The 121,896-nt window shown below is 36.5% G+C and overlaps 1 protein-coding gene and 1 pseudogene across 2 annotated transcripts; one reads left to right on the top strand and one right to left on the bottom strand.

The window, feature by feature from the left end:
- Positions 1 to 1,343: 1,343 nt before the first annotated feature.
- BUB1B (BUB1 mitotic checkpoint serine/threonine kinase B) lies at positions 1,344 to 64,154 on the bottom strand. Of its 2 annotated transcripts, none has more exons than XM_074235091.1 (23): positions 64,055 to 64,154; positions 60,917 to 61,059; positions 59,285 to 59,344; positions 58,960 to 59,104; positions 54,127 to 54,323; positions 52,868 to 53,037; positions 51,420 to 51,619; positions 51,126 to 51,217; positions 43,441 to 43,670; positions 35,128 to 35,240; positions 32,553 to 32,641; positions 31,817 to 31,863; positions 30,455 to 30,515; positions 30,247 to 30,349; positions 26,426 to 26,703; positions 15,765 to 15,916; positions 15,461 to 15,601; positions 13,087 to 13,193; positions 11,369 to 11,530; positions 9,032 to 9,174; positions 7,168 to 7,339; positions 6,113 to 6,219; positions 1,344 to 1,888 (listed from the first exon to the last, which is right to left on the bottom strand). In XM_074235091.1, exons 2-23 carry the CDS (start codon positions 61,048 to 61,050, stop codon positions 1,654 to 1,656), a joined length of 3,138 nt encoding a protein of 1,045 aa, XP_074091192.1. In that variant the 5' UTR covers positions 61,051 to 61,059; positions 64,055 to 64,154; the 3' UTR covers positions 1,344 to 1,653. The 2 variants fall into 2 exon arrangements, with proteins under 2 accessions (XP_074091192.1, XP_074091193.1); XM_074235092.1 differs by having other exon boundaries at positions 64,082 to 64,134.
- A 13,366-nt stretch (positions 64,155 to 77,520) lies between these two features.
- LOC141523162 (U6 spliceosomal RNA) lies at positions 77,521 to 77,619 on the top strand (annotated as a pseudogene).
- Positions 77,620 to 121,896: the final 44,277 nt, after the last annotated feature.

Below are 121,896 nucleotides of genomic sequence, written 5' to 3'. Positions count from 1 at the left end.
GTATCAAGGTTGAGAAGTTCAGAGGGGCAGTGGTAGATAACAAGTCCCAGGAAATGTTAGTTGGCAGTGGAGGGGGAGGTTGGAGTCTGTGGGATACAGAGCTGAGCAGATGGTTGGCTCTGGTGGTCCTCCATTGGCTGGACTCTAGTTAGTGATTTCTATCTCATTCAAGTTGTGTGAGCTGTCAAGCAGCCTTGATAGGTTGGGGGCAGCATAGGCAGGGGAGGCAAAGGGGTGGTAGCTCTTCAATTCAACAAATTAAGTACTCATTTCGAGGAAGGTACTGGGAATAAAAAGGGGAAAAACCCATTGGGCCCTTCCTATACCTGTCCTAACTACAAACAAAATGGCCTATGAGCTAAAATTATCCTTATCCCTTTCTCAGTAAAAATTTCTATTCAAAGGCCACCCACCTTCTCACCTGCCCACAGAAAAATGAAACATTTCTGCATTTTTGCTTTAAATCAGCTATTTATAACATATCCTTAAACTATAGGCCCCAAGATGGATTTTATACCAATGAAAATTGAAATCAATATTGAGATAACCAGAGGGGGACATTTTGGGAATATTACCATACATTTTTGGTTAAATTTAAGTACCTGTGCTTTAAGCAAAATGTTATCTATACTTCACTATGGTAGGACAGGCATTTCCTAATATCTAAAGCAGTGACAGATTCTTATTAAGATATTGCCAGGGGGCAGCTGGGTGGCGTAGTGGATGTAGCACCAGCCTTGGAGTCAGGAGTACCTGGGTTCAAATCCGACCTCAGACACTTAGTAATTACCTAGCTGTGTGGCCTTGGGCAAGCCACTTAACCCCACTGCCTTGAAAAATCTAAAAAGATATTGCCAGAAAAGCTTTGAGCTTGGGATAGGATAATAGCAGTCCATTTTTATGACAATTTGAATTCTCCCTCTCTCTCTCTTTTTGGTGAGGCAATGGGGTTAAGTGTCTTGTCCATGATCACACAGCTTGGTAATTGTTAAGCCTCTGAGGTCACATTTGAACTCAGGTCCTCCTCACTCCAGGGCCGGTGCTCTATCCACTGTGCCATCTAGCTGCCCCTAGTCTTTTAACTTTTACAAAGCACTTCCTCACAATTCCGTGAAGTGGCAGCATTGGTGTTATTACTCCCATTTTATAGGTGAGAAGACAGATAGAATAAGTGCCTTGTATGTCACAGCCAGTATTCAATCAAGGACTGTTGATTTCAAGACCAATGTTTTCCATGTTTACTTTTAATTTATAGATGCATAAATTGTAATGTTCAAAGTACTAATTCACAGATGTGGCATAGATTTTCATACCTTATAAAGTAAATTAAAACTTCTGAGGCATAGAATTACCAAATAGAATTTTATTTTTCACAAAAAAAAATTATCATTAGTAAAAGGAATAGGAAAACCTTAGTTGAGTGTCAGGTAAAAAGCATTCCATTGTAGTTTTTGAAAAAGAAGCCTTTTTAAAAAAGTTCTAAACAAGGCCATTACTGGTGACATCATTGCATCCAAAAAATACTAGAGCAGAAGTACACTTCTACAACAAAAAAGGCTTGGACCTTTTTAACAATGCTAACATTGCAGCAGAACTTGCCCTAATGTAAACCATATTATAGTTTGTTTTATACAACAAAGTTAACCTTTATTTCTAAGGAGAAGAATGGGAGAGACTTTGTGAATGTCCACCAGGTTGGGGGAGTAAAGCCCCTGAGCTGATCAATTTTTCCACCTTCCATAAGGCTTTGTCCAGGTGATTTTGAAAAGAGTTATCAAATACCGCATTTGTTTCTTCTTTAAGTTCTCTCAGAACAGATATGGAGGACTCACCACTAGCATTTAGAATCCGCCCAAAGAAGCTGCTCCACAAATCTCCATCTCTTAGCCTAAAAACATACAAAGTCATTTTTAATAGGGTCAGATAAATAACAGAGTTCAATCAAGATTCTTTTTGTGCTTAGCCAACCCATTTTTTTTTTGCACTAAGATGTAAAATGATGTGTGTGTGTGTGTGTGTGTGTGTGTGTGTGTATCAAGGGTTGGATGCCAAAAAAAGAAAAAAAGGAAATAATACATAAGCTTGTCAAATTGCTAGAATTATCTTTTGCTACAAAGAAAGGCCTAAGCACTGACAATAAGTAAAATGGATCCTTGAAAGTCCAAATCTCCATAGGCATACATAAACTTGAAGAGATTACGAAGAAAAAAAATATACATAATATACATAAAAGGAAAAATTCCTTCTAAATGAAATCTATAACCCTATTTTTTGATCGAGATGGGATATATGTTAAAACTTGGATACATTATGACAAGACAAATGTAAGAAAATGAACTTTGTTTCCTCTCTTTTTTTTCAAGTCCAGTGGCAAGAGCACTAAAAACTGCTTTACTGTCTAGTTCTCCACCATTCTACCATCTCGATCCATAAACTTTGGCAGAAATAGAAAAAACCACAAATTCAGCTTAGTGTTATAAAATTGGGCTGTCGGGAGACATGTTTGTCCTTAGTGGTGTTAACAGTGTCAACAATCAACTTGAGAATCACAGTAATTTCAAAGATAGAAAAGGTCTTTAGAGATCACCTAATCATTTTACAGAAAAGGAAACTGAGGTCTTGAAATTTGTTCAAAATTATATAGCTAACCACCTAGCAAAGACAGGACTAGAATTCATAACTAAGAGATCAACCCCATATGTTTTATTTTATTTTATTTTTTTTTAGTTTTTGCTAGGCAATGAGGTTAAGTGGCTTGCCCAAGGCCACATAGCTAGGTAATTATTAAGTGTCTGAGACCAGATTTGAACTCAGGTACTCCTGACTCCAGGGCCGGTGCTCTATCCACTGCACCACCTAGCCGCCCCATACCCCATATGTTTTAAATATTCTTGCCTATATCCTAAAAGAAAAGGAATCATGATTGTCAAATCTTAAAGCAATAGGGCTCTAAAAGTTTGGAGAATGCAATACCAGCCAATTATAATATAGTAGTTATTATCACTGGTAAATTACAAATAATTATTTTCATTAAATGCTTTCATTTAAATCTTTAGACAATTAAATTCAACAAAGCATTTATTATCTAAGTACAAGACACTTTGCTAGGTGTTGGGAATACAAAGACAAAAACAGTTCCAACCCTCAAAGAGTTTACATTTTACTGGATCATGCAACAAGCAAACAGATAAAGATACAACTAGAGAGATAAGGGGAAAAACTTCCCTACAAAGTGGAAACCATCTTGAAAAAAAGACAGAAGCTCCCAGCAGGTGATAAGAGAGTGCAGTATAGGAGACAGCTTTTGCCAAGGTGTTGAAGGCAGGAGACAGAATGCAGAGGAGAAATAACAGTTAGGCATGTTAGACACGAAAGAGTACATGAAGGAGAAAAATTATGTATGTCTAGAAATAGAAGCTAGAGTCAGACAGTCAATAGGAGATCACAGGAGAATCTTGGGCACAGGAGTGGTGTGGTCAGTTGTATGCTTAAGGAAGACAAGTTTTGAAGGATGAATTGGGGAGGAGAGAAAAATGGAAGTTAAGAGACCAGACAGAAGGCCAGCGGAATAGTTCAGGTGAGAGATGAGATGATGAGGGACTATATAAGTAGAGAAAAGGAAATGGATATATGAGGTACTGTAAAGGGAGAACAAGAATCAGAAATTGACTATATATGTGTAGAGAGGAAAGAGTCAAAGAAGAGGATGCAAGTCCAGATGACTGGGAGGCTAGTAATAGGCCTCAACAAAAAAGAGGGAAAGGTTAGGTTAAAGAAGGAGGAAGACATCAGTTTTAATTTGGACATGTTGAGGTTGAGATGACTATGGGAAACCCACATGGAAATGTTCAGGAGGCAATCAATAATGCAAGATTGGAACTTCAGAAGAGTCATTTGAATAGAAATGATAGTTAGGGAGTTGGATAAGAACACCAAGAGAGTCTAGAGATAAAAAACAAGAGTTTGGGAGGGGTGGGGTAAAGGGAAAGGGGAATTTAGGGGAAAGGCAGCTATTCTTATGAAGCAGATGATGGATGACAATCCAGCAAAGATTTTTCTTCTTTAAAAGGGAGTCAGATATAGGAATGAGGAGAAGCCAGGATCAAAGAAGATGAGAGAAAACTATGTGCAGGTGGTTCAGTGTCAAAAGATAGATAGACAGATAGACAGATAGACAGATAGATAGATAGATAGATAGATAGAGAGAGAGAGAGAGAGAGAGAGAGAGAGAGAGAGAGAGAGAGAGAGAGTGAGCACAAAAGGCATGAGAACTAAGAAAGGACCAGAGAAATTTTAGTTGAGTGACAGGGTACAAAACTAGACTGGCAAAGACTTGAAAAGCAAGCCAGAAATTACTTTTTTTCTTTTTAAAAGGAATTGAGCTTTCCAAGTCCTTTCATGCCTCATGACAATAAAAACGTGACTGTGGGACCGTGAAGCTTTGCCAGTAGAGCAATCAAGTACAATACTGGCAACAAGCAACGTTGGCTTTCCCAGATCCAATTTAACTAAGTGTATGAAAGTTCATCACTCATAAAACTAAGGAAAGTACAAAGTGGTCCTCAATCTTGTGTGATCCACCCCCTTCCACTTCTGCAATGATGGTTGAAGAATGGTGGGAAAAGAGGGCAGATAATGTTATACCAATGCTCATAAATGGTTTTGCTCTGAGTCAACAACAAAAAAATCCTTTATCTCTTCTATCCTTTATAGGCTCTTTAAAAAAGCCATCTACAATCAGAACCTCACCCTCTCTCTTCTTAACTCCTTATAATCTGGTTTTTGACTTTATATTCCACCAAATCTACTCTCTCCAAAGTTACCAGTGATCTCTTACTTGCCAAATTCAAATGTCTTTTATCAGTTTGTCCTTCTTGACCTTTCAGAATCTGATCACTTTCTCTTCTCCTTGATAATTTTTTCTCTTTTTAGGAACACTCTCTACTAACTCTTCTCTTACCTGACTACTCCTTCTCTGTCTCCTTTACTGGATTCTCATTCAGCTCATACAACAGGGTTTGTGTCCTGGGTCCTCTTCTTCTTCCTTTATACTACTTTACTTGATGATTTCATCAGCTTCTATGGATTTAACTACCATTTCTATGTTGACCATTCTCAAATCTACCTATCTTGCTGCTTCTTCTGCTTCTTACTTCTCTGCTGTCCTCCAATCTCACATCTCCAGCTGCCTTTGGGACCTTTCAAACTGGATGTCTAGTAAATGGTTTAATGTGCAAAATTAAACTTACTCTCTTTCTCCTTAAATCCCTCCTGGCTCCTAACTTCTCTTTTATTATTGAGGACAACAGTACCCTAACCAAATCCCTCAAGCTTCAACCTAGGTATCATCTTTGATTCCACTCTATCTCTTACCCCATATAGCCAGTCAGTTTCCAACACCTGTCAACTTCACCTTCCCAATATTTCTCTCAAAGAAATATGCCCCCCCCCCCCCCATTCTGTTATCACTCTGGTACCTGTTCTTATCAGCATATGCCCAGATTACTACAATAGCCTCTGGGTGGGTCTGCCTGTCTCAGTTCTCTCTCTACTCCAATCCATCATCCAATCAGTCACTAAAGTAATTATCCTAAAATATAGGTCTGACCATGTCACTATTCAATATTAACTCTAGTAGCTTTCTATTACTTTCAGAATCAAAGATAAAATGCTCTGTTTGGCATTCAAAGTCCTTCATGACCTGCCCTCTCCTACCTTTCCAATCTTCTTACCCTTACTCCCCCAACCCCATACACTTTGATCCAGGAACAATAGCACCTTTGCTGTCCTATGAACAAAACACTCCATGTCTCAAGTCTGAGCATTTTCTCAGGCCTCTGTGACTAGCCCATAGAAGGCACTTAATAAATTCTTACTGACTGACTTCTCTATGTACTTTATAATAAACATGAATATTTCAATATAGAAATTTTTTTCACATTTCATATAATCCTTATAACAACCCTATGAGATAGGTAGTAAAGTATTATATTTGTTTTAAAAGAGAAGACTAGACTCAAAGAGATTAGGTAACTTGCCTGAGATCATATATCCAAGGGAGTGAAAGAGCTGGTTCAGAAAGAGAGAGACAAGTTTATTTGGTAATACTTACTTGGAAAGGTTCTGGAGGAGTTTCCACTGGGAACCATCCCAGACAACTTGTAAGTGCTCCTTAAACAACAGTAAATGTGCTAAATCAGCAATACCAATCAGGTCAACCTGAAATTACCAAAAAGATCTATCAGCTAAAGTGATTCCCCATTAATTTATTTAACTTATAAATTAAAGGAAAGGTTTGGATTAATATTAGAGTGCTTAAGTCAATTTCATAATTACTACTAGTCTAAAGTTAGTGTCCACCCCCTCCCCTCCAATGACATTATACTGAATTATTTTAACTTAATATTTAAGACATTTTTAAAAACAGATCCTTTTCTCTCTCATTAGAACATAAGTTGTTTGTTGTTTGCAAGTCTCATTCTTTGTCTTTGTATTGCCAGTGCTTTGCAAAGTGGCCTGGTACACGGTAGGTACTTAAATACTTGCTAGGCCTCTCCACAGAACTAATTAGCAGAAACAACTCCAGGAAGTGGTCTTAAAAATAAGGACAAATACTTAAACTGCTAAACACAGTTTCATATTCCAGATAACTTGATATGTATACCAATTGTCATCTAGAAGCAGTACACACAACTCCTAAAGTACAAATTAGTCCAATAATTATGAACATCAGGGCAAAGTAACAGATATTTTAGTATAATAGGAATAAGGCCTCAATTTCTATATTAATAATTCTTATTATCCTATGTGCAATATACTTTCACATATTCATTAGGGCTTCACAATAGTTCTTTGAAGTAAGAACAAACATTACTTTCATCTTATAGGAAAGAAAATGATGGTTCAGAAGCTGTGACTTGACCATGGTCACATGACTATTAACTGGCATCTGAGAGAGGAATTGAATTTTGTTTGTGTATGTTGGTGGGAAGGTGGTAGGTTGTAGGATTATATTCCTTGGTGAAATAATGTCAAAATCATGGAATATTTTAGTTTATAAGATTTTACAGATCCAAGGACAGAGATAAATACATCAAAGCACACTCAGAAGAGGAAGGACCTAAGATGATGTCTCTCTCTTTGCCCATGGCTGTTTTATACACTTACTTGGTAAGGAGAAACACAATCAGCAATGATTTTTTGTCCTTCAAGGATCTGTATAGTCCGAAAGCCTTGTAGGGTAGGAACATCTGGCTGGGCCTTCAGGTCTACACTGTAGGAGAAGTCTACTATCTTTAAAGCCTGGTCATTTTCATTACAGACATAGGCATCACTAATTCTGAGGACAGATTTCAAAAGGAAGAAAAACTGATTAAGTTTTGTAACTTTGTAAGTTCTAAGTTGTCTTAGGGAAAAACAAAGACTATAAAAACCAAATCAAACCTATACTGCAGTTACTTAGCCATGACCATGGCCCCCTCCAATGGTTAGTTTAGAAAACACAATGAAGAGCAAAATGTTCCTGGGATGAAGTGGACACTAGAGAAAACCATTTCAAAAGGTACATTTAGGTCATTTCATAGTTTTTTGGAAATATTTTTACTGAGCTGTTAGAGTACACCAGGCAATGGGGATAATGTGTGGACTTTAGTTTTCCACTGGACTTCAACAAGCATGACAACAAATATCAAATATCACATACTGGTTAAAAGTTGTAATAGATGAAATGAAAATTCATATATAGGGTAAGCCATAGTTGTGTTCACAGTAATCAGATTGCTTTTTCTAAGAATTGTTCATTCTTCCTTCTCAAAATTATCCAGAATAGAAAGATATTTTTCTTATCATTGAGTAGATATAAGAAGTGTCAGATGCTCATTTTGAAACTTCTTGGATTTTCTATTAATTTGGCATTAAATATCCTACTTTGTCCTCAAGTGAAGCACCCTAACACATTTTCCTAGAAATAAAGATCTATTATAGTGACTCCTCAGAATTCAACTAATTAATAATAATTATATCTTAGAATTTATCTATCTTAAGATATAAAGCTGCTCTCCTAATAGAAAAGCTTTCATGAAAACTCAAAAGTAGTTATTAATCAGATAGAAAACAATGAACCTATATTTCATCTCCAATTTGCTCTCTTCTCTTTACATGGTTAAGAAATATCATGCTCTCAAATAATCTGCATTGTAACTGATCAAATTGCATATTTCATTTCACTTAAACTAGGACAGTCTCATATTTTAAAGTTAATACTTAAAGATTTTTTCTTTGACACAGTATTTATGGAATTCCCAAACACTTTTGGAAATGAAATATGGATAGGGAAAGAGTTTATGATGTTAAGTTTCCTTATGGATCCACATATCTGTATATTTTACTGTTGCCCCCTGGTGGTTTGGAGAAGAATTTGCTTTACTAAGTTCCAATGCTACATACACAGAAGAGTTGTAGAAAGCTACAACTGTCATTGGCATGGAGAGCCTCAGTTTAGTTCCATAGTCCTGGCTGACTTGAAGGGTCAGATAGGATGAGCAGATACTGCCTACTTCATTCTAGGGTTTTACCATCTAGATCAAGATGCTGAAGTTTCTTTAGCTATGATTCAACTTGTAAACCCAAGGTACAGAACTGAAGGTTTTTCTAGCCTTGATCCTCTCTATGGTTATAATCATCTGGTCCAATCTTCATCAAAAAGTTCAAGACCATCAAAATCAACGTCCTTCTCAGGGTTCTACTTATTGAATATTTATTTGGGGATATGGCCATATTTTTTAATATTTTCTCTTCTTGAAGAGAGACTCAAAATATTAATCTCAGACAAAAATAAAACAGAAAAACTTATAGGTGGTCCCTACTATAGAGATTCCTTTATAACTTTCTTTTCTTAGCCATCACTGATTCTTAGGAAACAGAAGTTTTATTTTTAAATACATTCATGTAATCAAAAGACATGGGAAAGTAGCAAGCATTTCAAGTTTGAAGGCACAGCAGAAGTGAAACACAATGAAGAACAATGCCCAACCTGTTTCCAAGTATCAGACTCCTAGGACCCAAATCTCCATGGACAATTTCTGCTCTGTGCAGTTTCTCCACTAATGCCAATAGATTGTGAATAAACAAAATTATTATTCCAGGGTCAATGGATTCACTGTGCTGGAAGAGATCCTGGAAACAGAAGACAAACAGAAAACTAATGGAAACCACACCATAAAGCACCCCTGTTTCAGACAGCTTATATCATGAAAACTTAAAGAATATATCAATGGGTCTACTAAGTTCAGAATTTGCACAGAACTTTAGTTCCCAAGACATCCTTCCAGCATCCCTTTCCTTTCATCTTTCCTCATCTTCACTCAAATTCTTCCACTCAAAAAAAATGCCTCTAAGTCCTTTTCCTCACTCAGCATCAAGTTCCTCTTTTAATCCCTTGCAATCTGACTTTTAAGACTAACAATTCTATAAAACTAATTTTTTGAGGGGTCAGGATTTCCTAATGTCCAAATTCAATGGTGTTTTCATGATATTTCTTTCCCTTCATTCTCCACATAAAACTAGTTGCTAAGTCCTACTAAGTTTACCTTGGTTAGCAGTTCTATCTTGATCCACTTTTCCATTCCTACTTCCATAATTCTAGGTCAGAAATTCATTTTCTGCCTTAACTATTACAATAGCCTAAGCAGTTTCTCTAATCTAATCTCTACTCTTTCTGATCCATGCTAAACAACACCACCAGATTGAGATTTCTAAAGTACAACTTTAATCTTTTTCTCTTCTCAAAAATTCACCATTGTACAAAGAATAAAGTTCATACACCCAAAGGGCAACAAAAATGAGCATACCCTTTGATCCAGCTAGCACTACTGGGACTATACTTTGAAGAGATGATGAAAAAGGGTAAAAACATCACTTGTACAAAAATATCCATAGCAGTCCTGTTTGTGGTGGCAAAGAATTGGAAATCAAGTAAATGTCCTTCAATTAAGGAATGGCTTAACAAACTCTGGTATATGTATGTCATGGAATACTACTGTTTTATTAGAAACCAGAAGGGACAGGAATTCAGGGAAGCCTGGAGGATTTGCATGAACTGATGCTGAGTGAGATGAGCAGAACCAGAAAAACATTGTATACCCTAACAGCAACATGGGGGTGATGATCAACCTTGATGGACTTGCTCATTCCATCAGTGCAACAATCAGGGACAATTTGGGGCTGTCTGCAATGGAGAATACCATCTGTATCCAGAGAAAGAAATGTGGAGTTTGAACAAAGACCAAGGACTATTACCTTTAATTTAGGAAAAAAAAAAAAAACAAAACTGGTATCTTATTGTCTGATCTTGCTATCTCTTATACTTTATGTTTCTTCCTTAAGGATATGATTTCTCTCTCATCATATTCAATTTGGATCAATGTATATGATGAAAACAATGTAAAGACTGGCAAACTGCCTTCTGTGGGAGGAGCGAAGTATGATTAGGGGAAAAATTGTAAAACTCAAAATAAATAAAATCTTTATAATTCAAAAAAAAAAAAATTCAAACTCCCCATTCTGGTATTCAGAGCCCTCTAAAACATGACCCTAACCTGTCTTTCTAGTTTTATCTTACATTACTGTCCATAAATATTCTATAATTCGAGTAAACTGTGGAAGACAAAAATAACGTGGTATTAATGGGGGAAAAAAATGGAGTCCATAGACATGGATACAAATCCCACGTGGCACTGCTCACTACTTGCATAGTCTTGTACAAGTTATTTAACTTACCTAGCTATAAAATGAGGAAGTTGGAATGGATAATCTCTAACATCCTTTCCAATTGTGAATCTTATGGTTTTATGGCTCACCAAATCTTATAGTTTTATAGATTGTCAAATATACCCCATTGACTTGTGGTATTTTCTCAATTCTGAATATTGTTCCACAATCCCTTATGATTACTAAAATCCTGTTCTATTCTCCAGGCCTAGCATTAATGTCACATCATATCAATTCTCTTTGATCCACCATCCTCCGTAAGTCATTCTCTAACTCCATTTTTCTTAGAGTTCCCATTTATTCCTCTGCCCTAGATTGTAAACTCCAGAGAAACATTCATCTCTGAATCCTCTATAGGACCTAGTCCAATCATTATATACCACAATAGGTGCTAAACAAGTATTAGCTGAATTGAATGAAACCTTCATTCCAGTTAAACTCATATGCTTTTCTGTTGAATGTCTGTCTCTGCCAATTAGAGATGAAGTTGACCCAAAGCTAGACACATCCAGGAACCATTAAGGAAACCTCTGTTGGTCATATTTCACTACATAAGAAATATAGTCATATTACAGTTTGAAAAAAAAGTATTTCAACAAACCCAAAGTGTGAAACAATTTATGCTCTGGTGCAAAATAATACAGCCATCTTGGTATAGATAACAGCTGCAGTCATCACTGAAATTATGATCAAACTCTTCATTCAGCCGCTCTCTTAATTTGAGGATGATATAATAATCCCATGGTACAGGCTGAGAATATACCTGAAAACAATTATTTAAAAATAAAAATACTAACTGTATTAATCAAGTTAAATTCATTGTCCCCACCCAGCCCTTCCCTTCTTCCTTTTGCTCTACAGAGATGGTGATTAGGGTCCTGCAGACAAAGTCAAATTTTTCTCAGCATTGGTTAGATTTGATGAATTACTTTTCTCTCTTTTATTCTAAGAGATTGCACTTTGGAAGCACCTACTTGGGAAGGGTTAAGGGTATAAAAACAAAAGATACCAACCCAAATTCATCTGAAATATAAACAAATCAGTCTATCTTAATGGATTCAATTACAACAGGGCTGTGACCCAGAAATCTTAGCCTTTACAAATAATAACTGCAACAAATAAGTGGCCTTGGCTAAGTCACCACTATGATTTTTCCACTTCTAAAATGGACTACATTTTGCTAAAACATTTGGAAAAGCAGGCAAAAAGCTAGTCAAGTAAAATCTCTTAAAATTTTAATGCTAATTATAAAAGGTTGGCATTTTAATCATATTAAGTACTGTTAGTGTAACAAAAATGTTTTATTTCAACCCCTCTATGTTTATAAAGCTACATGGGGGCAACTTGGTGTTGAAGTGTAGACAGCATGCCAAGTCTGAAGTCAGGAAAACCTGAATTCAAATCTGACCTCAGATATTCACTAGCTGGGTGACCCTGAGCAAGTCACTTCACACTGTTTGCTTCAGTTTCCTCATCTGTAAAATGAAATGGAGGAGGAAATGGTGAACCATTCCTTTATCTTTGCCAATTAAACCCCAAAAGAAGAATTGGACAAGGCTAAAAACAATTGAACAACAACAGACACACATATTTGTATAGCTGAATCTTAATTATTTGCAAGGGTCATCAAAACTCAGTGACCAAAAGGTAGTGGGAAGAATATTAGCACCCTACAGCTATCTTCATCTATTAGTCAATAAACCTAGTAATTCTGGGTATGCTGAGGGTAGACAGAAAAGCAGAAGAAATACTCCTAAAGCTTTCTTTTTTTCTGTGGTATGAAAAGAAAAATTCTGTTTCCTTATAAATTAGTCCTTTATCCAATTTAGCCAGTGGTTGGATTACTAAATAACATTTTCTCCTTCAGCATATCTATAATTTTAGTAAATCTTTTCTGAAATACTGATTTGAACTCAATTCTTCTAAGATTTTTCCTTTGGATGAGATAAAGATAGAATTTCTATCTTGTTCTCCACTTTCTAGGCTAATTTTGAGAATTTTTTTTTAGTTCACAAGGGTCTTTGCCATTGCCAGTTCCAAAATCCAGTCATCTTGAAACAGAGGCCTATATTAGTCTGGTGAATTCCTGTTAACACACCTATACTCAGTTCCTGATTTCAACCCATGAATCTTTTCCTGTTATTTGATCCTGGCCTAAACTAATGATTAGTCCTCCTATCCATGGACTTTTAGGAAAGGGAATTCTGTAGATTTCTGGGGGAATCTGAAAGTATTAAGTACCCATATGATTACAAGTGCTAAACAAATCTACCCATATAAACTATTTAGGATGAAGTTGAAAATACATTTTGTTCCTACCTTAATTACACTCAATTTTGTAGAGCTGCACAAAATATCCTGTACCCAAAATATCTTGTAATCTTCACCAATTATATTTTCCTGTTTGATGTAGTAATCCTCATTACCTGTTAAGAATTTTTTTACTTTTATAAATTGTATTGTGTTATACTTGGCCTTAATTCTGACTTAAGAGCAAAAGAAATTCCTACATTTATATCAAGATGCATTTAGAATAACTTACAAAATCAATTTTTATAGTAATTTTCCTCTCGAACTACATGTCAAGACAATTTTTAGCATTCATTTTTACAAGATGCTGAGACACAAATTTTTCTCCCTTCTTCCACTCTAAAAAAAGTGGAAGGCACTTTGAAATAGGTTCTGCACATTTGACCATGTAAAACCTTTCCCTATTTGCTCCAGTTGTGAAAGAAACAGATCAAAAGGAAAAAAAAAATGAAAAAGAATAAATGAAAAAATTTTGCTTCAATGATATTTAGAGTCCATCAATTCTTTATCTGGATGTGGATAGCATTTTTCCTTTGTGTGTCCTTTGAACTTGTCTTGAATCACATTATTGCTGAGAAAAGTCATTCATAGTCGATTAACACTTTACTGTGTACAAGTTTCTCTGGCTCTGGTTATTTTACTTGCATCAGTTCATACAAGTCTTTGTAGGTTTTTCTGAAATCTGTCTGTTCATTTCTTATTGCACAATAGTATTCTATTACCTTCATTTAACACAGCTTATTCAGCCATTCCTCAATTGTTGAGCATCTTCTCAGTTTCCAATATTTTGCCACCATGAAAAGGGTCCCTGTAAATATTTTTTGCACATTTTTTCCTTTCCCCCCCATTCTTTTGGTTTTGTTTTATTGTTTTTTGAAGTAATTAGTTTCCATTTGCTCAATTTTATTTTTTAAGGATTTTTTTTTTTCTTCAGTGAGATTTTTGTGCCTCTTTTTTTCATTTGGTCAATTATGCTTTTCAAGGCATTCTTCTCTTCAATGGCTTGTTTTTTTATTTTATTTTCCAATTACATGCTAAAGTAGTTTTCAGTATTCAACCTTTTGAGTTCTATATTTTTCTACTATATTCCCTTTCCTCCCCATGGCAGCCAACTATCTGGTATAAGTTATACATGTTCAATCGTGTTTAGCATATTTTTTAGCATATCAATCATGTTGTTAAAAAAAAGAGAAATTAGAATTAAGGGGAAAAAAACTCAAAAATGAAAGAAAAAAATTTTTAAAAAGTGAACATAGTATGCTTTGTTCTGTTTTCGGATTCCATACTTTTTGTCATTTTCCTTTTTCGTAATATTACCCAATCTGGTAGGTAAGACATGGCACCTCAGAGCTGTTTTGATTAACATTTTTCTAAGTGGTAGTGATTTAGAACATTTTTTTATATGGCTATAGATGTCTACAGATAATGATCACTTATCAATTGGGGAATTGCTTGGATTCTTATAAAATTTGAATCAGTTATTCATACATTTTATAGAAATGAATCCTTTATCAGAAGCTGTAAACATTGTCTCCAGCTTTCTGCTTTCCTTCTTTTTTTTTTAAAAAAAAAAATTATTTTCCCCAGAAACACGTACACTGGCTACATATCCTGGCTATATACCTGTTGCTGCACTGTTGCCTTAAGGTCCACAGGGGATCCTTGTGTCTTGGTGCTTTGCTGAGGAGGAAAGTTTTGGGGCAAGAGGTGTGGCAGCTTCCTTGGGACTAAGCTGGGGTCCTAGGGCTGGTGTTTGGCATGTTCTGAGACAGATGGGATGTTTCTGCATTTTCCCAGGATGATACTGAAACACAAGGTAGTTCTAGGAGCTGGAGTCTGTCTGTTCCCCTGGCTATGCTGAGGCACATGATAAGGTTCCTGGTGTTGGTATTTGCCTGCTCCATCTCACTGGGGCTCAGGATCTCCCACTGGTTTGCTGAGGCTGAGATTGCTGCTGGCCTGCTGGGATGCTTCCTGTCCTGGATTTTGTTTCCTTTTACCCAAATGAGACACCTTGCTTATTGATCTTTCAAGTTTCTTAGGTTAAAAGATTATTTTACTCTTTTTCCTTATTCTGCTGTTCCAGAATTTGTTTTGGGGTGCTATTTTATGATTGTTTGGAGGTGAAAATAGGAAAGTTCTCAGACTCCTGGGAGTCTGAAAAACTTAAGTTTCTGATTAATTCATCAAAATAGTTTGTCTTAATTATGGAAGATTCATTGGATAAATGGGGTACTGTTTTTGAATAAGCCCTGGTTCACTAATACTTTTTATTTCTCTAACAGATTCCTTCCCAGAAACTTCTGAAATATTTGCAATGCATCCACCTCCAAGAGTTAAAAAAAGGATATATATATATATATATGTTTTAAATGACACTTACCTAATTCAATGTCTTTTTCCACTTCTAACTTAGGCATGGATTTCCCTTCTAAAAAGAATTCTGGAGAGGCCTTTAACTCTGGCAGTGAATCTAGCAGTTGTCTACGTTGCTGTATGCACCAGGGCGAGAGAGAAGAATTATCTGCAGGGGCAGAGAAATTTTGAATGAAGAAAGAACACAGAGGATGTGACCAATATTTACTTACTAAAGTCGTTTCCATAATTAAATCAGGGTCATTTCTGCAAAACATCTGCCAGAACTCACTGAGATAGCTATGTTTTTACTAGGCACAGGAATCACTTACCCAAAGGATGAATGATACTCTCATCATTAGTAAGTTCCAATTTTTCAGGGATCTGAAGGTATTTAGTTGAGGAAATACTTGTAATTGAGGAGGCAGAAGAGCCTGAGAACCCAGAGGAACAGGTGTTTTCTTGACTGTTTTCCACAATTGGGCTGAAAGAACCACAGGCGAGTCAACCTCTAGCAAAACCAATGAAAATTAATTCTTTTTCATCAATTGAAATTCCCTTAGCTAAAAGTAGAGGGAAAGATTAAACTCTAAATTCAATGGCCTTTAAAAATTTTTTTTTTCAATGCTATCTCAAAAATTACTGTTTTTTTAGACAACATAGTTTCCAGGTATATATCCTTTATACTCTTCCTCAGTGAAACTTCCCTAATAACAAAGAAAAAACAGCTAAGCAAACTTAGCCCTTCATCTCTACAGGGAAAGTGAAAGGATTTTCTTATGCTTTATCTCAATCTGACACATCATTTTTAAATTACACATCTCCCAGCTTTACTTTAGGAGGAATTTCTTTTTACATTATTTTAGTTGTATAAGCTGTTTTTCCACTGTTTACTTTGTTATCCATTTACATAGATCTTCCTACTTTTCTCTCAATGTCCCATTAAGAAATTTTAAATCTTAATTTTCTTTCTTTCTTTTTTTTTTATTTAGGTTTTTGCAAGGCAATGGGGTTTGGCATGCTCAAGGTCACAATAGCTAGGTAATTATTAAGTATCTGAGGCTGCATTTGAACTCAGGTACTTCTGATTCCAGGGCTGGTGCTTTATCCACTGTGCCACCTAGCTGCCCCTAAATCTTAATTTCTTAAGGCCCAATCCAATTGACTTGCAACTGGGTTCTGATTGAACAGTGATATCTAGCCATTTTAACAGACATGCAAACTTTGGTTTCTGAAGCACTCAATTATATTAAATTAAACTATTTAGCTTTACTTATATTATTTGTAATTGTCTGCATCTTTTTTCTTTTGCCCTTTCTTCTCATTTGATTTTTCATGCTCCCAGTAAACTAGGACAAGGTATGGAAAATGAAAACTCAAATATTTAATTTTATTAATACAATGATCCAAGACAATTCCAAAGGACTCAAGATGAAAAATGCTAACTACCTCTAGAGGAGAAAACTGATGAACTCAGATTGAAGCATATTTTTTTTGTTTTTGTTTTTTTTGCAAGGCAATGTGAGGCTTAAATGACTTGCCCAAAGTCACATAGATAATTATTAAGAGTTTGAGTCCATCGCTCTTTCCATCAGTGCAACAATCGGGAGCAATTTTGGGCTGTCTGCAAAGGAGAGTGCCATCTGTATCCAGATAAGGTGCTGTGGAGTTTGAACAAAGTTCAAGGACTATTCCTTTTAATTTATTGTATTTTATGGGTTTTTTTTTTGCAAGGCAAATAGGATTAAGTGGCTTGCCCAAGGCCACACAGCTAGGTAATTATTAAATGTCTGAGACCGGATTTGAACCTAGGTACTCCTGACTCCAAGACCGGTGCTTTATCCACTATGCCACCTAGCTGCCCCTATATTCCCTTTAATTTAGGAAAAAAAACAGATATCTTATTGTTTAATCTTGTTACCTCTTAAGACTTCTTGTCTCTTCTCTAAGGTTATGATTTCTCTCTCTCTCTCATCACACCCAATTTGGATCAAGGTACAACATGGAAACAAAGTAAAGACTGACAGATTGCTTTTCGTGGGGGATGGTGGGAGGGAAGTAAGATTGGGGGGAAAACTGTAAAACTCAAATAATATCTTTAATAAAAATTAATTAAAAAAAAGTTTGAGCCCAAATTTGAACTCAGGTCCTCCTGACTCTAATTAAACTTTTTGGATAATCCTCACAATGTTATTTCTGGAACTGAGAAATTAGCCAACAGCTTTGGGGTTCTCACAGAATATGGTGAATCCCTAGAAAAAGATGCACTTTTCCTCATCCCTCAAGAAACAAATACCTGGGGGTGGCTAGGTGGCATAGTGGATAAAGCACCGGCCTTGGAGCCAGGAGTACCTGGGTTCAAATCCAGTCTCAGACACTTAATAATTACCTAGCTGTGTGGCCTTGGGCAAGCCACTTAACCCCATTTGCCTTGCAAAAACCTAAAAAAAAACCCCAAAATACAACAACAACAAAAAACAAGAAACAAATTCCTTCCTTCCAATATTCTTCTCCCCCCATCTTGGCTTAGAAGACTCTTTAAGACTGATTGTCATGAATTTCCACTTTGTTGTATCATTTCTATTTCTCCACAGATTCCCCATCTACCACAGTCTGAACCCAAGCTTAACTATCTCTTCCTAAACTTTTATCTGTATTCTACTCAGACCTGTTCTTTACCAGGCCTACTCAAACTAAATCTCTGAGTTCCCTTTGGAATCCTACTCTATACTCAACAGCCTTGAATTTTCCAACTACCACTCATTCTACTCTTATTCTCTCAACAAATATCATTATCTCCTGCAAAACTCTTCACTGAAAAGTTAGAAAAGGAATAGTTTTCCTTAATTTATAAAACTAAGAGGGAGAGGGTGGGATTCATTGTTCCCTCTCTTTCATACTCCTCTTCTACTGGTTTCTCCTTGAGTCCACTCAATTCTTTTTTTATTATCTTCTCCCCACCCTTGTGGTTGACATCTATCAACTTTGAGGTTACTTTCCAAAACTGCTCTGACTTTTGCACCTTCACTTATCCCCTTATTCACATCCTGTCATCACATCCTCAGGGATCTCAATTTGAGAGGGTCCATTTGAATTTTGCTCCTTTCCTCATATGAGGGGGAGGGATACATAGTCAGAAATAACTAGTTAAAATTACAGATGAATCCACAGATATACCACTAAGCAGCAAAGGATTCCTAACACTCATGGCTTATTCTTGATGAGAATATTTAAAGCCTCCAGGGTTTTCTTACTCTTTCAATGCTTCTCAAGTTATGGTCTATAGACTTCTGGGGAACTCTAAGCCTCTGGGGGGGGGGGCAGTGGGCACAAGGACAAAACTATTTTCAGAATAATACTAAGATTTTGTTTATCTATTTAAATACTTCTTCCTATTCCAACTACATATCTATGAGGTCAGATTTTTTTTTCCTTCATTTCCAATTAAAACGACATATCATATTAAAAGCAGAAACAGATTTGAGAATTCAGCTGTTTTCTATTAAGTTAGACATTAAGAGACTTGTAAAAATATGTAGAACAATGCTACTCTTCTCATTTTTTTTAAGAAAAGTTACTTTTTTATGTAAATATGATATTCATCTTAACTTGTAGTGGGGTTTATTATTTTAAATGAATTAATGTTTTCCAAAAATTATCTCTTAATTCTAAAAGTAAACATTGTTATAGCCATAAAACTAAAACATTTTAGGGTCCTCTATAATTTTTAAGAGAGTAAAGGGCTGCTGAGACCAAAAAGTTTGAGAACCACTACCCAAAATGTATACTTTTCTAAATGGTGATAGTGCTCAGTCCTGACACATAGGGGGCATTTAATAAATATTTATTGTTTGAATGGTGTCAGTGCCTTTTGTCTACTCCTGAGTATAAAATCATGTAAATTCCCAAAGTTCAGCAGACAAACTCATACTGTGGTCTCTGCAAAACTATCTCTTGGTTGGATCTCATGGATACTAAGGTATGTCTCAGAAGGAAGACTAACAGAATCTGGGGCTATACCACAAACTTGCATATGAATCTTAACTATATCCTTTGTGGTGACAAAGTTCCAGGTAAAATTGAGCATCTTTCCTTCCTCAAATCCTGAACTGAAAAGCACACATATTCCAATGACTCATTTAACAGCCTGACCACAGAGCCTAAATGCCTCCTATATACCAATGATTTCATCATTTTTGTGCCCCATTTCAGTCACAAACCTCACTTATTTGGATTTCAGTTCCTTTTTACTACAGTCTTCCTACCTTAAAATGTAAACTCCTTAAGGGCCCAAGCTCTTTTCTTTTGCTAGAATTTGCATTCCCAGCACTTAGCACAGTGCCTGACATTTAGTAAGCACTTCATAAATGTTTGTTGACTTGACTAAGATTCTATGATCTTTCATGCAGAGGTTCTTCACTTTTTATCTGTCTTTGACCTCTTTGACAGTCTGGTAAAGCCTATAAACCCCCTTCTCAAATAAAAAAAAATCATAATTCAAGAAAATGCTAAATGTTACAGAGAAGTTAGGAAAAATAAAGATGATATTATTTTTCTACCCAAGTTCCCAGGTCTAAGACTAGGAATCTCTCTTGGAATAGTATCTTTTAGGCATGTTACTTTGAAATAGCATTTTCCAATCATTACTCAGCATCTTTCCACTTCTCTCTCATTAAATATTTTGTCCTTGACCTACCTGTTCTCCCAGACCATCTCCTCCACCTCAGCTTCATTTGCCTCCCTTATCAGTCTCATGATCTACCATGAGATTTACTTTCTCAACCAAACTGCTCTCATGGTACCCCTAGGTGGTGCCATAGTGCTCAGAGAGCCAGGCCTGGAGTTAGGAAGACTCTTCTTCCTGAGTTCAAATGTAGTGTGACCCTGGGCAAATGGCTTCACCTTGTTTGCCTCAGTTTCTTCATCTGTCAAATGAGCTGGAGAAGGAAAAGACAAAACCACTCCAGGATCTTTGCCAAGAAATTTCCAAGTGGGGTCATGAAGAGCTGGACACAAGTGAAATGACTAAACGACAACAAACTGTTCTCATAGGACTTCATGCTCTTTTGACCTTCGCTGTTTCAACATACTCGAGTAATTCTTACACCTAATTTCTCTACTCCTGTTCTCAGTCTGTCAAATATCAATGAAGTAAACCATGAGATCCATATGATCTCAACTACTGCCCTTGCTATGACTTAATAATCTTTCTACCCTTTCCACTATTGGCTCCTTATTTAATTTTCCACAAAAAATTGTTTCAAATCTTTTTACTCTTACCACTTCCCTTTTCTTAACATTTAAAGCTGATGACTTAGCTTCTTACTTCACCAAGGTGATTGAGAAATACAACATGGTCTCCTCCACCCTACCGCTCTTTCTCAAAACTTCTTGGAGTCATTTCTATTCTTGTTTTCCTTTCTCCCAATCACAAAAGAGGTATCTTAGTTTCTCAATGTGCATTCATCTTATTCCCTGACCATTATGTTCCAGTGTCCATATCTTCCTGCTTTATCCATCTTTGGTGCAAGATGGAGCATACATTGTTAAAGGGGTACACAAATACTAGTTTTGCTTAACTCTACTTCTTTGTTACAAAGGGAAGGTTCTATTTTGGGGAATGAGGGATGGTGATGGATGTCATTGGAAAGCAACAGAAATGTTTTTTAAAATACAAGATTTATCTTAAAAGACCTGTCTGACTCTCACTTGTGTAAGCAGCAAGTTATTTAACCTATTTAAGCCTCAGTGTCCTCATCTTCAAAACATAATATTTGAAGTAACCACTTCATAATGCTGCTGTAAAGATAAAGTGAGATAATGTAGGTGAAGTACTTTTAAAACCTTAAATCACACTTAATCATCAACTATTATTACAGTTGGCTAATAACACTTATCTATTATCAAGAATCTTCAGTGGTTCTCCATTAACTGTAGCAAAAATACAAATTCCTCAGTATGATAGTCAAACCCAGACAATCCATCCTTATTTCCTAGAAAGCCTATCTAATCTGCTTGTTGACTACAAAGTTCTTCTCCCTCCATGCCTGTGTATCAGCTAAAATGTACTTCTTCACTTCTGCTTGTAGGCTCAACTGAGCATCCCATTGGAAGTTATACCTGATATGCTAGTTGTTAATGGCCAATATTCTACCAAATTATTTTGTATTTATTTGGTACATGTTTTAACATCCAATAGACCATAAATTCTTTGAAGAGAGGTATTCTTAAATATTGTCTGCACCTTTACCACCTAGAATAGAGTCTTGCACAAAGTAAGCATTTAATAAATGCTTTCTAAATGTCATTTTATTTTGAAACCACAAAATCTTTCCCAGATGACCATGATTTTAGAACCATTCTCTATGTTTGGGTCTCCACTATCCCATTACTTGACCCATATACTTTATCCAGTCACTGTCCCATTTCTAATGGACTGTCCCAATACATTTAATGAAGTTGTGTCCATATCCAGGGCTGCTAATCAATCAATCAATCAATATTTATTAAGTATCTACTATGTGCCAGACACTATACTAAGCACTGGGAATATAAAAAGAGGCAGGAGACAATGTATACCCTCAAGGAATTCACAATCTAATGAAAGAGACAACAAGTAAACAACTATGTATAAATTATATACAGGATGATGGCACTAGAATTGAGAGGGGTTAGGAAAGTCTTCTTTTAGAAGATGGGATTTTAGATGGGACTTAAGCGAAACCTTTGATCTAGCCATACCACTATAATTAAGCATGTATCCTCAGAGAGAGATACATAAGAGACAAGACAATATATATAGCAGCAGCACTTTTTGTTGTAGCAAAAAACTGAGAAGTAAAGAGAACCCATTAACTGGAAAATGGTCAAATAAAAAAACAGTGTACAGGTATAATAGAATATTACTACACCATATTAAATGACAAAATGGACAGATTTGGATAACATTGGAAGAACTTATATAAAAATAATGCAATGTGAAGCAAATAGAATCAGAAAAACAATATGTGCAGTGACTAAACATTGTTAGAAGAAACAACTCAAAGACAAAATAAGCCCTCTGATAAATGTGAAGGCCATTCCAGGGGAGTATGGTGAAGCATGCTACTCATTTACTGAAAGGTAATGCATTAAAAGGAATAGAATTAAATACACATTTTCATAGAGGGCTAATGTGTAGATTTATATTGTTTGATTATATTTTTTGTAATAAGGGGAGGTTTTGCTGGGGATGAGGGTGGGGAAGGGAAGGGGAGGAAGCAGATAAGGTTTTATAAATAAAATCTGAGGGGCAAGTAAGAATAGTAATAATACAGTCATGCAAAAAAAAAGTTAAAAATACCTCACAGGTATGGAGGCAAGATAATTTTAAAACTTGGGTGATGAATTTCTATATACTTTAAATACATGATCTTAAGGAAAGTATAAACTATGGCCCAACATTCATAGTCCTCCACAATCTGTTTCCATTCCTACTTTTTTCAGTCATACTCCTCCTCTGTCTACTCTTATGTTCAAGCCAGTTTGGATTATCCTTTCTCCCAAAATAAGACCTGTCACCCTTTTTTCTATGTCTACAACTTACTATCTCCTCCTTGTGTGGCTGTCTTTGCCATACTGAGTCCACTTTATCTCCAAGCACCCATGCCTTAGCTTCAGATTCCAGTCTAGGCACTCTCACCATCTTATCTCCCCAAAATCCTTTAATTAGGAATTTAATAAATGGTGAATGAATAAAATCTGATTTCCCAAAGACTCGGACACAGCTCACTTTTGATTCCTGTTTCCCCTTTCTGACTCCTATTTTGGTAATATTACCTTTAGGGACTTTAGGGAACTCCTATTCCAAAAACAAAAGTAGTGCCACCCCCCCCCCCCCGCCTGTTACTGGTATAGAGGAAAATAAGATGAGGAAATGCTTCATACCAATGCTGAATCCTCAGCATTTATCAAACCCCTGCCTGGTATAGGCTTCTGTCTGACTGCCTCTGACTACAGCTTCTGGTTTCCCTAACTTGCCCCTAGTTTTTAGGCTAGAAGGATACCATGCTCCCTGTTCTTAGCTGGTCTTTTCTCTCTGAACACCTTTCCTAGTATTCAAGACACTGGTTGTCTCTCTGGGCAAATGTGGCCTGGTAAAATGCCCTTGCTTTTTTCTTAGATTTCTTTATAATTTTCTCAGTCTTTTCTTAACTCCTTGTTGGAATACTCATAGGAGAACTGGGCTATTCTAGTCCCACTCATTCCACCATATTAAGCTGAGTTCCTCTTCAGTCTATTTACATATGAAGTCTAAATGTTGAATTTTAAGTTTAACTTTGCTGTAAGCTCCCAAGACCACCAAGGAAATCTGTTGCCTACTTCTCTAGTTCTTCCTCTTGCCTCAGATTTTCTTAATTTCTCTGACTCTCTAAAGAATAAATATAAACAAGTCAATCTCTGGCTACCCCAGAAGTGTTTCATTAATTAAATGAAACTTAAGTCTTACTCTATACTAATGCAGCATTCAAACTCTCCAACCATCTGAAGATTACTCACTAGTATTTAACTCTCAACAATTACTCAAGTCATTAGAATGTATAGTCATTTAAAAGCATACCCAGGAGGAGTTAGACCAAAGAAAAAGTGGAATATGCAAATAAAGGTTTTTAAAATTGAATTTTCTTTATATCCCATAACACTACCCACTTCACTAAATCAGTGGATAAAGATAATAGTTGAACCTTGTTAGTCTTCAATATTGCTCAAACAGCATCCATTATTTAATAAAACAAGTATTTGTTCAGCTACATGCCTTCCTCCAATTAAGGCTATAAAATAATCTAAGAGAAAGATGGAGGGATCGAGACCTTGGTGAGTAGGAACAACAGGTTTAGGGAGAATGAGAAATCAGGACAGGAGAGAAAGGAATTCAAAATGTATAGTCATAGAGGTCATGATCACAGAGGTGACAATTATGGATAATGGTGAGCTCTAAGGTATGAAATCTGAGACAGAGTGAAAAATGTGTCAGAGCAGTTGAGATCAGTGAACTAGGGATCCAAGAATCCCAGTGGGTCAATAAAATATATGTTGAATTTTCCAATTATAAAGGCAAGAGTAGGGCTAGTGACCTTCAAACAGTCAGAGCTAGGTAAGACATAAAGTATGTGTGCATCTAGAGGTAGAAATTACTGGAAGAAAAGATAGATAATGCTAAATGAAGACAGTTGACAAGAGAAGCTGTTTTCCAGGGCCCCTTTCTTTTGTTTTTCCTGCTTTATGGTTAATCAATGTTTATTGAATAAATGAAAGGAAAAATATATTATACAAATTTTCCTTTAAGATGTGAAGCCCCAAAATATACAATTTCCTTTACTGAGAAAGGAGAGGGACCAAATGAAGTATGACTAAAAAAGCCTTAGATCCTACTAGCATAGAACAAAGAACATTCAAGAAAACAGTTGGGAAATGCTAAATATAGTAAACCCTGAACAACATCTCAAAATGAAACTAATTATATTCTGAGAAGAAACAACCATATATCATTGTAGGACTCAATCAGACTTCTTAGAGCACAGATCAAAATCAGTATCAAATCAGAAGAATAAAAATATGGCATATAACTGAGGTAATGCCAAACTGACTTACTCAAACAAACTTTCAACAAAATGAGAAATTAATTAAAAGAGCAATTACCAACATTTTCACCACCATTTCCTAAGTGTAGAGATATAAATAGGAGAAAAAGGAGAAAAAAGAATCTAGAATCCATTAGTTAATGCACATTTGACAGTCTCATCAAATTAAAAGATACTGCAACTAAAGAGCAGCATTAAGTTTAGAATATAAATTTGTTCATAAACTCTCACAGAGGAGACAGTCTCGTTTGGTAGATTAGGGAGCTAGACTCAGAGCAGAGTCAGGAAGATATATAACTCTATATCTGTATCTTCAACAGATATGTTGAAAGGCTAGGCCTGAAACTGAGTAAGATGAGAAAGGGACTGATTGCATTTAAGAAACTGCACATTGTTTTTAATGATCCCAAACTTTCCTTTGAACAAAGGTTCACTTTTTTAACATTAGCATTCTTACACTTGTGCTCTATACAAACAAGCCACAGAATCCTATTTTTCCATAGTATTAAAATTGCAGTTCACTCAAAGGTCAACGGAGAGGCACAAGATAGATGTGAGTATATAACCTATGAGGAATTCAGTTCAGAAGCAGTATAAAGGAGAGTCCAGAAGAGAGATGTTAGGTGAGTCATGTTAGGAGGTACTTGGGTTCTACATGGTATCCATGAAATGATGAGATCAAGAGAAAGACCCCTAGGATGGGGTCTAATATATAGCCTCTGTGAAGAATGCAGAGGGGAGCACGGATAAGAATATGGTAGATAAGACAGATCTGCACCCTGTTGAATAGAGAGATTATAGATCCAAAGTACAAGATCATAGGATCACAAAGAGCTGGAAGGGACTTCAGAGGCCATCTACTAAGGTCCAGGGAGATTACGTGATTTGTCTAAGGTCAAACAGTAAATATAAATTAGAACAAGTGTTCTGTTACAGCAGGAAAAACTTATACATACCATATATTCAATAATCATTTAACCACTTAAATTATATCCAGTGTCCTTTCCATTACTTTTCTACTTTAAATGGCTAGCATTTGAAATTTAACAAAATAAGTCTAACTTTAGGGAAATCATTTTAATAATAATATTTGAGCAATTCTGGTTCATTTAAAGGTTGAAAACATAGAAAGTGAAAATAGAAGTGAATCTCTATGTTTCAAAAGTTATTCCATACCATACTGTTTCATCTCACACTCAGTCGAATAAAAATACCAAATTAAAGCCAAATTCTGAATGTACTTTAGAATCACAAAAAAGTCAGAATAAGGTATATCTGGTACCTATAAGATAAGCCATATTCTTGGGAAATTGACAAGTATACACAGAGAGGAAGGAAAAAGCAGATTCATGTATATTATAATCCACAATTACCTCAATTTCTTAATGCCAAGAGCTTGGTTGTAAGTAACCTCACAAACAGTTTGCTGGTTTATGGAAGTTCTCTTCAAAAGTAAATCTTCCTGTAGAATTCTCTCAGTATCGGTAGATAGTGGGTGCTTCTGTGATATTTTTCCATGAAATGGAGTTGATACAAATCGGGCTGCCCTAACAAAGTCACAAGTGTCTTCTGGGTTGGGGCAAATAGGCATATTTCTAAAACCTGTGATGATGGCATCTTCACTCAGGGGCTCAATTCCAATGAACTCATCCTGAAAATTTTGACAAAGAAGATTTTTATGAGAGATATTTTAATCAATGTATGAATTTTTTTAAAGCTAGAAAAAACCTGGGAGAAGCATAATTTAAGAAGTCTATTATTAGCATCCCAGAGACTGGCCTACTGGTCCTCACTGTAAAGCTTGAAGTACTTACATAAATGTGAGTTATTTTATTTTGTACTGGAAAATTGAGGTCAGGCATATTATTTTGATTCAGAAGTATCCCTGGGTTTTTAAAGGTTAACCTAGTAGAACCCAAGCTTTAACCTAGGTCAAGAGGTTATAAATATAAATCTAGCATTAAAATGCAAATATAAGGGGCCTCTAGGTGGCGCAGTGGATAGAGCACAGGCCTTGGAGTCAGGAGTACCTGAGTTCAAATCGAATCAGGAGTACCTGAGTTCAAATCTGACCTCGGACACTTTAATAATTTCCTAGCTGTGTGGCCTTGGCCAAGCCATTTAACTTAAGGTAATGGCCTTGTAAAAAAAAAAAAAAAGAGCAAATATACTTTAGTTCAGTTAAATTCAGCTAGACATCATCAAATGACCAAATATTTTAGTCATAACAATTCACAAAAACCATTTACTAATGCATGGACAAGTGATATTTTGCATCAGTGGAGGGAAGTATCTTTTTACTTATACCAATGAAATCATTGAAAAGTATTATTACTCATTTAGAAAAGTTTTCTGGTAAGCCTAATCATTTCTTTTTTTTTGTAAGAAAGATTTTATTTATTTTGAGTTTTACAATTTTTCCCCTAATCTTGCTTCCCTCCCCTCACCCCCCACAGAAGGCAGTCTGTTAGTCTTTACATTGTTTCCATGGTATACAGTGACCTAAGTTGAATGTGATGAGAGAGAAACCATATCCTTCAGGAAAAAAATAAAGTATAAGAGATAGTAAAACTACATAATAAGATATAGTTTTTTTTATTTTAATTAAAGGTAATAGTCTTTGGTTTTTGTTCAAACTCCACAATTCTTTCTCTGGATACAGATGGTATTCCCCATTGCAGATAGCCCAAAATTGTCCCTGATTTTTGCACTGATGAGATGAGCAAGTCCATCAAGGTTGATCATCACCTCTATGTTGCTGTTAGGGTGTACAATTGTTTTTCTGGTTCTGCTCATCTCACTCAGTATCAGTTCATGCAAATCCCTCCAAAGCCTAATCATTTCTAATGGTTCTATAAATCTTCCTCTTCTATGTAATGTACTTTTGGTATAGTAAATTTGGTTCAAATGGAAAAGAAGTCTTGGGAGGGAAGGCAAAAAAAAAACTATTAGTGACACCATACATTACTAAAGCAAGAAAGTATCAAAGAAAAGATCTACAATCTTTGTAGATGTGTATACCTTTTAGGCAACTACTTTAATAAACTTAAATATGATCCGTGGGGAAAATGTCAATGGATATTAAAATCAAAGCCAAAACAGGTACAAGTTATGAGAAAGATATTAAAAATAGAAAAAAGAATCCCCTCAATGTTTTATCCACCTCAATTAACTTGGGATAAAATAGTCTTTTTTGAATATATCTCCAGCAAAGGTATCTAGAAGAAAATTACTAATATTTTTCTAGCCCCTCATTCATTTCTAATCTAATTACTTTCTTTTTTATCCATTTGAGAAGCTCTTACTGTGCAAATGCGTTAAATCTTCACTGAAGACACTTTTGGACAACTGTCAGAAAGACTTTTGATGTAGAACCAAATCCATTGGAATGAAAAGAAAAAAAGATACTGTTAAGTTAGAAGGAATTTGAGAGATCATCTAGTTTTAATCTCCTACTCAAATGCAGGAAACTTTTCTATGATACTCCTCCTCCCCAGGTAGGCACTTAGTCTGTTTGAATTTTAACATCTAAGAGCAGACTGATACATTGCAACCTCAATATTGGATGGTTCTTCATTATAAAGTTCTTTCTACTAGGGGGTTCTTTATATTATCTCTTCATAACTCTAATTCAATCTCCTTGAGCTGAAAAATGAGAAATAAATCAGGTAAGTAACTTAAAAAAGAATTGGTCTAGCCAGGCAAGTCAGAAAATGAATTTGAGAATTTGAGGAAAACAATCTTCAGGTCTAGATACTGGTCCAGATTCTATTTCTGAGTTGAAAGAAGGTTTATTAAAGATTAAGTGGGATTTAGGAGGATTAGAGAATAGAACCTGAAGAAGACTGAAGATGAAGAAAGGAAAGATATTTAGCAAAATGAGACAAATTAAGAAAGAAAAGGTAAGTAGAACAACTGGAGGATACAGTAAATTGATAGGATGCATTATTGAGGTGGGGCAAAAGAAAAGAGGAAGTTGGTAAAAGGAAGAAGGGGAAAAGAAGTGTAATTATGGAGTTGTAGAATCTAATGAAAGGAAATTGAGTGGAATTATTAAGAAGATATAATTGACTCTTATGTATTAACTAGGTATTTAAGGTTGAGATAATCTGGCACAAATAACTTAAAAATCAAAAAAACTAAGACTTAAAATTCCACCTTGACAGGCTAGAGGCATAGATTGAATGTAATAAGATGAAATTCAAAAGTGATAATGGTAAGGTTTTGTGATTTGGATAACAACAACAAAAAAAATGTACTTCACAAATGCAGAATGGAAATATGGTAAACATTGATTGGTCTGATAAAGATCTGAGGATTTTAGTGGACAAAATCAATATGAAAAGCAGTATAATGTGGCAGCCAAAAAAATTTAATGCGATTTTGAGCTTCATTAGTATTAATTTAAATTAGTTATTAATTTATAATTTAATAATTAATTTAACATTAATTTCTAGGAATAGGAAGGTGATAGGACTATTGTACTCTGTCCTTGACTGACCTCACCTGGAGTATTGTGTACTGTGTACAGTTTTGGGTGACACAGTTTAAAATGTCATTGATAAGTTAGAGAATCTGTCTAGAAGAGGGAAACAAAGCTGGTGAAAGGGCCTTCGGTCCATGCCATATAAGGAATTGGGGATAGTTAGCTCAAAGAAAAGATTCACAGGGAATGGGATTGCTATGCTCAAGAAGTTGAAGAGCTGTCAGGTGAAGAAGAGGTGAGACTTCTTCTGTTTGGCCCCAAAGAATCAAATTAGATGTAATAGATGGAAATGGCAAGAAGGGAATTAAAGTTTGATGTCATAAAAAGCTTCCTAACAAGAAGAACATTCATAATGGAATAGTCTTTACAAAGAGGGTTACTTGTACAGGACTAGGTAAATTCTGAGGCGCCTTCCAATTCTCAAATCCTGTTGATCCGTGATTCCTCTCCATTTTATCCCTACCCTAGCTGATCATTGCTCCACTTCTGCCCTCAAGAGGACCAAAGAATCTAATAATTTTTTCCAAATGACAAAAGTTCAAATCTTTTTAAGGTCTCTACCATGTTATCCATCCTCTATGATATATATTTACATTTCATGCCTTATTGACCTGGGGGTCATATTGTGATATGAATCTTGCCTCATGCATTTTCAAATTTAGTCACTATTAACGTAAGAGATTTTTGTTCAAGAATACTGCTACTTACACAAACTTCTAGAGGAAGATCTTCTTTTGGGATGTCTTCTGAAGATTTTAGAACAGCAAGGGCTCTTCGTTGGCCTAATGCTTGTTGAGGCTCTGCAGGAAGACTTAAGAGAAACATAATCTCTGTTCAGTATATTCTTTTCTGAGTTGGCACAGTTACCCCTAATTGAGCCACATAATAATATGAATATTTCTGAAGTAAACCAAACCTGATGTTCTGGTTTTCTGAAGGCACAGATTCATCAAAAATGGAGAAAGGTATGACAGGACCTATAGAATAAGACAGACAGAATCAGAAACTAACTGTTTTTTATTTTTTGCAAAGCAATGGGACTAAGTGACTTGCCCAAGGTCACATGGCTAGGTAACTATTAAGGGTCTGAGGTCACATTTGAACTCAGGTCCTCTTGACTTCAGGTCCGGTGCTCTATCCACTGCGCCACCAAGCTGTCCCTCACAAACTAATTTTTAACATAAATATAATTTTTTAAGTAATTCCCAAAAGAATATGGTTCATAAAGAATTTCTATAGTACTCTCTTAAAACAATTTGAAAGGAAATCTAGTTTTTAAATCAGTAAGAAGCCAAGTCAGATTATGTCCTTGGCTTTTTTCTGTTTTCTAGTAAAGCACTCCAAAATTTCACCCTATGACCCAGACTACTAAACATCATTGAAGGCTCTAGCAGCTGTCTTGCCATTAGACCAGGTTTACTTTATTTTATACCAAAAATATTCAAGTTACATGTTAATTAAAGTTTGTTTGGGTGCACCTATATACTATAACAAACCTGTGATTCCAAATCCTTCAAGAAGGCAGCATGTGCTTCTGCTCTGCTATATCTGGTACTCTATCCAAAAGCTGTTATGATGATACTTCTCTTCTTCCCCTGCCCCTCATCCCTCCCAATCAGTTAAAAATGTTGACAATGAGGTTAGAAGTATAGGAATTCCTGCAGCACAAGCTTTGGTCATCAAAGTTAATGAGCCTCAATGAGCGCAAGCACACAAGGCAAGCATGAGAGATCATTGATGAGAAGTATGGTCCTTGGAAAACAGTAGCTGTTTTTTTTCCTCCTAACTATTATTCTAACCATTTTCTCAACTACTTTTCCCCAAGATCAGAGGGCTTCTTTTCATTTTGCAATCTGAGGGCAATAAATCTAGGAAAAAAAACTAATTCACAATGATGATCTCATATAAACCCATTTAAGATTAAAGCATCAATACAATCCTTTAGAGGTTTCAGATGGAATAAAGCCAATATAAGAGGCCTCCTCTTCCCATGCCTTTTATCATAATCAGGAAACTATGTTAACTATTTATCACCATACATGTATTTCCCTCCTAACTAGCAAAATTTTCTTTTAGAAATCTCTGAATATTGAGGTGGCTAGGTGGTGCAGTGGATAGAGCACCAGCCCTGGAGTCAGGAGTACCTGAGTTCGAATCCAGCCTCAGAGACTTAATAGTTACCTAGCCGTGTGGCCTTGGGCAAGCCACTTAACCCCATTGCCTTGCAAAAACTAAAAAAACTAAAAAAATAAAAAAAAAATCTCTGAATATTACTTACCTTTAGAAGATAGTTCCTTCCAAGTGTTTTCTACTAGTGAAGTTTCCCTGTTAAGAAGTTTACTTTGTAAAAAAAATTATATTCACACTTTAAAACAGAACTATTTTTATTAAGTTTAAACCTAGATATATAACATGAATTCCTCCTTAGTCTATCTAATTTCCAAGGCAATGAAACCTAAATCCATGACTCTTAAGTCCTACAAGAAGTTAGGTCTGTACCTATCCTTAGATTTACACACATTCAAGAAATTTGAAATAATTAAAAAAAAACTAACCTGTACTAGGAAAAAAATGCAAGATTTTAAGTCATAAATATAGTCAACTTTTTTAAGGCAATGGGGTTATAAATGACTTATATCCAAGGTCACATAGCTAGGCAGTTATTATTATTATTTTTTTTAGTTTTTGCAAGGCAATGGGGTTAAAGTGGCTTGCCCAAGGCCACACGGCTAGGTAATTATTAAGTGTCTGAGGCTGGATTTGAACTCAGTTACTCCTGACTCCAAAGCCAGTGTTCTATACACTGCGCCACCTAGCCACCCCCCTGCTAGGCAATTATTAAGTGTCTGAGGCTGGATTTGAACTCAGGTCCTCCTGACTCCAAGGTCAGTGCTCTATCCACTGCACCACCTAGCTATCCCAAGCTAATTATATTTCAAAATGCTCTGCTGTGGCCCCCTTTCCATTAATAAAGCATTGGTCCTACCTGAAATAAGAGCTCAATGAACACAGACCTGAAAAGAACCTCCTCTCCTGGTATGTCCTGAAGTTGAGAAGCACATCCTTCATCAGTGATCTCTCTAGCTGGCATACTTTCTCCAGGCTGTCAACATGAAACAAACAAAATAAATGAGACACAACATTCTAGGAAAATACACACTGTATATTTAGAAATTCATGTTTTGCTAAAAAAAAGCAGTCTTTTTTTTCCCTTAAGGTTTTTGCAAGGCAAATGGGGTTAAGTGGCTTGCCCAAGGCCACACAGCTAGGTAATTACTAAGTGTCTGAGACCGGATTTGAACCCAGGTACTCCTGACTCCAAGGCCAGTGCTTTATCCACTACGCCACCTAGCCACCCCTAAAAAAGCAGTCTTGACAAGAATTAGAGGTTCTGAGTTATTTGCTGTTTACCTTGCTGAAATGTAATCACTCTCATGTAACTATAATTTTACTACCTCTTTTTCTTTGTAGATGCACATGCTATATGGCAGGGGTTCTTTACCTTTTTTGTGTGTCATGGACCCTTTTTGCTAAAATCAGGTGAAATCTCTGGACTCTTCAGAAAAATATTTTAAAATGCACAAAATAAAATACATAGGCTAAACAAACACAAGTTGAAAGGAAGATTTGGCACCAGGGATAAGCTGTATGTATAAGAAAAGCAATTTCAAAGTAATGATAAACAGAAATGATTCCAATAATGGCCACCCTTACAACTTGAGTCTCCTAACTTTCTAGTCTGTTTACACTTGATGTACTCTGAATACTCACTCTTCAATCCAAAAACTGTTTTCCTTGCAATTCCTCAAACACAAAACTCCATATTCCCATTTATTTCTTTTTCTTAACTACCTATTCCCCATTATCTCTATTCTTATGATTTTTTAAGTCTTTCTTGGTCCCTCTCAGATTACCACTAATGTGCCAGGTATATATCTTGTGTGTACATAGCCATTTGCATTTTGACTTCCATTAAAATGTGAGCTCCTTGAGAGCAGGAATTGTTTCTGACTTTTTTTTTTGTTATGTGCCTACATATTTACTATGGGCAACTTTACAGGAAATATGCTTAATAAATGTCATTTGATAAATGCGTGTTGAAATCTTTAACAACTGTAATGTGACATGAAAATACCTATGATTTCAAATGGTGACAAAGTTACAAGTCTACTAATAATACTGTGGCTTGCTGCCTATATTCCTAATTGAAGGAAATGACACATACCAGTTAAACATTATAAAAATTAAGATTTTTCATGCAATTAAGATTTTCCCCATTACCTGAAATTTCTCCATAGATTCCTGGATTAAGAACCCCTACTCTAGTATCATGAAAAAAAGACTACCTGAACAATTATTTCCAGCATTAACAACTTTCAAGGCTTACAAAATTAAATTTCACCTAATGATACCATAGAATATTGCTGACCTTTTCCAGAAAACTTCATTTTACCAGAATGTGAATAAAGTTCAGTCAGAAAGTAGGCCAAAATAAAACATCACAATAATGGATTTGGTATAAATTAAAGCTGCTCTGAGGTACCACCTCACACCTCTCAGACTGGACAATATGACCAGAAAGGATAATGATCATTGTTGGAAGGCTTGTGGGAAATTTGGAACACTATTACATTGCTGGTGAAGTTGTGAACTCATCCAACCTTTCTGGAGAGAAATTTGGAACTACAACCAAAGGGCAACAAAAATGTGCATACCCTTTGATCCAGCAATACCACTACTGGGTCTATACCCTGAAGAGATGATGAAAAAGGATAAAAACATCACTTGTACAAAAATATTCATAGCAGCCCTGTTTGTGGTGGCAAAGAATTGGAGATCAAGTAATGTTCTTCAATTGGGGAATGGCTTAGCAAACTGGTATATGTATGTCATGGAACACTACTGTTCTATTAAAAACCAGGAGGGATGGGAATTCAGGGAAGCCTGGAGGGATTTGCATGAACTGATGCTGAGTGAGATGAGCAGAACCAGAAAAACACTGTACACCCTAAAAGCAGCATGGGGGTGATATGATTAACCTTGATAGACAAGCTTATTTCATCAGTGCAACAATCAGGGACAATTCTGGGCTGTCTGCAATGGAGAATACCATCTGTATCCAGAGAAAGAACTGTGGAGTTTGAACAAGGTTCAAGGGCCCTTTAATTTTGAAAAAAAAAAAAAAAACCAAACTGATATTTTATTATCCAATCTTGTTATCTCTTATACTTTATGTTTCTTCTTTAAGGATATGATTTCTCTCTCATCACACTCAGTTTGGATCAATGTATACCATGGAAACAATATAAAGACTGACAAGTTGCTTTCTGTGGGGGGTGGGAGGGAAGTAAGATTGGGGGAAAAATTGTAAAACTCAAAATAAATAACATCTTTAATTAAAAAAAAAATGGATTTGGATTCAACTGGAATCTTAATTCACACTTCTTATTCAATGCCCCTTAGCTTTTCCCTTTCAATAATGTATTTGTAACTATGTGAAAAATAATAATCCCAAAAGGCAAAATGCTAACATACCTTTCAACTCAACTTCTGAATCACCTTGCTGTTACTAATAGTTAAAAAGCTAACCTGATCACATGGCCTTTCTTGCTGGGTTGTCTGGATTTCCTTGAGCATTTTCTCCATCTCCTCAATCTGCTTCCGCATCTCTGCTCTTTTCTGTGCCCCAGTCAGCAACTCAGCTGCAGACAAGGAAACTGAATGAGACATCATACCCCTAAAACAACCTACATTTTCTTTCTTTCTTTTTTTTTTTGGTTTTTGCAAGACAATGGGGTTAAGTGACTTGCCCAAAGTTATACAACTAGGCAATTATTAAGTGTCTGAGGCTGGATTTGAACTCAGGTTCTCCTGACTCCAAGGTCAGTGCTCTATCCATCATCAACTCTTTTTAACTCATCTTTCGTTTTTTTCTTTTCTTTTTTTATTCTCATTTTGTACAAATGTTTTTTTTTTACATTAATAAAATATTCTTGTTTAAGAGTAAACAAAATACCCCTCCCCCCATGAATATAGACTTGTTTGGGCGATAAAGTAAAGGGGAGAGAAAAAAATTAAAATAAAAAAATAGTAATAATTGTAGGTATGGCCAGGTGGCGCAATGGACGAAGCACCAGCCCTGGAAGCCATGAGCATCCGAGCCCACATCCAGCCCCATAGACCCAACAATCACCCAGCCATGTGACATGCAAGCCACCTGATCCCCACCGCCCTGCAAAAACCAAAAAGAAGAAGAAAAAAAAAAGACCCAAAATAAAATAAAATAGTAATAATAGTAGGGGTTGCTGGGTGGCAGACAGAGCATTGGCCCTTGAGCCAGGAGCACCCGTGGCCAAATCCGGCCTCAGACACCCTGCTATGCTGCTCCAGGCAGGCCACCCAGCCCCATTTGCCCTGCACCCTCCCCCAAATAATAATAAAAAATGTGCTTCAGTCTTTGTTCCAACACCAACAACTCTGTCGTGGGTGGATCACATTCTTTATGGTAAGTCCATCACAAAAGTTACTTCCATATTTTTCCAAGTTGCCATTGCTGATCGCAACTCCCTCCTTTCTTATTTCTCCACTACCATGTACTCTATTTTCTCTCTCCTTTCACTCTGACTCTGCTGTAGGGTCGCTGAGTGGCGCAGCAGATAGATGCCTGGTCCTGGAGCCAAGAAGCCCTGAGCCCCCATACCACCCCTTAGGCCCAGAATCCACCTGGCCCTATGGTCCTGGACAGGCCTTCCAATCCCAGCCCCTTGCAAGAAGTAAAAAAAGAAAATGTGTTATATCTGGCCACTCTTCCCCCATGGTCCATCCTCTCCTCCTTTATTCGCATCCCCACCCCTTCCCCCTGTTCTCCCCTCCTTCTTACTCCAGATGTCTATACCCCATTGAGTATATATGCTGTTTCCTCTCCTAGCCACCTCTGATGAGAGCAAAGGTTCCCTCATTCCCCCTTGCCTCCTCCCTTCCATATCATTGCAATAGTTCATTGTAATAAAAAAAAATCTTATTATATGAAATATCTTGGCCTATTCCCCCTCTCCTTTTTCTTTCTCCCATTACATTTCCCTTTTTTTCTATTGACTCCATTTTTACACCATATTTTATGTTCGAATTCAGCTTTCTCCTGTGCTTCAACTATAAAAGCTCTCTCCACCTGCTCTATTAACTGAGAAGGTCCATATGAGTATTATCAGTGTCATTTTTCTATGCAGGAATACATGCAGTTCATCCTCATTAAGTCCCTCATATTTCCCCCCTCTCCTCCAATCTCCATGCTTCACCTGAGTCCTGTATCTGAAGATCAAACCTTCTGTTCAGCTCTGGCCATTCCAACAGGAACATTTGAAATTCCCCTGGTTCATTGAAAGTCCATCTTTTTCCCTGGAAGAAGACATTCAGCCTTGCTGGGCAGTTCATTCTTGGCTGCATTCTAAGTTCTTTTGCCTTCTGGTATATTATATTCCAAGCCCTACGAGCTTCCAATGTAGGGGCTGCTAAGTCCTATGTTATCCTGACTGCAGCTCCACGATATTTGAACTGTGTCCTTCTGGCTGCTTGTAATATTTTCTCTTTGACTTGGGAGTTCTGGAACTTGGCTATAATATTCCTAGGGGTTGGATTTTTGGGATCTCTTTCTCGGGGGGATCGGTGGATTCTCTCCATTTCTATTTTGCCCTCTGCTTCTAGAATATCAGGGCAATTTTCCTGTAGTAATTCTTTGAAAAATGATGTCAAGGCTCTTTTCCTGATCATGACTTTCAGCTATTCCAATAATTTTTAAATTATCTTTCCTAAGTCTGTTTTCCATATCAGTTGTTTTTTCAATGAGATATTTCACATTTTCTTCTAATTTTTCATTTTTTTTGAAGTATTGATTCCTGATTTCTGGTAAATTCATCAATCTCCCTGAATTCTATTCTTTGTCTGAAGGATTTGTTCTCCTCAGAGAGTTTTCTTATCTCTTTTTCCATCTGGCCAATTTTGCTTTTTAAAGCATTCTTCTCCTCAATAACTTTTTGAACTGTTTTATCCATTTGACCTAAGCTGTTTTTTAGCATGCTATTTTCTTCAGCATTTTTTTGGATTTCCTTGACTAAGCTGCTGACTTCATTTTCATGTTTTTCCTGCATCTCTCTCCTTTCTTTTCCCAGTTTTTCTTCCAACTCCCTCATTTGATTTTCAAAGTCTTTTTTGAGTTCTGTCATAGCCTGAATCCAATTTCTGTTTTGCTTGGAGTCTTTAGATGCAGGAGCTTGTGCTTCCTCATCTTCAGACTGAGTATTTTGATCCTTCTTGGGCTCATATGCAGAATATTTCTCAATGGTGTTCCTCTTTTTTCTCTGCTTGCTCATTTTCCCAGCCTAAGCCTGTTTTTGGGGTGCTTCCTGAGCTTTTGGGACACTCCCACAAGGGTCTCAGTGTGTGAGGTTCTGTCCTCCCTCCTGGTCTGTGAATGACCATAAGCACCCCCCTTTGCCACAGGGCTGAGGTGGGGGGGGGGGGTCCCTGCTGTTCTATGGGGGGGCCTAGACTGCGATCAGGATCTGAATGTTGCCAGAGCCCCAGAGTCCTGTTCCAGGGGCCGAGGACAGAGCTCTGCAGTCTCTCTTCACTCCCCTCCCTCAGCTCAATGGGCTCATGCCCTGGGGGCTCCTGCTTACTAGCTCTGCCTGCTTCTGTTTCCAGCTCTGGGCTGCAGAAAGACCAAGCCGCTTGCTGTGTGCCCTGAAGGCTGGGCTCTATGTGCTCGCTCTGGCAGAGGTCCCCTGCTGTTCCCCCACTTTGTGCCCAGTGCTCCCCGGGGTGCAGCTCAGGAGACTCCCCTGCTGCTGTGAGCTGCGGCTCCCAGTGCCTCTGGGAGGCTGAAGTTCTTTTGCTCTGGCCAGCCACCCCTCTGGCGGGCCCCTCCGACCCAACCCGGGGAGCAGAGCCTTTCTGGTCTTTTCCAGGTTACCTCAAGTAGGAGAACTGCCTCACTGGGTCCCTTTGTGGGTTCTGTGTCTCAAAAGTTTAGTTAGAGTCCTTAGTTTCAAGTTTTAGCAGAGAGCTACTAAGACTTGATCCCTTCTTGTCGCCATCTTGGCTCCCTTAAATCATCATTCTAATTTGATCCTGATATTATTTCAATCAATCAAAATGCATTTATTAAGGAATTCCTATGTTCCAGACACTGTGGTAGGCACTTGAGTGAGGGTATACACAAAAATGAAACAATTCTTGCCCTCTTGTTGCTGATCAAAGCCAGCCTTATTTAACATATTCTTCATATATCTAGTCTAATATCACCAAGTGCCTCCTGGATGTTTTGAATTTCACATGTCCCATAGACAGCTTAAACTTAATATGTTCAAAACATATGTTCACCTTTTCCCAAACATTACCATTACTGTTAACAGTTTCATAATCCTTCCCCTCACTTAGATTTTCAACCTGTGTCATTGTCAAATCTTGTTATTTCTTGACTTATAGCTCTCTCACACATATATATTCTCTTCTCACTATTCACTTGGCTATCATTCACATTTAAGCCTTTACCAATTTTTGTAGTAGTCATCTTTTTTTAATTTAAATTTTTTGCTTTTAAACAGTTAAATTTCTTCCTGCCTCCCTTCCTCTCACCTTTCTCAAAAAAATCATCCTAGAACAAAAAGGGTTAAAAAAGAGGAAAAGGGGGGGAAAAAAAAGCAGCAAAATCATTACAGCAAAAAAAAAAAATCATATAGTAAATATAATGTTCCACACTCACAGAACTCCCAAGTATAAAAAGAGATAGTGGTGGCGGTAAGCTGGGGAGAAATATATTTTCATGTCTCTTCTTTGAGGCTATTTCATTAGCTTTCTAATAAGACTTCCTATTGATATACTCCCTGTTCCAAATTTTCTTCCACTTAACTGCCAAAGTGATTTTCTTAAAGGTCTGACAATGTCACTCTCCTCTATTCAGTGAACTCCAATATTAAAATTTTATTTGGAATTTAAAGCTCTTTACAACCTTTCTTTTCATCTTTCCAGTCTTTTAAAACAGAACTACTACACTCTCCTAACCTCTGCCTTTTAAAATCCTTGGTTTCCTTTATTAATATTATTATTATTGCTTTTTGCAAGGCAATGGGGCTAATTGACTTGCCCCAGATCACACAGCTAGGTAAGTATTAAGTGTCTGAGGTTGAATTTGAATTCAGGTCCTCTGACTCCAGGGCCAGTGCTCTATCCACTTGCTACCAAGACTCAACTCAAATACCACCTAGGAGGTTTTTTTAAACCTCCTCCACTTTCTAGCATCTTCTCCATAAAGTTACCTTGTATTCATCTTTTATGTATAGATTTATGCACATGTTGTGTCCTCAATTAGAATATAAAATCCTTGAAAGTAGGGATTTTTGCTTTTTTCTTTGAGTAACCATTGCTTAGCACAGGGTCAGATACAAAAGTAAATGCTTAATAAATGTCTCTTGATTGATGTTTTTATATTAAAAAATATACAACTACCAACAGTAGTTTTAGTCCAACAACAAACTAAAAAAATTACTTTACCAAAGAATTTAAAAGGATAGAAACTTCATAAAGTGGGCAATGAAATATAAAGATTATTTACAAAGTCTATAATTTAGGATGACTTATGTCTATATCTTTCACATGGATTCCAAATTCAAGCTGCTTCCCAATTCCCATTCTAGGTCTCTTCCCAGCTGAGACTATGAAAATTGTAATTCTAGACTGTTTCTATAACCATGGTCCAGTTTGAACTGGAGGATAAATTTCTTTTTCCTTAATGTCTAGGAAATGCTTATCATTTCAATTTCATCAGAAACATATAATATAAAGTTTAAGGCTATTTGGGGATGAAACATTACAGAGATAAATATTTAATAGATTAATATGTGTTAAGCACACTGAAGAACTGCAATCCAAAGTGCTTTGTGAAGTGGGGGTTAGAGATAATTACTGAATTGTGGAAGGTGCGAAGCAGAAGAAGAACCAGCAGATTCACAGAGATACAAAAAGGTAGAAATGAAAAGAATAGCAAGTGAAAAGGAGATTCTAGGCACAAGGCAGTTTGAACCAATGTACTGAGGCCAAAGGGTACAGAACTTGTTTGAGGAACAAGTTAGACAGAGCAACCATCTTTTTCATAGAGAATAGCCATGGCTTTAGAACATTGTTTTTATTTTTAAAAAGATAATCAAATCCAATATAGCCAAGTTGTCATCCTCAGGAACAGAGACCGGATGAAAAGGTTAACGAGTCTTTGAGGTTAACAGTAAAAGGACTGTGATGGATTTCCACAAAGGCTTAATTTGTCAGTCAATAAATAATTATCAAACATCTACTCTGTGTATTACACTGTACAAGGTGCTATCATGGAAAGTAATATCTGTGATCTAATTGTTTTACAATTAGCTTAGACATTTTTACATAAGACTAAATAGCAACAATTGAGAAATCACAAATATCCTAAAACCAGATAGCATTTAAGGAGCACTGACTAGTGATGTCAATGACTGAAAAATTAAGAGTTATTATTTTTATTTCTCTTTCTTTAAGATTTTCTCAACTCTCATAAATGCTGCCAAAAATTATCCACAGGGGCAGCTAGGTGGCACAGTGAATAATAGCACAAGCTCTGGAGTCAGAGGACCTGAGTTCAAATCCAGCTTCAGACACTTAATTGCCTAGCTGTGTGACCTTGGGCAAATCACTTAATCCAATTGCCTTGCAAAAACAAAAAACCAAAAAAAAAAAAAAAAAAAAAAAAAAAGAAAAGAAAGAAAAACTCCACACCAATTCTGCTTTGTATGGTATATGCCTTAACTGGCCTATTACCTAGAAACTTGTCCTGGTTAATCCATATCCTGATATCCTGGCAAAACCCTACAGTTCTATAGTGGACCTGCTTCCATCCCTAGCTTCTTACAAGATTCACACTAACTCATTTGGTTCCTGTTTTTGTTTACAGTTAGATGTCTGAACTTCGCTTTAATTCAAGCTAGAGCATTGATTAGAGTTTTTCATCATTTTGTCCCTTTAGAATTTTGTTATCATATACAACCTGTTCTCCCCTTTCTGATCACTTTACTCTGCATTAGTTCATAGAAGATAGTTTTCCCAGTTTCCTCTGAAACTGTCCATTTCACTATTTCTTTCTCTTTCTTTCTTTCTTTCTTTCTTTCTTACTTTCTTTCAAGGTTTTTGCAAGGCAAACGGGGTTAAGTGGCTTGCCCAAGGCCACATAGCCAGGTAATTATTAAGTGTCTGAGACCGTATTTTGAACCCAGGTACTCCTGACTCCAAGGCCAGTGCTTTATCCACTACGCCACCTAGCCGCACCCCCATTTCACCATTTCTTATGGCACAAAAAAAGTCATTACATTTATATTACACAATTGATTTGGCCAAACCCACTAGGAGGATACCCTACTGGTTCCAATTTTTTGAATAACAGGAAAAGAGATGGTATAAATTATTTTTGTACTAATATAACTTAAAATAAAGAAATTAATGATAAATTTATAACAATCCTCTTATTTCTTCTTTGTGTATTGATGACTATCAAGTTCATAATAAAGAAGAAAAGTTAAAAAGCAAAAGCCATTCAATTGGGGAATGGGTAAACAAATTATGGCATTTGGATATAATAGGCTATTATCACACCATAAAAAAATAATGAATTGGGGCAGCTAGGTGATGCAGTGGATAGAGCATTGGCCTGGAGTCTGGAGGACCTGAGTTCAAATCCAGCCTCAGACACTTAATAATTGCCTTGGGCAAGTCACTTAACCCCAATGCCTTAAATAAATAAAAATAATGAAGTCAGAGAAGGATGGGAAGACATGAATTAGTGTAGCTAAGCAGAGATAAACAGAACAAAGAAAGTTAATGTGTAAATGAACCAAGTGCTCTAAATGGATCAAAAAAGAAAAGAAACCAAATGCTGTATAAATAAATATAATGATAACTTGTAAAACTATAGCTTTATGATAGAATCTGGATAAAAGGAGAAAAATCTGTCTCCCACAATGCTGAGAATGGAGACAATGGGTATCAAATACTTGCATATGTCCTACAAAAACAGAGATGTAAACTGTTTTCCTCCTTTTTAATAAGAAATGACAAGGCATATTTGGAAATATATAAGAACAAAAAATAGCAATAAAAATAAATCTTTTGAGATAATCTGGTAGGAATGTAAAATGCATTTTCTCAAAGCAACAATATTATTAGTCGCAGTTAGGTTCCTAGACTATCCCACAACTTCTTTAATCCATAATGTGGCTTTACAAAAGAGTTACTATTCTAAGTCGTAGGAACAGAAGCATGCGGGAGAAGAGGAAGGAAACAGAAGGGTTTTGAAATAGGCTAACTTATTTGACTGCTACCCACCTCAATTTCTGTAGCTCTCCCCAACCTCACAGTACTTTTCTTACATCCTAAAGACTCTATTGTTAGAGTGGGGCAAGATTAGAGGAAAGAAATCTGTTCTATTTTCCTCAAATATTCTAAATGCCAAAAAATTTACCCAAGTCAGTATCCTCATTCCCTCAATGACTCAAGTCTCAGCTTTATGTTAAACTAAGTAAACTCATATTAATGTAATCTCCTAGACATATTTGCATTTTTAAAAGGGGATGCTAGTTAAATCAGGTTAATCTTTTAAAACAGGGGTGTTCAACCTTTTACCTCTTCTGGACTGCATCCCTCAACAAAAACTTGTCAAGGGCCACATACAGAACCACTATAGCTATAGTTAAATATAAAATTCTATATTTAGTCCTTGACAACTTCAGGCAATACAGAGTAAGAATGAATTATTAGAAATTGTAATTGGAGAGAGTTGTTCAGATTTCTAGCAATATTTAGCAAACATGAAATAATGAGATTGATACACACCTTCCCTTTTCTCCTTCAATTTCTTCCAGAAAACTTCAGCCCGGATTTCCTCAAAGGAGAACTCCCCAACTCCAGCATAAATCTTCTCCTTACAACACATCATCTTCTCTTTCTTCTCCTGAGACTCTTGTTGATGATTTTGTACACGTTGCAGAGGATCTTCTTCTTGCTTTCCAGGTTTTCTAGTACTGAGGACATGATTTATGCTGGGCTCAATTTTACAAGGAGTCCTATAATGAGGCAAAACAGTTACTATTGACCACAGTTTGAAAAAGATTGCGACCTGGTTTACAAGTTAATTATAGAACAGCATGTTATTATTACTGTGCATGCTACCCACAAATAATATATACTCAGGATACCAATAATTGTCACCAAGAAAGTAAAAATATCTGACCATATAAAACAAATAAATTCTAACCCCAAAATATAAGGAGACAAAGGACATTACATTAAGTTGAAAGGTTTTATACAAAATGAGAAAATATCAGCCCTAAAAGTATATGCATCTAATAATACTGCAGTCAGATCTATGAAGGAAATCCATTAGTCTTACAAAAAGAAACAGAATTTTAAAAAATAATATTCTATATGAGTAAATAACATCTATAACACTAAAAATATACTCAATAGTAAAGCAATAGTCAAAGGACATAAACACAAAGTTTACAAAATAAGAATAAAAATCATTAATAGCTCTAGATCTGTGGATACCTATGTGACCCAGGGGAAGTTAATTAACTTCTCTAGTTTTCAGTTCCCAATCTATAAAATGATAATTAAATGTCTAGGGCTCAACAAATTCTTTGACAAAAACTATTGGGAAGCAATTTGGCAGATCAACATACAACATATTCTATATTCTACAATAGTCTCCAAATGGATGTGACCTAAATATAGGTCAATCAGAATGACAAAGATGTTTAGCTATTTTTTCTATTGTAAATTTCTATATTTCTAAAATCAGCCTTTTTTAAATTCAATTTTTAAAAAAAAAGTGTTCAAGATTCTCTTTCCCCCATCCGCTGAGAAAGCAAGAAATACAAAACCCATTATAAATATGAAATCATGCAAAACATTTCTGCATTAGCAAAAAATCAAAGTAGATTAAGTGTCAAATAAGTTAGCCTATTTCAAAATTATCCTAACACTGGTCCTATACCAGGAAAGCAAGAGGAAACTCTTTTATTTCTTTCCTCTAATGCCACCTGGCATCCTATTCCTAGGATGCAGGAAAAGAATCCTTCTGTTAAATCACATTATGGATTAAAGAAGTTTTGCCTGATGGCCTAGGATCCTAACTACCACTGATACTGTTCCTTTGGGAAAAAATGCATTTAAAATTCCTACCAGTTTATCTTCTTTCTTTTTTTGATTTTTGCAAGAAAATGGGGTTTAAGTGATTTTCCTAAGGTCACACAGCTAGTAAGGATCAAGTGTTTGAGGCCAGATTTGAACTCAAGTTCTCTTGACTCCAGGGCCAATCTTCGATCCTGGTTGCCTCCAGTTTATCTCCTCAAAGTCCATTTGTACTTTGATGAAAAGTGGAGTGAGAAGAGAATTAGGAGAACAGTTTATACTTTAAGAGCAATATTATAAAGATAATCAACTGTGAAAGGATTTATAACTGATCAACAATGATTCACTACAGTTCCAAAAGATTCATACTATTCACCTCCAGATTGAAAGAACTGGTGGAGCACAGACTGAAGCTTCTCTTTCTCTGTCATGTCTATCTCCTCTGAAGGTCTCTGCTACAGTGGAAAAAAAATCACAATCTTCTTCATCACCCAGGTTCATAACCTATTTTGATGCTTTTTTCTTCACTCTTACATGTGTCAAATATCTAATCCATTGCCAAATTTTATTTCTACCTTCACAACGTCTCTTACACATGGTCCCTTTTCTCCACTTATAACGAACATTCTACAATAGGTCCTCATTACTTTTTTTTTCTGGCTAAGCAATGGGATTAAGTGACTTGTCTAAGGTCACACAGCTGGATAATTATTAAGTGTCTGAGGCCAAATTTGAACTCAGGTTCTCCTGACTCCAGGGCCAGGGCTCTATCCACTATGCCACCTAACTGCCCCTTTCTCATTACCACTTGACTGGACCTCCTGGTCTTTCATTGGTCTCCTTGCCTCAAGTCTCTCTGCATTCCAAAACATTGTATATTCAGTTGCCAAGCTGATTTTTCTGGGTCTGCTTATGTTCAATGAGTTCCAGTGGTTCCCTATTTCTTCCAAAATCAAATATAAAGACCTATGTTTTGTCATTTAAAGTTTTCCATACTTGTTTCTTCCTACTTTTCCAATTTTATACTGCCACAGATTCTGACACACTGGCCTACCTACAATTCCTTGAAAAAAAAAGATTCTCACATTTCAGTTCATTAGTCCTGGCTGTCCATCATGCTGGGAATGCTCTGCCCCTTCACTTCTGATTCCACCTCTGAGCACACTTCCTAGGGCTTTCTCAATCTTTCCAACTGCTTATTCTTCCCTTTTCAGCCAATCTTCCATCTTCTCCAACTATATTTTACATGTACCTAATTATTTACCTGTAGTATTTATTTGTATTATAGGTACCAGAATTTATCTCTCTCTCCTTCCATTGGTACATTAGAATGTATTCTCCTACTTCCCATGAAGAAAAATGCTATCCACTTCCAGAAAAAGAGAATTAATAAACATTGAATGCAGATTGAAGCACACTTTTTCAGTTTTATTTTGTGTTTTCTTTTGCACCATGGCTAATATGGAAATGTTTTGCATGACTCCACATGTATAATTAATACAACAATGATTACCTTCTTTAAGGGGTAGAGAGGGAGAAAATTTAAAAAATGAATATTGAAAATTTTTAAAAATATAATTGGGATAAAAACTGCTGGGAAAACTGTTAGATAATATGGCAGAAACTAGACATAGACAATATCTCACAACCTATCCCAAGATAAGGTTGAAATGGATACAGGACTTAAAACATAAAAGGTGCTATTTTATAAGCCAATTAGGAGAACAAGAAATAGTTTATCTGTCAGATCTATAGGAAATGGGAGCAGTTTATGACAAAAGAAGAGATAGAGAACATTATAAAAGACAAAATAGATAATTTTGATTATCTTAGATTGAAAAGCTTTTGCACAAATAAAACCAATGCAACCAAGATTAAAAGGAATGAATTAAGTTGGGAAATAATTTTGACAATTAGTGTTTCTGGGGGGTGGCTAGGTGGTACACTGGATAGAGCACTAGCCCTAGAGTCAGGAGTACCTGAGTTCAAGTCTGGCCTCAGACACTTAATAACTGTCTAGCTGTGTGGCCTTGGGCAAGCCACTTAACCCCATTGCCTTGCAAAAAAACCCAAACAATTAGTGTTTCTGACAAAGGAGTCATTTCTAAAACATACAGAGAACTGAGTCAAATTTATAAGAATATAAGTCATTCCCAAATTGATAAATGGTCAAGGATATGAAAAGGCAATTCTCAGATGAAAAAATTAAAGTTATCTAGAGTTATATGAAGAAATGCTCTAAATCATTACTGATTAGAGAAATGTAAATTAAAATAACTCTAAGGCACCACCTCACACCTATTAGATCTGTCAAATTAACTAAAATGGAAAAATGAACAACACTGGAGGGGATGTGGGAGAGCTAGGACATTAATGCATTGTTGGAAAAGTTGTAAACTGATTCAACCCAATGGGCAATAAAATTGCAAACCCTTTCCAATACCACCACACTGTGTATACCCTTTGCAACACCACTACTAGGTCTGTATCCCAAAAAGTTCACAAAAAAAGGATAAAAAAATCCACACATATAAAAATATTTATAGCAGTTCTTTTCAGAGTGACAAAGAATTGGAAATTGAGAGGGTACCCATCAATTGGGGAATGGCTGAACAAATTGTTTTATATGAATATGATGGAACACTGTTGTTCTATAAGAAATCATGAGGAATGGGATTACAGAATAGCCTGGAAGACTTGCATGAACTGATGCTGAATGAAGTGAGCAGAACAAGAAGAGCATCGTGTACATTGACAGCAACATTTAGTGATGAGCAATTATGATGGAATTTTTCATGTCATCAATAAAAAAAAAAAAAATCAAAGACAATTCTAAAAGACTTGTGATGGAAAATACCATCCATATCCAGAGAAGAAACTGTGGAGTTTAATGGAGGCCAAAGTTTATTATCTTCAATTTTTAAAAGTTGTCTTATGATTATGTCATTTTTTTCTCTCTAATGTTCTTCTGTTTGAATTTGATTCTTCTTTCATAACATGATTAATATGGATCTATGTTTAGCATGGTTATTAATACATAGCATAATATATAGCCTATATTAGATTGCTGTTAATTGGGGGAGGGGGAGAGAATGGAAGGAGAAAAATGTAAAACTCAAAACCTTGCAAAAAACTGATTGTTAAAAACTGCCATTGCATGTAAGTTGTAAAAATAATAAAATATTTAAATTAAAAAATGTAATTGGGAATTATCCAACAAAATAAATAAATGAATGAATGAATGAATGAATGAGAATGTATGTTCCTTGAGGGCAAGAATTTTTTAAATCTTTCTTTGAATTCTCAGCCCTTAGAACAGGATCTAACATATGAGTTGTCTCATAGATAGAAAATAAGTTATCATTTAAGTTGAATTTTGAAAGAAATGAGGAATTTTATGTTAGAGCTGAGGAAGGAACAAAGTGGATAATCTGTGCAAAAACACAAGAGATAAGAAGTGAAATGTCATTTCATCCTAGTAAGAGTTGTAAGAAAGGATGGATATGAAAAATTTGAAGAAAACTTGTTAGGACATATAAAATGATGCAGAGTGAAGTACATAGAAGCTGGACAATTTATATACCTATCATAACAAAACAACTCTAAAATAGATGCCAGAACATGGATTAAGGTAGAGTCTAGGATCTATTCTCCACATGGCTTTGGTTACCTATTGGTGAAGCATGCCTCCCTCCTCTTAAAGAAGGTATGGAATCAGATATAAACAATGTGTATTTCTTTTTACTAAGCCAAATTAAGGCAATATTTGTTTAGCTACAGGTCTTTTCTGGGAAAAGAAGGGTTTATTGATAGGAGGAACAAGAGGTAGAGATACCAGAAAGTGATCGATAATTAAAAAAATTAACCAATAAAACACAATTTAAAAGTAAAATGAAAGCATTAAGTTATGTGATCTCTAAGGTTTCTTCCAGATTCAAATCCCTGATGCATAAAATCCTTAATAATCAGACTCAGATACCACTACCTCAATTCACTTGAATTGCAAAAATGTTAAAAAAAAATTATAAAAATCCCATATTGGTAAATATCTGTATTATTTCTGATAAAACAAATATTCCCTGAAAAGAAAATTAACTTTTCCTCACTATCACACATTAGATAAAAGTCAGATTTTAGATTCTGCATGGTAGCCTGAAGAGTTTAAAAAATCCACCAAAAAAATCTTTTGCTGAAATAAAATATAAAAAGTTAAAATGAATCTAAGTAATCAGTGTCTCAAGGAATAATCTAATAACCCTAGAGTTTTTCACCATGCTAAAATGAAATTTCAAACACAGAGTTTCTTATATTTCATTCTAAGAATTATACATTTATCAGTTTCTCTGTAAAAAGGGTACAGATCTCAAGGTGATTTCAGAATTATCCAAGAGACTAATCAGAATCATTAGTAAGCAACAGTCTCAAGTGTAGATAACAGCCCATCTCTATGTTTCAAAGCTTTGAGCAAAGAAAGAAAAAACTACTTCTTTAAGAATTCTTATTTTAAGAAGGGAATTTATTGCTTCAAAATCGAATTGTTTTGGGGCAGCTAGGTGATGCAGTGAATATAGCACCAACCCTGGAGTCAGGAAGACCTAAGTTCAATCTGCCTTCAGACACTTAATAATTACCTAGCTGTGTGGCCTTGGGCAAGCCACTTAACCCCATTGCCTTGCAAAACAACAACAACAACAACAACAACAACAACAACAACAACAACAACAACAACAACAAAAACCCTAAAAAATAACACAAATTGTTTTGCATCAATTAGCTCTGATATTTCATATCCAAGATATATAGGAAATTACACATATATATGTACATATACACACGTATGTATGTATGTACGTATGACAGGAATCACTATCCAGAGTACTAGTCAAGAGATTATATAATTCTTGGGGCAGCTAGGTGGCGTAGTGAATAGAGCACTGGCCCTGGAGTCAGGACTGATCTCAGACACTTAATAATTACCCAGTTGTGTAACCTTGGGCAAGTCACTCTTAACCCCATTGCTTTGCAAAAAACCAAAAGAAGAAAAAAAAATTCTCAAAAGAATTGCAACGTTGAGCAAACATAAGATTACCTCAAATCACTATTAAGAGACAAACAAATTAAAACTCTCAGATTTCACATCAAATGTGGAGAATTAGCAAAGATGGCATAAGACAGAAATAGACAATATTGAGGAGACTGGGAAGACAAAAAACATCAATACATTGTTGGTAGAGCTGTGAATCAGTTTAACCATTCCCAAAAGCAATTTGAGAGCAAGCTAAAAAATAGTGACTAAAATGTAGACCTTCTTTGATCCAGAAATTCTACTTCTAGGATTATAGAAATATTCTTCAAGGGGGTTCAAGACAAAAGAAAGCTATTATATACAGTAAAATATTTACAACAGGTGAAATCTCAGTGTATTTTTTTGTAATAACAAGAAGTGGCAATGAATTAGGTATGCACTGAATGGGAAATGACTAAACAAAATATGTTACATAAATGTATATTACTATACTTTAAGAAAAGGACAAATGAAGAAATCAGAGAATCATGAACTTATATGAATTGATATAGAGTGAAGCAAACAGAATTAGTTAAAACATAATAACTACAATAATTCTTAAAACAAAAAGCAAACTAAATTCTATGACCAAGCTCAGTTCCGAAAATGAATTGAAAAAATATACCTGCCTTCCTTCACTGCTTAGGAAATGGGACTTTTTGCTATGGAATATTTCACATTATTCAGTATGTCAGATGAAGTCAATGTACTGGTTGATATTACTGAACTATTTTTTTCTCTTTGTAAACCAGTGGACTTTATTAATATAAAAGGAAGGGAGGATATATTTACAAACAAATATGACATAAAATCAATGGGCATTAATACAAAGTAGCTAAAGATTTTCATTGTTCCTTTGAGAAACCACTTATTTCTGAAGACTAAAAACCTTTAAATAAAAAATAATGAAATAGGCAATCAATAGGTATTCAAGATAATTACAAGAGAAACTGTAAAAACCTCATTAATAGGTTATGCTATCATATGCATTTCAGCATACCAGTATAAACTTGATCAATTTTTCCTCACTGAAAAGTTAAAACTTGTACAATTCAGACCCTATCTGAGAAACTAAAAGCAATTAAATTTTGGTCACCACTAATGACTTTAATGAAAGCAAAACATTTATCCCATGTAATAAAAGCTCAATTTCTTTAAAAATGATTCTTCCCCAGTATGGATATTGGATGTTTCTAGAGTATGTATATTACAGTATACAAAGAATACCTAGACTAGTTTAGGATGATGACTATCATCCCAGGATGCTTAGTACCCATTACTTACTAATTCCTATTTAAAAGCATCTCAGAATCAAACTCACATGATTTGTTGTTGTGCAGACTCCTCCACATATGGAACAAAATTTGGCAATGTAGTTGGCATAGTGGTCACAGAAGCAGCATTACTACGAAGCTGTTGGAGGACAAAGTGAGAAAAATATTTAAAATGAATAGATACACTGGCAGTAGCTCTTTCATCCCATGTATTTCTACCTACCCTATTGAGAAGATGCCAGACAATATAAATGACTGTTAAGGTATTTCTATTCTTTTCCCCAATTCTAACTATGTATTAGCCCACAGCAAAAGTAACCAGTATGTGTGTGTATCCTTACTCGGCTTTTGGTCCAAGGTCCTGCCTGCAGCTCATTCTCTTTGGCCCTACGAACAGGTGGTGCTTTCCATGGTTCAGCTGTAACCATAGGCAGCTCTGTTCTAGAGGCTCCATCAGCATTTTCATCAAAAACAGCAAATTTGGAGCCACTTAATGTCTGCTGATTAACTGGATTTGGAAGCCCTTGGCCCTGGTTCGCAGCTAGGAAAAAAAAAAGTTACATGTTTTCAAAAACTTTAATCTTAAAAACAACAAACAAAAATTATTGATTTTTACCTCAAATCTCATTTCATTCTGATTAACTATATCTGCATATAATTGTAATAAAACAATTTTACTTGCTTTTTTGTTAAGTTGATCTCTTCCACCAAAGTACTTACAAAGTTTGCAATGAATTTTTAAAATATAATCATAGGTTATAGGTATAGTTATTCTAATTCTGGTAAACTTATTTTGCAGAAAAATAATCACTTGAATAAAAACAATTATTTGCACTTATAAATCAGATAAATAACTATTCTTGAAATTAAAGTTATTCCATTTCTAGCTTTGATTAGTTTGCCTATTAGCAATCAAAGATGGAAAGGTTTTTTCCACCAATTTACTAATTAGTTCATGACTTTTTTTTTTAAGTCTTATCTAACTTATCAATTTCCATAAAGACATGCTCTCCTATAGGCACCCAGCCAGCTCTTCTTTTATGCTCACCTAAGGCCTGGGGTGGCAGTCTAAGCTATTTTTTTTTTGTCAATGAAGACAATGAAAACAAAGAGGTCCTATCTAGTTATTCTTCATCTGTTTAAGATCCTAAAACAGTCTACTTTTTTCTACTCTAGATTTACAAAAAAAAAGCTCATTTTTTTTAACCTGTCTTCATGTATTAATTTTCACTGGTTCTCATGATTTTCTTCTGAATTCCTTAAGAGTTCTTTATGCCCAGCAAATTAGAAATCTAGGAATCGAATATAATTGTTCTGAAAAGGGTCTGTTGCCTTTGCCAATGCCAAGAATGGAAACATTAATGAATCACTGCTATCAGCTTAAATCTCAGAGCTTGTCTGCAATGGCACAAAATTTCTGACCTATTGGAATTATTATTGGCCACTATGCCCTCCCTTTGCCCCCATATGTTATATAGCCGTAACATGACCATTAAGTCCTAATTTTGTATTTTTGAAGTTAGAATCTCTTCCTAAATCAGTTTTGCCCTTATTTCTCTTTATTCATGATAAATATTATTCACAAAACTCAATGATAGGGGTGGCTAGGTGGTGCACTGGATAGAGCACCGGCCCTGGAGTCAGGAGTACCTGAGTTCAAATCCAGCCTCAGACACTTAAGAATTACCTAGCTGTGTGGCCTTAGGCAAGCCACTTAACCCCATTGCCTTGCAAAAAACAAAACAAAACAAAAGCAAAAAACTCAATGATACCCTTGCACTGAACTTACCCTTAAGAGCACTTCCTACACGATTAATGGGAACTTTTGCTATTTTTTTCCCTTTGCTTTTCAGATCAGCCAAGGTGCTTCGCTGGGGTCCAGAAGCCTCAGGAACATCTTCTTCTTCCTCTTTGTCAAGGGCCAACAGAGTGTGCCGAGACACACGAAACTGGAACTGCCTAAAGAGATTGGACAATGAGTTGAAGTAGCGTGCAGTGTCATGGGAAAACTGGAGTCAGCCAACCTAGATCTGAGCATCAGCTCTACCAGAGCTGTGTGTGACACCTGTGTGACTCTAGCCAAGCCATCTGGACTCTTTGGATCTTAATTTCCTCATCTTCAAACTGAGGAATTAGATAGATTAAGGTCTAAGACCTTCTCCAGTTCTAAATCAGCTTTAGATTTCTGGTCCAGATGCTAAAATAAGACAAGAAGCTTAAAACTGAAAAGATCTGATCTAAACCTCCCATTTATAGATAATGAAACTTGAGGCCCACAGGGCCACAGAAACTGATGTGCTCTAGTTCGTAAGACAGGAAGACTCTGAACCGAGGTCCTGGGCTCCTCAACCTTGAGTCTTCCTTTGTGCCTTTCCATAAGATTCTCCCTCCTCATCTGTCTTAGAACGTCTAAGTTTCTTCAGGATTTATCCAGAGAAATTTTTATTTGGTTTTTCAGTCGTAGCTAACTCCTCATGATCCCATTTAGGGTCTTCTTGGCCATTTTCTTCTCCTGATCATTTTACAGATGATGAAACTGAGGCAAACAGGATTAAGACACTTGCCCAGAGTCACACAACTAGTAAATGTCTTGGGTCTGATTTGAACTCAGGAACATGAATCCTTCCTGACTCTAGGTTCAGCACTAAATTCACTATGCCACTTAACTGCTCTTTGCTACAGGAAGTCTTTCCTAACTCCCTTAAGTTATTAGTGTTCACTCCTTCAATTTATCATGTTTACATGTTTCTATTCTCATCTTGCATTTCACAGTAAAAAGTTCCTTGAGTGCAAGGGCTATTTTTCATTTTGTTTTTAGATTCCTGGCTTCCAATACAGTGCTTTGCTTTGTACATAGCAAGTTCTAAATATTTGTTTCAATGGAATGTCTTTTTGCAACCATGGTAGTAATCACAAAAGTGGTCATCTGAAGTATGAGCACTAAACACTTGTCAAAGATACTCTCAGGACCTGATAGAAGTTCCCTACCAGTACTTTAAACAGTTTTTAACACTGGTTAGTTCCAATTTATCCAAGAAGATAGCTTACCGATGATGTGACTGCAGTTTGTCCAGTGGTTCAGCCTTGCATTGAAATCCTTCTTGGAATATCAAATCTGCTTTCTTATAGTTTTCTCTGGCCTCATATTCTTCAGCCCATGAGATGTAAAACTGGGCAAGAGAAATGCCAATTCCTTGGCTATGCAAGTAACTATACATATCCAAAGGCTCATTGCATAAACGTCCCTGCAATAATTGCATCATTTTAAGTTGGTTTTTAAAAAGTAATCAAATTTAAAGAATGCATTAAGTCAAAGACACAAGTCAATTTATCCATAAAAAATAAGACATCAGACAGTAGTCAAGTAATTACGCTAACTTGAGAACCATACAAATCTTAGATTTAAGAAACAACAGTAAGGTAGAAAGTCTTCAATTTAGTATCCTGCCATTATTATTAGCTTTTCCCCTTATAACAAAGACCAGTTATATTGGACAGGGCAAAGGATAGTTGGTTTATCTGGCTTAAGTAAGCAAGCTTTTTAAAAGACACAGGGAAGGGGAGAAAAAAGTAACTCAAGACAATTTTTGTTTATTTTAAATGGTGTAAAACAGAGGGAAGAATTAAGCTGTTTCCTCAGTAGGGAGTTATTAAAAGTATTATTTCCTTAAGATAACTGCGCAAAGTGAGGCAATATTTGAAACTACTAAATGGAAGAGTGAGACTTAAACAGAAAGAAAACTTTTGATTTTTGAGTAGAGTTCTTTCCACTATAGCACACTGTCGCATTACCTGGCAAAATACTTTTCAGCCAACCATAGAAAATACCCAGTTTGGCCCACTTAGTCATAACCTAAGGCTCACTTCACACCTTACTGCTTTGTATAAAGCCTATGGTACTGTCATATTGATAGCACTCTTATCATTCCAATCTTCCACACTACTTATTATTTTCCTCTGTAAATTTTTTTTCTAAGTTGTCTCATTTCAGCTATGCATTTTTTTATTATCAAGACCTTTCTCTCCCCTTTTTTCCCTTAGGAGAAAAAAAAAACACCCCAAAACAAAATACTTCTAAGAAATAACCAGCAATGTAATTCTAAGTGGAGAGGCTTCTGAGTATTGCTCACTACTAAAAATTGTGCTCTCCCTACAGAATTTTTTTTTTTAGGTTTTTTGCAAGGCAATGGGGTTAAGTGGCTTGCCCAAGGCCACATAGCCAGGTAATTATTAAGTGTCTGAGACCGGATTTGAACCCAGGTACTCCTGACTCCAGGGCCGGTGCTTTATCCACTACGCCACCTAGCCGCCCCCAGAAATTTTTTAATTCACTAACCATAACTATCCTTTATTGCTAACTTTATATTTTACTCTTAAAGCTCATGGGAGAGATAAATCTATAGCTACTTTCATTAATATTTGAATGCCAACAATCCATGGATTCTTAGCTGGGAATTTTTTTTAGAACACAAGTAAATACATTTTTCCTTCTCTAACACTACATCCTAAAGAGATGACTGTCCAATTCTTCAAACACTGCTATCTCCAGGAAAGCATTCTTTTATAAACAATGATTTTTAGGAAACTTCATAAATTAGGAAAACAGCAGTTTCATAGACTGGTATAGGTTAACAGACTCTAAAAGGAGGTCATCTATAGTTCGTGATAATAATAAAAGGGCTTATTTGAAGTTTGTTTTTCCTATAAATGTGTGTATATAGATAAATTTACACACACACACACACACAGAGAATCTGCTAGGCAAATTAAAAATTCCCCTGACAATTTTGTTCATACTAGTATACTATTTGACCCAAAAAGATTTTCAATATAGCTGAAGTACTTTAAAAAGCAAGCATTCCATACAATCAACATCTTAAAGACATCAATCAAAGTAAGTTTCTTAACTACCACAAGAGAGAGAACATTTTTAAAAAGTTTTATCATTTAGGCTGAGTTTTCTGCTTCATTTATCCTAATTAGTAAAATTAGCTATATGTACTTATATTTTTGGAGAAGGTGCTGCCCTCTATGGGCTATTAGCATTAACTCTAATTATGAACACAGACCAGCAAGTGAATTTTAAAAACAAAAAATAAAACCTCCTCTTTGAATTCACTACACTCATAGACTTCTGAGATTCCTGTAGCATGGGTACCCAACAAGAATATGATTATTCCAGGGTTCTCAACTAGATCACTTGAGAAATACAGCTAGGTTGGGGAGGCTAGGTGGCGTAGTGGATAAAGCACCGGCCCTGGAGTCAGGAGTACCTGGGTTCAAATCCGGTCTCAGACACTTAATAATTACCTAGCTGTGTGGCCTTGGGCAAGCCACTTAATTCCACTTGTCTTGCAAAAACCTAAAAAAAAAAAAAAAAAGAAAAAAATTACAGCTAGGTCACAATTAACTTGAGTTTGAATAATACAAATTTGATTTAATATGAGTTATAAATGTACTAGAGGTAGTTAGTGGAGATGAGGATGCAGCTAAATATTCCAATGATTTGAAGAAAATTATCAATATATTTTTTAAGATATATATGAGATTCCTTCTAGAACTTAGAAAGAAAATAAACTCAACCTGAGATTTTAAACTAAAATCAATGTCTGGTCTCAAGATTCTTGGACTCTGAAAGGCTACAAGAATCAATTCCTTCCAGTTCTTTAGAAGTACATATCAAAGTATTGGTAACTAAAACTGATTTTGAATATTTATTTTTGAGTTTAAATATTGCAAGGACAACAATGTCACATTTAAAAGCATTACTGATTTTTAGATTATGCCTCAAGCCATCTAACTACACTGGGTTTATTGTGTGAGAATGTGTGCATGCAAATCTAATGAGATGTGGTTACACTGAAATCTACAAGTTTGTATGAAGATTTAGAGAAGACTTTTCAGTTTTCAGTGCTAATTTTAAAAGAAAATAACCAGGTTTTTCTAAGATTGTCAATGTAAGCTTATCTCTAGGTATAATATTCTGTAATTTTAAAAATTTTGCTTTTTTTATAACTACTCTATTACTTTATAATAAAACTGATCTAAAATGCATTTTTCTTATTCTTGGCTGTTATATTTCACTAGTAAATCTTATTTTTAAAAAATTCATTACATTGGCTGGAACCAATGACCACCTTTTATATAATTAAAACTTCTAATGCAACTACTCTGGGAAGAGCGCAATTGTACTAATCAGTAACCTAACTGTGCCCAGAGTGCCTAAAGGGAATGAAAATTGAAATACCAATGGTTAAGTAAAGTTAAGTTCCAAAGTTAAATAAACACAAAATTTATAAACTATTGGTCTTTTAGGACTCTAGGAATAGTAGAGGAATTAAAGGATGTAAAAGGAGACTTTACAGCTTTCCTTGACTAAAGGTACCATTTACTTTTGGCAACAAATTTCTCTTCCTCAAGATGAACAGAATCTTTAACATGAATAACAAACACAAAACTCTGGTTGCTATAACGGTAGTTAGGTCCTTATTAGGAAGATTTTTTTCTGGCAAAGTGATAGGGGCCACAGGTGTGAGGTAATGGGGATATCCTACTCACTATGCTCATACCAGTTCCTACATATCCCCTTCCAGATAAAACAAAAAACCAAATAGTTGATCTCAACAAAAACACAATTTATTCTTGGGTTGATAATTCAGTTTTGTACATCTGGACCAAAGTTTCTTATTTTTCTTTTAATTGTCTTTTCACATTTCATTATTCATAAACAACTCCAATAGGCCAGAAAGGGAAATAAAATTTAAAAATAAAAAATGTGGTTGAAAAGAAGGTAGCTACAATTAATTCTAGAGGGGCCAGATGCTTCAAGAGTCACAAAAATAATTAAGATTTTATTTTGAAGTAAAAATTTTCATCCTATTTTTTCTTAGCCTTAAGGGATTAAAAAAATACTGTTAATTGATATGACTTGGTCCTATAAGTATTCTTAAATTTACTCCTTGTATTAAAATTAAGTCTTAAAAATTATGTAGGTGTATACTTTAGGCATCTCCATGGTCTTAAGTTACTATAGCTTTGATATATCACATCTTACTACTACTCCTGTACTCTCATTCCAAATTCACTGGCCATTTTGTTTTTTCCTATAAACAAGAATCATTCTAACTCCTGTTCTCCTCTCTTTCCATAGGCTACTGGTTCCCTATGCCAGAATATTTTACCCTTCTCATCTCCAACTTATGGAATTACTGTCTTTCTTTCGTTTTTGTTTTTTGCAAGGTAATGGGATTAAATGACTTGCCCAAGGTCACACAGCTAGGTACTTATCAAGAATTCCTATCTTTCTTAAACAAAGCATAAGCTCCTTCCTAGAAGAGGTTTTACTGGTTGTTAAGGTTCTTTGGTACATTTCTGAAAATTACTCTGTATCTACTTTGTCTACAGTCACATGTGACTTGAATAATGTATCTCCTGACATTATCCCCCCCATCCCCTTAAGCTAAGGTCTGTTTCATTTTTGCCTTTGTACACCTCATCTAGTTTTTAGAACATGATAGGGGTTCAAATCCTTGTTGAATAGAACTGAAATCATGTGCAGTGATATATAAGGAGATAAGATTTCTATAATCATAGTCCAAGGTTTTTTTATTTTAAGTTTCTTGTAATATCATGACTCATTCCATCAATCTTCAAAGACAGCAAGGAATTACTCTTATAATATCATTCATCAAGTATTTACTAGGCATTTAACATGAGTATAGAGTATCATGTTATTGGTACTATAACTATTGCCATGGTAAACAGAACCCTGAATCACATTTTTTCCATATAAAATTAGGTAATACAATTTTCAAAATGCATTATATATCTTTAAAGAATAAAACAGTTATTTTAAAGTAGGCGGTCTTGACAATTACTCACCAATTTAAGCCAAAGACTGAGAAACCGGGGATCGTTATAATATCGTTTTTCCTCCTGAAGAGCTTCTACAGCTCTTTCTAATAATGTTGACATGTTACTTTCCTTTCCACCTTGAGGAAAGTTCTGCTCTGTCCAGTTAATATATCTAAATTGGCACAAAGGGAGATAAAAATTGAACAATTCTCAGTTAAGAACACATTTTTCTTGTTTCAAGACCTATTTTGAACAGTGATACTTTGTAATTTAGAACAGAATACTTTTGCAAGAGTAGTTCCCAAGCCTTCACCAAAATCATTGGATCACTCAAAGTAATCAGAATACCTACCTCACCCAAACATCTAAAGGATCATCTCCAGAATAAAAGCGAATTTCAGATTCAAATGCCCTGCAACAAAGACCGGCAATGACTTCTTAGCACTTTTAGTATTATTAAAAAAATTTAAAAACATAAATCAGTAAAATGAACAAAATATCTTAACTCCATTTTCATATTAAGGATATGTTGATTTTCTATTGTATGCCTAGCAAAATACTAGACATAATAAGATTTTAAATTTTAAAATGTACAGTCTAGTCTAGACAGAAAATCCAAAGAGAAGTCAAGTCATAGGTTAACAGATTAGCACAGAATTCAACAGACATATGTAGATACTAAGGAGGACTGAGAAAATCCACTGACCTAGCTAGCAAGAGATTACCAGGAAGAGCTTACTAAGGGAAATAAAAGCTCAAGAAGCAAAATGGAATAAAGATCAAAGCTCATTTGGTGGAATTTGAATGTCTCAAGATTATTTCCCAACTCTTCTGTAACTAGATAGTCTTGTTCACCATTAAACTTTTTAGTATCAATTTTGTTTCTGGAAGGGGGTTGGGAGATTAGAAAAAAAGAGATTTAGAAACAGAAAGGATCTTACAGGTTATGTATTACAACTCTCTTATCTTATATATGATCAACGGAGGCTCAGAGAGTTTAAGTGGCTTTTTCCCATAACATACAAATAGATATTAAGTGGCAATCAACCAGTCACTAAGCTTTATTGAGTGCCAACTATGTGATAGGAAATGGGCTAAGCATTGGGGAATACAATGGAGGACAAAAGTAGCCCTTGCCCTCAAGGAGATAGGAGAGAAACATGCAAACAGCTGTGAACAAACAAGCTATACATGGGACAAAATGGAAATAATAAATAGAGGAAAGTTACTTACAGTAAAAGAGAACTGGAAAGGCCTCTCTAAAGCCAGGAGAGGGAGATGAGGAAAAGCATTTCAAGCATAGGGCAAAATTCCTGGACTTTAGAAATGGAATTTCTTGTATGAGGAAAGAAGGGAGGCCAGTGTCCTGGATTAAAAAGTAGTGGGGGGTGTGGGGGAGAAGGAAGGAGCCATTCAAGGACTATGAATGCCAGAGGATTTTATATTTCATCTTGGAGGTTATAGGGAATCACTAGAATTACTTTTGAGTAGAAAGTTAGGGGATGGGGCAGAGTGAGAGGATCAATCCTATGCTTTAGGAACATTACTTTGACAGGTGAGGGGAAGTTTAAGGTATCTATGGATATACAGTTCAAGATGACTAATAGAGCCAAGATTCTAATTCAACAATTTTCTGTAATATACTAAGATTTCATTTACTGAGGAAGGGAGGACCCCTTTCAACATCATTATGAACAATTAACTAGTTAAGCTGAGGAAACATTAAAAATACCACATTTAATCTCAGAATAGAGTAACTCTATATCACTGCCTAAGATGGCTATTGTACAGTTAAGGAGATGGAGAACACACAAACATACTACCAGTTCTCAAAAAAAAAAAAAAAATCAAGATTTTATAATTATGATTACCCTTCCTTCTGCCACCTAGTATATTCCTACCCAAGTAATTGGTCAATTACTATTTAGGATAAATGGAAGCCACAAAGTAGTCGGATGGTTGATTTTTTGAAGTCCCCACTCACCTTTTTTGCTGATGAAGAGCAGAATGGCTGGAAGTATCCTGCTGTGTCAATGCTTCCTGCAATGTGGACATGATCCGGCCTTGCCTCAAAGGCAATACATTTTCTTTACTCAGCTCCCACTCATCTCCCTCCATGTCTTTATTCTACATTAAAAACAAACAAAAAAACTAAAATCAAATTCCTCTTTAACAACTGTAATTGCTTTTAGAAGAATTTTACTTATTACAGCAGCAGAATTTATTATAAATTTATATATTCTTTTAAAAATCCTATAACAGGCAGTTATTCTTGTTGCATGGGATAAGCAAAAGTATGGGCAGACTGTTATTAATTAAGGTCATTATCCTTTTGAAGCACTTTAACTTAATCTCTTTTGGTTAATCCTGCTACACTCCCTAATGGAGTTGATGATTGGGCAAAGGGAATTTTTAGCAGCTAGTACTATAGGACTATCCCAAAGAGATCAAGAAAAACAAAAAGAAACTATATGCACAAAAATATTTATAGAAACTCTTTCATGCTGAAGAAGACTTGGAAATTGAGAAGATGACTATCTTTTGGGGAATGATGAACAAGATATAATTGTGATGGAATATTAGTGAACTATAAGAAATGACAAAAGGGATGGTTTCAGGAAAAACCTGGGAAGATTCATATGAACTGAAGCACAGTGAAGTGGGCAGAACCAGGAAAAAAATTGTATATAGTAATAAGCAATACTGTAAAAGACTTAGTTATTCTGATCAAGATAATTATCCAAGACACTTCCAAAGGACTCATGATGACAAATACTATCCAACTCCCAAAATAGAAATGATGAATTCTTGAGAGCAGATTGAAGTATTCTCTCTTCATTTTCTTGCTTTCCCCCCCCTGGCAACACAGTTAATATATAAAAGTTTTACATGACTTCACATGTTTAACTGATATCAAAGTGCTTGTCTTGACTCAAAATTTTAATAAATTAATACTAAAAATTAAAAGGAAAAAATGAATACAGTAGTAATCAATCAATAGTTGATCTTTTACCTGATGAACCTGTTTTATGCCATATTGCTTGCTAAAAAAACAAATATAAAAATAACCACATAGCACATGAACAGAAAAATATAGACATCAGAGCTGGCCACCAAAGTTATTTCCAGCTCACTTAGGTAAACCCACGTAATTTTGTCTTATGGCAATTCAGTGGTTCTCAAAGCATGGCCTGGGAACCCTTGGGGGGAGGGGCAGTGTCCCAAGACCATTTCTGAGCATCCAATAGTTCAAAACTCTTTTCATGACAATACTATGATATTTAATTTCTAATAAAGCAAATATTGAGACATAACCCCAAAATTGGGGGAAGTCCTCAATTAATTTCTCAGAGCGTAAGGGAGTACTGAGGCCAAAATGTTTGTGCACTGCTGCCATAATTCATCACACTGACAGAATCTCAAAATTAATGGTTCATTTATGATTAAACCTATTTTAAAAAAACTGGAATAAAAAGAACATTCTTCAGGTATCCCAGATACTCTCTCAGATGTCTTTGAGGTTAAAACTATTTTAATAATATTACTAAGACATTTCAACTGCTAACACAGTGAATACCAATAGATATAACCCTCTTATACAAAACTTCTTTGGGAAGGGGCTCAATAATTTTTAAAAGTGTAAACTTTTTTTTTAGGTTTTTTTGCAAGGCAATGGGATTAAGTGGCTTGCCCAAGGCCACACAGCTAGGTAATTATTAAGTGTCTGAGGCCGGATTTGAACTCAGGAACTCCTGACTCCAGGGCCATGATCTATTCACTAGCCACCAAGCTTCCCCCAAAGTGTAAACTTTTAAAAGAGACCTTAGACAAAATGTTTGACAACTGCTGCATTACATCAACCATGCTATCTTTCACATGGCTCGTGTGAAGTTCAAATGAATGAAGTATATAAAGTACTTTGAAAGCACTATATAAATGTTAATCATTATATATATATATATATATATATATATATATATATATATATATAGATAGATAGATACACACCTATGCATAAAAACATACATAAGCTTTTTTTAAATTCTAAAATCACTGATCTGGAAGGACTGTTGTCAAAATGTGCAAGATTTATTTGAATCAACTAATGCCACATCTTTTGGATAATTGATTATTTGTCAATTCCTCAATATACCTCTATCTGTGACAAAATGCAAGTTTTATGATACTTAATTTCTTATCCCAAGCCTATCTATGGCCTGTCTGCCCAAGATCTGTGGGCTATGACTCCAAATTCTATTGTCTTCCTCTCACTACTCAAACAAGGGTACAGGAAGCATGGATTCCACACTCTCCCTTCTCCTTTTCAGTAAATCCTAAGAAAATACCAGGTGGGGGAGTTTTGGGAGGAGAAGCTGGAGGGGAAGGAAGGGGAAAGTGTATGAGTTTCTATATATATTTTAAATACGTGTGTGTACATATAGAGTGGGGAGAGGGGGAGACGTACATAAATATGGATGTAGAGAAGGGGGGAGGGAGAGAGTGAGAGAGAGAGAGAGAGATGGAGAGACAGAGACAGAGAGTGCGATGGAAAGACAGAGAGATGGAGAGGGAAAGAGAGAGAGAGAGATGGATGGAGAGAGACGGGGGGGGGGGGGGAGAGATGGAGAGACAGAGACAGAGAGTGAGATGGAAAGACAAAGAGATGGAGAGGGAAAGGGGGGGAGAGAGAGAGAGAGAGAGAGAGAGAGAGAGAGACAGAGAGAGAGAGAGAGACAGGGAGGGAGGAGGGAGGGAGAGGGGAGGAGGAGAGGGAGGGGGAGGGGAGAGGTGTGTGCACGCGCGCGCGTGCCTGCGTGGAGTAAGGAGCGGGTGGAACCTGGAGGGGGAGGAAGGAAGAGCTGGAGGGAGGGGGCGGGGACCCCCTTCTCTCTTTCTATCCCCGCACAGCCAGCGACAGACACCCCCGACCCCGGTGGTGGCCGCCCCGCTTCCTCGGCCTCTGCTACCACACGAGCCCCGCCCCCATCCCTCCTTAAGCGCTCCAGGGCCTCCTCCAAGGCCCCAACCAGCCGAGTTCCTAATCTATTCCGGGCCCCCAAGGCATCCCCCCCACCCCAATCTCTTCCTCCTAATCGAGGTCCAGCCCCTCCGCTCTCCCCACCGTGACGGAACCACCAGCGGCGCTCACAACCGGGCCTCCACCAACATGCCGTCCGGGGAACCTTCGAGTTTCAAATTCAACGGTCCCGCGGCGGGCGAGATCCCGCCCCTTCCTCTCGCGAGACCTCGTTGACTCCGGACTGGTGGAGGGGGATGGGAGGCTGGGAAGGAGGCATTGTGGGACTTGTAGTTTCCTTTGGAGGTTCAAAGCCGAGGAATACAGCCAGTGGGCTCGAGGCGGGATACGCGATGGGCTCTTCTGGGGTTCAGGGGCTACACTCCCTTAAGAATTAGGATTCGGGCGCGGCTAGGGGGCGCATTGGATAGAGCACCAGCCTTGGAGTCCAAATCCGGCCTCAGACACTTAATATTTACCTAGCTGTGTGGCCTTGGGCAAGCCACTTAACCCCATTTGCCTTACAAAAAAAATTAAAAAAAAAAGTTAGGATTAGAAGAGACTTTAAAGAATTTACTTTTGTAGCCGGAAGGATCCTTGGAGGCCATTAAATGTGGTGTCGTTTGCAGAATGCTGCCATCAGGAAGACGAGGAGTAAAATTCTGTCCCAGACATCTACTAGCCAGTTAACAAGCATTTATTAAGTGCTTACTGTGTACTAAAACACGTGAGCAGAAAGGCTAAACCGGAGGGCACAGTCTAATGGGGGAATATAATCTGAAAACAACTATGTACATTCAAGATCTATACAGGGTAAATTGGAGGCATTAACAATTTAATGATCCCATGCAAATAGTTTCACTTGCCTCAGTGTTTTCATTTGCAAAATAGAGATGCTGTATAAGATTGTTGTGAAGATCAAATAAGATAATAGTAGAATCCTGGATTGATCCCTGAAAGAGACCCAAAAACTCAGCTAATCTATCCTCTCTTCTTCCTCTTCCCCTCATTTTTTTACAGAAGAGGAAACTAGCCCAGTAAGGTTATTTGATTTGCCTAGGAGAAACAGAGCTGGATTTCACAATTAAGTCCTCAGATTCCATAGCTCCTGTTCTTTCCAGTGCACTAAACTGAGATATCTGTTAAGCCTTAGAATCTTTGGCCTGAAGTGAGGTTAATTTCTGTAAACCATGTCTAGGAGTCTCTGTCCTCACTCCCATTTACTGTGCTCATTAATTTCAGATCTTTAAACTTCTAGAAACTTCCAGTTCTTTTCTATTTAGATCTCAAAGCACCACTCTATCCATAAAGGGAGACTAGCTCGTATCTGTGCCACAATCAGCATTACAATCTATAAAACTATAAATTACCTGGCCTAATACTAGAACCTACCCCCCCACACACAAATGAATCAAGCCTCAAAGCAGGCTACAAAGATGTCAGCCCTTACTATTCGTTTCCACTTCTGTCCAGTTTAGATGAAATCTATCCTGTTATCTCCTCCCCTAACAAGAACCCTCTGACTGCATATTGGCTACTATCCTCTCCAGGATCTTTCTGAGGTTTAGAAAGGCATACACACCTGTCCATTTTTCTTACCTTCCTCTAGCAAATGGGCCAGGGGTCTACAGATTCCTCCCTTCATCATGCTATCATTTACAACTCAGGAAAGAGGAAATCTAACCTAATAGTGAAAGGCAACTTAAGAGTGAAGATTCATATCCTGTGGATTTTGATTAGCTGCTCTGGAGTCCTGCCTGACACTATGACATTTGCTCTTTTGATATTAGTTCTTACTTGCAAGTCAGTAAGGCACCCCATAAATTATGGTACTTTATTATGGCAGACCAGCCCTCTCCCCAACCCCAGCAGAAAAGTGGGGGAGGTGACAAGACAAAACAAAGAAAAAGAAGGCTCTATTTGTGTTTGAAATATCATCTCTAAGTTATGTCAGGGTCTCCCCTCCCCTTGCCTCTTCTCCCCTCCCCCTCCTCTCCTCTCCTCTCCTCTCCTCTCCTCCCCTCTCCTGTCTTCTTTCTTTTCATCTTCTCTCCTCTTCTCTCTTTATCTCTCTCTGTTGTTTCTCTCCTCTCTGTTGTTTCTCTCCTCTCTCTCCTTTCCCTTTCTTCTCTTCCTCTCTTGTCTCATTTTTCTTCCCTGTCTCCCCTCTCCTTCCTTTCTCTTTCCTCTCTATTTCTCTTTTACTTTTCTTCCCTCTTCTTTCAGTCTATTCTTTCTCTTTTCTCTCTCCTCTCTTTTCTTTCTCTCTTCTCTCCCTCTTCTTTCTTTCTTTGCTTCTTCTCCTCCTCCTCTTCTTCCTCCTCATCTTCCTTTTCCTTTCCCTCCTCCTCTTCTTTCTCCTCCTCCTCTTCTTCCTCCTTCTATCTCTCTGATTCAGTCTGTCTCTCTTCTCTCTTTTTTTCTCCCCTTTCCAACTAATAAGAGATTTTTACAGATTTCTATAACTTTAAAATGTACTAAAGGTATTGTTATAATTCACTAAATCAGCATCTTTCTAATAGCATTTGTGTAGCAGTTTAAAGTTTACAAAATGCTTTTCTTACTTAATCTCACAAGCCTCACAACAACTCTACCAGCAGGGGTGTGTTGGTAAATGTTAAACAACCAGCTCTCCAAGGGTGTGGGGGTGTGGGAGGGATGGAGTTGGGTGAGACAGATTGCACTTGACACATTTGTAAGTTTTATCTTCATTATTTTTTTTTTAGGTTTTTGCAAGGCAAATGGGGTTAAGTGGCTTGCCCAAGGCCACACAGCTAGGTAATTATTAAGTGTCTGAGACCGGATTTGAACCCAGGTACTCCTGGCTCCAGGGCTGGTGCTTTACCCACTAGTCACCTAGCCGCCCCAGTTTTATCTTCATTATTAGTATTTTTCTCCTTTACTTTCGTAAGTCAAAACAATTAACTAAACAATAAAACAAGTCCCTATTTGCAGCCCTTGTATTTCTAAGACATAAATGCTCACACTGCAAATATAACAATAAGTTCTGCAGGTAGAAAGTAACTGTAGCACTGCTACTTTTCTCTCTCTTTTTCTTTCCTCTCTCTCTTTATCTTTATCTTTCTTTTTTCCCTCTCCTTTCCTCCCTCTATTGTGTCTCTTCTTTTTCTTCTCTCCTCTTTGAGACAGAATGGCCCCCATTTTACAGAAGAAAAAATCGAAGCTCAGAGAGTTTGTGACTAACCCAGAGGCACACAGCTATCCAGTATCAGAGGCAGAAGTTGAACCCAGATCTTCCTGACATCAAATCTGTACTCTCTCCATTGCAACAAAGTATTTCATGAAAATTTAACGACCTTGCTTCTTATTCTCAGTTAGCTGTCACATTAGAAAACAATCTGCTAGATTTATTTCTGATAAAGATTTCACACATTCCCCTTCTCCAGAAGTATTCCTGTTTTACACAGGAGACTCCTTCAAGAAGGAAACATAATGTCTTAATCTCAGAAACTGGATCTCTAATAGTGGTGCTTCAGGCAGGCACCATGTCAAGTTGATAGGAATAGAAGTCTTTTATTTCAAAATATGTGGGCAGCTGCCTACTCCATCTAAGTGTAAAGTCAGTCCTCAAGAGAGGACTGGGAAACTCCCATTTCTCAACTTTTATCAACATGGATTATAGAAAATGCTAGTACTTTGGAAAGATAAATCTTCCAAAAATAAAAACCTCTGTTTAGGTCTCCAGGGAGCTTGCTGACCATTTGTTTACTATGCAACTTCAAGAGGTGGGAGGGAATAGTGGGGGACAGGGAGAGGGGTCTGGGGAGATCAGTCAAGAGAGGGGAGGGGAGAGGGTTTCACTTAGAGCCAGATGGTGTCCACATCTGGGAAAGTAGCATCACTACGCTGTACTTTTCCCCCAGCAACAGATCAGCCAATCAGAATAGAAGTTACATCCCAAATTCACCAAGGATGGGGTGTCTGGAAGTGGAAGAGCCAATGAAAAGGAGGTATAATAATCAAAAACTAACTTGTGTTGCCAGGAGGAAGGGAGGTGAAGGGTGAAAAGATGCATTAACTTTGGACTGGGGGGCTGCTGACTGATACACAGTTATGTCTGGCAACAGTGGCTAGCAGGAATTCTCCAGGAAGATGAATTCCTCTCTTTTTTATTCAATATAATCCTTAAGCTTAGGATTGTCTTTAGAGCACCTTACCTTTCATGAAAGCTTCTATGAGTGGTGAAAATTTCCAGAAGGCAAATTTTATGTCATCTATAAGGCGTGTGTGTGTGTGTGTGTGTGTCTATGTGTGGTGTGTGTATAAAAGAGGGATCTAGGGGTCATCATGGATCACAAGTTGAATATGAATCATTTGAAAAGCAGGATTACTAAGAGAAGGGGTATACTAGGTTATACAAGCTATGAAGATAGTAGTTACAGCATTGATTTAGCCCTTACTAAATTAAGTTTTTAATAGGTGCTAGTGTAATCAAACTTGGGACCTTACAACAGGAGAGAAAAAACTATAGTAACCAGAAGAGCTCATTAAATGCAATTTTAAAATTGTAGTCAATGTAAACATAATGAAATCCCCTTGAAGACAGGCATAATTATTTCAGTTTGATATTTCTGGAATGGACGACTTGGTGGTTCAGTGGATAGAGCACTGGACTGGCAATCAGGAATCTTATTCATAAATTCAAATCTCAGACACTAAATGTGTGATCCTGGGCAAGTCACTTAACCCTGTTTGCCTCAGTTTCCTCTTCTTTAAAAAGAATGGAGAAGGAAATGGCAAACCATTGCAGTATCTCTAGTAAGAAAACCCTGAAATGGGGACACAAAAGGTTGGACATGACTGAAATGACTCAACAACAACAAAAATAGAGGAGAATAATACAAAGTAGGGTGCAATAAGGATGAAGGAGAGGCCCAGGCAAAGTGTTCTAAGAAAATCTGAGGAGACTGAGAAAACTTTGAGATGAGGGAAGACTTCAAGGAAGAGGTGGCAAAGGACTTGTGATTTGCAGGAAGAAAGGATACTGGGGGGGGGGGGGCAGCTAGGTGGTATAGTGGATAAAGCACCAGCCCTGGAGTCAGGAGTGCCTGGGTTCAAATCCGGTCTCAGACACTTAATAATTACCTAGCTGTGTGGCCTTGGACAAGCTGCTTAACCCCATCTGCCTTGCAAAAACCTAAAAAAGAAAAAAAAAGGATACTGGGGCAGTTAGATGGCACAGTGGATAGAGCACTGGTCCTGGAGTCAGGAGAACCTGAGTTCAAATCCAGCCTCAGACTCTTAATAATTACCTAGCTGTGTGACCTTGGGCAAGTCACTTAACTCCACTGCCTTGCAAAAAACAAACAAAAAAAAGGATATTGAAAGACTGAGATAAAAAGGCATTATAAAGAAGGCCGGTGGAGGTATGTCTAGTTCATGGGGACAAGGAATAGTCCAGTGGAGTGGCTAAAGGGAAGAAGTGTGAAGTAAGACTGGAAAGCTATGTGGAAGCTAGATTGTGATTGAATGTCAAGTTATCAAGGAATTTGTGCTTTATTTCTTTTTTAAAAAATAGTATTGTATTTTTTCCAATTACATGCAAAGATAATTTGGGTGGGGGGAGGCAATTGGGATTTTGTGACTTGCCTAGGGTCATATAACTATAGGTATCAGGTTGGAATTGAATTCAGATCCTCCTGATTCTAGGGTGAAAAGACACTTTTTTTAAGCATTCATTAAAAAAAATGAGTTCCACAGTTTTCTCCTTTTCCCCTCCCTAAAACAGTAAGCAATTTAATATAGGTTTTACATATATATATATATATATATATATACATATATATATATATGCAATCATGTAAGACATATTTCCATATTAGTCATGTTATGAAAGAAGAAACAGACCAAAAAAGAGGGAAAAACTATGAAAAAAAGAAAATGAAAACAGTATGCGTTGTATTCAGATTCTATCAGTTCTTTCTCTGGATGTGGATAGCATTTTCCATAATGAGTCCTTTGAAATTGTCTTAGATTAATGCATTGTTGAGAAGAGTTAAGTCATTCTTAGTTGTTCATCACATAATATTGTTGTTGCTATGCTCCTGGATCTACTCGTTTCACTTTGCATCAATTTATGCAAGTTTTTCTGATTTTTTGAAATTACACTGCTCATCATTTCTTATATTCTATTACAATAAATACATTTTACAATAGAATATTATTCTATTAAAATCATATATCACAACTTGTTGAATCACATGCTTTATTCAATACTATGGGTAATTGGGAGCTGTTGAAGTTCTAAGGTTTTTGAGTTTACTCTGAATGATTAAATGTAAGCTACTCTTCCTAGGAATTTTTGAAACAGCAAGCTGTATGGAACAATAGCTTGATGGGATGACAGACAAGAATAGATTTTTTTTTTTAAAGAATCTTGAAGACCTGAGCATATTTGTAGGTTAAAAAAAGGTGATAGGAAGAGATTGAAAACATGTCAGAGAAAGATGAGGGAGAATAATCTCCCAAAAGGGACAGAAGAGGTTAGAATCAAGAACACATTGCTTTTTGGGACCTCGGTTTTTTCCTACTGAAATGAAGGTTATCATGGGAATGAGAGATTAGGGTTGCTCTGTTTGGCCACAGAAAGCAGAACCAAAAGCAGTAGAATTCAAAGACAAATTGAGACTTGAAATTAGGAAAAATGCTGAATTTTAAAAATCTGGTCAAAAGTACAATGTGGCTATCTAGATTTATTTGGGGGGAGTATTTTGGGGGGTTTTGAGGTTGGGGGGGTTTACAAGGCAACGGGATTAATTGACTTGCCCAAGTTCACACAGCTAAGTATTAAGTGTCTGAGGTCCAATTTGAACTCAAATCCTCCTGATTTCAGTGTTGGTACTCTATCTACTGTGCTACCTAGCTACCCCAAAAGTAGATTTATTCCTTCCTCCTTGGAAGTGTACAAGTAGAGGATGTAAAAGTACATTTCTCATAGGTTATTGTGGATTCCTTTAGTGTGCATGAATCCCTTTGTTATTCAGTTATGTCTGACTCTTCATGACCCTCATATGCAGTTTTCTTCACAAAGATACTGGACTAAGGAAACTGAGGTAATTGGGAATAAGCGACTTGCCCAGAGTTACAGTTAGGAAGTATCTGAGGCCAGATTTGAATTCAGGTAAATTAATCTTTCTAACTTCAGATCTGGCACCATTGTGACATTGAGCTGCCAAGACTTTATACTAGATGACCATGAAGGTCCTTTTCCACTCTCAAGGTCTGTGATCATTTCTAAAGTTTCTTCCAGGTCTAATGACATCTGGGGGCAGGACCAATTTAAGGAATTAGCTCTCAGAAACATTTGCGGGATAGATGAAATTGTAAGACCCTACAAAAATCTTACTGCTATATCTTAACCTGACATGGAACCAGAGTTGTGACTAGTAATTTTGGCACTCAGAAATGGGGCAAAAGAGGCCCCTTGGGATGTGAAAGATTTAGGCCATTAGTAGTTTTAAAAGTAACTAACTAACTAACCAACTATTCATTCAGTTGCTTTTACTTCGCCATCCTCTAAATTTCAATACCCTGGAACCAAGTCCTATTCCCCTGACCTAGTTATGACTCTCTGTGGAGGCCACCCTAGGTTCTCAAAGGCTATGTGAAAGGCAAGTATATTCTTTGGCAAGTTTTAGCAAGTAGGAAAAACTGCAAGTACTGGTCCAGGAAAGGCTGTATATCTGTTATTTGAGCACCTGACCATATAAACTCAAAGAAACATAGTCAAAAGTTGGCCCCCAGGTCATTCATTCATTCATTCATTCAACACTCAAATGGCTCTGTGCTTTCATTGAGCTGCATGTTCCCTCCAACAGTGTAGAGGACAACTAAATCTTGTTTGCCCATTCTGCATGGCTCCTCTCTATGTCCACCTATAAGTTTACTACAAGAGGACCATTCAACATGCTTTCTCCTATTACTGGGAAGATACCAATCTGACTGCACTGTATAATCATGTGACCAGCTCCTTTTTTCTTCCATCACAGCTTTCATTGATAACATATTTTGCTTGTAGTCTTCATCAGATTCCTCACTGGTTATATGCTGGAGTCGTTCTCTGAATAAGGATTATTTGTGTACTGGTCAATGGCATTCCAAAAACCATCTATTCTTTCTATTGGAGGTGTAGTTATCTCTTCAGATACATGATGTAAGAAGAGAAAGGCTACACCTTTGATCTTCTTGCCTTGCAAGCTCCTATTTCATATTGCTTTCCTAAGTAGCTGGGCTGGGGGGAGGAGAAGAACTGCTAACAAGGACTTGCCCCCCTCCCAGGTCGGGTAACACCCGTGTGGGATTGGCAGATCTAGACAGGAGGTAGAGTAGAGCTCTGGGGCACAAAGTTCTCCTTTCTTCCCTGAAGCTAGGCTCTGGCTCTGCTTTTCCTTCCCTAGCAGACCCTCTGTGCCTCTTGAGGCTTGGCCACAGACACTGGGAGGTTTTGAGTCTGTGTTTGTGTCTGGCTGAGGGGCCCAGCAGGAGACATCCCAGGAGAGGTGGAAGGGGCCCAGTTCTGCCCTTCATCCCCCTTTCTGGAGGAAAGGTCATTGAGGTTAGGGGCCTCAAGGTTGAGGTGGGGTAGAGCAGGCTGGGCAGAAATTACATTTGTCTGAATGTAGGAGCTCAACAAGTGAAATGTTAAAAGGAGAGGTATAAACTTGTATCATGAGACAACTGAAAGAAGAACATAATAGGTGAAGAGTCAGTCATTCATTCTCTACCAGTGGGCTTACCCTCTGTCCTTAGAAACTGGTCCAATTCTGACCTGACCCTTGGCGATGGGAAGGGGGAAGTTGGTCATAGCTGGTCTTATCTCCATTGAAAGACAGATTCAAGACTGTCCCTGAGGTTTTGGTCTCAGGACTGATTGGGTTGGCCTTACAAATCCCTAACAAGACTCAGAGTCAGGGAGTCTATTGCCCTCCTAATCCTATATCTGGGAATGCAACACTGCTACAGATCAGAGTTGTACTTCTCAAACTAGGAAGCAGTAGATCAGACTTTTTTTTTCCAAATCAGACTTTGGCTTTGGTTTGTGGGTGTCCAGAATGACTTTCATTGATTTTGAAGACTTATGTAAACTGATGTAGAGTGAAATAAGAAAAGAATATACAATGAAAAGCACTTAAATAAAGAGAACTTTGATTAAGTGCAAAGACCAATCTTGGCCTGGAGAAGAGATAAAGAAGCACCTCCTTGGTACTGTGGGGCTATGGGTAGCACAGAGGATAGAGTTCCCAGACCTGGAGTCAGGAAGACTCATTTTCATGAGTGCAAATCTGGTTACAGATACTTACTAGCTGTGTGACCTTGAGCAAGTCACTTCAACCTGTTTGCTTCAGTTTTGATATTTGTAAAGTGAGGTGGAGAAGGAAGTGGCATTCCAGGATCTTTCCCAGGAAAACCCCAAATGAGGTCATGAAGACTTGGACATGACTGAAATGTTTCAACAAAAATAACAAAATAGTCTATTTACAGTGATGTTCCAAGACACTGAGTTGTTTAAACTAAACTATACTGCCTCCCAGGGGCAAATGGATAGGATTGAAGACATGGCTTTCTTTGCATTGGAAGATCAGGTAAATTCCCATGAAGTCCATTAGGCCACTGGTCCCTCCATGCTGGGTAAATTCAGAAAGGACAAGTTTCTCTTGATGATTGTAGCCTTGGTGGTTTGGCTCTAGGTAAGATCTCTGACTTCTGTTTTAGAGCAATCCTAGCCTAACTGAAGAACAGGCATTCAAGGCTTAAAGGACATAAGGACCCTCAGGTAATGGTCCCACTTTTGCTTCAATCCAAATAAGCCTCATTAGGACTTTGCCTTTCTTAATAGCTCAATTGTGGTCTTTCTCTTTGCATGAATCACTTCCTTTCAGAGATGAACTTCAGCCCTAATCAGGTCAGCATCCCTCACATGATTTCCATTCTTCTTGAATTAATTGATTGATTGATTGATGAAAATTTTGATTTCTAAATAATTTGATTTCTAAATTGATTTCTTTTTTTTAGGTTTGTGCAAGGCAAATGGGGTTAAGTGGCTTGCCCAAGGCCATACAGCTAGGTAATCCCAGTGTCTGAGACTGGATTTGAACCCAGGTACTCCTGACTCCAGGGCCTGTGCTTTATCCACTGAAACAACTTAGCCGCCCCCCTAAATTGATTTCTAAATATTTTTCTACTTTCTCTCTAAAAATGTACAATGTTTAATTGTCTAAATACACATTTCTCTTTCTTTCCTCCCTATCTCTATCCCACCTGCTTTTATTCTCCAGTTCTGAAACCAAGATCAAATCATCTCTGTCATCGTTCCTAGAAGGCAGAGTCAATCTACTTCCCTCCATTGGTTTGCTGATAAATATTTAATAGTTATCTCTCTGGGAGGAATTTTTTTTTACAAGACACACTTTTTTTTTACATTTTTTTCTTAAAGATTTTATTTGAGTTTTACAATTTTTCCCCCAACCTTACTTCCCTCCCCTACCCCCCACCCCCACAGAAAGCAATTTGTCAGTCTTTACTTTGTTTCCATGTTGTACATTGATCCAAATTGAGTGTGATGAGAGGGAAATCATATCTTTAAGGAAGAAGCAAAAAGTGTAAGAGATAACAAGATCAGACAATAAGATATCTGTTTTCTTTTTCTAAATTAAAGGGAATAGTCCTTGAACTTTGTTCAAACTCCACGTTTCTTTATCTGGATACAGATGATATTCTCCATTGCAGACAGCCCCAAATTGTCCCTGATTGTGGCACTGATGGAATGAGTGTGTTCATCAAGGTTGATCATCACCTCCATGTTGCTGTTAGGGTATACAATGTTTTTCTGGTTCTGCTCATCTTGCTCAGCATCAGTTCATGAAAATCCCTCCAGGCTTCCCTGAATTCCAGTCCCTCCTGGTTTCTAATAGAACAATAGTGTTCCATGACATACATATACCACAGTTTGCTAAGCCATTCCCCAATTGAAGGACATTTACTTGATTTCCAATCCTTTGCCACCACAAATAGGGCTGCTATGAATATTTTTGTACAAGTGATGTGTTTACCCTTTTTCATCACGACAAGACACACTTTTAAGTTTAATCTATATTTGTTTGTTAAAATTTTAATTTTTTAAATAAGATTTTTGAGCTCAAAATTTTTCTCCTTCCCTCCTTTCCTTTCCTGTCCTCCCTCCTCCCTAAGGCAGTAAACACTGTGATATAAATTATGAATGTAAAATCATGTGAGACATATTTCCATATTAGTCATGATGTAGAACAAAAGGAAAAAAACTTATGAAAAAGAAAGTGAAAACTATGAAAAAGAAAAGAAAGTGAAAATAGTATGCTTCAATCTGCATTCAGACCTCATCAGTTCTTTCTCTGAATGAGGAGAGCATTTTTCATCATGAGTCTTTTGGAATTCTCTTGGATCATGAAATAGCTGAGGAGAGCTAAGTCAACTATAGTTGATCATTTCACAATGTTGATATTACTGTATACAATGTTCTCTGGTTCTGCTTACTTCACTCAGTATCAGTTTAAGCTAATCTTTCCATGTTTTTCTGAAATCATTCTGCTCATCATTCCTTATGGCCCAAGGTATCCCATTACATTCATATATTCCATACCCACATACAACTTGTTAAGCCATTCCCCAATTGATGAGCATATCCCCAATGTTCCAGTTCTTTACCACCTCAAAAATAGATGCTAAAAATATTTTTGTATATGTAGTTCCCTTTTTTTTAAAAATCATCTCTTTGGGATATAGACCTTGCAATTGTTTTGTCTATAAAAGTATGTACAATTTGATTGACCTTTGGGCATAGTTCCAGATTGCCTTCCAGAATAGTTGGGTCAGTTTACCACTCCACCAATAGTGCTGTAATCTGAATTCTTATCATTTTTTCCATTATTAAAAAATATCAACAATAAACAATACAATAAATAAACTAAACCCTGATTTGATAGATTTCTGTAGACAGATTTCTAAGTTATAAATGCTCTCTCTGAAAATTTAACAACCAGCTTCCTGGAGCAAGTTCAAGTTGGCTCCAATACATTCCTGGTTCTTCATCACCATCCCAGCAATATTCTGTATCAAAGAGATCTTCTTGTACCTTCACTGTGTATGTTGTCTTCCTGTCTTAGAATATAAACTCCATAAGGTCGGGGACTATCTTTACTTTAGATTGTGTTTGCTTGGCACTAATGTTTTTGCTTTTTTTTTCTTTCATTCATTCATTCATTCATGTCTACCATATTGTTACAAATAGAAACTGCATTTGACATTCCCCATGACCTATCTGTGGCCCTGGCCAGAACTCTCCCATCCTCTGCCCATTCCTGGCTCTGCTGCCTCTCTTACCTACCAGCAGTTTGTTTAATTAATTGTCATTTTGTTCCCAGTCACTGTGCACCCCATTGGCCTCAGATATGCATGGCTGCCCAAGAGGTGATGGGCTGCCAGCTGCTGTTTCTGTTGCTCTCATTTATTTATGTGCCTTGTGGACCTCTTCCCCCTACAGACTCTGCTGGCATCACCCAGCATCAGCCACCTGGGCATGCCACAGGGGTTGAGGCTCTGGCAGGGGCACAGATGTAAATAGGATTCAAACTGGGGCAGGAGCTTAGAGCCAGACTTTTTTCTTGCTATGAACACAAAGAGAAAAAACTTAAATATCTTTTTTCAAATAGTACAGGATAACCAGGGACTAGTATCCATCACAGTGCAAGATCTATAACAAAGGGATTCCTCCACATTCAATCCCAACTCTTCCACTAGCAAGAGCTATTCAACCCTTAGCTTGGGATGGGCCATTTGCCAACAACTTGAGGCAAACCAAGCAGTGGATGGAGCTGCAAAACAGAGAGAATAGCTAGAGGTTTTCCAGGCCTTCCTTGGGATACTAAACTCATATTTATATTACTTCTGGATTTTATCATCATCTTTTAAATATATAGACTTATATATAAAGATCATGGATCTAGAACTGGATAGAAAACTTAAAGATGATCTAATCAAAACCTCTCATTTTATAGATGAGAATACTGAGGCTTAGAGAGATTAAGCAATTTGCCCCAAATCCTACAAGTGACCACAATAGCAAATATTAATTTACCACTTAGTATGTGTCAGATGCTGTGTAAGGTTGAGAATTCAAAGACAAAAAGAAGCCCAGTCCTCAAGGAACTCACATTCCAGGTGGGGAGATGACATGTAAATAAATAGATACATGTTCCTAAGTGGTATTCATGTCTTCTGATCCAAAATAAAAAGAGAACTTCTTTGTACTGTGAATGCTATCAATTATCTAGAATTATGTGGTTTGTAAATAGTAAACTTGCAATATAAATGGGAGTTGAACCAGATCTTCCTGAGTTGAAATAAAGCACTTTATATGACATGATACTACTTCTAATTCTACTTTTCTGTCACAAGACTAGGAAGAAGGAAAACAGGTTGCCTCCCTATCCTGTGTCTCTTGCATCTATGTTATGATCCCTTTATGAGCCATGATGCCTCATGGGCAATGCTAATTGGATCCTAGACAGAATTTCAGTGCTCTTTTTGGCAGGACATATATTAAAATTGAAATTACACAAAGATTAGCATGGCCCTTGGGCAAGAATAAAACACAAATTTGTGTTTTTCTTGCCTTTGCATTGAACAGAGGAGGAAGAAAAGAATCTGGAACTAAAAAAGTCTGTGCTTTAAAAATTTTAATTTTAAAAAAGGATTTCTGAGACTGAATTTAGAGGTCATTAATAATAAATCCCCATATATAGAAAATAAATTAGCAGCACTTTTTGTGTAAAGAATCAGAAAAGTAGACACATATCAATTAGGGAATGACAAAACAAATTGTGGTACATGTATGTAATGAAATATTACTATGCTGTAAAAATGATTTGTATGGTGAATATAGAGAAGCATGGAAAGATTTATATGAATTGGTGCAAAATGAAGTAAGCAGAGCCACAAAAACAAAATATCCAATAACTATAATAATGAAATGGAGAAAATAACCATAAAATAATCAAAAGTAAATGTTGCTACTAACTCTGTATCCCAAAGAAATTATAATAAAAGAAAAAAACCCACATGTACAAAAATATTCATAGTGGCAAAGAATTGAAAACTAAAAGAATGTACATAAATTGTTAAATGGCTGAATAAGTTGTGGTACATGAATGTAATGAAATATTGTTGTTCTATAAGAAATGATGAATGGGGAGATTTCAGGAAAAATCTAGAAACACATGAACTGATGCTAAGTGAAGTGACCAGAATCAGAACACTGTACATTGTAATAGCAGCAAAGTATTATGATCAACTTTGATCACTTAGCTCTTCTCAGCAATACAGTGATCAAAAACAATTCTTTTTTTCCATTTTTTTCAATTTTATTTTTAAAATCCCCCCCCCCAGCTACATGCAAAAGTAAGTTTCAACATTTACTTTCAAAACCTTAAGTTCCAAATTCTCTCCCTCCTACCCCACTCCCCCCCATGGAGAAATCAGTTACTTGGTGTAGATTAAAAATGTACAGTCATGAAAAACATTACTACAATAGTCATGTTGAAAAAAACATAACTCCCCCCACACACACACAAAGAAAGAGAAACCTCAAAAAAAATCAAGTGAGAAAAAAGTATGTTTCAGTCTGTGTTCAGACACCATTAGTCTCTGGGATGGATAGCATTCTTTATCAATAAGCTCATCAGAGAAATTGCTTTAATAATTTTCCCCCCACAGTTGCTATTGCTAGTTTTATCTATATTTCCCTCCATCCTATTCTCCCTTACTCCTATTTATTCTATTCTTTCTCTCTCCTTTCACCCTGTTCCTCCTTAAAAGTGTGTTGTATCTGACTATCCTTTCCCATGATCTTTCATCTCTTCTGTCATCTACCCCCCTCCCCCACTTTCTCCCATTCCTTTCCTCTTCTATTTTCCTCTAGGGTAATGTAAGCTAGATCTCTATACCCATTTGATGAGTGTGTATGTTATTCCCTCTCTAAGCTGCTTCCTATGAGAATAAAGCTCACTCACTCTCCCTCACCTTCCCCCTCTTCCACTTCACTGCAAAAACTTTTTCTTGTTTCTTTTATGTGAAATAACTTATCCCATTCTACCTCTTCTTTTCCTATCTCCCAGTACATTCCCTTCTCCTTCATTAACTCCATCTTTTTTAATATATTTTATCTTCAAATTCAATTCCCTCCTGAGCCTTGTCTATATATGTTCCTTCCAACTGTCCTAATAAATGAAAAGGTTCATATTAGGTATCAGTTTCATCTTCCCATGCAGGAATACACGCAGTCTGACATCATTAAGCCCCTCATAACTGGCCCTTCCCATCTACCCTCTCTATGCTTCATCTGAGTCCCACACTTGAAAATCAACCTTTCTGTTCAGCTCTGGTCATTTCATCCAGAAAGTTTGAAAATCCTCTATTTCATTGAATGTCTGGCTTTTCCCCGAAAGAGTATATTCAGTTTTGCTGGGTAGTTGATTCTTAGATGTAATCCAAGGTCTTTGCCTTCTGTAATATCATTTTCAAGTTCTAAGAGCCCTTAATATAGAAGCTGTTAAGTCTTGTGTTTTCCTGATAGTAGCTCCATGATATTTGAATTTTCTTTCTGGCTGTTTGCAATATTTTCTCCTTAACTTAGAAGTTCTAAAACTTGGCTATAATATCCCTGGCAGTTTTCATTTTGGGATCTCTTTCAGGAGATGAATGTTGGATTCTTTCCATTTATATTTTACCCTCTGCTTCTAGGATATCAGGACAGTTTTCCTGAAGAATTTCTTGCCAAAAATATATCCATGACTTTCATTATCTCTCATGGATCTGTTCTAGTTTTTCATGTTTTGGTTGTGTTGTATCATTTCTTGATTTCTCACAAAGTCATCCGCTTCCCTTAGCTCCATTCTACATTTAAGAAAGCTTTTGTATATCCTTTTCTATCTGACCAGTTCTGTTTTTTAAGGCATTCTTCTCCTCATTGGCCTTTTGGTCTGTTTTTTCCATTTCACACAAACTAGTTTTTATGATTTTATTTTCTTCAGTATTTTTTGATATTTCCTTCATCAAGCTGTTGACTTTGGTTTTCATGATTTACCTACATTGTTTTCATTTCTCTTCCTAATTTTTCCTCTACTTCCTTATTTGATTTTCAGAGTCTTTTTTTGAGCTCTTCCATAACCTGAGACCAATTCCTGTTTTTCTAGGAGGCTTTGAATTTGGAAGTTTTGACTTTGTTATGTTCCGAGTATGTATTTTGATCCTCCTTAGGACTAAAGTAATTGGCTATAGTTGGATTTTTTTTCCTTCTGTTGTTTGCTCATTTCTCCAGCCCATTACTTGCTTTTAACTCTTTGCTAAGGTGGGGCTCTGTTTCCAGGGTGGAGGGTGCACTGTCCCAAGCTTTTGAGGGGTTTTGTTTTCAGGGACAACCCCACCCCCACCCCAAGGGACCTTTATTCCTACAAGGTTTTATGAGAGGCTCTGACTGCTCTCCTGGTCTGTGCTCTGGTCTATGGATGACCACAAACACTCACCTCTGCCCTGGAACCAGGGTCCACTTCAGCAGGAAGCTCTGTTGGGCTTTTGTTCCTTTCCCTGAGTCTGGGACCCCAGGCTGAGACTTAGATCTGGGTATGGGAAAAGTCACAGAGATCTGCTTCAGAGATAGCCAGGAGATCTCTGCAACCTTCTCCAACCTCCTTATTATCCTTGGGCTGAGAACTCTGGAAGCAACTGCTGGAGTACCTAATGAAGAGGATCTGTCTGTCTAAGTACTTGTGAGCTAATTTAGTATAGGATGTTATCGTCCACCATCCTGGCTCAATTGTTCAGTCAACCAATCAACAAGCATTTGTTAAGCCACATTCTACTGGCCAGGCATCAATGCTAAGGACACAGAAATAAAAATGAAGCCATGCCTGCCTTCAAAAAGCTTACATTCTATCTATATTTACACATTTTATTTAAGTTATTGTTTATCCTTTATTCTCAAAGACCATGACATTAGGGAGGTGATGCCTTGACATACAAGTAAATTGGATTTAAATGAGGGGGTGCTATATATTATACCTATGTACATAAATATATATGTATATATGTATGTATATCTATATCTATCTATATCTATCTAATCTGTTGTTTAGTCATTCACTTGAGACTGAATCAAGTCCTTCTATTATATACTAATTCCTGGAGTCTGTCCAAGCTCATGTTTCTTGCTTACATGAAACTACATCCTCTATGGTCCCCTTTTCCTTTTGTTTTCAATATTTCCCAATAATAGGATCTTTTCCAATGAGTCTTGTCTTTAAGTGGTTAAGCTTTAGCTTCAGTGTTTGACCTTCCAGTGAAAAGTCTTAGTTAAGTATTAACTAATTTCATTTCCTTGCTATCCAAGGGGCTCTCAAAAGTCTTCTCCAAGTACCATATTATGTTAGCATTTTATTCTGCAGTGCTCAACTTTACTTCTGGTTCAACTCTCACAGCAGATTATCACTCCTAGAAAAAATGTAACTTTGAGTATACAAACCTTTATCAACCAGGTGATGTCTCTACTTCTTTAAAAAATATGCTGTACAGATTTATCATAGCTTTTTTCCAAGGAGCTTCCAATTTCATGACTTCAGTGAAATCTATCACTATGTCCACTTCTTCTCTCCTTATTTGCCAAGAAGTGATGGTACCAGTTGCCAAGATCTTAGATCTTAGATTTTTAAAAAAAATTTAACTTCAAGCCAACTTTTATATTTCTTGTTTTTTAATCCTCAATATGAGACTTCTTAATTCTTCATTTTCTGCCATCAGAGTGGTATTTTTTTTTTTTAGATTTTTCAAGGCAATGGGGTTAAGTGGCTTGCCCAAGGCCATACGGCTAGGTAATCATTAAGTGTTTGAGGCTGGATTCAAACTCAGGTACTCCTGAGGCCAGTGCTCTATCCACTGTGACACCTAGCCACCCCCATCAGAGTGGTATTGCCTGTATATCTGATATTATTGGTATTTCTTCTGGCAATGTTAATTCCAGCTATTGATTCAACCAGTCTGGCATTTCACATAGTGTGCTCTACAAATAAGTTAAATAAATAACATGACCATGTACAGTCTTATAGTGCTTTTTTCCAATCATGAACTAATCAGTTGTTCCAAGTTTAGTTTTAACCATTGATTCTTGCCCCAAGAATTCCTTAGGAAGTTCCTTAGGAAACAAATATGTTCAACTGGTCCTCTCATCTCTCTGAGGACTTGCAACATTTTGTTCTTATCTATACAGTCAAAGACTTTAGTGGAAGCAATGAAATAGAAGTTGTTTTTCTTGCTTTCTCCCTAATCCAGTGAATGTTGGTCTCTAGTTCCTCTGCCTCTTCAAAAATCAGCCTTCTCTTTTAGTAATTTTTGACTCACATATTATTAAATCCTAGTTTACAGAATCTTAAGCATAACTTTGCTGGCATGTGAAATGAGTCCAATTGTTTGATAATTTAAGATAATTTAGAGGATAAAGTTGGAGAAGAACATAAGAACAGAAAGAACATTAAAGACCTGAAATGCCTCAGGTGAGAGCAAACTCAGCCATATGTGACTCATGTGTGAAGGGTTCACCATCACTGAATTTTAATTTTCTGTCCATTCTTCCATAGATACCATGTGCATTTGTGGAATAGCATTACCTTTCTTTAGGTTTTGAACATAAACTGATCTTTTCCAATCCAGTGGCCACTATTGAATCCACTATTAAGTTTTCTAAATTTGTTGGCATATTGAGTGTATCAGTGTAATAGTATCATCTTTTAGAATTTTAATCAGCCCAGATGGAATTCTATAACCTTCATAGCCTTATTGCTAACAGTGCTTCCTAAGAACCTCTTTATTTCATTTTCTAGTATGTCTGACTCTAGATTAGTAGTCAGACCATTGTGGTTATCAGTGATATTAAGATCTTATGTTTTCCAATTTGTCACTTACAATCATGGTTTGGGTTTCCCAGGGAGTGACTACTAAAACTAGAGCTCATTAGTGCTCATCAATTGACTTCCCTTTAATAGTCAACCAATAAACAATTAGTGCAAAACAAAAGCATTTACAAAGATATTTCAGCAGCTAGGTGGTATAGTGGATAGCATGCCAGGCCCGGAATCATGGAGACCTGTGTTCAAATCAAGTCTCAGACACTGATAAATATAAATAAACCTTAGACCATAATAAGCTACAAATGAGCTCAGTCTCCTCCTCTGTAAAATGAGCTGGAGAAGGAAATGGCAAACTACTCCACTATCTTTGCCAAGAAAAACTCAAATGGGGTCACAAAGTGTTGATCAAAACTGAAGCACAACAAAGAACATAGTAAGAAAACTGCTCTAAAACATCCTCTCCATAAACCTAGGTTATACTTTCCCACAAACCCACATGATGAAGATGTTTGTCCTTCATTCTCAAAGAAGACCATGACATCAGGGAAGTGATGTCCTGACAAGTACATGAATTGAATTTTGAGTGAGGGGGGCTGTGCTAAATCACCAGATCCACTTTCTCCTTCAGAGCCATCTGGGTCCGGTGGCCAGATATGAATCAGGAAGACTGGAGTTGATCCTGGATTCAAGGCAATCAGGGTTAAGTGATTTGCCCAAGGTCACACAGTTACTAAGTGTGTCTGAGACTGGATTTGAATTCCCATTCTCCTAACTCCAAGGCCTGTGCTCTATCCACCATACCACTTAGTTATTCCACAAATGTACATTGTGTCCATGGAAAGAATGGACAGAAAATTATAGTTCATTGATGGTGAACTGTTTACATGTGAGTCACATATGACTGAGTCAACTCTCACTGTGGCATTGTAGGGCTTTAATGTTCTTTCCCGACTTTATCCTCTACCTCCTAGCTAAGTATGTATGCTGGGTGGGTCTCTTAATTGGATCATTTGGATCATTAGCTCAACTCTTAACTGTCAGAGCTGGCAGATGCATCCCCTGAAATCTCTGGATTCTTTCTTGCTGAGTACCATGTTTTCTGGACCAGTAGTTTTTATGTAAGATTCCATGACTGATAGAGGCAGGGAAAGATTAGACAGAGATGCTGAAGGCTACATTGATTCCTGATTCTCAATTGACTTCATAGTTGGCAAGGGTTGTGATTCAAAAGTCACCAGGGCACCAGACACTGGAATAACAAGTTAGAGAAATGTTTTTGTGTGTTTATTACATTAATGCTTCATTTCTCCTATATGCCTCTTACTTTCTTTTTATTATTACATTATATTTTATTTTTCAATTACTTGCAACGGTAGTTTTCAACAATCATCCTTTTACAAGTTTTTGAGTTTTACATTTTTCTACCACCCTCCTTTCTCTCTCCCATGTCAGCGACCACTCCAATATAAGCTATACATATGGACTAACAGGTGTACAGTGGATAGAGCACTGACCCTGGAATCAGGAGGACTGACTTTTGATGTTTACTAGCTGTGTGACCTTAGAGAAGTCTCTTGACCTTGATTGCCTTGTATCTAGGGTCATCTCCAATTGGCTTAACTCATATCTGGCCCATGGACTCAGATGACTCTGGAGGAAAAAATTGAGGCTGGTGACTTAGCACATAGCCCCCTATCACTCAAATCTAATTCATGTGTTTGTCATGACACCACCTCCTTCACGTCATGGTCTTCTTTGGGAACAAAGGACAAACATCATCATAAGTTGTACATATATAATTATGTTTAACATACTTCTATATTTGTCATGTTGTGAAACAGGAATTAGAAGCAAGGGGGAAAAACATGAGAAAGAAATAAAAAAATAAAAGAAATTTTAAAAAGTATGCTTTGGAGGTAGCCAGGTGGCACAGTGGATAGAGCACTGGCCCTGGAGTTAGGAGTACCTGAGTTCAAATCCAGCCTCAGACACTTAATAATTATCTAGCTGTTTGGCCTTGGCCCCATTTGCCTTGTAAAAAATCCTAAAAAAAAAAAGTATGCTTTGCCCTGAATTCAGACTCAATAGTTTGTTTTTTCCTGGATGTGGATGTCATGTTCCACAGAAAGTCTCTCAGAATTTTTCTTGAATGAACTGCTGAGAGGAGCTACATCCACCAAAGTTGATCATCTCACAATGCTGCCTCAATGTGTATAGTGTTCTCCTGGTTCTGCTCACTTTGCTCAGTATAAATTCATGCAAGTCTTTCCAGGCTTTTTTCCAGGTAGTCCCATAGCTCATGATTTCTTATAGAACAATCATATTCCATCATATTCATCTAACACAATTTCTTTAGTCATTCCCCAATTGATGGGTATTCCCTCAATTTCTAATTCTTTGCCACCACAAAAAGAACAACTATGAATGTTTTTATACATGTGAGATTTTTTCCATTTTTTATGATCTCTTTGGGATATGGACCTAGTAGTGGTATTGCTGGATCAAAGTTTTGTTTTATTACCCTTTACTGCTTCAAGTATATTAACAGGACTGGGATAAAAGAATCAACTCTCCTTCCTACTCCCAATTCCTATAGATATGGGGAGGTGTGTGGAGGAAATTAAGAAAGGTTTCCTATAAAAGGTGGAGTTTGTGTGTGTGTGTGTGTGTGTGTGTGTGTGTGTGTGTGTGTGTGTGTTGTAGAAGGGATGTTTTCCAAGTTGTTGTTGAGATTCAGGTTAGCTCCTCCCAACCAAATACTTTCTTTTTATGTCCAAATAGTGACAGCATTCTGACTCAGTCTACCCAGGGCTTAGGAAAGAGTGGGGGAAGGTGCTGTTGCCCCACAGGCAAACAAATACAGGGATATGACTAGCTCCAGACTTGTACCTTGATATACCAAGGTTTGCTTTATAGGAAGAATCATGAAAATCACCTGTTGTGAATAATTATACATAACAGTTCCCAATTTCTTCCAGAAACACTGAATTTTAAAGATTTTTCCAATTTTCTGGACCTTTAGGGGGAGGGGGTTCATTCTGCAGCCCCCAGCCTAGGGTACTTCTAAAAACACAAAACCATCCCCTCCACTGATCTCCCTTCTAGGGAGTTACCCAACAAAGCAGACAGAATAGGGGTGAATGTCCAGGGGACCCTTGCCTTGTTCCTCAAATCCCGTTTGTCCTATTCCTGGAGAGTTGAGTTTGCTTTAGAAAAAGAATATTTTCCAATGAAAACAGGGTCACTGAAAACCTTCTATACTAGAATATTCTCCAATCTTGAGTCAGCTCCAGAGTCCTCCCCAGTTCCAGAGGATCAAACCTAACTTGGGGCCAACCTGTGTCTCCCTGTTCTCCTAAGCAGAACATATGATATAGGGCCAGAAATGATTTCAGAGTGGATCCTCCATATCCACTCCCATCCAGACCTAATAGCTCCCATTTTTTTGGAGGTTTGCAGTATAACTTTGCTTGCATTATTGCATGTTGTCTGCATAACCTTGTACAATTAGTATCCCCATTTTTGTTGGTGTTATTCAATCATGTCATATTTCCATTGACTTGTCCACGGGATTTTTTTGGGCAAAGATGTTGGAAAGGTTTGTCATTTCCTTTACCAGGCATATATTCTAGGTTTCACTTCAATTATTCATGGGGCCCAGGTGACCCATTTTTACAGATGAGACAAATAAGAATTAAGTGACTTTCTCCTTTGGGCATGCTCAAGGAGGTTACTGTTCCCTCCCCTGTGCTCATTACTATAATGAGCAGGGTGAAGAAAATGTATGGAAGTGAATGTATCAATTAGATTTGTGACCCCAGCCTATGATTGAGACAAAGAGGCAGGAAATAAAGCCTTTCAAAATACATATAAAACCCAGCAATTCCAGGATTTGGCGCCCCTCTCCCCTTGAGAGAGGTGGTTCTTCTTTGCAAAGATGTATTAATAAAAGACCATTTTAATTAAAAAAAAAGAAAGAATTGTGACTTGCCCAGGTCACATAGCTAGTATATATATCGGAGGGTAGATTTGAATTCAGATCTTTCTGATTTTAAGTCTGATGCTCTATCCATCCTCTACCTAGCAGCCTGAGACTCATATGAGTTAAGAGATTTGCCCTTTATAACACAACTAGTAAATATCTGGGGTGGTCAGGTACATGGGATTCAAGATTTCTGAATGTAGCTACAGTGTTTCATGGGGATATGAAAAGGAAGACTGTAAGAGATAAATAATGATGATGATAGTAGGAACAATAATAACACCTTTATATAGTTCTTTAAAATTTATGAAGCTTTCTTCACTGTTAACCTACTAAGTGAAGTTGCATAAGTATTATTGTCATTCCCCTTTTGAAGATGAGGAGACAAGTTCATTCATAGTAAATTTGACAGAGCTCAAAGGAGATAGCTCACAGAACTTGGTCTTCTTTTTAATGCTCCTCCCTGTCTTAGCAAACAGATACTATGAACTAAAGAGGGTGAGATCTGCAGGTCTCTTCTCTGTTATCTCTGGCCTCCATCAGATGTTCCTCTCAGGACTCTCAGAGCCATTTCTCAGAGCTGGTATATATTCTAGGTTTCACTTCAATTATTCATGGGGCCAAGGCGACTCTTTCCCCAAGACAGGGAATGAATTCTCAGAGACAGTCCCTATGCAGATCCTAATTAATAGTTCTTGAAAGTAGGTCGGGGGGAGGAAAGGAAGAAGCAGCCTCCTTGACTAGAAACACTTGTGCCATGGGTCAGAAAAATTTCTAATATTTAAAAAAGCACCTTAAAGTAGAGGTCTATGGGTATGGAATATCACATACAATATGGTTGATATATTGGTAAGTTTTCTTAAACTGCTTGTTTTTTTCCCCTAGGATAAGCTTCAGAAAATAAATATGGTCTGGATAAGCAACATAAAACCCTCTCTAAGAACAGCTTTTGAAATTTTTTTCTTAACATTTTTAATTGATATCTTTTGTTTGTATAGCACATTCATTTCTTCACAGCTCTCTTCCACCCTCCCTAGAGGATCATCCTTTAGAGCAAAAAAAATTTTTTTAAGTTAAAAAAAAGTTCACGAAAACTAGCCAGTGAATCAACTAAATCCGACAGAATATGCAAAAATATTCCTCATCCATACCCCTATTCTTCATTGTCTCTTCTTTGGGGTTGAGTTTGGTCATTATAATTTCATAGTATTAAATTTCTACTGTTCTATTGTAGTTCTTTCTACTCATCTCCCCCACCCCACCCCCATCAAGAAACATTCATTCAGCATCTCCCATGGGTTAAGCATGAAGGTGGGGGCAGAGTAAAGAGCAAGGAGGGGGGTAAGGGAACAAATGCAAAGAATCTAACAATTCCTACTTGCAGTAACAAATACACAAATGTATAGACAAATAAATACAAAATAATCTAATACAACTTAGTTTGGAAGGTAGGGTCCAACAATATATTGTTTTCTTGGTTTTGTTTAACTCATCCTTCAATCAGATCATATAATTCTTTCCATGTTTCTCTCTAATCTTCATATTCACTGTTTGGGGACCATTAATATTCCATTAAAATCATGTAAAATTTGTTTAGCCCTTATATTTTTAGCTAGCTATGAAATCAAATTTTTGTGTTTATGAACTTTAAAGCAGCATGGAAAAAAAATAAATTGTCATTATTCTTGATGAGGAAAAAAATGACATTTTACTTAATGCTTTCTTTTTTTTACTTAATGCTTTTAACCTCCAAAAATCACGGAAAATTGCTCTATGAAAGGTGGGATTAGAGTAGGAAACCTGGGTTTCCTAAATACAATGTTTATGTGGTTGGAATCAGATATTTAGATGCTGGTCTATGTCTGGCATAGATAGATACCTACAATCTGATTCACCCTTGGAGAAGGGAGGCCTCCAAAAGAAGTCACAACTCCCATATTTGTGAGGAACAAGAGGAGAATCATGACTGGGCTCCAACTCTATTTGCTTATCTTCAAGACAGATTTTTGACTAGACATTCCCCAAATATTGATAATCTAGGAGTATGAGTCCTTGAGACTCAGGAGAAATGCCACTTTCTCTGTTGACTCTCAAGTGGAGGATAATTACTTATCCACAAAATGCTGGTTCACAAAAAGTAAGTCTCTTTATCAAAGTAAATAGTGAATGGAAATTGGAGAAAGTAGATTAAAGCAGACAAAAAAATACATCAGAATAAATGAGCTCTCTGGGCTTGCAGGCACTGAGAAAAAAGGGATATATAGAGAATTGACTTCCCCATGTTTTTGATTCTTTTTTTGACGTTTATTAATTTTTCCTTTGACTTTCAGAATTCCTAATTTGGTATTTAATTGGGGATTTTAATTTGTTTTTTTCCTAGTTGCATGCCCAATTCATTGATTTTATTGTTTTAATCCTGTTTTTGAACTACAACTGCTCTGTCAAAATATACTTTTTATCTTTTCAATGGAAATTTCTTTCTGAAGGGATGACTGATAAGCAACACTGCTTCATAGTTTCTAAGTACACTTTCCTCTTTTGTCCCATTAGAAATACACTGCTCAAGAGTCATGAATAGCATCAAATAATAATCAATTTATACCACACCCTCCTTTCAAGTATCCTCTATGGAAACACAATTCTCATGAGCTAATTAGTATCATGTAAAACAAAATCATTTCATGAATCATTTATACCACCCCCCTCTAAGTATACTCCCTTTAATTGTAGCTAAAGTATCAAGTAAGGCAAATTCAATTCATGATCTATTTATCCAGTCCCTCTAAGTTCTCTCTAGAGTACTACAATTATAGTACTGCAATCCTTCTTTGTTAACTAAAGCATGAAATAAGGCAAGATCACTTCATGATCTGTTTATGTTTGGCCCTTCTAAATACACTCTCTCCCTCTGACCCTGTTGTATTATAACCCTTGTTAACTAAAGTATAAAGTAAATTAAAATTATTTCATGATTTAATTTGTACAGACCAGAAAAACAATTCTTATAATCAGCATTGCTTCATAACATCTTATACCTATATCTTCTTAAGCACAATGCCTCCAACTCTTTTCAACCTTCATTAGCTAAGGTTTTGGTTAAAAACTCAACACTTCTGTGGTAATCCTATACCCATACCCTCTCTCTAAGTATGTTTCTTCTAATTATCCTAAGAAAAATACAATTTTGAAGAGTTACAAGAATTATCTTCCCTTGTAGTGATAAAGTTTAATATCCTTGGCTAGCATTTATTCTTTTTATGCATCTTTTGAGTCTTGTATTTGAAGATCAAATTTTCTGTTCAATTCTGGTCTTTTTCTCAGAAAAATTTGGAAGTCCTCTATTTCATTAAAAGTCATTTTTTCCCTGAAAGAATATATTGAAATTTCTAGCTAACATTTGGTCATAATACAAGGTCCTTTGCCCTCTGAAATATCACATTCTAAGCCCTCGAATCCTTTAATATTGAAGCTGGTATGTCTTGTGTAATTCTGAGTTTGATTCCTTGGTATTCAAATTTTTCCTTTTTTGGCTGCTTGCTTTATTTTCTTCTTAAGCTGAGAATTCTAGAATTTGGCTACAATATTTCTTGAAGTTTTTATTCTGGGGTCTCTTTCTGAAGGTGATCTGTGAATTCTTTCAAGGATGATTCTGTCTGATTGTTCTAGGATATTAGGGCAGTTTTCCATGATAATTTCCTGAAAGATATTTTCCAGGCCTTTTTTTAAATTTCAGATGGACCAATAATTCACAAGTTATCTTTCCTGGAACTTTTTTCCAGGTTGTTTGTTTATCCTAAAAGGTACTTTACATTTTCTTCTATTTGTTCAGCCTTTTGATTTTGCTTGATGAAGTCTTGGTGTCTTATAGAGTCATCAGTTTACATTTTCCAATTTTAATTTTTAGGGTTTTAGTTTCTTCAGTTAGCTTTTGTGCTTACTTTTCCAGTTTGACTAATTTTACTTTTTTATGAGTTATATTCTTTTTCCAGTTGGTCATTTTTACTTTTAAAGGAGTTGATTTCTTCAATTTTTCATAATTCTGCCTAGCTCTCATTCCCCCCCCCCATTTTTCTTCTTTCTCTTTTCTTTGGTTTTTAAAATCCTTTTTTGAGCTCTTCCTTGAGGTTTTGGATTTGAGACCAATTCATAAAGTCCTTTGAGACTTCATATGTAGGAAATTTGTTACTGCTTTCTTTTTCTGAGATGGCATTTTTATCCTCCCTATTTGAATAATAGCTTTCTATAGTTAGCACCCTTGAGGTTTTTTTAATTGCTCATTTTAATATTTGAACTCTGCTCCTAGGATACAGGGAGTATAGTTCCAAGCATTTTTGTGCTGGGGTAAGGAACTGGTCCCTGGCTTATCACTTGTCAAGGCTTTGCCTATGCTGTGGTTTGTTCCCAACCCAGTCCTGTCTGTTGCCCCAGTGTTCCCAGGGCTTGGACTTTGTCTGGAGTTGGGAGTCTCCCTGCTATCTAGCTGGCTTGCTGAGACTGAAAAGCTAAGTTTCTGATTGTCTCACTTTACTGCCTACACTAGGCTATACTTGCCCTTTACCCCTGAAGAGGCAGACCTTTACAGAAGATCCTCATCAATACCTTGAGTTGAGAACTTGTTTCACTTTTTTTAGCAGAAGTTGTAACTTTAAGGTCTGTGTGGAGACTTCATTTAAAGTTGTGTTGGGAAAAGCTCCAGGAGTATGCTAGCTTCATGCTGTTATCTTGGCTCTGCCCTGGAAGATCCATGTTTTTGACTCCTAAAATATCTCTTGTTCACCATTCAAAAGTTCATGTGTTATGGACACATTAGCACTTCTGTACCAACTTTGAATAAAAATGGAAAACTTAAAAAAAAGTTCATGTGTACTGTTCCTGTATTCCATCTTCTTCCAGCAATCTCTTCAAATCTGAAGAAGGTTCTTATTTTCTACTTATTTAGGCTATATATACATATGATCTCATGCTATTATCTCTCATTTAATCAGAAGTCCCTTCCTCTTCCCCCAGTATATGCAGTGCCATAGAATTGTTCCTCAGGAAACTATTCCAGGTCTGAAAAGGAATGGGCTACATAAATTACATAAGAGGAATGTGGTTTAGAAGAAAAAGTGCTAGATTTGAAGTCAGATTACCTGCGTTCAAATTCTGGCTGGAACACTAAACAAATTGTCTGTCTCTGAGTCATATATGAGACAAAAAGGTTGGAGAGGCTGTCTTTTCACTTTCCTCGCAGATCTAAATGTATGTGGGGGAAAAGTAGGGGAGGAGAAATCTTGAGACATTGTGCCATGGTTAGAAAAACAGAGAGTTTAGAATATCCTGGAGCTGTTGTTAGAAAGTTTGTATTTGGAAGGGGGAAGGAAAGGAGGAAAGGAAAGAAAGAAAGAAGGAAGGAAGAAGGTATCTATTAAGCAGTTTCTATATTCTAGGAACTGTGCTAAACATTTTACAGATATAATTTCATTTAATCCTTATAATAATCCCTTGAGATTCTATTATTATGCTCATTTTAGGATGTGGCGTGTGTTCAAGGAAGACTAGTACCTTGGTTTGAGGACTGCCAAGCCCTCTTCAGATGTTCACCTGAGCCATCTAAGGCTTACCCATGGCTCCAAGAAGCTGTAGCATGCACAGCAGTCATACCCTGATAAAGTTTCATCAGGTGGGCTAAATCAGATTGAGATAACCAAGGGAGTCTCAAACTCATCAGTGAGTAGTGGGGGGGTGCCTCAGAAGCTTAATTACCTACCTGTGTGGCCTTGGGCAAGCCACTTAACCCCACTGCCTTGCAAAAATCTAAAAAAAAAACCCTAATCTAATCAACATTCTTGGATGCCTACCAAAAGGAGAGAATGACAGGTTTATGACAATGAGATTACCACTTCCAGGAAAACATCATGCCACCATCATTCAGTGCCTATGCTCCCACCATTATGAACACTGAAGAAGTTAAAGAAAAATTTTATGAAGACCTGGAGACCCTTATTATCATTGTACCAAAAGAGGATAAGCTTATAAATTGGATAACTTTAATATAGAGTAGGCTCAGATTACCAGACATGATAGGGAGTCCTTGGGAGGAATGGAGTTGGAAATATCAACAATAATGATCACCTTCTACTGAAGACTTGCACAATTCATGATCTTCTCATCATATACACTGTCTTCCATTTACCTAAAGGCAATAAAATTTCCTGGATGCACCCTCATAGCAAATATTGGCATCTTTTAGATTATGTGATTGTAAGGAGAAGAGAAAGACAGAATGTAAGAATGACAAGGCAATGTGTGGTGCAGAGTGCTGGACTGATCACAGACTCATCCTCTCTAAGTTAAATATTCATATTCAACCAAAGTGGTGGTCCCAAGGCAAAATGAATAATAGAAGAATTAATGTCAAGAGATTAGAGTATCTCTCTGAACAGGAACAGTTTGTTGCTAACTTGGAGGGAAAACTGAACCAACATGTAGTTGGCAACAGTGGAACAGAAAAGGAGTGGGTAGTTTTCAGAGATCTGGGGTACAGCACTGCATTTGCTCATCTGCCCTACTACACTTGCAAACACCAAGATTGGTTTTATGAAAATAATGGAGAAATACAGAAGCTGCTAAATGAAAAAGAGAACTCTATAGAATTTATCAACAGGATAGTTCATCCATTTCTAAGAAGGCAGCATTTAATTACATCAAAAGTAAAGTCCACACAAAATTTAGAGAGCTGCAAGACTCTTGGTTCAGTAAGAAGGCAGATGAAATTCAATTTTATGTAGACAATAACAAACCAAAACGCTTTTATGATACCCTGAAGGCTATTTATGGGCCAAAGACATATGGTTTCAACTACTCAGTGCTTATGGATGCATATTGATTAATGATAGGGACATGATCCTAGAGAGATGGACTTCCATAGTATTCTTAACAGACCATCATCAATCAATGCAGAAGTCATTGACCATTTACCCCAAGTTGAAATCAATAAGTCCCTAGCTGTAGTTCCAACTGAAGAAGAGGTTTTGAATGCCATTAGGCTCTTTTCAAGTAGCAAAGCATCTGGTACTGATTCTATTCCAGCTGAGATCTACAAGGTGGGGAGGTCCATTGCTCATCCAAAAACTGACTGAAATTTTCCAGGCTATATGGCATGAAGAGGATATCCCCCAAGAATTCAAGAATGCCTCTATCATCCACCTCTATAAAGGAAAAGGGAATAGATTGTCCTGTAACAATCATAGGGGTATTTTTCTTTCAGTCATTGGGTGAGATTCTTGCCAGAGTCCTTCTCAATAGGCTGATCCTTCACCTGGAAGATGGTCACCTCTCTGAGAGCCAGTGTGACTTCAGAAAGGGTCAAAGAACAATAAATATGGATTTGTTGCCAGACAACTCCAGGAAAAATTTCAGGAACAGAACAGAGGTCTTTATACAACATTTGTTGTTCTGACTTTGATACAGTGCATGTCAAAATTTGGTTGCCTGAAGTTCATCAGTATTGTACTTTACTTCCATGAAAGCATGCTTGCCCAGGTTCTAGATAGTGAACAATGCTCTCAAGATTTCCCAGTCACCAATGGAGAAAAACAAGGATGTGTCTTTGCTCCCATAAATTTTAGCAGGTTATTTTCAGCTATGTTATCAAACACCTTCACTGAGGTCAGCTACTGCACTGATGGCAAATTCTTCAACTTGAAAGGGTCACAAGCCAAGACCAAAGTGGCGCATGATCTTCTGTTTGCAGATGATGGTGCACTCAATGCAGCCTCTGAAGCTGAGATGCAACAAAGTATGAATCAATTCTCTGTTGCTTGTGCTAATTTTGGTCTAACAATTAACATCTTGTGTGCTGGACCCCTGTTATTTCACCTCTTTTCTCTTTGCCTTACTCTTGCAGACAATACCCTCAACACCTCCCATTTGAATTATTGCATTAGGCTTCAAATTGGTTTCCCTTCCTCAAGTCTCTCTTCCACACAGCTACTAAAGTGATTTTCTTAAAGCTCAGGTCTTCTCCATAAATTCTGTGTTGCTAGTCATTTTAAAATCCAATTTTATTTTACGAAATCCTTTAAAAATTTCTCCATATGTATCCATTTTATAATGTGTATAATTATTAGTATATAATTTATAAATGTAAATATATTGGAGAATATACTCAAAATTGATTTTAATTTATGAAATGCAAATACTACTGTTCTAGAATATCTTTTGATTTCCCACCATTTCCTCCTCAGGCAGAGAAAAGAAAATCAGTAACATGTATTTACCTTTGTTTTTTTGTGGGTAGAAGGGATAAAATGAGTGATTTCATTGGCATGAGAGCTTCCATTGAGAATACTTTCTCTTCCAATGCAGATCAGCACTTACGCTTCAACTTAATTCCATGCCTCTGTCTTTTTATTTATAAAATGGATAGATTATACTAAAAAGAATATCTGATTCCCTTCTGGTTCCTGTAACTCTAACTGCATAGCTAGGATTTCACAAAGAATTAGTCAACTTTCAAGGCTAGAACTTTGAGTTGCGATTGAGTAATGCTTACACTTAACTGGGGAACAACTAGGTGATGTAGTAGATAGAACACCCAGCCTGGAGTTAAGAAGACCTGAGTTCAAATGCAACTTTAGTCACTTATTATCTGTGTAACCTTGAGCAAGTCATTTAATCCTGTTTGTCTCAGTTTCTTCATCTGTAAAATGAATTTGGAAAAGGAAAAGGGCAAATGACTTCAGAATCTCTGCCAAGAAAACCTAAATGTGGTCACAAAGAGTTAGACATGATTAAATTGACAAAACAACTTAGACTTAGTGTACTAAGAAAGGGCCCTCCAAAGCACTAAAGTACCCCACTCCGTACTTGATATAGGATTGGGTGTGTCCCTTCCCTCCCTAAAGATAATATATATTTTAGAATAATGCATCATTCATCATTTTTCTTTTCTGCTTTCTTAACCACTTCCCCTTTCAGCTTGGCTGTTCAACTAGGGCCTCTGTAAGAAGAATAAACACCTTATCCTATTTGACCCCTGGTACCCTGCATGGAATTCCTCTAACTTGACTATTGGCCAGATTTCTCTTGGCCTTCTTCTGATGTCCTTTTAATAATAAAAAGAATGATAAGAATTATGAGAAAAATTGCGATGGTAAATATTTAACAACCAGCTGCCCCCCCAAATATTCATGACTTTAAATTTTAATCTTCATCATTTAACACCTTATTGACATGATTCTTTATGGCCCTTTTTGGTGACAAAGATACTGGAGTGGTTTGCCATTTCCTTCTCTAGCTCATTATACAGATGAGAAAATCAAGGCAAATGTTAGGTGACTTGGCCAGGGTCAAACTGGTAATTGTCTAAGCCAGATTTGAATTTAGGAAGATGTCTTCCTGATTCTAAGTGTTCAAGTCTAAACAATCAACAAAATAATAAATCAAATCCTGATATACAGCATTTACCAAGGTGTAAATGCTCACACTGAAAATTTAACAATTATCTGTCACCTGTCAATAGAAATTTCATGAATAATAAAAAAAACTTCTCAAAGTCTAATGACTTTATTGGAAGGTAAAGAGACAGTGTATGGACAAACAATCCCTCTTCTCAGCACCTCAGGGACAAACATACCCTCATTTCACCCCAATCTCTGGGGAAAATGGGCTCTATCTGCATAACATTTGTCCCACCTAAGCTTTGTTCAAATTTAGCATGGTTGATGGGTGAGTACCTATCTCAGCTACTGTTAGACTGGGTTCCAAGTTTGTTCAGACTGACTGATTACAAAACTAGATATGGATTTGGAATTCACAAGTCTCCAATATTATTTACCTCAAAGTAAAGAAAAATGCAAAGACAAATAAATGAGACCCATATTCATGAGCCATATAATGGTCATAGGTTAGCAGATGGTTAGCTCATCATTTCTTATAGTACAGTAGTATTCCATCACACCCCATAACTTGTTCATCCATTCCCTAATTTATGGTTATTCCTTACATTTCCAGTTCTTTGTTGCCATATAGAGTGGCATTTTTGCTAGCTAAATGGAAACTAGTTAAAGGAAACCCTGATCAGCAAACATCTGTTTCAAATGTACATCTGTATTCTAAAAAAAAAGGTTCTAGGTTCATGGTTTCATTGGTGTGGGCATATTTCCAGATATTGTAGCTCACAACTCTCCTATATCTTGGTAGATTGTTTCAGGAGAAGCTAAGGGGTATGAGAGAATTCATCACACACTGAACAGCCCCCTGAATATCTCTGAAAAATAGACTTGTCCTCAGAAGATAGACACTGTTAAACTTTTATTGGTAGGGAGAATATTCTACTGGAATAGCCTTCAAGAAGCTAAGGGTACCTTTTTACCAGGATCTGGCAATATTGGAAGACTTAAGGAATGTTTTACATCTCCAATGGCATCTTTGAACAACTCTTTCCTTTTTTTCCCCTTGTCATTCTTCTACATTCACACTTTCCTAGCTCTGCTCATCTACTCTGGGGCATTGGACCTGTTAATTTTTCTGTGATGTGGAATCTAGTCAAACCTATCATTACTTCTTTGGAGGGGGGAGATTTTTTTTTTAAGTTTTTGCAAGGAAATGGGGTTAAGTAACTTGCCCAAGGCCACACAGCTAGGTAATTATTAAGTGTCTGAGGCCAGTTTTGAACTCAGGTATTCCTGACTCCAGGGCTGGTGCTCTATCCACTGTGCCACTTAGCCACCCCCAGTTCGGGGGGGGGGGAGATTTACAAGGCAATAGAGTTAAGTGACTTGCCCAGGATCACACAGCTAGGTAATTCTTAAGTGTCTGAGGCTGCATTTCATCTCAAGTCCTCCTGATTCCAGGACTGGTACTCTATCCACTGAACCTCCTAGAGGCCTCTTAAACCTATCATTTCTTGTAGAAAAGACATGGAATGAGACTAATAATCTGAGATAATGCAGTAAGAGAATAAAAGGAAGCCAGGTTTTTCAATCAATCAATAAATATTTATTAATATAAACCATTAAACAAGAACTAATAGACACAATGAATAGAAGAGAAATGACTAGAAGACCACTCAAGAAAATGAAAAGAGACTGAAATAAAAATGTTCAAAGCAATGAGAGATAATTAAAAAATACAGGGGGTGGTTAGGTGGCGCTGTGGATAGAGCACTGTCCCTTGGAGTTTGGAGTACCTGAGTTCAAATCTGGCCTCAGACACTTAATAATTACCTAGCTGTGTGGTCTTGGGTAAGCCACTTAACCCCATTTGCCTTGCAAAAACCTAAAAAAAATGCATTATAGTAATTGAATCAGTTAAAGTAAGAACCAACAAAGATAAGGAGAGACTACACAGAGAAGATCTATTGAGAGATATCTTTTGGTGGAAAAATGACATAATAGAAATGAATCAAGAAATGATGATGCTAGTATAATGGAGATAATCAGGGGGACCCCTAATATACAGCTATATGTCACAGTGGAAGAGCACTAGGCTGGCCCTGGAGTCAGGAAGGTCTGAGTTTCAATCCAATGTCAAGATACTTCCTAGCTGTGTGACGCTGGGCACATCACTTAACCTCAGTTCCCTTCATTGTAAAATAATAGCAACAATCTCAGATAGCTGTGGGAATCAAAATATGATTATTTATTTATCCTTCCTTTACCCCATTGGAACATGTATGTTTAGAACTGAGTTGAGTTTCCCTCTCCATTTTCAGGGACAGTCTAGCACTGAATAACTTCGGGGTGACAAAATATTAATTTGATCACCCTCAGTGGATGAGGAGGAAGAACCTGCTTCTAAGGACACTGAGTCAAGAAGTATCTTCTGAGTAGATTTTTAAAGGGACCAGCATCTTCTGCTTTTCTCTTTTTTTCTCTTAAGTATGTGACATGTAAATATTTCTCCAGGATGATCTATGAAACATACTCTCTCCCACCACCAGCAAATATCATAGCTACTTGCAGGGTCAGTAAGCACATACATGTAATGCCCAGATAAGTCTGAGCTTAACTTCAAGCCATTGCTTACTTCTTTCCCTGAGCATAAGTGATTAAACAGTAATCTTGGAATGGACATTTTTGGCATTAGAGGCAACATCATGAATTTGAGACATACTCTCAGTTGGAGCTAAGTAGTAACAGAAATTTTCTGTAACTATATTTTCTCAAAGAAGATAACCAGAGACAGCAGGAGGTGCCCAAGTCCTGATCACAATTGCTAGAAGAAATGAATTATGAGGAAATTGTTCAAACAGGGCACAGCTGAGTTGAAGCTAGTGATTTGTTTATCAACCTTCCAGGAGAGTATAAGAGGAGTTATAGGAAATTCTATAATGTTTTAAGTCTTTGTCCATGATAACTCATGAGGTTTTTTTGTGTTTTAATAATTTCTTTTATGTGGAAGAAATAGCTGTCCTATACCTCATCCACATTGTACATTAAGTATCCTTCTATTCTTTTTGGAGATAACTTGGCATGAACTAAACCTAAATTTTCTTTTTCTTTGGGTCTTCTGGGATGAGAGTATAGAGAACCAGTGAGGACAAGAAAAGGAAAAACATAAATTTCTTCCATGACTGAACTCAGTCTGATATTTAGTTTAGGGATGAGGACAGCTTTTTCTATTCATGGGTCCCAGCTCTGGACTTAGGCTTAGAATCCTTTTTACTAGTTGATGGTGGATGGGGAGGCTGACTTACAACAAACCTGAAAATAATATATATATATTTTTTACCCCCCAGACTTGGACACAGTTTCACCAAAAATGAACTTCCTTGTAACGGAAAAAATTGCAGTAGTAGATGTCACTCTGGGAAGTGATAACAGCAGTTTACTAGAAGAAGTGTACCATTAGATGGCAGCAGCTAAATGGAGAAATAGTCACTGCAGGTTTTTAAGGCAGAGTGAAAAACAAAGGTGATACCCAGGAAAAAGATGGGACCATGACAAGAATTTTAATGTAACTATTTCCTCCCCTTCCAGTTTTGGAATATGAAAAATTCTACTCCTCTGCATATCTATTGCAGAGAGCAATTCTACTGTATGATTCACTTTTTATTATCCTTGCTATTCTGTCCTAATTAAATGCTTTGCTATTTAAAGTTTGGTTCCTATTTGTCTGTTAGAGAATAAAATAGAAGGGAGATTGTGCTGGATATTTGCAAAATTATAATTATCTCAAGCATCCCACACTGAACCTGAGATAATAAGTTCCAGAATTGTGTGTGGCCAGTGTTACAGTATTAAAAGAGATAAGAAGGTCATTAAACAGTAATGAATTGTTCTGCACAAAATGAGAGTCTATCATTCTTCTCTATCACTCTGTCTCTGACACACACACACCAAAATGGAGTTTTGAAGAGAGATTCTTATAAAATTTCACTGAAAAAGCTGCTTTTGGCTTGCCCATCAAGGGAGTAACCCTTAACTCAGGATGAGGCTGGATAGTAGACATTCCTATTAGGAGGAATGCCTCCTCCCAACTCAGGATCAGTTATGCTAAAGACCTTCACAAGGCACGTGAATCTTCCCCTATAGAATGTTGGTGCTATCCAGTGACCATTGATACTAAAAGGAGATTCATATTTGTTATTAGAGAGAAAAACCAGACAAAATTTATATATTTTAGGTGAAATAATATCTAATAATTTGGTAACAGAATCCATAACAGAAAACTTCACACTCTTACAAAAAGAAGAAATGTGAAAAACAATAAGGGAAGATTTTCATAGATTTATCAGTAGATGATAAATCCAATGAAAATATTAGTAAGAGAGTAATCACAGAATTTAAGAGAATATTAAGCCAACTCAACTTAATAAATAAACTGTATGGAAAGATCAATTTGACAAGCAAAGATTATATCTCCCCCCACAATGTTCATGGAAATATATCAAAGTTATGACTAGAGCATTTTCCAAGGAACCGGACATGTTCTCTGACCTCTTCTGTTGGGGGAAGTGTATTTTAGTACTTTGCTAAAGAATATGAACAACTAGAAGCTCTCCAGTTGATTGGTTCATCTATGTCAAAGATGGCCAGGACAGGACAAGTTGCCCACTCATTATATTGTAAGAGGAACTGAGGAGAAATAGCTTCCTCTTTCTCTTCCTCTCTTTTGAGCTTACTACTTGGGACTCTTCCAGCTCTCCTTTGGACTTTGAAGTAGGGGGTTGGGGGATAGAAGAATGGAAATTTTCTTCTCCTATCCTCTTCATAATCCCCTTAGGCTTATAGGTATATTAACAATAAGAGCATGTGCTTGTCTAGGTGAAGCTAGACTGGATCTTTCCTGGGCCAAGGTCCTGAATATTGATCGTTATAGAGAAATGTTTTTAGCCTTAGTGTCTACTGAATAAATTTCAAATATCAGGAGCTCCTGAGTCTGTGCCAGCTTCTCAATGGGAGGTGCTTCCTGCTACTATAAAACTTCTTGAAGGAGAACATTGCCACTATTAGAAACATACTGTAGCCAAGAGGACTAAGAAAACACAGATTTAGGACTGATGCAGATTGTTCAAACCAAGGGGAAAGTGAAATATTTGTACCACAGTCCACACAAAATAACTTTACTTTTGGCGGGAGGAGTATAAGATATAGATTGTTGTTTTACATTTCAGATACGTGTTAATGGGCACTTATGAGTCTTCTTTTTTTTTTAGTTTTTTTTTGCAAGGCAAATGGGGTTAAGTGGCTTGCCCAAGGCCACACAGCTAGGTAATTATTAAGTGTCTGAGACCAGATTTGAACTCAGGTACTCCTGACTCTAAGACTGGCTAGTTGCCCCCACCTTTTGGGTGTTTTAAGAATTTCTCTTGTAACTCAACAGGTGATTGATGTTTTTTGGTAGATGATACCACTGGTACAGGGATTTCTGCCTTCCACAAAGGGCTCTGGTTCTGGGCTCAGATGAACCATGTGCCTCACTCCAAAGAGAAAGAATTAGATTTTTATTGTACTCTCTGGCTTATTGCCTCCATCCTAGTGTTCCAGGAAAAAAAATCTCTTACATAAGGCTCAGACATGTCTAGAATCTCTCCTAAAATAAAAGTACTTAATGTAAAAAGAAGATATTAGGTATAGGATAACTATTGTCATTGAGGGCTGCAAAAATAAAATCACTTGCTAGCTCACAAAGCAGAAACATGAATGAATGAATTAATCAATCGTCAGTCAACAAGCTCCTATTTAGTGTTATGTATCAGTTCGCCATCATGTGACAGGTTGCCAAACATAGGATACAAAGAAAAGTTAAAACAACAAAAAAAGCAATCCCTGATTTCAAGGAACTTATAGTCTAATAAATAGGTTCTTATAAGATAAATAAAGAATGGAAGAAAGTTAACCTTAAAGATTTGTGAATTGTGAGAGCATGGGAGGGAAAGATCTGCAGAAGGTATTATAGCTTTTGTTTGTCCTTCGTTCTTGAAGAGTACCAATGACATCAGGAAAGTGATTTGTAATTATTTATTAAGTTGGGAGCTCTTTTATGTTTGTTTGTTTTGGATTTTTTGCAAGGCAATCAGGTTAAGCAACTTGCCCAAGGTCACACAGCTTAAGTAATAATTAAGTGTCCTGACTCCTGGGCTGCTGCTCTATCCACTGCACCACCTAGCTGCTGGAAGGTGATATCTTGACTTGTAAGTGAATTGGATTTAAGTGAGGCAGGGATGTGCAAAGTCACCAGCCTTACTCTCTCCTCCAGTCATCTGGGTCCAGTGGCAAGACATTGATCAAGGATGACTAGAGATGGTCCTGGATGCAGTGGGAGACTTTGGCCTTTTTAAACTAAGGTCTAAGGCAAAGCCCATTCAGTGATTAAATTTGAGTTGTGTTCTGTAGGAAGCTAGAGATGTCAAGAGGGAAAAATAAATAATACAATCTATGGAAGGACACCTAATATATAGGCATAGAGATAGGTAAAGAAAGAAATGAAGAGATTCTATATACTATATTTCTGGACCATGTTGCAATAAGACAAGCAATACATAATGAGGTAATAAAAGAAAGACATGAAAAAAAGTCTTGGTCCTAATATAAATTTTAAAATGAATTCATAATAGAGAAAATAATTTTTAAAACACCAGCAAAATTGCAACAAAGCATATATAGTATGAAAATTTGGGTATCATAATTGGTAGAGTGTTGGACTGAGAGACCTCAAATATTCTATTACTGTGTGATCCTAGGCAAGTCACTTAATTTGTCTCAGCTTCAGATTTCTCCTCTTCAAAATTTAGATAAGCTTATAAAAAGATGGATATTGAAAACTATCTTGTATGTAACTGGGAAAAATAAAAATAAAGTAACATTTAAAAAATTCAGATAAAAATAGCATCTACCTTACAGTGTTTTGAGAATCAAATAAAGCTATATATATAATATTACATATATATACACACATATATATACAAACATATATACATATATATAATACTTTGCAAACCTTAAAAGTTAAATCAATACCATTGTCCTCATCATCAGTATCATCATCCTCTTTATGTGCTCAGAGGCAAATGCACAGTCCTGAATGCCTATAATAGTAAAAGGCAGGGAGATAGAATTAACAAATTGAGACTGTATGCCAAAAACTTAGCAAAAGAATAAGCTGAAAAATAAACAGAAAACAGAATAGAAATAACAAAGGTGGATACCATTGAAAAAGAAAACAATTGAAATGACAAAATCCTTCAGTAAACTGTTAATTAATAAGCCTAATTTAATAAAACAGTTAGACTGAAACCAACAAATTAGAAATGAAATCAGTCTCAGGGGAAAAGAAATCAATAAAATCATGATTCCTCTCTTGCCTATATGCTAACAAATTTGAGACTCAACAATAAATGGATGATTATATACAAAAGTATAAAATACCTCAAGAAGAAATGGACAATTTTAGGAAATGGGTCTTAGAAAGGGAAATTAGGCTATTAAAAACTACCCTGTAAAAAACACTGGGTCCAAATGTATTCTCAGAGAATTTTTTTTTAAAGGAAAACCTTTTATTTGGAAATCTCATCACAAAATAATTTAGTTTATCCCTCTTTCTTCTCCTTTTCCACTATCTCCCCACCCCCATTCCCACTGCAATTCATCTACCTTTCTATAAAAATATCCCTGAAAGTCAGATTTTCCAGGGCTTGTTTCCCTCTTACAAAAAGTTCAGTTTTTGCACCTAGGCAAGGGTGATAGGCCAGCTGTGTCCAGGGAAGGTGAAAGGTCAAGATATTTGCAGCTATGTCAACTTACCATCCACTCCTTTCTCCCAACTCAGGCAAACACTTCTTTTCTCTCTCTCTCTCCAGTTCATCCCTATCCTTAGCACTGGATATCAGCTGCCAGTCAAGACTGAAGGCAGGAGGGAGGAGGAGACTATTAAGGTCTAGGAGGGTGAGCTGCTTTTAACTTGGCCTGAAGAGATGTTCTAGTATCTCTTGGACAAAGGTAACTGAGGAGGAGAGGATAAGACCCAGAAGGAAAAGTCCTCTTTGAGAAAGAGTAGGATACTCATCCCAACACTCTCTCTGATGGTCCTGTCTTGCCTCTGAACTTCCCATGTTTAGTCTGTTTACTCTTAAGTGTCAGTCCTTCCTCTTTGTCACCTGTTCACATGTCCCTTGGACCTATCTAGTAGTTTTTGAGTTTTCCCTTACATGTACACATACACACATTTTATACTATATATACTTCATATATATATATAATATATTTTATGTATATAAATTATCTAACTATATACAAAGTAATATATATAATTTATATATGTATATCTATACATACTATATACCCACTATATATTGTTTTAATCTTATATATATATAGCTCAAGCATACAAAATTTGTATATATTAAACACATGATATGTATATTACACAATAGAGCTATATATGTAAAGATATTTACATATATGTAAATGTGCAAAGATTTTTATATATTTATATGGTACATGCATGTATATGCATATGCATACATACATACCAGAAATGAATTAGGATGACTGGGCCTAGATAGCTCTGGAGGAGAAAGTGAGGCTGGTGACTTAACACGGGACCCCTTACTCTAATCCAATTCACATACTTGTCATGGCATCATCTCCCTGATGTTGTGGTCTTCTTCAAATATGTAGGACAAAACAACAGTATATACATACCAAAAATACACATAGTATTTATATATACATATATATGCATATATACTATGTATCTGTAACATATATATACTATGTATATATTAAGTATCTATATAATTTTGTGTATATATACTACCTTTATACTAAGTGCATAAATGCTACTTATGAGGTATATGCATTGTGTATATATAAAGTATATATAATTTACATGCATTTATATATATACTATATGTATACTATGTACATACTATGAATATAAATGATATATAAAGTATATATCACATACACACAGTGCATATATACTATGTATATGAAATATATTATGTATATAAAGTATGTATAATTTCTATATTATACAGATCACACATATACTATTTTGTGTATATATTTATATACACAAAATATATGTATATACTTTAAGGAAGCAGTATGAAATAGAGATTTATGTTTCATATAGAATCCTCTTTTTGTGTTCTGTTGTGTATATGGAAATGTTCTTTTTATGATGTTTAAGTTTGGAATAAAAACATTTTTAAAGGAAAAAAAAGGCAGTGACCAGGACAAAACTAAAGAGAAGTATGATGACTTTGAGAATCCTCTGCTTAGAAGTAACCTGGGGGGGGGGCAGCTAGGTGGTGCAGTGGCCCTGGAGTCAAGAGTACCTGAGTTCAAATCCGACCTCAGACACTTAATAATTACCTAGCTGTGTGGCCTTGGGCAAGCCACTTAACCCCATTTGCCTTGAAAAAAAACTAAAAAAAAAAAAAGTAGTAACCTGGGGCATAAGCTCTGGAAAAATGACCTAGAGGATACCTGTTGCCATTCATCCAGAATAAATTATTCTGAATGACCCTGTTAGTAAAACCTTCAGTCTGCTGCCTAATGACATTAATAAGGAAAAAAGAACTCCACAAGTGGGCTCATTCCCAACCCCCAAGTTGGCTCTTCAGAAGCCACTGGGTCAGATCAACAATGAGACTCATGGGCAATAGCATCGCCAGGCATAGCTCCACAGCCCAGGCTCACTACTGCCTTATGAACTTTCCAAAATATTGAGGTCAAGAAAAGTGAGAAATCCAGGCAACAGGTTCTTAAGGCAGAGTGGCTAGGAGAAACCACACTTCCATGGGCCCATCATACCAGTGGAGAGTTGCATATCACTGTGTTCAGGAGTACCTGTGACCAGAAATGAACTCTTTCAGTAGGAAATGAAATATGACTCATAGGGCTTCTTTAGTGGCAGCCAGGTAATCCAGAAGGTAGTCCAGGAGTCTTATAGCCAGGAAAGTACTCCAAGAAAAGCAGCTTACAATGCTTATATTTTCTTCCAAAAGGATGAAGCCTCAAAATTAGACCTAGGGCATCCCAGCATACAGATGAACATCAGGCTACAACATAAGGTCAGCACCAGCAGCAGCACCAGGATGTCCATCAGGTAATGCCAATTCAGAGTTGTGCTGGCAAATATTTAACAATAGGCTAAAAAATGTTTGCATTTTTTAATCCTAATCTGCATTGTTGATTTTTCCTTCATTACTTCTTTTTCTTGGAGGCAATTGGGATTAAGTGACTTGCCCAGGGTGACACAGATAGTAAGTGTCTGAATTCAGATTTGAATTCAAGTCCTCTTGACTATTGGGACAGTGCTCTATCTATTGAACCACCTACCTGTTCCACCTCATTGCTTTCTTAAGTCTAGACAAACAAAATCAAGCATTTTGCTGATTTCTAAGATACTAACATTCATGCTGAAAATTTAATAATTTCCCCTGGAGCCTATTGAATGTGACTTCTGTCCCAGAGTCATAACAAATACAGCTGCTGGGCTCTTCCGAAGACACAAAGATGATGGTAACTTGGAAGGCAGGGGATGCTTGAGTTCCCTGTCCACTCCTCTGAGAATTTCTGACCTCACTGGGGCCTCAATCACAAAGGAGTTCTAAAAACAAGTAATGCTCATGTTATCTAGAATGTTTCTAAACATAGAAAAAGATATTAAGCCACCAACTCTTTTTACAAATCAAATACCATGTTGACTCCTAAACTGAATAACAAAGAAAACTGAAAAAGAAAACTATAAGCTAATATACTTACTGATCTGAGGTTCCTTTGTTTGACATATGAAAGCAAAAAACAAACAAACCCCAACAGACCCATTGCCCTAATGAGTATCATTCCCTTTGCAAGTAATTCAAGTCCAAACATGATGTTTGTACTGAGAATTTTTGTTTGTCCTGCAAGAAAAATTTTGCAAAAAATTTTTCCTTGTCCAGCGAAGCATATGTAAATCAGGTTACATGTAAACTGAGATACTACTGTGTTAACATTTGTCTCCATTTTTTCAAGTTTAGATAATCAGCAAAACAGTAAATTAAGCCCTGATTTGTGGTGGTGTTGTTCAGTTGTGTTCATTGCTCCTTTGGGGGTTTCCTTAGCAGAGGTATTGGAATAGATTACCATTTCCTTCTCCAACTCATTTTACAGATGCAGAAATTGAGATAAAAATGGTTAGTAACTTATCCAGAGTCATATAGCTAGTAAGTGTCTAAGGTAAGATTTGATCTATGGGAGATGAATCTTTCTGACTTCAGGTCTGGCATTCTATCCACTATGCCCATCTGGCTGCCCTTTACCAATTTCTGAGGTGTAAGTGCTTACACTGAAAATGTAATAATCAGGGGTGGCTAGGTGGTGCAGTGGAAAAAGCACCGGCCCTGGAGTCAGGAGTACCTGGGTTCAAATCCAGTCTTAGACACTTAATAATTACCTAGCTGTGTGGCCTTGGGCAAGCCACTTAACCTCATTTGCCTTGCAAAAACCTAAATAAAAAAATGTAATAATCAGCTCTAGGGAGCTAGTAAGAATTTGCTCCAATACATGTTTACTTTCAACCCCGAAATGCAGTGATTTTTGGAGCAGTATCATGATCTACTGGAAAGATGTGACCTTGGGCAAGTTGCTCAGGCTCTCTAGACCTGTTTCCTCATCTGTAAAATGAAATGTTTGGACTAGATTATCTCTGAAGTCTCTTTCAGTTCTAGATCTATGATTCTATGATTTTTAATGCTCATTGACCACTAGATGATGACACCATCTATGGAGGGGTGCCATCTGCATTCACTCATTCACCCATTTGACCAATGGTACTTAATGTGTGTAGAGCAAAGGCATAGAGAAAAAATCATAAACACTTTTAAAATACTTAAGAACTATAAACTCTTTTGAGAGAGGGGCAAGGCAATGGGATTAAGTGACTTGCCCAAGGCCACACAGCTGACAAAGGTCAAATTTGAATTCACATCCTACTGAATTCAGGACAAGTGCTCTATCTACTGTGCCACCTAGCTGCCCCAGAACTATAAACTCTTAAGGGCAGGGAGCTTGTTCATTTAATATAAACCCACAGACACTCTGGTACCTTGCTTAGTACTCTTAGTGTTTAGTAATAAATCTAATCCAATCCCTCATTTTATTTTTTTTCAACTAGCAAAAATTAATTTTCTTTTCCTTTCACCCCACCCTTGGGAAAAGAAGAAAGAAAAACAAAACAAAACAAAAATTCATAGTCAAGCAAAATTTCAGTACTGAGTAGTACTATAAGATGCTTCATTCCGCACAGAGTTTATTACCTATCTATCAAAAGGTGGACAGCATGTTTCATAATTAGGATCCTAGGAACAAGGTTGGTCTTTGTGTTGATTTAAGTATCAGAAGGGTGCTTATTTTTACACTGTTGTTATTATAGAAATTGTTCTCCTGATTCTGCTCACGCCACTGCAAAAGTTCACACACACATCTTCCCAGGTTTCTTAGAAATCATACCTTTCATCATTTCTTATAGCACAATGGCATTTCATTCATTCATATACCATACTTAGAGAAATGATTAATTACCAATGATTTAGGGAGATTCAGATCATCTACTACTTTTTAAATCCTCATTTCAAGACTTCAGTCTCTGAAGACTGAATTAACTTTTTTCCTCTATCCAGACCCTACCCAGGTCTGCTCATAGTGTTCTGCTTAGATTTGGGGGGGTGGGTATAAGAGGAGAGAAAGAGACAGAGAGATTCTGTGAATAGATTTCCCAAGGCTAGGGATAACTTAAAATTGAATGACAAATTCAAAGTTCAGGTTCAGCTCTAAATATAATTTTCATTCTCTCATTGTTAACCAACCAAGTTAACTGCCACCCTCAGGAACACTCCTCTTTCAAAGGGTACATGAATTGACTGCTAGGATGGTCTAAGAAGATTGGCCAAGTGACCATCCTTTTATTAAAATGCTGGCATTATTTTTCTTAAATGACCACGTTACCTAAAAATTTTACTTCTTAAATCTTTTTAAATGGCACAATACTTTGTTTAGCCATTCCCCAGTTGATGGACACTCTTTGCTGCCCCCCCCCAAGAAATTCTATAAATATTTTTATACATATGCATCATTTTAATTGTTTCTTTGATCTCTTTAAGGGTAAAGACATAGCAATAGTATCCCTGGGTCATCAGATACCAAACCCCTCATTTTGCCAATGAGGACTTGTGACTTGTCCTAGGTGGCATAGAAATAGCAGGGCTGGAATTGAAATCATGTCCCCTGATTCTGTATCACAGCCCACTAATGGTACCTGAGCGGAAATTTCCTAAACAACTTATTTGTTTTTTGATTCTTCAGCGACTGGTTGTTGACTGTCTGAGGAAACTGGTTCTGGATTAGCTATCCCGCCATATTCTTTCTGAGAAGAAAGTGACAGTGAGAGATGGAAGACAATAGAATGTGGGTCAGCAAAAAGGGAAAGTAGCCCCTGGCTAATGTGACTGGCATCACACCAGGTGGCCTCAGTATGGGAGGGGCATTCATGTCAACCTGAGGCTGGGGTTTTAACTTTAATTAGTGCACAGAAAGCCGCTAAATAATTTAAAATGATCACGGATCCTTCTCTTACTCCTTGTCTCCTATCCTTAGTCCCCCCATCTGTCCTCCATTTCTCTCTCCAGCCCCCCCCCCCACCTGGCCTCCTGGTTACATTCACAGAGACACCTGAGCCCTTCATTACAAACTCCCTTGCCTTGGCTTTCTAGTAAACAGACAAAACCTATGTTAAAGCAGCCAGTGCCCTTGGCTTCCCTGCCCTCTTCTCTCCGCCCCCCCCCCCCCAATTCTGTTTATTGTTCCAAATAGACTCTTGTATGTATGAGGCCTCAAGTCTCAGACTCAATACAAGGAAGCAAACTCAAGGTGTGACTCTATACCCAGGAGCTGTGATAACTTCCCCTTTTCCCCACATTCAAGTCATCAAATTTCATCAAACTCAGTAAACATTTAGCCAGTTCCTTTGTGGCCATTCTGTATTTTGTGCCTCTGTTTTCCTGTCTTCCTTCTGAGGAGAAATCCATAATAAAGAATTACCATAAATAAGGTAAGGATAGGAAGAATTCCTTTGTTTGAAGCCATAGCTCTAGAGCCAAGTCTATGACAGGAAGAATAAATTTCAAGCAACATTTTAAAAAAATGTATTTTTGTGTTTTATTTTTACTTGACTATAATTCCCCTGTATTTCTCCCTTTTTTCTCCCAGTGAGTCATCCTATGTAATAAAGATTTTTTTTAAAGAGAACAAAAAAATGAAGAGGAAAAAATATGTGTGTGGATCAATACATTAAAAGAATCTCAAAATATATGCAGTATTCCACATTGTGGACTTTTCACCTCCGCAAAAGAATAGGAAATGGTATTTTTTAAATCTCTTTTTTAGAGTAGTGCTAAATTTTTATAATCTTGCAAAATTAATTGTTTTGTGGCAATTGTTGTTCCAAGTGTGATAAGGAAATTGAGCCACTGGGAGAATCTGTGCCTTATCCATGAACTCTCAGCTAGTAAATGAAAAAGCTAGGATTTTCTTTTACCTTCCTTCTTCCTTTTATAAATTTTTGCTATCTTTTGTTTATATGTCATCAAAATCTCTCCCAGTTTCCCTTCTATTAACTTTACCAGAGACTCATCCTATATACTAAATAATATTTTTAAGGAAAAAAATTAGCAAAACATCAATACATCAAACAAATTCTGAAAATATGGGTAATGTTCTACACCCATGGATCTCCCACTTCTTCAAATGGGTATGGTGAGGGTAGCTTCTTGGTAATCATGTAATTTTGTGAAATTCACTTTTAATTGTTTTCTGGTTGTTCTTTTCATTTACATTGTAGTCACTCTGTATTGTTTTTGTGGCTCTGTTTATTTCACTCTGCATCAATTCATTTAAGTCTTTCTGTGTTTCTCTGTATTTATCACATTTGTTTTATTTTATTTATATATCACAATTTTTTTAGCAATTACTAATCGATGACCACTTTGTTGCCACAAAAGTACTTTTAAGAAGCATTTTAAAAAGATCTTCCAAAGCACTTTGAGGATCATAGAGAGAAATATACACAAATATACACTTATTCACAGGTATATGTACATATATTCACATAAATAATTTTTATTTCATTAAATATTTCCAATTACAAGTAAAATTTCTTAAACAGTCATTTAAACGATCATTTAAACAATCAAACTCTTGAGTTCTAAATTCTCTCCCTTCCTCCCATTTCTCCCCTACCCCTTCAGAAGAAAAATAATATATTGATTATACATGTGAAGTAATATTATTTCCGTAAGTCAATATTTTCATATTTGTCATGATGCAAAAGAAAACATGCAAAATAAAATGATAAAAATATAAAAAATAAAAACAAATGTCAACAATAATCAATATATATACAATATATAAATATATAAAATATAATAAAGAAAATAAGATATAAAGAAAATTTTTAAAGTATACTTCAATAGGTATTCAGTTTATCAATTCCCTCTCTAGAGGTGGATACCATTTTCAATTATCTATCTTTTGGAATTGATTTTGGATTTTTTCCTTCTCTGTTATATTAGCCAATTATGCAATGATATCTCAGAGATGTTTTAATTTGCATTTCTCTAATCAATAGTAATTTAAGGAATTTTTATGTGATTATTGATAGCTTTGATTTTTTTCTGAAAATTACATGTTCATATTCTTTTACCATTTATCAGTTGGCAAATGACTCATTTTTATAAATTTGACTCAATTCTCTATATATTTGAGAAATGAGACTTTTATCAGAGAAACTTGCTATAAAAGTTCCCCCTAATTTCCTATTTTCCTTATAATTTGGGGTACATTAGTTTTGTTAGTTCAAACCCTTTTTAATTTAATCAAATTTCCTTTTGTTAATTAATAAATTAGAATTAGTTATAATAAATCAATCAATTACAAGTTCATTTTATTTCCTGTGATTCTCCAGATCTGACAAGTTCACTTTTCTATGCTCCTCTAATTTGTTTATTATATCACTCTTTATGTCAAAATCATTTCTATATTTTGACTTTAACTTAGTGTATGATATGAGATGTTGGTCTGTGCCTAGTTTTCATGAAAATGTTTTCAAGTTTTCTCAGAAATTTTTGTCAAATGGTAAGTTCTTACTCCAAAAGCTTGTATCTTTGATTTTCTACTAAACCAGATCACTATTGTAGTTTGCTATTGTAATACTAATCTATTTCACTGATTCACTACTCTATTTCTTAACCAATATCAGACTGTTTTCATGATTAACGTTACTTTATAATGTAGTTTGAAATCTGATACTGCTAGGCTACACTTTTCCTCCACTAAATTCTCTTGATATTCTTGACCTTTTGTTCTTCCAGATAAATTGTTAATATTTTGCTTTTTAATTTTTTATATATGGCACTGAATAAGTAAATTAACTTAGATATAATTTTTATTTTTATTATATTGGCTCAGACTATCCATGAGCAATGAATGTTTTTCCAATTGTTTAGATCTGTCTTTATTGGCATGAAGTGTGTCTTTATTGGCTATATAAGTGTGTTCATATAGTCCCTTGAACTCACATTTTTTGATTCCAATGATTTTATATTGCCTTTTACACTCATCTTTGACTCAGTCATTAAAATGCTGAACTTGAAGTCAAAAAGACATAAGTGCCTCAGAAATAGTTATTAGGGATTGCCTTATTTATGAGGGGGGTCAGTCAATAAACATTTGTTAAATGAGTGAATATTCTGGCTTAAATTCCTTAAATCAAATCTAAAAACCTGTTTCTTAGGTACAAATGGAAAACAACTGTTTAGAGTCCTTCATGTAGTAACTGTTCATCAATTTTATGAGTTATAACAGTTTTATTGCCCTTTGGACATAGTTCCAAATTGCTTTCCAGAACAGTTGGATCAGTTCATGACTCCACCAATGGTACATTAGTGCCCCAATTTTCTCACCATTCTCTCCATCGTTGATCATTTTCCTTTTTTGTCATCCTAGCCATTCTGAAAGGTGTGGTACCTCAGAGTTGTTTTAATTTGCATTTCTCTAATTAGTAATGATTTGGAACATTATTTCATATGACTATAAATAGCTTTACTTTCTTTATCTGAAAACTGATCCTTTGACCATTAATCAATTGGGAAATGACTTGTAATCTTATAAATTTGATTCAGTTCTCTATATATTTTAGAAATGAGTCCTTTATCAGAAACACTAACTTTGAAAATTGTTTCCCAGTTTTCTGCAATGGTTTTATTTGTACAAAATATTGTACAATGCATTAACTGCATTGGTTCTATTTATACAAAACCTTTTTAATTTAACATTGTAGAAATCATCCATTTAGCATTTTATAAGTTCTCTATCTCTTTTTTGGATTTGACAGAGTATTTCTTTTTCTTTTAATTGGTCTTCATATCACCCTTTATGTCTAAATCCTGTATCCATTTTGACTATTTTGGTATAGGGTGAATCTTTCTTGGTTTTTTGTTTGTTCATTTGTTTTGGTTTTTGCAAGTCAATGGGATTAAGTGACTTGCCCAAGATCATACAAGTAGGTAATTAATAAGTATTGGAGGTTGAATTTGAACTCAGGTCCTCTTGACTCCAGAATTGGTGCTCTATCCACTGTACCACCTAGCTGCCCCTCATCTTTCTTATTTTTTAAAAGAATTTTTCTTGGCATCTTTTAATTTTACATCACAGTCATTTCTAGATTTATCCTTTCCCCACTCCCACCCCCTTCTAGTAGGCCTTTTCCTCTATAATGACAATAAAAATTAAATGGACAAAATCAGTGGACACATTGACTGTGTCTAAAATAACATGCAACATTTGTTACTCATAGTCCCTTAGCCCCACACCAAAGGAAATAAGTAATTTGTATTTTTTTCTCATCTCTTCTCAGTGCTAAGATTGGTCATTTTTATTATACAGCGTTCACATAATTCATTCTGCTTGCCTGAATTCTTCCTATTAGGTATTTCTTATGGCGCAATAATAATGTATTACATTCTCATATCACAATTTGTTTAGCCGTTACTCACTTGATGGGCACCCAGATCTGTGCCCAGTTCTACTACAAACATTTTGATATATGGGGAATCTTTTTGTTTTTTATTTATTTGGGGTGCATACTTGAATCAAATAGTATAAACATTTTAGTCATTTTTGTAGGTATAATTCCAAATTATTTTCCAGAATGGTTAGATCACTTCAAAGTTCTACTACCATCAGTGAATCTATGTACTTGCCTTTTCACAATCTCTCTAATATAAATTTCTGCTTTCTTTTGTAATCTTTGCCAATTTTCTGGGTGTAACTTGAAACTCCAGAGTTGTTTTAATTTTCATTTCACTTTTTAGTGAATTTAAAGCAATAATTTCATATGGTTGTTAATAGTTTGCTATTTTTCCTTTGAAAATTTCATTTTCTTTGAACTTTTATAAACTGGAGAATTATTCTTGGTCATAAAATATTTGTGTTAATTTTTTATAACTTTTGGACATTAGAGATGAGTGATGCAAAAATTTTTGCCCAATTGACAATTTTCTCTTTTAGTAATTTAGTTCTGATAACTTCAAAAGCTAAATAACCTCATCTTCCTTAGCATTTCCTATTTCCCATCTTTAAATTGTCATCTAATTTCATTCTATCTTCTCTATTTCTGTAGGTCATTCCTGATTTACTCAACATTTAATACAAGTTTTCAAATTTTATTGATATCTATTATTGTTTTTTTTTAATATCAGTCACTTTATACTTCTATCCCCAACTACTGAAAACTCCCTTGTAACAAAGAAAAACAGTTAAGGAAAATTCATTGACACAATGTCTATATCTGATAGTGTGTTCAACATTTTGTACCTATTGCCCAACCTCCTTCTCCATTAAGAGACATGATATATGTTCTGATCTCAGGCCTATGGAAAAAAAAGAATGTTTATCCAAATTTATCTGGTATCAGCCTCAGTTTTTTATATTTCCCTTCACCAGAGGATTTGGAAAAACTGGAACATGAACACATTGTTGGTCAAGTTGTGCAGCCATTCTGGAGAACAATTTGGAACGTTGGTCAAGGGGCCACAAAACTGTTTATATTCTTTGACCCAGAAATACTATCACTAGGACTATATTCCAAAGAGAACAAAGAAAAGTAGGAAGCATCTATTTGATCAAAAATATTTATAGCAACTTATGGTGACAAAGAATTGAAAACCCATTAGTATTTTCATCAATTGGATAGGGCTGAACAAGTTGTAGTATATGATTGTTATAGAACACTATTGTTCTATAAGAAATGATGAGAAGAATAGTTTCAGAAAAACTGGGAAGATTTATATGACCTATTGCAAAGTGAAATGAGAAGATCCAGGAAAACACAAGAGCATTGTTGTAAAAATGATTAGCTATGAAAGACTTAACAATTCTGATCAAGGCAATGATCCAAGACAATTCCAAAGGATCCATGATGAAAAATGATACTCACCTCCAGATAGAGGTCTGATGAACTCTGAATACAAGTTGAAGAATATGTTTTTACTTTTTTCTTGGGGTGTGTGTGTGTGTGTGTGTGTGTGTGTGTGTGTGTGCATTGCCACATGGCTAATTTGGAAATATGTTTTGTATGACTTCATATGTGTAATTGATATAACATTGTTTGTCTTAAGGGGTAGGGGAAGGATAAGAAGGAGGAAGAAAATTTGAAACTCAAAATTTTTAAAATGTTAAAATATTTTATTACATATAATTGGGAAATATTTAATGAAATAAAAATATATTAAGAATTTTTAAAAAGGGGGCAGCTAGTGGCATAGTGGATAGAGCACAGGCCCTGGAGTCAGGAGGACTTGAGTTCAAATATGACCCCCAGACACTTAACAATTACCTAACTGTGTGACCTTGGGCAAGTTACTTAACTCCATTGCCTTGCAAAAAAAAAAGAAAACCTAAAAAAAAGAATAAAAAAGAATCTGGGCTCAAGGGAGCAATTTAAATAATAATAATAATGGGGAAATAAACAATTTTGAATCAGAATTTTTCACTCAAGAACTTTAAGCAATGCAAGGACCAATTATAATTCTAGAGTTCTCAATGATAACATGTGCTACCCACCTCCTGAGAGAGGTGACAGACTCAAGATGTAGAATAAGATATACATTTTTGGTTTAGGTCAGTATCTATGTTTTAATTATCTATGTGTATTTGTTTCTCTTTTGTTGTTTTTTAATGGAAGAGAGAGGGAAGTTGAGAAGGAAAAAAATGCTTACTTATTTAAAAAAATTTATTTAACTTTTAAGAAGATCTGGTTTCTGGGTGGCTAGGTGGCACAGTGGATAGAGCATTGGCCCTGGAGCCAGGAGTACCTGAGCTCAAATCTGACGTCAGACACTTAATAATTACCTAGCTGTGTGGCCTTGGGCAAGCCACTTAACCCCATTGCCTTGCAAAAAAAAAAAAAAAAGACACCTGGTTTGAAATTCTGCCTTTGTCCCTTAACTATTTGCTTGTTGATGAGAAATTCACTTTGTCTCTAAAATCTTTTATTTTTTCTCTAGACTCCAGTTGTAAAATCCAAAGATTGGTGTAGATCAGTTTCTTAATTTAATGTCTATAGGAATCAGAAAGAAAAAAACAAACAAACCCAAAACTTTTATTATAACTGTGTGTGTCTCTGTGTGTGTCTGTGTGTGCACACGCACATGTGTGAATTTCCTTTTCTTACTCAGCCTGTAAGTAAAGGAACTATACTCAGATTTGATCCTACTTCTGATCACCCCTGAATTTTGAACCTGCTATTGCTGACCTGGAAAAATGTGATTCTCTTTAGGCAGTCTTGGGTTCTTTTTCCTCTGCTAGGGGTTTCAATATTTGCTCTGGGATTTAGTTTGCACACCTAATTGGCTTAGGCCCTCCTGAGTTCAAGCAATTCAGCAACTAGCATTCATTGCCAAAACCTATAAGCTTAAAAAAAAACCAAACCCAACCCTTCCTTTTCTCTTTTTTTTCCTGAATCCCTTTCCTTCATACTCTTAACTCTTCCCCCTCCTCTTTAACCACTAATCATTTCCCCTTGAACAACTGAGAGTCACTTAGTTAAGAGTACAAAATGGTGAGTAGTCAACACTAGAGAAATTAGATAGCTTATTGCTCTGCAGTATGATTTGGACTGGAAAACACTGAGACTAATTAACCTCTAAAATCCCTTCCAGTTTGTTGGAAGACTAAATATGAATATTCATAGTGCATGTGAAAAATACTCTGAAAAATATATGGTGAAGAAAAGAGATCTTAATAAATGAGGGTGACTAAATTGAGGAAAATTTCATAAATGCTTTTTTGGTTGAGATCTCTTCCAGTTCTAGGCCTATGATTCTCTTTTGGATTAAGGAAAGGTTTAATAAAATCAAGAATATCTGAACTGAGTATTAAAGGATGAGTAGGACTTCAGTTAGCAGAAATGAAAATGTAGAACATTCTAGGAAGAAGGAATGGCATAGACAAAGATGAGGAGGGCGATTAGGGTAAGTTGTGTTTGACCAAGACTGATTGGTCTAGTTTGGCTGAACCATTATACAAACCCAGGGGATAATATAAAATGGAAATAAGTCTAGAAAGTGAGGTTTAGCATTGGTGTTGCAGGTTTTGAATGTCAGGCAATATTTTTTTAGCCTTAATCTCATAGACAATGAGGAGCTATTGAAGATTTTAAAGCAAGTATCATATATTGGTCTACTTTTAACAGTCAAACAACACTGGATATATGACTTTGAGGCTAAAATCTGGAAGACAAGCATTTACTCTTCAAATCCCCTTTTTTGGATGTATTCAGGATGCTTGCTCCCAAAGCAACTTCTAAGGTCACAACCACCAGACTTTACTCTTCCCCAAGTTAAACAACACAGGAGTTCAACTGATGGTACTTGAAGGATTATATACAGTATCACCAGGGAAGAAGGTAGGGGAAAACCCAAGGCTACCACAGTCAAGATATTACCCCTGAGTGGGAAATGATTATTCATAACCAGTAATTTGGGAGAGGGATTCAGAGGTCTCCCCTTTTAAAAAAATTCTTTATAAATTCAGTTCTTCAGAAGAACATTACTGATAATGAGATTGCACTGATTCTCTTCTATCTAATTTTGCAAAGGATTTAGCCTAGGATGTGAAAGCCCATTCAGTTCTGCTCAGGTTTGGGTGGGATGTTCATTCTTTGAATTGATATCCTAAAGCTATGGATGGCCTGCTATAGAGACTCAGTCTTTCACTTTAATATAGCCCACCTCTAAACAGTTAATCAGTTAGATTTGATTGCTGTTTGATGGACCACCTACTCTTTTGAAGGGTATATAAACTGTGTGTAAGTCTGGCCATGACTATCTTTGGTCTAAGACAGATGGTCAAATGACTATTCTTTTAATAGTAACCTTCTGGCCTTATTAATAAAACTGATTAAATTGCCCAGAAACCCAGAACTTTTAAAACATCTTATCTGTCTACATTTCTGCTTATATAACAACATTAAACTGCCATGTGACTTGAACTGATCTTTCAAGGGTACGCAAAAATTCTATTACTAAATTTATGTTTATATAAATATTTATAAAAATTTATAAATATGTATATAGAGATATAGATAGATATATAGATAATTCTATTAGTTAGACTTGGAGGGAATCCCTTGCATTCCTCTCCAGTGTAGAGCCCAAGCTGAGACCCTTATTTGTATTTCTCTTAAGTGCACAGCACTCACTGAGTTCTTCCATTTTGTACTTCGTGCTGTCATTATCACTATCTCTTCCCTCACCCCCCACTCTGCCTCACCCATCCCTTCTCCAGAAGAAAGAAATCACAGTCTTTTTGGATATTCTTGATGACAGTGCCTGGTTACTGCATCTTTTACTCATTCCCATGTTGAGTCCTTAGAAATATATAGTTTCCAAGATATTAAATAATATTGGTGACCCCTGTCATTTGCAATCTAGGGTTTTCCTGGATGGGTGAGGGAGACCAAAAGGGAAACAGACGGGGAAGGGAAAAAGGAGAGCTGGAAAGAGAAAGCCGGAGAGGAGAAAGGGAAAGACAAAAACAGAGGGAGAGTGAGAAGAGGAGAAAGAAGGAGTAGGGGAAGAGAAAGGGAGGGGGGAAGGAGAAAGTAAGAGTAGGAGAGAGAGAACAAGAGGGTGAGGAGGGGGGAGGAAAGAGTGAGGTCTGAGAAACAGCTGTTGAACCTCAAATACAGGAAGAATCAGAAGAAATTATCCCAATTACTGCAGAGAAATGGGAAGAAAACAGATTAACTAAGAACAACAAGAAGACCCAGCAATCTCCAAGGCAAAATAGACTTTGGGTTAATAATAGTGTTAACTTACATTTGCATAGTCTTTAAGGTTCACAAAGTGCTTTACATGCAGTATCTCATACATTTAAGCTTCACAACAACCTTATGAGTCAGACAACCATGGGAATGATTGCACTGGTATAGGGAAACTACTTATGAGGAAACTCTCTACCAATGTAGATCACCACCTGCTCTGCAATTTGCTGTCTTAAGAGAGTTGTTGCTAAGGTCAAAACAGCCAATATGTAACAGAAGTAGTACAAAAACTCATGACTCCTAGACTCCAAAGAGGACTGTCTATCCCATACTCATGCTGTTTCACCAGTTTGTATGTTTTCACCCTTATTTTGAAGAAGAGAAATTTGGGGATAGAGTAGTGGCTTATTGACCATAGAACAGAGATTCCTGATCTGACCTTGTAATACAAAGTCCAGGGCTCTTTGCTGTTTCCCAAATGAAACAGATTTCTATGATGTTCTTACTTTCCTCTGTCCTTTTTCACCTCCTTCCCTTCAAAACTGGTTATTTTTTTTCTCTCACATTTATTCCCTGTAAGGCCCTTTCTATTTCTCAATCCCTCTACTTCCTTTTTTTCTCTTAACATTCATGGCAGCAAGGTGTCACTTTGGATAGACCACAAAAGTCAAAGCAAGGAAAACTAGAGTTAAAATTTTATTAGAATTATTAGAATTTTATTAGCTATATGACACTAGGTTAGTCATTTAATGTTTCTTAGCCTCAGTTTCTTCATATGTATAATGAGGATAATAATAGCATCCAATTTTCAGGGTTGTTATGATAAAACTAAGAAAAGAGACATAAAGAGCTTTGAAATCTTAATATGTAATATAATTGGATAGCCACTATCATTATTTCCCTATGAGAATCTATCTGTTCCATGTGTCCCAGTCTTTCCCCATTTTGTCTAGATCTCTCTAATGTGTTTCTAATAGTGAAGAAATATTGCCTCTGCTTCCCTTTTATGTTGTGAATTTTATTGTGGTCCCTGTGACCCAGGAAAAGAAAAAGCTATTAAACTGAAGAGAAAGTATTGCAAATGTAGATTTCCCAGCTGATTGACAGATAGCTATAGAGGCATTCTGTAGCTTGGGGTGGGGGTGGGGGGGCAAGGTTGGAGGGAAAAAAGAGAGACTGAAGAAAGGAGGGCAGATGATTTATTTGATCCAAGTTACAATGACTTATTGGGAATATACAGAAGGAAGCACATTAGCTGACCTGAAGGAGGTCTAAGACCTAATAGGGACCAGAAAGGGGAGAAAACAGGGAGGAGAATTTCTCCAGGCAAACTTGGGAGACTTGCTCAAAAGACAGTGTGAGCAATTCAGAAAAGGAGAACCTTCAGTTGCGTGGGGGGTTCATGTAGCTTCAAAGGTGATAATTGCTGCTTGAGGTTAGAGATTACCTCTAAAGTTCAATAAGGAAAGACAGAAAGCCTGCTAGGTTGGCTTGAAAAGTAAGCAAGAAAGCTTGGAAATAAAACAAAGCAGTTATAAAGACCTGACCACTGGGCCCTCTTGAAGTTCTTTTATTTTTGCTCAGTCATTTCAGGCATGTCTGACTCTTTGTGAATCCATTTAGGGTTTTCTTGCAAAGATTCTGTGGTGGTTTGCCATTTCCTTCTCCAGCTCTTTTTGCAGATGAGAAAACTGAGGAAAATAGGGTTAAGTGACTTGCTCAGGGTCATACAGTTATTAAGCATCTGAGGTTAGAGTGGAATTCAGAAAAACAGATCTTCCTGATTCTAGGCCCAACACTTTATCCGTTGTGCTAAAGTCTTATTCATCCTTTAAAACTAGACTCAAATGTTATTTCCTCCATAAAACATCTGATGAACTGTCCATTGGAAGAGTGTCTGGCATATGATGATGATAGTTTGTACTTTGTTCTTGAAAAAGATCATGTCAGGGAGGTGATACCATGACAAGCACATGAACTGGATTTGAGTGAGGGGATGCTGTACTAGGCTACCAGCCTCACTTTCTCCTCCAGAGATTTCTAAGTTCAGTGGCTAGGAGAGGCTTTGGGATGTGAGACAATTAGGGTTGTGATTTGTCCAAGGTCACACAGTTAGCAAGTGTCAGTTGTCTGAGGCTGGATTCAAACTCCTGCCCTCTTAATTCCAAGGCCAGTGCTCTATTTACTTCACCATCTAGCTGCTCTACATATATGTCTGG

Source organism: Macrotis lagotis, chromosome 4 (genome assembly GCF_037893015.1).
Source record: "Macrotis lagotis isolate mMagLag1 chromosome 4, bilby.v1.9.chrom.fasta, whole genome shotgun sequence".
Classification (NCBI taxonomy): domain Eukaryota; kingdom Metazoa; phylum Chordata; class Mammalia; order Peramelemorphia; family Peramelidae; genus Macrotis; species Macrotis lagotis.
Note: the sequence above shows the minus strand (reverse complement) of the source record. Positions and strands in the feature narration are given on the sequence as shown.

Bases quoted from the DNA above. Each gene is read 5' to 3' on its own strand.
- BUB1B (XM_074235091.1), bottom strand. From the start codon at position 61,050: ATGGAGGGAGATGAGTGGGAGCTGAGTAAAGAAAATGTATTGCCTTTG. The intron at 31,864-32,552 runs GTCTGTGTTCAT...ACTTCTTAACAG, and splicing joins GGAGAGGAGGTTCTTTTCAG to GGAAACTTCACTAGTAGAAA. The intron at 11,531-13,086 runs GTAGGAACAAAA...AATTGTTTTCAG, and splicing joins CAAAATTGAGTGTAATTAAG to GTATATTCTCAGCCTGTACC.